Source organism: Pholcus phalangioides, unplaced genomic scaffold, assembly GCF_987345545.1.
Source record: "Pholcus phalangioides strain wild (caught in Gottingen) unplaced genomic scaffold, Ppha-v1.0 ptg000008l_1, whole genome shotgun sequence".
NCBI classification, from domain to species: Eukaryota; Metazoa; Arthropoda; class Arachnida; order Araneae; family Pholcidae; genus Pholcus; species Pholcus phalangioides.
In genome coordinates this window covers 27,297,600-27,441,778 of record NW_028301601.1, presented here as the reverse complement: position 1 = coordinate 27,441,778, position 144,179 = coordinate 27,297,600, and the positions used below count along the sequence as shown (strand labels likewise).

The 144,179-nt window shown below is 36.1% G+C and overlaps 4 protein-coding genes and 1 long non-coding RNA gene across 7 annotated transcripts; 2 read left to right on the top strand and 3 right to left on the bottom strand.

Annotated features, from left to right (window-relative positions):
• The first annotated feature begins 28,147 nt into the window (after positions 1–28,147).
• On the top strand, positions 28,148–52,448 carry LOC149084137 (very long chain fatty acid elongase AAEL008004-like). Its single transcript, XM_089234475.1, has 8 exons — positions 28,148–28,277; positions 43,702–43,803; positions 43,885–44,075; positions 48,693–48,770; positions 48,867–48,923; positions 49,027–49,132; positions 49,833–49,969; positions 51,755–52,448. The coding sequence occupies exons 2-8, from the start codon at positions 43,746–43,748 to the stop codon at positions 52,010–52,012; spliced, it is 885 nt and encodes a 294-aa protein (XP_089090601.1). The 5' UTR covers positions 28,148–28,277; positions 43,702–43,745; the 3' UTR covers positions 52,013–52,448.
• Positions 52,449–60,641: 8,193 nt separating this feature from the next.
• LOC149084136 (very long chain fatty acid elongase F-like) lies at positions 60,642–88,390 on the top strand. Of its 2 annotated transcripts, none has more exons than XM_089234480.1 (8): positions 60,642–60,724; positions 80,946–81,081; positions 83,208–83,392; positions 83,531–83,611; positions 84,091–84,150; positions 85,039–85,147; positions 85,994–86,121; positions 88,144–88,390. In XM_089234480.1, exons 2-8 carry the CDS (start codon positions 81,030–81,032, stop codon positions 88,312–88,314), a joined length of 786 nt encoding a protein of 261 aa, XP_089090606.1. In that variant the 5' UTR covers positions 60,642–60,724; positions 80,946–81,029; the 3' UTR covers positions 88,315–88,390. The 2 variants fall into 2 exon arrangements, with proteins under 2 accessions (XP_089090606.1, XP_089090607.1); XM_089234481.1 differs by lacking the exon at positions 60,642–60,724 and adding an exon at positions 65,707–65,728 and having other exon boundaries at positions 88,144–88,352.
• Positions 88,391–90,532: 2,142 nt separating this feature from the next.
• On the bottom strand, positions 90,533–113,957 carry LOC149084135 (very long chain fatty acid elongase AAEL008004-like). Its single transcript, XM_089234482.1, has 8 exons — positions 113,904–113,957; positions 100,378–100,446; positions 98,161–98,351; positions 96,158–96,241; positions 95,828–95,887; positions 93,740–93,845; positions 92,567–92,703; positions 90,533–91,106 (listed from the first exon to the last, which is right to left on the bottom strand). Exons 2-8 carry the CDS (start codon positions 100,436–100,438, stop codon positions 90,867–90,869), a joined length of 879 nt encoding a protein of 292 aa, XP_089090608.1. The 5' UTR covers positions 100,439–100,446; positions 113,904–113,957; the 3' UTR covers positions 90,533–90,866.
• A 2,951-nt stretch (positions 113,958–116,908) lies between these two features.
• Positions 116,909–119,129, bottom strand: LOC149084134 (uncharacterized). The gene is made up of 3 exons (XR_016193008.1): positions 119,054–119,129; positions 117,850–117,918; positions 116,909–116,982 (listed from the first exon to the last, which is right to left on the bottom strand). It is a non-coding gene; the product is annotated as an uncharacterized LOC149084134 (long non-coding RNA).
• Positions 119,130–123,766: 4,637 nt separating this feature from the next.
• Positions 123,767–141,189, bottom strand: LOC149084133 (very long chain fatty acid elongase AAEL008004-like). 2 transcript variants are annotated; one of them, XM_089234473.1, is made up of 8 exons: positions 140,781–141,189; positions 135,007–135,075; positions 131,621–131,811; positions 129,728–129,811; positions 129,397–129,456; positions 127,536–127,641; positions 125,906–126,042; positions 123,767–124,327 (listed from the first exon to the last, which is right to left on the bottom strand). In XM_089234473.1, exons 1-8 carry the CDS (start codon positions 140,800–140,802, stop codon positions 124,088–124,090), a joined length of 909 nt encoding a protein of 302 aa, XP_089090599.1. In that variant the 5' UTR covers positions 140,803–141,189; the 3' UTR covers positions 123,767–124,087. The 2 variants fall into 2 exon arrangements, with proteins under 2 accessions (XP_089090599.1, XP_089090600.1); XM_089234474.1 differs by lacking the exon at positions 140,781–141,189 and adding an exon at positions 139,466–139,761.
• Between the last annotated feature and the right edge of the window lie 2,990 nt (positions 141,190–144,179).

Sequence of the window (144,179 nt, the reverse complement as noted above, 5' to 3'; positions counted from 1 at the left end):
CCTAGCAGGCAAACAAATGTAACCCTTCGGTACTCCAGGGTCTTTCATTCTCAACGAACCGGTATTTTGAATAAGAATTGATTATTTTTTAACGCGTTGTGCAACAATGAAATGTCCCGCGTATCTAAAGTAGTACTTATTCCAAATATTTCTAGGAATAAGCAGCAGTGTGTAGGTAAAGAACCTAAAACATATTATCTTAACGGACATGGGATAAAATTAAACCTCTGTAAATAGATTTTTACCCTATTGTGGATAAATATTTATCAGAAATTCATCCTTTAATGCTTAGATTCAGATATGAATGCTAGTTGTGATGCAATCAGATTAATAAGTTGTAATGATAACATGCTTGAAAGAAGCTACACGATATAATTAATGTAGGTGCGCATCACAGTAAGCGCCGCAAATCTCCGGAGTGTTCTTTAACCGTCGGTCTGTGAGAATATCGTCCGGTTTACTAAACATTTCGGCAAAACCATATAGCCACTACGTTTCAGATTCTGCAGGCTCACAAATTAGTTCTCATTTATGTATTTTTTACTGTTTCGATACTTTGTCCAATTTATTTTTTTTACATTTGTGCGAAATGCAATTCAATATTATCGGTACATTCAATATAGCTGTTCCCTGCATTTTTTAATGGCTTAAACGTCAGTGGAACAGAAAAAAAAAAAAAAAACTGGCTTTGTCCTACTTAAGCCACGTTTTCTTAGGAGCAGAATTTTTGCAGCGTGTAAACGCCGATTGGTTAAAAACCTGAAATTCTAGTTTTCTGACCAATCTGTTTCCACGCTGCACGCGCTGTAGGAACCTGCTCCTGGGAAAACCTGGCTTCAGGCCGAGTTCACACCTGCCACGCTACATGATTCTGACCTGTTCAAAAACAAACATTGAAATAGTCCACGCTGAGCTAGCCATACCTGAAAACAAGTTTTTCGCAGATGATGATGCATAGCATATTTCGAGTGTGCAGTCCGCTCGGTATATTCTAGTCACTTTACGATAAATCGATCAGTGGTGGCAATACAGCCAATAAACATTGGTGGTCTACAGTACGGGACAATTATTTTTTTAATTTTCGGCCATCTCGTTTGTTTAATTGAGCACACAAAAAAACACACACACACACAAACCGATATTTAAATCAAAAACCATTTAACCCCTAACATCACTATATTTTCCAGTCTACAAATTAAAAAATAATTATTAATAGAGAGGGGAAATATATAAATATAACATTATTTTCCCCCACATTCTCATTCGTTTTTTTGCCGGGCCACAAACTATCTCTCCAACTTTTTTTTTTAATTTCTCTTTTGCCGGTCAGCAAATTACATGTCAAGTTTTTGCTATAGCCCACGAGATTGTTCAACCAGCTGTAAAAAAGTTGACTGCTCTGAAAAGCAGGTTTCCAACTAGTAGTCCGCAGAACGCCGTTGTTCCACGAGTTGTTTTTGCAGTTCCACGGAATGGATCATCGCGGAATTTTAAAGAGCTTTTAAGGAAAAAACAATGTCTTTGATACCCATATAAAAAGCAGTTTTTTTATAAAAGTTATTTTAATTCGAATTTCGACGATATAGTGTCATTCACAAAAATATAATTTAGACTATATACATATATATGGACTACTAAACAAGTGAGGAACATTAGTTCTAGTAGTTTGCTATTCTCCAACTTTTCCGATACCACACTGCATAAAATTTTTCCCCTTAAAAAATTATTTTCGTGTAATGTTGATGGCAAGAAATCTGGGAAATTTCTCTGGAGTGACCATCACTGCACGTGAGTAATCGCTCTGAACATTTTGGGACTCCACAACCCAGTTAACATATGTATCTCATATACCAGCTTCCACTGTTCAATTGACACTTGTCATGAAACATCACGTGGGAAGCATATTTGCCAAGAAATACGATTCAAATTTAATTCGTTGAGTATAATGCATTTCAATATGATACTGTGAGTAGTTACAGGGTGCCCCGTAAGTCCTGATTCGGCCTTTATTTCCTCAACCGTTCGTCGTATAGAGGTAAGGTTCTAATTTAAAAAAAAATTCTCAAAATGTGTTCAGAAATTACTTTGTACCAGTTTCGAGAGTTAAATATAGTGTATAGTATATGGCCATAAAACGAAAAATCTAAATTTTTATACGTTGCCCCTGTTTTCTAACTTCCCATTAAGGATTGTTGGCTCTGTCTCTCATGGGAGGGGGGGGGGGCACTGCCCCCAGCATTAACCGTGAAGTCGACTGATCTAATGCATATATGTATAGATGAGTTGACATCATCATCGTACCCCCCAGACTTCCAAAAAAGTCTATCTCCGACATTTGAATTCAAATATTTCTATTTTACTTTGATTAGACATTTTTTTAAAATTTCTTTTCCACTTTTATGTTTCACTTCAATTTTAAAACCAGCCGTAAATTATTGTTCACTTTTGACGAAACACCATGCATATAGATCCATCGGAATCGGGTCTAAATTGAATGTCCATATCATCATTTTCACCGTAAAAAATTTAAATATAAGAACTGAAAGCAATTAAGTTTTTGGAAATTTTTTTAATTGGTTTTTTTTTTTGATAGAATCATTTTAGAGAGAATTTTCAAGTATAGACATTTTTCTTTTGTTTCTATATATTAGCCAGATATGCGGAAGAAATTTCAACAAATACATTTTTTTGAAAGGTTGGAGACGGCTCGTAATCGAAAGATGGAGAAACCTGCCAGATGAGAATCGACACCAATCTGACCCGATATAAAAAAATGGAAGTCTCATGCCTATGTGGCAAGATGACCTTCAGTACACTTGAAAAATTGCTGACTTTAGGTTCCATTTTTTTCTTCTAAAAAAATCAGAAATGAGCGGTTATTTCAGACAAAGAGAAAGAAGAAGAAGAAAAAAAAAAGGTATCGCCCTTAGGGCACCTAGAAATCAAGAGCATTGGTTCGAGTCACAAGGTCAACGCGGAACCTGAACTTCACTAAATGGATTTACTTCCAACTGTAAAATAGCGGTTCATCGGGTACGTAGTGGCTGAGGGTTCATCCGGGGAGTGAACCACAATCACCGTGGCACATTGAAGAGAAAATAAAACCACGTATAGTGAGGGTTGACACATTTCAAAGTGTCGAAACAATGCATGCATTCAGGGTCGGATTAGTCAGAAAGAACTTGAAAGACCTAGAGAGAGAGAGAGAGAGAAAGTCATCTTCCTTATTCAGGAAGCATCTCTATATTATTTATACAGTGTCTTGAATGATTCCAGATGGCCTAGAGCGACGCATGGCCTGATTGAGGTTCGTGTATACACAATAAAAGAAAATTGTGCAGAGTAGTTCATCCGGGAATCTGAGATGATGATGATATTACTAAATGATCGTAATGGATGGGAACATGTGAAAAGTTTGGTTAATCCTCATTCAGATTTCGAAACACTTTTTTTCTTTGAGAAATTGCAGCGAATTGTTGAAACAGTGGGCCGCAGTTTTGGCTTTGGTTCTCGTTTTGAGACCTCGTAGAAAATAAGAATCTTTGCCGTCGATATATGAGATGTGTGACCCTGTGCGAGGGGCCACAGGCATTTCTACAATTTCGGGGGTCCACTTGTCGCAGAGTTTTTCAACCTATGCTCCGCAACGATGGCATAAACCCATAAATGGTCCACAGGCAGATATGATAATTGTATTCTAATCGAATGAAATGTTGCTGTAATTGATATTTTTTTACTAATATATCCATATGGATTAAAATAAATATTGTACCTTCATACTTAGGTTCACCATACCTCATTAAGGAAAATGAGATCTTACATACGGATATCACTGCTGCCAAAAGATTGACTCATCACAAATTTGCTAATTACTGCAAAAATGGGCGAAGAGTGAGGAAATAAACGGCTGTGTGTGTGGCTACAATGCACAGTAAAGAAAAATATATCTGACGAAAAAAACATCCAAATCAATTGATGACCATATACTATGGAGAAAAATCAGGGGAACTGGGATCTTCATTACTGTGAAATGCGGGGCATCGACAATTTTCACCTAAAACGTTGCCAAAGTCAGCAAAATCCCAAACTGCGTTTAAAATCGCTGAAAAATCGAGGGGGGAAAAAAACGTTGAACCTGACAAATATATGCACAATTTGCATTTATGACCATAATTCTCACAATGATTATGAAAACGCTGTATATTCCCGACTTTAGTAAGCATTATAAATTTACATAAGCATTGTTGAAAAAACTGGGCAGATGTATAAAACCATTCAGAGCAACAGAAAATGCTGGACTGTCCCGTAATACGGGACAAAAGTGGTTTGTTGATTATTTTCTAACATTTTACTGATCTTTGGGTTTAGAAAGGTTGAGAAACACTCTGCCTTATAGCATAGATTTCACATATTCTGTGGGGAAGGGAAAATCGGCATTCAGAAATTTATATATTATTGCAGGAATTACAGAAAAATGCTTAAAAAATGCAGACATAACTGAATATAAATTAACATAAAAATTAATGATAATTTCAAACTGATGGAAACTTGAAGGCAAAAAGAAAATGTGACTGATAAAAAAAGCAATTTCGGTAAAATTAAGACCTAATGAAAGAAATTATCTAAAAACAAATTAATTGATGAATTTTATACAAGAAAAATTACTGCAGGAAATCACATTCCAAAACCAATGAAAATTCATGAAAGAAATAATTCAAAAATTGACGAAAATTCAGAATTTAGGAAAAAAATAATTCAATAATTAATGAAAGAAAAGGTTTCCAGAATTAATGAAAGAAAAGGTTTCCAGAATTAATGAGAGAAATAATCCCAGAATTGATAAAAACTCAGAATTTATGAAACTAATAATTCCAGAATTAGTGAAAGAAATAATTAAAGATTTTATGAAAATTCGGAATTAATGTAAGAAATGGATCCAGAATTAATGTAAGAAATGGATCCAGAATCAATGTAAGAAATGGATCCAGGATTAATGTAAGAAATGGATCCAGGATTAATGTAAGAAATGGATCCAGGATTAATGACTGAAATAGTTCCAGAATTAATGCAAGTTCAGAATTTATGAATTATAATAATGCAGTATATTCTATAGATGAAGCTCAAAAATTTCTTGTGTAAAAATTGTTTTACCAAAACAGAGAGAGAGAGAGCAATTCCGCAGTAACTGCTCTAAAGACATATCGGACTTGGAAGAGGATTCGAAAAGGTCCAAACCTTTGCAGTATGACAACGAAATTTGAAACCACAGGATCGTTGGTTGTTCGTTCTGGAAGAAAACCCGTTTCTATAGACGCAGTGCAGGAGGTTTCGTTTTTCTAGTGTAAGGCGTGTAGCACTGGATAAGCTACGTCCAAAAGATCATGCGGAATATCCTCCGATATCTTATCCGTACAAACTTTCACTTGCGCAGCGATTGCTTCCACATGATTATGACGCTCGACTCCGGTTCTCACTGCAGTTTGTAGCTCGCGTTTAGTTCGATTCAGAATTCCCTTGGAATATCCTCTGGACAGACGAAGTGCATTTTCACTTCAATGGTGCAGTCAATACTCACAACTGCCGAATTTGGGAACGAGAAAATCTGCACGCTATTTTAAAAGTTCCGTTGCACCGGAAGTGACGGTATGTTGTGGATTCACTGCATTATTTATTCTCGGTCCCTACTACTACGAGGAGTTACGTTCTCCAGTTCTAGTGACATGTTCGATCACCGGGAAGCGATGTGCATTGTTGTTACAGAACGAAATTGTTCCGGCTCTGCGAGCGCGTCACTGCCTTGCAGACACAATCTTTATGCAAGACGGAGCTCCTCCACACATTGCAGTGCGTGTATTAAAAATGTTCTTTAAACACATTTTACAAAAGAACGAGTCATCAGCCGACACTTCCCTAATCCATGGCCTTCCCGATCCCCCGGACCTTAACCCATGCGATTTTTGGTTTTGGGGGCATTTGAAGCATCTGGTAAGTCGTCGTTATTCCAAGAACTTATAGACTAATATAAGTTATAGACGTTTATAGACTAATAAAATTTTCATTCTTAAACAATAATTGGTTAGAAATGAAACAAAATAGAACGTCATCTAGATTAAATAACATATATAAATTGCCAAAAACAAATAAAACGTTATTTCAAAAGAAAAAAAAAAACTTTACCTGACCTTAAAGGCAGCATTTCACGCCACGTGCTGAGCATTTCCCCGCACAAACTTCGGTCAGTTGTGGAACATGCCATCTTGCGATTTCACATGGTATCTCAAAATGATGGCCATCGTGTGGAACATGTTTTGTTGCAGTAACAATTGTAAAAGTGCTTAACAATTGTTAAAATTGTAAACGTTTGCCTAAATGTGTCATTTCTTTATAAAACGCTCTCTGGTGGCGACACGTGCAACTAATGCCCCCCCCCTCACCCTTAAACAAATTCCCATCACTGCAAGAAGTCCTCCACAAAATTCCATAGTTTTCTGATGACTGGTTTCGCCTGTAAACTACTTTAAAATAGGGTCTTTTAATTATGGACGCCCTGTATTTCATACATATTTTTTTCAGTGCTATTACCGTAAATGCGTTTCCTCCACTAACCCGGACACCCGTGCAACCGAACCTGTTGCATACACATTAGCGCAGCTCTGGTAAGAATATTCTTTGGTTCCATTGACATTATACATTGAAAACACAAAAATTTAATCCATCTAGACATTTATTTTGCCACAATATTCACAATTAGAAGAACGGTGTCACGAAGCTGACAGGTGTCCTATACAGGTAGGATAGAGGCAGAAATAATTCTGGATCAATATTCATTGCATTAATTTCAATTTTTCTTAATTTCTGGGAATTATTTCTCACATTTATTCTAAAATTATTTCTTTCATTATTTTTAAATATTTGTCTATTCTGGAATCACTCATTTCATAAATCTTGAATTTTCGTCAATATTTGAAATTTTTTGCTTTCATAAATTATGGACTTCCGTCTTCTCTAGAATTATTTCGTTCAAATACTCTATCTATGTACTCTCTAAAATGAATTCTTTCATTTATTTTGAAATTATTTCTTTCATTAATTCTTCGCTTGACGGTCATGACTTTGAAAAAAAGCAAGAGCCATCTAGCGATATAGTTAATCACTATTTATTAAAAAAACTTTAATTATACTATTAGAATTTATATTGTACTTATTTTGATTTTTTCATAATTTTTTCATTTAATTTAAATTTAAAAATAAAATACTTAAAACAATCAGAGTTTTAAACTGGTGATTTAAATTGAAATTAAGTTTTAATATGAGTTATCTTTATAAATAATTTGTAATCCCCAACAAAAAAAAATTTTCGACTCACTTAATGGCCTGCTTTATAACATTTTACTCTTTTCAGTGAACAAAAGTTGTTTTTCAAACAGTTTCGTCGATCTGAATCTCTACTTGACTTTTGTTTCATCACCATACGTATTCAAATTCGGGTCGAATTTAATGACTGATTTCATTTGTTTTTCGGCCTCGGAATGTAGCGAAATTTCGATTCGATGCTTCCATTATAGGTCATGCTCTTCAGCTCCAAATTAAAAATGAAAAAGTTTTCATTGACATCATAATAAACTTAGCAATTACATTGAAGTGAAAGTTCCAAACGCATAAAAATTCACATCATAATGTACAGTGGTGAAAAATAAGTATGATGCGAGATAGTGAAATTTTACTGCTTCTGTCGCCCTTGGAATAGTCCAAGGGACGCAAGAAATCATGTGCTATCTCTCAGGTTAGGAAACCCCGGGCTAGACCAGGGTTTTCTAACTTATTAGTCTCCCAATTGTGGTATTTATTCTTTTTGGAAGCGTTGGGCAAAACCATGGATACACGAACTTTCCTACGTGTAGGTAAACATCAATTTCGCAACTTGCCCTTTTTATATTGATTTTCTTCGTAGATGGCTCCTACATTTATTGAGAGACCTTCGAGGTTGGATGTGTCTGTAAGATGTTCTTCATCATGAAGGAAAACTCCCCCTTGTATATTGTAGATAGTGCCCTTAAGGGGCAAAGACGCACAACGATATATCAACGAAATTTCATGCCAGAAGTTATCCACACACAGATAGAAAGGATCTTGACACAATTCAGCTGGCAGTAAATTGATCCATAGGAATTTGACCGGAGTTGGTTGGTTGTACAATGATTGATTAATTGTACCGTTGTAAGTCTGAGACTGAGACTTTTTAACGGGGGAGATCGGTTCGCATCACTTAAAAATCACCAATCTGTTGGAAGTGAAGCGGTAGGAAAACTGCAGTGCATTAAAATGCTATTCATGGGAAAAAAAGAAAAAAAACATCATTTAATTTGACAAATATGTGAGATAATGAGATGAATATTTGTATGATTGTAATTGATTGTGATAAATACAGTGAAATCTATCAGAATGCAATTTTCCAGTTATGGAAATATTCTTAATCCCTGATTTCCAGAAAAGTTAAAATATATTCGAGTTTTGTTGGAAATAAGCGAAGAAACGGGACATTTTTCAAAATATAGTCGGGGCAGCCAAATTACGGGTATGTCTAAAATACGGTCATCTAGTCTTCCTGTGTGCAGGGTATCCCATCAAGACCGCCCAAACTCTGCACAGTCAGATTCCTCTCTTGGAATACATAAAAAAAATGCCCAAAGAACTGTACCTGTACGACCCATAGTTTTCGAGAAAAATGCGGAAGAAAAGTACGACGTCATATGCGGTGCAAAAAAAAGAAAAACTTTCCACGTCATTCCACGGTGCGCGCATGCATGCCTCGATATGCGCGGGTGGATATTTTGAACATCTTCCTATGTAAACATATGAAAATACGGATGTTCATGTATCCAATAAAGGTTTTTTCCCCTTGCACCGTGTATGACGTCATACTTTTCTTTTGAATTTTTCTCGAAATCTATGGGTCGTACAGGTACAGTTTTTTGGGCATTTTTTATGTATTCCAAGCGAGGAATATGGCTGTGCAGAGTTTGGGCGGTCTTGATGGGACACCCTGTATGCAAGTTTCTTGCGCGTGAGTGCGAACGATATCGCACAATTGGCCCAGAGGCTTACAATCAAAGTTTACATTCCCAGATGTATACCAGGTGTAATGAACGAAGTTAGTGTCTCATGATTTTGATTGGTTTCAATACACCTGTCCTTCACCGACCAGAAGTACTTGGCAAAAATTGGCGAAGTTTAATGGCGTGTTATTTTTTTTTGTTTTTATCTGTTTAATTACTGACGGAGTTCGATATCTGTCATGGTATAGTTGGTAAAGTGTAGGACTCTGACCTCACAGGTTCGAATCCCGTTTATATTTCGCTTTTATTATTATTTTTTCTCTCTTCCATCTTCGTTTTTACACGATCTTTGATTTATTTTTTCCTCATCGTAATTGTTTTTAAACAGAAAAGTGCTTTCAGAACTGACAGAAGATGAACGATTCTTTCTTTTGTGAGAGTTTATCAGCCAATCTTTCAGAGTATTTTGATGTATAAAGAATTATTCTCTTTGAGGGAAACGAAAAAAAGTTCCCCTTATTTTAATTTTTCTCTCAAACTTTCTCTTTTATTTCCAGTTGTGGTCAGTGCTGACAGTTGTGTATAGCTTTGAATTTCGATAGAAACCGTAATTCACTGCGAATAACCCGCGGCTGCATAAAGTTCGGAGACACGAATTTTGTCCTACTTTAAAAAGAAACTTGTTCGTCGTATAATCCGTATTCATACAGGGTGGGCACAAAAGTACGTAGAAACTTTAAAAATTCGTAAAAACCGGAAATATAACCGAAATGAGAAACGGTTTGCAGGGTTAGCATCGCTAAGGTGTGCGGGAATTTTTCTAAGACAGGAAAAAAAAACCTCAGAAACAGGTGTAGGTGGCGCTGACGTACACATGTGAAAGAAAAGATACGCAAATAATGAGCAGAATGCGTCCAAATCGTTTATTACAGCAGTATGTGTTCCACATGACCACCACCACAGGAGACGGATAACACATGGCAGGCGAGTCATAAATCAGCAACGGCAATGTGCAGCAGGTGCACATACACGGTTTACAACGGTGAAGTGGTTGTGGATTAGGAGCGCAAGTTCTTATACCCGTCTCATTTGCATATTTCCACCGAAGTCGCTCGTACCAGCGACTCGGTGCCATTCTTGGGCGTACCCAAAGAGTGGTAACGAGTCCAAAAAAGTGTACAGAAAGCTCAATGCTCATGCCATATTTCGTGCTCGCGAGCACTTGATGAACTCCTCAATTAAATTCACTATAAATATTGCATTCAAAAATTAAGATATGCAGATGTCACTCATATATACGTATGTAAACGTTGCCGAAAGACATAGGCCTACGTGCTCAACTCTTTGTCCGCGGGCCTAATGTTGCCCTCGAAGTAATATAATGTCGTCCGTGACCTTAACCCCTAATGTTTTGAAAATGAACTAAGCGCACATTTACAGATCACTTAAGTCATCCATGGTTCAGTTCTACATCAATGAAGTGGCCCGCGGTACATTTCCAGATCACTTAAGTGACCTGCGGCAAAATAGCGAATGATTTAAGTGGACCATGACACAGTTCCAGATCACACAAGCGACCCGCGGCATATTTACAGGTACAAATACAAATACGACGCCACAACAGGCAAATTGCCCAACGAGGTGGCTGACTTAAGAACATCATGGATCCCCGAGCCATTTTTTGGAGGCCCTACCTACTACTGCTACACCCCAAATGCACCCCCCCGCGGAACCCCCCAACGAATCGGTATATGCGGGAATGTGCGTGTACGTGTAGTGCAACCTGACGTAAAGTTTTTTGTTTCTGTGTAATGCTTGTTATGTGTAGTGCTGTCCCCAGTTTTTCTAACTATGAGTGAAGTGTTATGATTGAATGATTTATCGTTGTAGGACTGTTGCTCTCTGTGGCGAGACTTTTTAACGGGGAGATCGGCTCGCATTTGCGCCTTGAAGTTGGGAACCACAGAAAACCAACTTCAGCCGACCACCACTGTGGGGTTCGAACCCGGATCCTCGCATCACGAGTCCGCACTATAACCACTCGACCACCACAGCGGTAACTGAAGTGGTCCGGCAAATTACCTGAGCCCTTCGCAGCAGATTTGTAGATCACTTGTGACTTGCAGCACATCTCCTGTGGTAACAGCGTCCACCACTGAATGGCGCTGCCGCGTAATAGGGGGAAAAGTGCGCGCCTGCGCGATGGAGGAACTGGACAGACAGTCACGCGGTTCGCTCATATCGATGTAATTCGTTCTTGTACATTCTGTTGCGTTAGTTCTATAATAAATGTTTAATTGTGTTTGAATTGTGAAGGAAGTGTTGCCTATAACCACTGCATACTTTCTACAGCAATTTAACTTTTCCCTATTACGCGGACAGCGCCATCCAGGGGCTGGAGGCTGTCGCCACACTACAGACCACTCACGATAACTCAACTTGGCGGCCCGCGAGACGTTAGAAGAGTGCGGCCCACTCTTCTAAACGTTGGGCACCGTTGCCGTAGGGTTTGTTTGATGCCACCCCACCATTGGGGGGCATCAAACCCCCCACCGTTGGGGTTTTCCTCTGTTTGATGATAAGCACAGAGCAGTGCACGGCCGTCATTTCAACTTTTTCCGGGGGTGGGGGGCAAAGCACATGTACTCAATGTATGTACAGTCAAACCTCGTTAGTGCGTCATCAGGTTAACACGTCACTTCGCTTAACGGGTCACTTTTTTGGAAGTCCCAGTTGTCCTCAGGCAGGAATTGGCACAGCTATGGCTTACTCCGTTTAACGAGTCACCCCGCTTACTAAGTCATATTTTTGCTCTCCAAAGAGTGACTCATTAACGAGGTTTATATATATATACATATATATACACCATTTTTAATGTATTTTCAAAAGCCGGGACCCCCCTAAATGACGGGCCTGGAGCAGTGCTCGCGAATCGAGAAATGTTGAAGACCCATGCACACTACGTGCTAATACCTCGAGTAGAATTAAGAATGTGGGCTTTGTAATTACTCGGCCCAGGGACTAAGGGTTGTGCAACGTGCACCCCTGGTTTACGGTGAAGAAAATAAGTGGGAATACACAGTATGAACATTCGCATACTTTTCGCTTGAAAATTGTGTTTTCGTCACCAGGAAAATCCACAACGAGAGTTTATATGTGACATGTAGTTACCGGGTTTCTGTCGCAGTTTGGGACCAACGTTCCTATACGCATGTGTTGTCTGACCGAACAACAATTGATACCAGCGGCGTATGAAGAAGAATTACATTTTTCTAACCTTATTAACGGTTGAATGACATCTAAACACTGAAAAAGAAACGTATTAAAAATTTTTATGGCCCTATTGCTGAATCGGTTGTTATTATTTGCACCGAAAGTCGATAATGGCAATGTCTTTAAAATAATAGAGCCATCTTCATTGAAACGTCAAATCTTTTCCGAACAATACATAGGAAAACACTTTTTATTTATTTTTGGATGACCAGTTTCTTTTTGGTCAATGGCGTAGTTGCACAGTGACATCTGTGCCAACGATCATCACATCGTGTGACGGGACATTGATTCTTATAACAACGCGTGTTGAAATATGAGGTTTTTAATATCTGTAAAAATTGTTTAAGACCTCGACATTTAAGCACCTATAAGACCCGACAGAAGTAAGCGCATATAAAAATCACATCAGTGACGCGTTATAAGATTCTTGCATATAATGGTTACGTACATCAGGGATCTTCAAGGTATGACCCGCGGGTCACATGTGGCGAAGTTAATTTGTTTTTTTTCAGTGACCCGCTGAAGGAAAAACTAATATAATCATAGAATTTATAGTAATAAAATAATTTCAGAAACAATGAAAAAGTAATTTTTCAGAAATAATGAAAAAGTAATTTTTCAGAAATAATGAAAAAGTTATATCAGAATAAATATAATTCTCAGATAATGTGAGCCCTTCTCTGCTTCACCCAGAGCTATGGACCCACCATAGGACGCGCTAAATGTGCGCATTTTTGATTTTTGGCTCTAACCCAATTGCAAAGTTCTTGCCGTGTATCTTCTGATATCAACAAGCACAATATTCACTCAGATATTTGAATTCGACAAATGGAAGAAATTTGGGGAAAAAAACAGCTGTGAAAATATGGAAAACCATTTTACCCGCATTTAACGCTTATTCCGAAATTTCCTCCATTTTTCTAATTCTATATATAATATCTCACTGAATATTGCACTTAGAAGCGTGGATTTTTTTCTTGTTGTTGGCATCAGTAGGAACAGGGCAACAATTTTCTAACTAGGTTTTTTGTACACGAAGAAGGTACAAAAAATTATTTTTGTAACTATATAACAACCACTTGCAACATGAATGGTATATTTGAGTCTTACACGTTATCTGGAAACGTTTTCTGACTGGAAATATGTCTTTAGGATCAACGGTTCGCCACTGAAAAAGACTTTTCCTAGAGAATTACAGACTAAAAAGTAAATAATATTCAGCGAATAATTAGCATAAAAAGTACATAATATTCAGCGAACGGACAAAGCAGTAACATGAAATTCTCGAAACACCCCCGAGTTACACGCGTAAAGAGATAAAGAAATTCAATTATTATTTTAGGCACAAATCAAATGTTCGCCACTCGTGCGAACGAAACGTCGAAAGACAAAAACTTTACTTCACGTCAGCCAAAAAACCACACACACACACAAGAAAACTTTTGAATTTAATTCTAATTTACGTCAGATTTCTTTACAGGATGTCCCGTAATTTCGTAAATGGTTTAAAAATTCATAAAAATTGAGGAAAACGATAGTTTGAATGCGGTTCGCGAAAAAGTTATTTTCACGAAAGGGAAGTTTTTTAAAATAATTCAAATTTTTGTCAATAAAGGGAACTGCACGAATGCGAATCAATGGAAATGTGTAAATCAAAATCCTATAAAACGCAGGGTAACAGATGATTAATAGCATATTTCTGAATTTTCCTGTTACCGGCGCTTTCCATATGGTTTCCATTGTGATGTTGGTAGATAAAGCACTGTTTATTTAGTTCTTTTACCGCAGCCAATAATCACCGACTGAATCCTTACGAACGCTTCGGACACTGAAGAGATTGAAAAAGTGTTCAGGTCTAGTCACCACTACCGAACTTCTGAATACTGTCCTCTATCGGGAAAAATTTGAACTATTTATTTATACATAAAAATAAAAACCCTTTTTTGAAAAAATTCTTTTTCCGCATTGAAATTGACCAATTACTTTAGTTTTTCAGAATTTTTTTGACTTTTGACGAATCCATGAAAGACCCTGTACCCTCTTCGCTCCAGTACCTCATTTTTAATGATTTTAAGTGGTTTCCATTGATTCTGATTTTTCAAGTTAAGACCTGAAGTAAACATACATGTGATCCAAGTGGAGATATCAACCCAAATAAGTGAACTAATTATTATTATTTTTCATTTTTAAAGGCATTTTGACGTACAAGAAACACAAATCAATCAAAATAAATTGTTTTAGAAGTCAGTTTCGGCTCAGATGTGAAGAGGGTATGAAACTGCAGCCATTAAAATAGCATTCAATTTCCCAACCGATCAAAATATATGTTTCGTAATATTTATTCCCTCCAGAAAATTTCGAAATATATTTATAGTTTCTGATCGAAATTCATTTTGATCGCTCTTTTGAAGTAGGAAAATATTAAAAATTTATTCTGTATTTACTACAAACAGGTTTGGAGAGGTTATTGCTTGTGTGGCTTCGTAGACGCATAATTATTCTGTTAACGGAATTTTTTCCCCCTTCCTGGGAATATCCGTAGAATAAAAAACAATGTCAGATTCGTCCTGATAACCACGAAGATCAATTGGCGTAAGAAAAGATGAAGGGGAGAGAGAAAGGGATTGAGACGAAGATGAGTGCAGCTACTCCCCTTTTTTCTCGTGGAAAAACCCAGAGAATTCGTAATATGTTGTTTGCTTCAGGCTATATCTACGTAGGGTCACCTTCCGAATTTGAACCCGTAAATTTGAAGTGATAGAGTTTAATCTCTTGTTTACTTTTCCTCTCACTATAGCGAAAGTTACTTTCACTTTCCGTTCAGATTCGAACAATTTTTTAAGAATCTCTGATTCTGACATTCTCTCGAAGAGCGTGTTATCCCCCGACCACCAAGGACCTGTTTTTTCAAGTAAAAATACCAGTGCACAATAGTTCAAACCCTTTCTGAAATTTGATTAGTCAAAGAAAAAACTTCGAGCATCGGGATGACCAAAATATGTGTTTATACATGTTCGTATTCAAGGATATGTTAGGAGGTTAGTGAACAAATTCGTGAGCTGTTATTGTTAAATTTATGTAATGCAATTAAAATAGGAGAATATTCCAATAACGTTGATGTTTTTAATCGATTCAGCCAATTGTTTCATTCAATTTGTAGCTGATGAACGATTCTTAATCGATTATTCTACTTCATTTGCGTTTGAAAGGAATTTAAATTAGTTTTTTTTGTGTTCTCTCTCTTGTTCGTAGAAAGTAATTGTAAATTGTAAATTTAGTGTAAAAAAAAAAAAAGAGTTGGTGCAGAAATATGAATTATAAAAGTAACAATTTGGTAAAACAGTGAATAGCCATTTCGCAAACTTAGTAAATTACCATAATGAAACAAGGTGAAAAATATGGGAAATAAGATTGTAGCTATGATGAAAACATGGTGAAAAAGGTAAATATGACAAAACTGTAGCAAATTGCTCTGGTAAAAATGTATGTAAATACGGAAACATTTTAAATCATAAAACAAAAACTCATATACTAAAGACCAACCCCCTTTTATCTCATTTGAAATTCTACAAAAATGATCAATTAGGTTCTCAATTTTTTAATCCGAACCCCTTTCTTTTGGATAAGCCCTACTTTAATGTACAAGAAAGTGCTTTTATCATGAAAATTAATATAATTTTGGTGAATTCTATGTCGAGGTTATTGACAATATGAATTAAATTTTGAACTATCGTAAATATCGACCGGAAATCCACTAAATTCTTAACGTGAAAATTCATGGTTGGAAACAAAAGGTTGGCCACCACTTTTGAGGTGTTGGATCAAAACCCGATGAATGACGGATGTAATAAATTTAATTGAAGGTTTCTACGTCAATAACAGTCAGAAAATGCCGCGAACGATTCCAAGTTCATAATTTTAACAGATATTGAAGTTTAATACATGAAAAAATTCGGTAAATACAGTCGAACTCGATAAAATGAACACGGATATTACGAATTTCTACACACAACAAAGTTTTCCCTTTCTCTTGAATTTCGTATTGCTTATCTAAGCTATTTTGTTTGCTTAGAACGAACATCGATATCAGAAAAGTACGCCTCTAACGAATTTTACCGATTTTAACTCACGGTTCTATTTGTAATCTAATCTAAACCTTCTAAATATTTACCTTCCTGTGCCAAACATAATATTATCTTTCTTGGAAAACATTCTAGCTGTTTTGTGTACTTTAAAATACTATTTTGCTTCTTTTTTCCTACTTTTCTCTGTTAAATCTCATTTTGTTTTGCAGAAAATCCCAATGGCATAAAAAAAGGATTCGGGTTATTTATTTCCAAGAATCTAACCTCCAAACCGCCTTTAATGCACTTTTGAATTTCTCAAGAGAGATTCGAACGTTAGTTGTTGCGGTTCCATCGTGTGCAAATTGGTTTTGAGAATGTACAAGTGAAAAACGCTACTCATTGCTTTAAAAATTACAGCTATGCGGTAGGTTGGTAGAAACCTAAATATGAACAAAAAAAAATCACAACTACTCTAAGTTCATTTTATCATTAACGCGACTGCCTACCTTCAAATGACGAATTTCGCAAAAATTTCTGAAATAATTCCTATGTGTTTATTTGAAAGCGCAGTTATTCTAGTATCCAAAACTGTTTTGTTTTCATTCCTTACATTATATAAAACGAAGTTATTGCGAATTTAGTGCTCTTGGTCTTTGCCGTTTCTGAAGTTTTGTGTTTTTTGCTTTTTCACTTCACGAAAAACTTAATCTCTCGAACATTTTTCTGTTATGTCTCTATGAAACTTCCCATTGTATTTTAAACAGCTCTGACTGTGCAATAAACTGAAAACAGAGCCTATATGTTTGCAACTTTTTAATTCACATGATTCTGGATTTGGAAAACCAAATATGTTTCACGAAAAACGTGTATTTTTTCATATAAACAATCATATCTCAAAATGTTTCCATAGTATTCTAAACTTTTAGCTCATTGCACAGAACAATGCCATCGGAATAATCCTCGTGAAGTACATATTGATGCAAGCAGCAGCTTTTAGTGTACAGTGGCTAGCAGAAGGGCCTAAAATATGCTAATTCTATACATATAAAATCAGCAATCGTATTTTTTTTTGCTAAAAGATTCATAAAATGACATTTATTTTCTTAATTTTATATCATATCCAAAACATATGCATTTTAACCAAAATTACTTTTTTTAAAAAATAAAATGTACATCGACTGCCTGCCACAGTTCGAAAAGTGAGACGGAAGTTTTTGGAGTGTGTGCCCATGCCCTTATTTGAAGAAAAGGCATTACAGAGATTTTGCGTACTTATTTAGCAAAAATGATTAAATGGAAAACGTTTTAATTCTTCAAAAATATCAAAAAAAAGAAAAGCAATTATTGACCCATATTTTGGATGATACATTCAATTACGTGAGATTTTAATTAATTTTTTCAATCTATATTAAAACGTGCCATTTTAATCTATTCATTTAAGAATGCTCAGATTACTGAAAAATGCACACCGTGCATGTAAAATGCTTTATTTTGCTTAAACACATCACTTTTTTAAGCCGGTACGGATATAACGAAGCTCGCGTACAACGAATGGTTTCACTGTTTTCTCTGACCTCGTTATAAGCTGGTTCGATGTGTATAAAATATTGAAATACGAACAATATTTCTATAATATCTCCACAAACTTTTATCCATTGCCAATATGCAAATGTGAAACATCATTAGCACAAACGATTGTTTCAAATAAAATAAACATTAAAAAAAAAAAACCTGATGAATCGTCGCGTTGGTATTCCGTTAATTGCCATATACGGGATTCTCAGAACATATTAATGAGAAAATAATAGATTGAACTGAGATATACATACGTTTCCGGCCGAGAGAAGTTCAATTTACTTATGAACAATCGTCTCAGTCAGACATACAGACTCAACAAAAGCTGGACTAAGAGTGACGAGAAATGCGAAAAAAGCTGGGAAATAACCCTTCATTAATGATTTTTGAATAATAATATTCAGAAGGACTCCTTCAAAGACATGAATGTAAGTTAGTAAGCCGTAAACACAATTCAATATCATAACATCTGATCTAAATCACAATCACCTAATTCTACATTCATCTCAGGGACCAATTCGGGGCGGTGCCCCAGGGCGACTCGGCGATAACTCTTCGGATCCGAGCCACCATTGGGAAAAAGGTCACGTGACTTTGTCACGTGGATTTTTAAACAGCTTTCGTTTTCTCATCCGTATTTAGATCGAAAATATATTCGATGTGCTCGGGACACATCGGAAATCATCAATCATATCATGCTCAAAATAATATCTAATTACCTTGTTTGAGTTTTTGCATGGGAAAAAAATATCGATTGGGGGCTTCTTTTCCCGTATTTGAATACCAATGAAATATTTCCAGAAATTTAATCATTATAACGTGGAAAAATGAGGATGATAAACAGGAAAATTAACTTTATAATGTGGCTTTAATATCGAGGCATTAACCTTTACATACCAACCTTGACACGAAAATACATTCTCTTTTATTCCAGAACTACGCGGGTCTCGTGTTTGTGTGTGTGATAGAAACCCGTTTGGAACCCGGGTTTTTGTCTAGTGCGAGAAAGAAAAGCCTCGAGTCTAAAAAACTGAATGATTAATAGATCTTCTCTCTTCACGTTTAGTCTAAAGACATCTCGTGTTAGAATTGATCGCAAATGGGAGAAAGAAAACAATCCTTATCTGGTGTTTGAACCAGTTCTTGTCAATTTGAAATGAAAAAAGATGAAGAATTATTATTTGAAACAAATGTTTCTGCGGTTAATTGCTGTCATTAGATAGAAAATATTTGTAAATTACATTTAAGAAATGAAATTTCAAAAAATTGGTTTGGAGAAGTTTTTATGTAATGTGACTCGGTCGTTGAAAATGCAATAAATGCGAAGAAGGACTTTTCATGAGAAGAATTTTAAACATATTGAAAAAGCAGGGAAAGAAATCTGAGATAAAAGAAAATTGAGAAATGAACTCAGATTGTTGAGAAATTGAAAATGAAATTAAATAATCAGAGATTAGGAAAGGAATTAAAAAAAAATATTGATTTTAATGGCTTAATGATATTTTAAAGTTAAAAATCTTTTTTGATTTTGTCAGAAGATCATTTAACCAATTACAAAGGAAGGTGAAGTACAAATATGATCTGAAATCATTTTTCTGCTGTCAAATGGTGTGATTTGTTAGAAAATATTGGTGGTTATACAAAAAAATGAAAGTTTTCAAAGAAGTTTTATATGTGCAGTCGAATCCTGTTATAACGAATTTTAGGAGACCACAGAAATCACTTCGCTATAGCGAAATTTCGTTTTAGAAGAATTCCAGGTTTTTGCATCGTTGCTATGAAAATTTATCTGGGGTATTAGAAAAATGTTCGTTAAAACCAGATTTTCGCTATAATAGTATCCGTTAAAACGGGATTCGACTGTAATATAACTCAGTCATTGAGGATTTATGAAATGTAAAAAAGGATTTCATTAAAAGGTTCTTTACACTGACTAAAAAGTCTGAAAACGCACGTGAAAACTGAGATAAGTTGCTGAAAAATCGAAAATTAAATTAAAATATCAAAGAGGTTAGAAAAAAAAATCTTGTTAAAGGATTTAATGATTTTTAAAATTAAAAATATTTTTTTATTTAGTTAGATTGTCATTTGTCAGAAAATATTAGTAGTTATATTCAAAAAATGAAATTCCGAAGAAGTTTTGTGTAATATAACTTACTCATTGAGGATTTAAGAAATGTAAAGAAAGACATCATGAAAGAGGAATTTTGCATAGATTAGCATGTCTGAGAAAAACAACTGAGATAAGTGGTTGAGAAATTGAAAATAAAATCAAATAATGAAAAGGATTAGGAAAATAAATAAAAATAATCATCTCGTTGTTAAAGGTTTAATGATTTTTGAATTTAAAAATATTTTTGATCGATCTTCTAACTAAATCAAAGAAGATAAAATAAATGTGATTTATGACTATTTTTCCGCAATTAATAGGTGTCATTAGCCAGAAAATATTAGTAATTACATTAAAAAAATGAAATTTCAAAGTTTTATGTAATATAATTTTGACAGTAACAAGGATTAAAGTAGAGAAAGATATTTCCTAAAAAAATTTAAAAAAATTTTAAAAAAATTTTAAAAAATTTAAAAAATCATTAAATAATTGTTGAGAAAATGAGAAACTAGATTATATGATCGAAGAGCACTGGGAAACAAACAAAAAGTAATGGTTAAGGGTGATGAAAAAATAAATTAATTAACATATTCTACAAAATATAAGAAAACGAAATAATCTGAGTGAAGTAGTTTAAGTCAATTCAAAATGAAAAAAAAAAGTCTGAAAAGATTGACAACCATTTTACTGTTGTTAAGGTATCCGACTACGTTGAAAACGTCATTTTGGAAGAAAAAATATGGATTTTCATTTTTTTTATTTTTTATAAAAGCCCTATTTGTTGTAATTCCAAAACGGGCCTTGTTTTGTTTATATGATGATTAGAATCAAAGTTACGTTCACGTTAGTGTTGCGTTTTTACATACAAGTAATACATGAATAAAGAATTAAAACGTGTTTTACGAAGAATGCTATTTTTGACATTTTACTTGGCTTTGTGACATGATTTGTAAAAATCTATTCATTGCATCATTACAAAATTTTAATGTGATATTTTGCTATATATTGTTGAGGTTATAAACCAAAATGTAAAGTCTATCACATATATTTTTTGAATTACAGTGTTTTATAGACAAAATGTAGGATGAAATTTCTAAAAAATTCACACGTACTTAAACATATTTTGATGTAACTTATGAACATATAATGCAATCCTTTGAATTTTGGTTCATAAACTGCAACCTTACTAGATAAACGAACTGTGAAAATCACAAAGCATTTCATTAATGAAACTTTTTGCACATCAAATATCACATGAATTTTGCCTGAAATTTGACATAAAAACGACTTTTTCATAGAAAATATAATAGATAGACAAAAATTTGTCATTGTTTCCACCATTTCGAGACACTTTCTATCAACAATGTGTTTAAAGTTCACTCCAGAACCATTTTAAAGAATAGTGACAAGAAAGGTAGTCGGATACCTTAAATGCTGCCATTGTTAGAATATATCTGTGACTGCATTCAAAGAGATGAAATTTCAAAAGAAAATTTAAACAACTCAGGCTTATCAAGGATTTAACTAATGTAAAAAAAGACATCATGAAAAGTATTTTGACCAGAATAAAAAAAATCTGAAAAAGAATTTTAACCAGAATAAAAAAAATCTGAAAAAGAAAAATTTGAATAAATTGTTGGGAAATTGAAAAATTAAATTAAATAATCAAAGATATCAGGAATGTAATAAAAAATAGTAATAATCTTTTTATGATAAATTAATATAATGATAAGATTTTTAAGGTAAATGACCTAACTAAATCAAAAAAAGATGAAAGAAATATGATTTATAACCATTTTGGTAATTTGTTTAAAAATATTAATAATTACGTTGAAAAATAGAATAGGCATTAAAATTAAATTAGATAAATATAAATGATGAAGAGATATAGTTAGATAAAGAGTTCAAAGATTAAAAAAAAAACAACTATAAAATATTTTACAGAATTAGTATTATTATTGTATTTGTATTTGCCATTGTAAATTGTAAATGCTTTATATATTTTATTCGAAGATCGAACGATGCCACCACACGGGTCGAAGACGCGCATGGCAGTCACGATTGATACTTTGTAAGTTCTTGACACAAGAACGATCATATCTCTGTCATTTTGACCGTTTTTCATATACTTGATCCAGTTCTCATAATGAAATTGATTGTTTGGTATTTCGGAATTTCACTTTCCTTAGAAACACTGAAATAGTATGTTGTCCATATTATTGAAATCATCAGACTGAAAAAAAAAATTGGCCGAGATATTTTTAGTAAAACCAAAAGGAACCATAACCGGTTAATTTGACCAGGGTGCATAACGTTTTCAGTCCGCGGGCTATGAGGTCCGCACGTTCTAAAAAGGTGAGCACACGCGTTCCAGTGTTACGTTACAAGGGTTGTGAACGAGTTCCGAACAGCGAAAACAAGGCGCGGTAGTAGAACTCGATAAAATATTCTCCTGAAGTACCAAAGGTTGTTTAGGGATGTCGCTGGTTTGATACCAGATTCGTCCGCGTCAGAAACGTAGGTACAACTGAAACTGCGAAGAAATGACCATACCGTCACCAGGAAAGAACACAGTCCCCACTCTGTCCCTTATACAAAATGACCACAAAAAAAACATTGTTACCGCAGGGAGTCCTACACCGAGTGGTTAGCATACCAACCTTTCGGTGAGTATAGAAAAGGTAAAAGCGTCGAATGCTGCCGTTCGCAATAGACAATAATATCTCAGCCTAATCAGCCTTCGTGTGCAGAAAATGTGGAAGTGGTGCGACAGAAATGATCAGTGATAAATGCGCAAACAATATGAAAGATACAAAATTCTTTATTAACCCTTTAATCGACAAGCATAGAAATATTCAGGAGAGGGAAGGTTTTCCGCAGGGTGATTGATATTTAACAAATGAGCTACCTCTGAATGCTATTCCATCGCAAAAAAAATACTGTCAGTATTATAAAAAAGATATGGGATGGTTGCACTTGAGGATCATATGATTAACATATATTTGAGCAGTATAGAAATGCCATTTATTTCTTGCCAACTCAGTTTTTATCATTGTTGAAGAATGCGTAGCAATATGTGTTTCCCTCCACAATGGTTTTTTCCTCCAAAATGCACAAACCAAAAATCGCTCTTGCTTGGCTTGTCAAGAAATAGGAGGCATGTGTACCTTTGAGCCATTCCGCTGGCATAATAGAAACTTCATTAACATCTCCAGAAGTAAAAATAGAATGTTAAGAAGTTGAAAGATGTTGCCCTGCCTCTCCTGATGTCAAGTGAAAAAAAATAATGTTTGTAAGTGCAATCAATATTCACTGAGATATTCAAATTCGCAAAACGGAGGAAAGTTGGTGGAAAAAAACAGCGTTAAATGCGGAGAAAACGGGTTTTCCGCATTCAGAGCTGTTTTATTTTCCAAATTTTCCTCTCTATTTGGAGAAAAAATTGGCCACCCCTGACATGGACAATTATTCTGTCGAAACCTTCAGTTGTGCCACGCGATATAGAAATAGCAAATCTCGTGATGGAACCATTAATTCTAATGACAATTAAGTGATTTAATTTGGCGAAAGTAGCAAATGTGATTGTCCTTAATGATTGGTTCTCCAGCGCACCTCCTATACGTTAGAGGTTCATTTAAATATTAACGTGGATGTTTGTCTGGTATTTCTGTCCTTAATGATTGGAGTCTTCGCGATTCTGATGGGAATTAAATGCACACTATACATTGGGAAAGGGATTGCGCTTCGGTAATAGATTATGGGATTAATCATGCGGTGATTTCAGAGCATCAATGAAATACTTTGTTAGTTTGTAAACAAAAGAATGATTCATCTTACAACTTACGAAGTATTTCATTGCTGCTCTTAGATTTTCACACGAATTTTCTCGGTGTTGCCAAGAGACTATGTACTGCAATAAATTAGAGATTCCGGTCTATACGAAAACAAAATGTATATATATAAAATGTTTTAAAGTAATAAATTAGTATGTACATAGTATTTTTAAAAGAAGAAATTGAATAAGGCGCAAAAAGAGAAAAAAAAATTAAAAAGAGTAGGAAGCGCAGAGTGGAAATGAGACAAGTTCGAAGATTAAGAAGTAGATAAGATGGATGCTCTCGAACATAAAAAGTTTTCATAGGATAAAGGCATCAGAACTGTCGAAAATAAAATGAGCGCAGTATTTAGAGCAGGCATCTTCAACCCGGTGCTCGATACTCGTGTCCGATTTCGTGCTCGCGAGCACTTAATCAACGTCCCAATCAAACATGTTGTAAAAATTGCTTTCTAGGATTGAAATCATAATGATTTCATGCATTCGCATGTCAAATTTACCGACGAGGGTGCTCTTCTTTCGATGATGGATACAGGCAGCGCTCGCGACTAGCAAAAGGTTGAAGACCACTGATTTCGAGTTTGATGAGGTATTAATGGGGAAAGATTGTTAAGATATCTAAATACGAAGAGAAAGATGAGAAAGTAAAGATAATCGAAATAAATCAATTGTAATGTATTCGGCAAAAAGTAAAACTACGTAGCAAGAAGAAGGACATTAAAAAATATGCAGTCAAACCTCGATAAGTCGAATGAACAGCAGCGGACAAAAAACGTCGAGTTAGGGGCCATTCAAATATTACGTCAGCTGATTTTCAGCTATTTTTGACCCCCCCCCCTCCTTCTCAGCAAAAGTCAGCAAAACACTGACCCCCCCACCCCCTCCCCGTCAGCAAAATTTCGTCAGCAGCTTAGAATATTTCATATCTTCAAAAGGGGGTGGTTGATGAAATGCAAACTTCAAACCCCCCCTCCCCCCCCTGTCATCAAAAGTCAGCGAATCCGAACCCCCCCCCCACCCATCGATGCTGACGTAATACTTGAATGACCCCTTATCGTTAGTTCGACTTATCGTAAATTCCGGTCTCGGAGTGGGAAAAAGAAACATTTATTATAATAGAGCGTTAAGGCTTTCTAATTTAATCATATTTTATTACTGAATGAAAATATTTAGAGAGAGAGAGAGAGAGAGAAATAAACTAGACGTACGTGTTGTATTATGGAGACTGACGCACACATGATACTCGTATAAATGTAAGGAACTATATAAGTAAAGTATGTCAAAACAGTCAGTGATTTTTGACTGCTTATCTCGTCTTTCGTGAGAAAGTCATTAACGTTCTGGAAGCAGACAAATGAATCTGCTGATTTTTATTGCTTAGTGCTAAACTCCATAGCAGGCATCTTCAACTATGTAGTTTCTCGCGAGCACCTCGGTGCTACCCCGAAGCACTCAGAGTGTCCGATGACAATGCCCAATTTCGTGCTCGCGAGCACTTAATCAGAATCCCGATTGCTAAATGAGAAATTCTATTGCTAAATGAGAAATTCTATTGCTAAATGAGAAATTCTATTGCTAAATGAGAAATTCTATTGCTAAATGAGAAATTCTATTGCTAAATGAGAAATTCTATTGCTAAATGAGAAATTCTATTGCTAAATGAGAAATTCTATTGCTAAATGAGAAATTCTATTGCTAAATGAGAAATTCTATTGCTAAATGAGAAATTCTATTGCTAAATGCTAAATTCTGCCTACTAAATGCTGTTTTATAAATTTCAATCATTCCCAAAAAACTTCGACTTAAAGGAAGAAAACTTCGTGTTAAGAGAAAATTTCAACACTAAAATATGGGGAGAGTTTTTTGGCCGAGTGAAAACTTCGACTTGAACAGGTATTCGAGCTATCGGAGTTCGAGTTATCACGAATTCACCGTAATTGGGAAAAATTGAACGAAATTAAAAAGAAATAATAATGATTTTTTAAAATAATTTTTTTTTGTAAGAAATAAATGTTATTTTTTGTCCCCTGTAAGTTAGAATGAGCTTCAAATAATTGTATGTAAGCTTAATGGGTCTCACTAACCTTCCAGAAGACACGGGATCAAACTGAACGATTAACATTACTATATCACGAATGATTTTATAAAAAAAACCCACCGATTTAAAACTTAAGTAAAATTTCTTTGAAAACAAAATTATTTTTCTTTTTATAGATAAAAAAATTACAGATATGGAATATTTGAAATTTAATTTTTATCTTTAATATTGAAGTTATCAGCACATTCTGGAAATTCAGCATGAGGAGGAAATTACTTTTGACAACATGAATTCAATTTCACTGTAGATGGAGTTTTCCTGAAATATTTTCTCATATATTAATTATGAGGGAAAATCCTGGGAGTAATTAATAAATTAACTATCAAGTATTGAACTTTTATTGTCATTGTATTTCAATTCATTAAAAAATAAATTGTTAAAAAATTAGATAATTTTTATTTGAATGATAAAATAATTTAGTTTGATATTGTTTTTGTAGAGTATTTTTTTTAAATTTTTGTGTATTTTAATTCACAAAAATAAAAAAAAAATACACTAAAAAAACAATTTCAAATTTAATTTCTTTATCCTTCAAATAAAAAGGAAATTTTTTTAACAATTTACTTTTTTTGTTTATCATAAAAATAATTTAGTTTTTTTTAGCAATTAAATTTTTTTTCTCGGAATGTATTCGTGATTCGTATTTTCTGAAAATCTCTTCGTAATTCGGATTTTCTAAAAATGAATTTGTAATTTAATTTAGTTTTTAATCATAATATCTTCTTTATTAATGACAAAAATTAATTTTTGTATTAATCATAAGAACAACATTTTTAGCAGTTTAATTTATCATAAGTCTATTAATCAGAACGCGATTTCATTTTTTTTCACAGTTTTGTTCATTAATTAATCACAAAAATTTAATTTAATTTTCTCAGTTAATCATAAGAACTATCGAATTTTTTTTATCAATCATTAAACAGTTTAATTTTTTAGCAATTTTAATTTCTTATTAATCATAATACAACTTGATTGTTTTTATCAATCTTAAATATAATTTAATTTTTTTCTGGAAATGTATTAGTGATTCGTATTTTCGGAAGATGTATTTTCAATTCGCACTCTCTAAAATTCTATTCTAAAAATCATGCATGCTCAACCCATGTCCCGCGGGCCAAATGGGGCCCTCGGAGGAATATAATGGGGCTCGCGACGTCAAACCTATTTTAGTAAAAATGAACTAAGTGGCACTCACACACATTCACTGATAACTTAAGTGACTCGCGACCTGTATACAGATCATTAAGTGACCCCCGACATAGTTTTAGAGCTCTTAAAAATATTTTATAAAACTTTAAAAATGTAACTAATAAGTGCATCGGTTACATTCGAGCAAATACAATCAGTGATCATATTGGTTGAATTAAGGCCAGGATTACACTGTAAAAGTTTGATAAATCTTCTTTTATAAAACTTGCAAAATGTCACCAATAAACGTATTGGTTACATTGGAGCGAATGTAACTGATACGATTAATGGTTGTTTTTCCTAAGTTTTATAAAAGGACTTTTATCGAACTTTTATAGTGTAATCTCCGCCTTAGGCTGTTATTACACTATAAAAGTTTAATAAAATCCCTTTTATAAAACTTGAAAAATCCAGCCTATACACCTCATAAGTTACATTCGAGCAAATGCAACCGATCAGGTTATTGCTTGTATTTTCAAGTTTTATAAAGACACTTTTACAAAACTTTTATATTGTAATCCCTTCTTTATTTTATAAAATTCTGATTGCCAGAAATTTCATTTTTTTTTTTAAATTTAGGTAAATAAAGGAAGAAACCCTCAAAATTTTCGATCCAGTTTGGCAGAAGAAACTTATAATTTCAGACTACTCAAGTATCCGAGAAGTTTCTACAATGTTTTGTGAAAGAAAGAAAACATCAAGTATGGAAATTTTCTTTCCCCTTGAAAATGTTGAAAAACAAACACACACACACACACAAAGACATGCTAAAATGAAAATTTAGAAGGGGAGAAAAAGAGATATCCGCACAGATGAATTATGTTCGTCAAAACACATCCGTGACGCAGATAGAAATCTGACCAATCGACGCAGGTTTCGAACCTGCTTAGACCTTCCGGCCTTTATATACAGGGAATTTTGAATGTATCCTTTCGGAACTGATTTTTCATTTTAGTTACAGTCGTAGGCTCTCGAGGGTTATCTCTGCTGGTTCCTGGTCCTTCTCTCTCTTGGTAAAGGTGGTGGTTGTATTCGTCAGACTCTGGCGTTTTCCCGCTATATACGTTGAATTAAAGTAAGTAAAGCAATTTTTTTTTTTTTACCCAATTTAAACCTATTAAGAAAATTTAATTTTATTCGTTTCTCCTCTTTTAAAAGGTGTCGTGACCCCTAAAAACGAATTTTTCAATGAATTTGACTTTTAAATATATTTAGTGCAATTGGGAATCGAATACGAAGGAGTTCGTGTCAATCGGTTAATTTGTCCTATTAAAATAGAGTGATGAATTATAGTACAAATGTATATACAAGAGAAAACCCTGTTTTAAATGAGATTTTTCTCAAATTGTAGTTTTTGAGTTCAAAAATTTTTTTGGCGAAGTATTCAAAATTTCCATGAATTGAGCAGAATTATTTTTAGCGAAATGTACCCCCCCCCCTCCCGATTTAGTGACTATGAATGCACGCCAGAAATTTGCCATTGAACTTATCCCGTTGTCGAGATCTCTTCTAGCCCAGCTTCGTGGTGGAGTCCGGATTACATTCAATTTGTCAAAAGAACGCCATAACATAGATTTTTTACAAATCTTCGGATGAAGTGAACCACAAAAGTGGATATCTGACTGTGTTCGTAGTCTTTGAATAATATAAGCTTAAAAATAATACAAAATTTTTAATGTTTTTGAAATTATCAAATTTTTTTTTTTAAAGAAAAATTCTAATGGGTAGATCGGACACTCCATTTTACTAACAAATATCTAATAAACATTTCCGAAAAGTAAAACTAATTTGAACGTCTCGTTCGAAGTGTTTTGTCTCCATTGCTTTTTTTCTACCTTGAAAGAACAAACTAACCAATTGAAGAAAAAATGTTTAGAATTCTTAAATCAAATGGGAAAAAAAAAATTTTTAAACTATTAGAAATTGACTTTGACGTGACTCCTTAAATCTCTTAAGACTCGTTTTGACTGCATTTTTTTAGGGGCGATCAAGTTTGTGCAATAGTTTTAATTTAAATTGGTTGAAGTTTTTATCTGTGAAAGTTTAAGAATTCTTTGCTTTAAATATCCTGAATCTATGTACAGTCTGTTTCGATGCCTATCAGTAGCGTATGATCGGTGATTGTGTTAAGTCTTTATACCGGAGCTATTCGTATCTTTGTGCAGTATCTAAATTGCGTAAACGACGTGAGTAAATATCTTGTCCTTTTTTCTAACCTTTCTGATTTGATACAAACAAAGGCTGGGATTACACTATGGAAGTTTATATTAAATTTGGTGAATGCAACCAATAAGCTGATGGATTTGTACCTGCTCGAGTGTAAACCGATAAGATCATTGGTTGCATTTTTCAAGTTCTATGAAAGTTCTTAAAAATGTTGTCGTCCCAGGCTTAATAGCTAAATTTTAAATGATCCATCTCTGCAATCTTTTCAATTGTTTGCATTCAAGGCCAGTAGTACACAATATAAAATTTTTATTAAATTAGGGGAAAAAATGCAGATAATAAGCGTATCTGTTACATTCACACGAATGTGGCACTTCGAGAACGCATATTTTTTTCATAGATCTGTAATTTTAAAATGTCATTTCATTGTTTGAAAACTTTTCTATCGGTGTTGAAGAGAATGCAACAAGTCTCCTCTGCACATATTTCCCTCTAAAATGCAAGGGTTGAAAAGCGTCCTTGCGTGGCTTGTCAGGAATTAGGGAGACTACGTAACTTTAAAGCAATTCTGCTGTTAACTAAAAACTTCAAGAATAGCTTGGTTTAAAAATCTAATATTGGTTAGTATGAATGCCGAAACAAGTTCGAAATAAGTCTTTTAGTTCAGAAATTTAAAAACGTTGCTTGAGAGCAAAATTGCCAAATAAAGTCTTAGTGCGGCTGTGGCAAAGCATAAAATGTGGTTACAGATCTTGAAAGAATTACTCCATTAATGAATATTCAATCTCCCTTAATTTCCATAAATCATCTTCCAACCCTATCATCACACACGTCTGAATGCCAATCGGTCACGTGTAGCTCATTTGACGGCCGGAAAAATAGCCGTAATTATACACGAAGACTCGATGACCATGTAAAACTTCACCCAGCCCCAAACAAATTTCTTCCGGGTTTCCACGAAGTAAACAATGCAAATCGGGTGTATGCAAATTTTTTTTATCAACCGCACGATATCAGACACAATAAAGTATATTGAGAACCGTGTTTTTTTTCAAATGCGATACCATGGGCGGAATGTTACCGGGTCCTTCTCGAAGCTTTTATTCGATCTCAAGGTAACGCGAAAATGATATACCAAACGCATAACTAGGAGAAACCGGGTTTATTCGATGAAGGACGTCACATCAATCGCAGTGGGTAAAAAAGGGTACCGAAATGTCCGTATTTAAGGTTGGGAGATGAATGAGAAGATGGAACTTGTTTTCTTGTTCTAGTAGACTAGAGTATTCTAGAAACCCCCGAGGCGTCAAAAACTTAGATGGGCTATTTAGAGGAAGTCTCGTCCAAGGATACATTTCGAGTATACTTTAAGCATTTTTTTCACCTATCGACAAAACTACTGGGAAAAATGAAATTCACGTGAATCGTGCGGATAAGTCAGACTTGACATTAAAGGAAGTCCATACTAATATCCACAAATATATTTTATTTGGGCTGGCGATTATGAAATTCCTATGGTTTTATAATAGAATGGCGTGTGTGTTGTGGGAGCAAAACTTGGTTTCGTACTCATGATTGCATAAAAGCTGGAAATTTATTTAGAATTGCTATTTATATATATACACACACAGTAAACATGATCATAACTCAATTCGTTACGGCTGCGTGTTGGGGAAACGGCGATATATGAAAAACTGAGCCATTGGCGTTCATATGATGTACACCTTGGCCTTTTCGACCATTACACTGGACTAAATTTTTTCTTAGAGTGGGCTCTTATACGGGCTTCCACAAAGAGATCGTTTTCTAGTAATTTTCATTTGATTATAAACTTTATATTTGGTATATTTCGAGGGATCCGATTTCGAGTCGGCCTTCCTGGATTCGAATTTTGCGTATTGCAAATAAGGAAGTATTTTGCAGATAACTCGGCAGCCAATAATTTTTTTTGACGTAACTTGGAGCAGGGTTCCTTATTGGAGGTCCATGGACCCCTTGCGGGGGTGATACTTGGAGGTTTCAGGACCGCCGTGAGGTTTGATAACTTTCGTTTTTGCACTATATATACAGAATATCCATTACGTAATGTCAATGGCCATCCGATTGACGAGTGCACCTGTCCGTCTTATTGGCGCAACGGGTCCATGAAACAAGATTAAGAATGCCTTTTTTATAACATCTTAAGGCTGTTAATCAGATCTAAACTATAGAATATCTTTTTTAAAACTTGTTTCTCATCGCCTGTGTAAAGGTTAAGGCGCCCCGGAGGATTAAATGATTTAACCATTTCACTTACGAGCTTTTGACAACATTTGGATCACCTATTTGACGAATCTGAGGAATCTGGTAAACTTTTCTGACCTAACCGTAATTTGGGGAACTGAACAAAATGTGAAACTGTAATTGAGGTTTTGGCTTTTTCACCCTCATTGTTCTTTCGCTCTTGTATGTATATAGTAGAAAGACTATTTTTCTCACATAATACATAACAGGAGTATATAAAAAAAGCTTGGTTCATAGTGTTACAACAAAGCTTCGCGATGGTGAAAGAACTGGATTGAATTTCACTGGCGTTTTGGACGAAATGCTTCGTCCGTGATTGTAAAGGTTTTGAATGAAACTTGTCCTGATCCGTTCCATCATGTATCTTCGGAAAATGGGGGGGGGGGGGTATTAGCTATTTACTAGTGATCTTTCAAGTATGGAAGGTCAATCATTGAAGATCGTGGGCAAATATCTCGTCTGTATTCAAGTGCGTACAAGGTGGTAGGCTAGAGAGCAATGTTCTTACGTTAGTGTAAAGGCGCACTAGAAATGTGACTGGAAATAGGCATAGAACTCGTGGTTGCCAAGTTGTATTTGATCTGCACCTCGTACGCATTTGTTTTTATCACCAGCATGATCAACCCTTGAACCAGCTCGGCGTAAATTGCTGTAAAATGTCATGCCATAGAATAACCATCGCCTCCTGTAAAATTTCCTTTTTCGAAAAGAAAGCTTTTAATTTCCAGCAGTTGAAGCGATTGGGGGAATATTCAGAAACGCACTTTTTTTTTTTTTAAATATCTGTATAGTCATAACCTTGAGTCGAGATATCTCGTAGATGCCCGGAGGGTTATAAAACTACATACAGCAGACTAGTAACCCTGAAGAGTACTGATCTAGTTTTATATTGGTTCGATGTCTTTATATGAAGCTTCGCTATTGAACATATTTTATTTAGGCCTCGGCTACCTGCAGAATAGTTGGAGAGTTTTTGTTTCGCAGTAGCATATCGGGCAAATGATTTTGTAACTATGCTGTAGTAACCCATGGATATGCATACGTGTAAAGTCTCGTTTCATTACGATAAAGAAAAATAAAATTGCTAAAGGGAAAATGTGAAGCACGTGGATTTGTCGCTGCAGGAAGTTTTGATCTCGTTTCATAATCAAGTTTCGAAATTTGTTTCGCCAAATAATTCTCTCCTGCATTTTTCAATCCGGATCTTGGTTCTACCGGCCTTTAACTTCCAGTTTTTTGATTTTACATTGCCATATATACTGAAGGGTTCCATCCGGCCCGTTAAAGGTATTCCAGTAATAAAAGTATCAATTCAATTGATGCAATACTTGGGCTGATTTTTTAATTTTTTTTCATTAAAAACACTGGGGGGGGGGGGGAAATCAATACTGAAGATCTCCATTCATTGCCGAAAAAATTGCCAAAAGCAGATTGGTAATTTTTTTGGCAAATATTCTCATTTGCCAAACAAGTTTGACGAATGAGATGAATATATATTTAAGATTTGCCTATATATAATTATGATTAGAGCCCGGCTTATAAGCATGTTCATTTGAATGTTTTGGTCTGTATGTATTACCAAGTCTTTTTCAGAATAAGTGCATATTTTTGTTTATTTAGGCGCAATCTCTACGATTTTGCAAATATTGCCAATATTTTCGTAACATAGATCTTCCTCAGATTTAGCGAAATGTTTTGAAAATACAAGTATTGCGAAAATCACCGTTAATAAAACCGTTAAGGCTATTTCTCTAGAGATGTCAAATGTTTGAAATTATTTTAGATACCAGTAACAAGAATATTCGCAGCATTTCGTTACTGAGCAGCTGCCACTACGTTTTATTTAGGCATTTTTAATTTCTAGAAATTTGTAGTATAACATGGGGATATATTTTTGTAAATGAATGCTCTAAGAAAAAAATATGCATTTTAATTTTGACTTGAATTGAGAATCAAGACTTAAATTATTAAGGGGAAAGTTGAAAGGGGGTAAACCCCGGGGGCATTAAAAAAATTCTGCCAATATAACGGGAATGTAAAATACTAGTCGTATAATTTTCTGGCTGGCGAAGGATTGAAAGGTCGCGTACTTATGATATAATGCATGCACAATTAATATGGGTTTTAAACCGGGGATCTGGTTTAGGCCTATCCGATAAATTTCAACCACCATAGGCCACATTTGCATCGTGAGGTCCTTGTACTTTATTGATCGTACCTGCTATTACAAAACTGTAAATGAAATCTATTCCTATTTTTAATTTGAATCTCTCGGCATGGACAATGTTCAGAAATACAAAAAATACAGCGCATAAAAAAGGCCTTTGCCTCGCTATTTATTCATTAGCTTCCAGTAGGAGTTTTAATTTTTTTAATAGCAAGAAACAGGTTTGTGGTTTACTTGCACTGAATTTTGATGGCTGAATTAGTTTCTTGGGGGCCTTGAGACTTAAGATGTTATTTTTCTCGAAACCCAACCAGTTTCCACGAGATGACTATTTTATTTTGTATGTCGTACTATTTTATCTCGTTGCTGATAAAACTTGAGCTTGGATAATACTTGTCCGCAATATTTTATTGGAATATCACTGTGCTCGTGTCATAATGTCAAGGGATTATCGTTGTTTCGGCACTAAAATTTAAGCTGTGGACATTTCTGAATCTAGTTGTTGCACTTTTTCGTATTCGACGCGGTTATTGATTGGCGGAAATGATTTTGTCAATGTGAAAGTGTCACACTTCTGGGTGCACCACGAAATTACAATAGCGACAAATTTTATTAGGTAATCAGGTGGTGCAAAATGGGGATTAGTTTAGTACGTAGAAAAAGTATTGTGAGGACACTAGTAAATCTCGCGTAATCAATAAGTTATTAAGGCATTTATTTTGTTTCCGATATCTTTACTATTTTGGCCATACGCAAACAAGATTTGAAGAATAACGTACTCTCACTAATTCGTTACATATTCCCGCCTAGCCTTTCACTGTGCATGTCGGGGTTCGAGCAGGGATGTTTACTAGCAATAAATTTCCTGGCCAGATTATACGAATCTCTTGAATACGTGAGGATTACATTGTCGATCCAGGATTATGCCGGATAAGTTGAGGGTGGTTGTAAGAAAAAAAATTATGCACAGGAAAAGAGATCAAATTTCCGCTTAGGCAAGTGTTGCTCCATGATTTTGGTGCCCATCAAAATCTGAGCATGAATTTTCAGACTAACTATAAAGCTTTGACCAGTCGCTGGGCTTCCATATTTTCTTTGCCGGGCCCCCTTCATTTCAAAGTCGGGGCCCTGGACACGTAAGTTTCTCTATTCCTCACACGAAGGGAGACTGAAAATACCGGAGATATATTGACATCTTTGCAGTTTCCGCACGAGAATCGACCTTTCGATCACTGACTTAATACTGCGTCCAAACTAAGTGGAATGAATTTAAACAAATTAATCGAGTTAATTCAAATCTATTTTTCATTACTTAACCCTCTACATAATATTAATGTTTTTCATGATTCTAACTGCTCCCCTAATGATTGTCATTGTAATCCTCTTCAAGTACATTCTATCAAATATCTTGGTGTTTATGTTGACTCTAACCTTAAATGGAATTCTCGTATCACAAAACTTCACAGCAAACTTCGTTATTTGTTGTAAAAAAATTTTTTACCTCAAATTTTATGTCAATTCCTCTTTTCTGCCTGGGGTAGTGACTACATTACTAACCTATATCCTTTGGTCACTTTGCACAAAAGAATAATTAGACTGATTACCAATGATTATTGTACTCCCTCACTACAACTTTTCAATTCTCTAAACATATTACCTCTTCGACATCTCTATCTTCAAATCAATAGTTATTTTATATAAAAAAAACATTCTTTACCTTTTGAACACCTTTCGTTCTTCTGCAAGAATCAACTCCACCTATTTACTCCCTAGAATCTATAAAACGATTGGTAAACATTTTTCATATCTTATCCCTAAATTCTATAACTCTTTGCCTGATCAACTCCTTAACAATAATACTTCATTATTAGTTTTAAAAAAAAATTAAATTGCTACCTGTTTTTAGTAAATGACTTTTTTAGGATGAATTTCCCACCTATAACATCTTTCCCTTAAATGGAAGGAAAAAATTGTAAACTTTTTTCCCTTATTACATTTGGACTTGCTTTACATTCTTTTTTCAAATTAACTTCTTCCCCCTTATTTATTTTTCTTTACAATCAAAATTTTATAACATGCCTGCGGCCACCATGACATTATGCTTAGTGGTTTTTTTTTTTGGTTTTCTTTTTTACTTTCTGTTCACTCATGTTCTGTCAATTTTTTTTATTTATTTTTATGTTTAAGTTTCATATCAAATTGTAAATTGTGATTGCCAGTAAGGGCCATTTTGGCTCCTTGGTAATTTTTTTCTTTTTCTGTGTTCCTCATTTCTGACTGAAGTATTGTATAATGTAAACAAGTACTTTCTCCACCATCACGAAGCTTTATTGTAACTATATAATTTTTCCCATACTTCTGATAGCGATTTTTTTTTTTACTCTCATATAATGAATCCTATTTTTATATATATACGTAAAAACAGAAGAGAGCGAAGTAGGGCGAAGAGAAAAGACTAAACTTATGAGGCCTGTATTGCACTATAAAACTTTGGTAAAATTTTTATAAAACTTGAAATATAACCAATAAACACATTTTACATTCGAGCGAACTTATTGATCCGCCTATTGGTAGCATTTTTCAAGTTTTATAAAGACTTTTTTTATAATCCCGGCCTTACTCCTCATGCTTTCTCTTTATACTTTTCCTTTTTTTAACGTGCTTGGTTAGGTTGGGACGATTTGACCAGGTTTATTGCTTCATCGTCAAATATAGATAATTGGGATTTCTTGCCAAACGCTAGTACGTGAAGTGATTAATGGCTGTGAAGCTGTTCCACGGAACCCTTGATGTTCATAAGGCTGTCCAACTAACCGCGAAACTAATTCCAGATATTTATCTAAATCACCACGGGTAAAATATGCTGGGCTCTACACCATAATTTACATTTCTTACTGAGAATTTTGAGAATAGGAAAAATGACTAGTTATTGATTCAAAGCTAGTTTTCCGGGAATTAAGGGTTCTGAGGAATACAAAGCTTTACGCACCTTAGGGTTCCAGATCATAATTTGAAATACATGGTCTACTGTACTATCAGGGCCATCACAACAGCATCCCGGACAAAAGTGTTTTTGCGGCCCTACCTGGAAAATTCAACTGCTTTTCTTTTTTCTGACGCCCGTCTTGAGGTCGTGGACCATGCCTTAACACGGCACTGACTATAGATGATCAGGCAGTTCAAATTAGATGTTGGACGTCCGAAGAATATTGTTAGTTCAAAAAATGCACCCTTTATTTACATACCCATAAAACATGCCCTTTATATGCATTATAAACCCTTTTATTTGGCGGCGTCTCAAACTTTTTATTTTTCAAAGGCATTTCATTCATTCCGGTATTGATGCCTCTAAGCAGCTTCTAAACGTTCGATGTTTACTTGTGAGCTGTTCATGATTTATATTATGAAGTTTCTATAATTACCAAAAGGTGAACTCTAAAGGTGTCCTAGGTCTTGACAAGCCGAGCAAGAACGATTTTTGGATCCTTGGCATTTTCTCCCAAACTGCATGTGTGAGAAAGAATGCAGTCTTCACCAATGACAGAATATAAGTTACCACTGATTTGCATAGTATAAAAATCAGTTTGCTGTTTCCTGAAGTGCAACATCCCATATTTTGAAATACTGAATTTTTTTTTATCGTGTAGTAAATGGCTTTCTGAATGAGGGGTTTTATTAAGTGAATACTAATTCCTGGATATTTCGATGCTTGCTATTAAAGTGTTAATGATTTTTAGAGACAGTATCGCTTTCATTACCCTTTACTACGATAAAGGATATCGTTGTATCGAGATGACTAAGACTTTTAAATAAGATCTGAGAAATATCGTTGACGAGGAAATTTTCTTTGTAGAGTTTTCACTTTACATACCTTGAATTGTTACTTTGATCTGATAAATACACGACTTGTTTTTATTTTTCTGAGGTCTCTAGTTGAATAGTCACTTTAGGCCTGACTGATGGATATAGGTGTAGTCGGATCTAGGCTATTTTTGTGAATTTTTGCTCTACCCTATTGTTAATTGTGCGAGGTTGTCTTTGTATTCGCAGCCATTGTAATTAAATGATTACTATCTCGGATCTCTTGCACGTTATATTTTTCGGATGAGGCAACAAACCGGTCTCGAATGTCGTGGAAGGCCTTGATCAGTGTTTACCAACATTCGGAAACAATTCTAGAAGCGAGACTGGATTTCTCGTATTCACGGTTTGTTTGATTGGCGATATTGACGTTTCTAATTTTTTTTTCGTCGTGAGCGTAACCCTGAAATAAACTATGGTTTTATTTTTATACCTTGGGCAATTTTTTTTTTTTCATCAAGAGGGAAAAATTTCACGTTTCAAATTTTTAATGCTAATTTCCTTTTCACAAATTTAGACAGCGTTTCATCAATATTTTATTTATAGCGACAAGAAAGGTGAAAATCTGCAACGTCGTAGTTTTCAAGTAAGCTCTTGACACTTATAAGAGAATCCTGTTATACACAGGAAAACCTTATTACGGCCATCGGTGGCATAAAATTCGTCCGTAAAAGACGGGTGACCGACAATCGGGGGTTTAAAACACATTTCATTATACACGAGTAAATTATTTGACCGTAAAAGAGGGGTGACCGCGCATCTCAGTGCCTGTTAAGCAGTTGAACTGTATTTTTTGGGTTTTATATATAACAAGGCTTTGACGTCAAACTTTAGATGTCCTTCTGCATGGTCAAAAATGATCAATGTTGGGTTTTCTGCGGCCCGCATTTGCGTCTAGAAGTTGGGAACCGATCTCCCCGTTAGTCTCGCCAGAGCAACAGGCCTGCAACGAGTCATTGAGTGAAGGGTAGAAAAATTGATGGTAGCACTACATGGTGGCATGCACCACTGTAGCACCACACGGTGGAGACTCGCCGTCTCCAACGGGAATCTAACCCAGGACACTTTGCAATACAGGCAAGCGTACTGATTATTATGCCACATTCTAGACATTAAGGGTAACGGGATGAAGGTGGAGAGACCCCCCCACCCCAGAAATCTGCCTAAAGTTCCACAAAAAGCTATAGCCTTCAAATTTTAATTCCAAGGTTGAAAGCTGTTCTTTTCGTCTCCGTGAATGAACTCATTTATACCTCGCAATGCTTTATTCGTTAGTAAATACAGCTTGTCAAAATGATTTAGTGTTGAAGTCGTTGTCCGTGCACCGAAGTAACATGCGTTACATGATTAGACAAACCGTTAAACCCGATTCCAACGGTTTTTGAACTCTCAATGATTTATGCAAATACTCATTAAATCGCTTTAATTAGCGGGGAAACTAATTGTTGGACCTATCCAATTGATTTATATAAATTACTCGCAGTTTAAAATGACACGGGGAGTGGGAATAATGTATTCGATACATTGTTTTCAACCTTGACACAACGCAGAGAAAAACGCGCCCGCACAGAATGCCAATTACTCTATTCCTTATCTATTCAGTCAACTTAAATGGGTGAAGGTCTCGAAGTTTGTGATAGAATATCCGAATCGATCAATCGAACTCCCCCGTCGATGTAGCGTTTTTCCACCCTCTATACAAAGATGTTATTTGATAAGGTGTATACACTCGTTCATTGCACGAGATAGACTCGTGTTACAAGGTGATGCGTGCGAATACAAAATGCATACAAGGTTGTTTTGGATTCGGGTGCTGCAGGATTTGGATTTTTAAGGCTTGTCTTTAGTGTTTTGCTGGTGGATTCGGTCACTAATTGGGTGAGTTAGCACGCATTTTTGACTTTACTACGAAATATTATGGTAGATTTTAATTTTTTTATTAATGCTGAATAGTTTTAAATATTCTAGGTTTTCTTGGGAGTTTGCGGGTGGAAGTAGTCGGTGAAACCGCTGTGTATGGATGGAAATTTTATAACGCTGTTCAACACTGATTTTTAGAATGACTTTGGGGTGCCGATTATGAATTTGACGTTGTCAAATTGGCTTTCGTTTTTGGGATAAAGTGAAAATTAAATTTTAATGGTAAAAGCCATAAAAAAAAAACCACAGCGTACAGATCCCAAAGTGTGTTTATAAATAATTGGCAAAGGTATTTCAGTGATTAAGATATTTTTGGGACGCCGATTTAGAATTTATCAATTGCTTTGTCGAATTGGCTATATTGAGAATGCATACTCCCAACAATGCTATTTGTATATACTGCGTATGCATTACTAAAATTTTTCACTATCCACAACTAGATCCAATTTGATACCAGATTCGCGCAATCGGCAGCTCCAATATATAAACCCCAAAACCATTCCAATGTCCTTAAACACATGGATTACTTTTTCCTTCGAGCAGTGTAATCCCTTTGCAAATTTTTATAATGTTGTGGATTTGCAATTAAATACTTTCGGATTTTTATACTAGTTCAAAAAAGAAATCCAAACGAGAGGATCTAGATGTTAGTTCCCGGTATTCTTGCTTGTCTTATCAAGATATCTAAACGTGGTTACATAGCTATAAGCTGAACAGCTGTGCACACAAGGCACGGCAGATAGCTGCAGAAGACAAAGGTTCTTGAAAGATGTTCAGGAAAGATTCCTGGTGTATCAAAGTTATATGTTCAAACATATGTGATCCAAACATGCTCCCGAAAGAGCCACCTGGGGTTTCCAGAAGCTCTACTTCATATCAGTGCAAGGTTCTTAAATTTAATATGCGTATGCTAGAAGAGACTAAACTATAGTGCAGTTTTTCTGCAGGGTACCCTCCGCGGTCCATGTTTATTCGGCTCTTCATTGGTACAGTTCAGATTTATGCTTTCCGTAACGAGGAAGGTCTTTGGATGTTTGTGCTTTTGCGGCTTGTGAATTTCGCTTCTTGGCGAAAGTCATAGGGAGGGCGTTCATAACATTGTAAGTGGCCGTTGTTTCCTCAATCCTATGTCTAGTCCACTACGACGTAGGAGCAAAAAGGTTTAGAGCAAAGTGGGTTTTTCTTTTTTGAAGGCCTTGCATTGATTAGAAATACCTGCATATAAATTTGCACACATACTCTTGAAAATTCAAGTTTGATATTGAGGCCCATGCTGAGCCTGGCCGGCACCACCTAGAGACGGGCCTCCGATCGCTGCTCGTGACGTCGCGCAAGTAGTCCATCCTCGCAACGGAATTTTTCGTGAATATTCGCAGTACGTGCTAGTGTCATCTTTGTGCGGAAAAGAAACGATCGGGCACAGAATTGACGATTTCTGTGCCCCACATCCAATCGCCATGCGGTATTTGAGCCAGCTCGGAAGATTCTACACCAAAATAAATAAAATAGGATGTGTGGCAAGCTTGCTATATAGGTAGTCTTATCAGAATACTCTCGTGACGTTCACAAGAACTTAAGCCTCTGCACGGGTTGCCACCTCCTAGGAAGTGCTGGTCTGGCTCATGCGCTAAAGCGGCGCTGTTTATCATTAGCATATGCAAATTCAATTTTTAAAAATCTTCATCTTAGATTTAACTTATTTGTTTTGTAAGATTACCATTTTAATAAAATTTCAATCTTGAAACAGCAATGATTGGCATCAACGCCCTAAATCTTGTTTCAATCTGCCAATAAGCATGTTATTTTCCCGTCAGCTGTCTCCATTTTTCAAACTATGCTAATTGAGAACCCACGAAACTCGAGTGTTTCGGTTAACCACGAAGAGTGATCACTCGAGGGCTTTCTTGCTTCGGTAATGCAATAACGTGCCTGTATTTGCTTTGGGTATCTGTACATATTTGTCTCGTTCGGAAACTTGCCCAAGCTCGACTGCTCGGTTCGCTTTTTCTTTTTTCGGGGTCAAGTTCTTAGCTAGAAGCAGCCACGCGCTTTAACAGAATAAGCACGTTAATCACATGCAAGGAGCTTTAGCGTTGGTTCTGTTGCGCGAGTCTCGACCTTCACCTTATGTCAACGGTGTTTTCGAAAACACTTTAGAAGCTGATGTTGAATTCATAGGTTTATGGGCATCAATGCACTAAATAGGATTTTGATATGTCAAAAATCGAAGGTTTCATTCGGATACAATATACGCCGCTTATTAGAATCACTGATAACGTTATTAGAGTATTATTAGTTTTCCAAACTTTGTAATGGACCAATATGAGGAAGTGTTTTCAGTTATCAGAACTCTGGTTAAGGTTTTTTATCGAAACTTCTTTTTTTGCGTATTTTATAGGTAAGGTATAAACCTAAATACTTTTCCTTACAAATTATCGTTACTAATCTGTAAAAATCAATCTCTTATAATTATCGGAAATCCAGACTCCCGATGTGATCAAATTAAGTAGAGTGTAAGCTAGGAATGTCAAACAAAATAATGCCCAAGCAAACAACTTGATTAGTTCCTTCATTTGTTTTTCACTAATGAGGCATTACAACGGTAAATGATCTTGCTTTACTGAATGAAGTTCTATTCATTAAATTCGACAATCCCTGTTATTAAAATGTAACCGCAATTTGTTTTGCAATAAGTATCCTTGCACTTGACTGTCACCTTTTTCTTGACATGTAGATGGCATTTAGAGCTATTAGCTCTACTTAGTGTCTAACCGACACGCATGAAAAAACTTAATGTACCCCCGCTATTCTATTTGTCTTTTGAGGCTGACCTTGGCATCACCTTTCAGAACGTGTTTTGTATGCTGTATACTCCCCCACCCTGCTTTTTGTGGTCAATTTCGTTAAAGTCTATAGGTCTACGAACAGAACGCGTCTCGGACGCCTTTCCCTGAAGCAGAAAAACATCCTTTTCTATACGTAGAAGTTTCTAGACAAATAACTTAAATTCTCGGGCGATTAATAGTGGGCAACTTGGTTCAGCATATTTTATTTTCCTTCTGGTGCAGTGGCTAGGTTTTCATTTTCTGATCACGTGACTATTTTCAGAACTATTGTGTAGAACAATTATGTATTTAGAGCGTCGTACTGTTTCAGTGCACTTGTGCTCCTCGAACAATTTTTCATGCGACTGGTCCTTCGAAATTCCCTTTAGCTAAAGCCTTGTACGCTAATATCCCACGTATCCTTGAAATCAAAGTATCTAACTTGAATTGCTTCACTGTTTTATCGTCGAATTTATCAAATACAGGGTGATTCAGAATTCTTGGGCGAAACTTTAAAGGAGCGATGAAACCCTTGAACGATTTCCTCCATGCAATGCACGGCCGTTGCGTAAGTTATGTTCCACTAGACTCCGCTGCCACCGAACGCATAAACCGAGGTTTTCGGCACTTGTTATTTCTATAGTGGACAGCCAGAGGGATGGGGAAAGCGAACATGCATCTCGTGTAGGCCTATGGTTTTGCGGAAGTGTTCTTTCGGAAGTTGCGCGACCGTACGTTCGTTTTGACCATACGTGAATGTCCCCTTTAATTTGTTAAAACAATCCCCCTGTAGAAATGACTACCGAAACCATAGCTTTATGCTTTAGTCTAGCGGCTCACCGCTTGCGTTGCGACAATGCATTTTGACTAAAATTTAGATAGGACTTAAATATGTTGGAACAGATTGTGTCGCCCGGTAAAATTATAACTACTCGTACAGTGAAAAGGGCTTGAATTGAAAGACTGATGCAAACGTTGATATTCCTTTCGGAACAGAGCCAGAACTAGACGGGGCTACTACGAGGGGAGACAAATTTTGGGAGCAAACGCCATTCTAAAACACTTGAACGTTAGTGATAGGACAAATGTTTGCTTCCTCACCTATAAAATCACTACCCTGCCGTGAAAGGTTTAAATACATTTCAAAAGGTTTGCGGTGAGAGCATTCCTGAAGCAATTTAAAAGCATTCCTTTTTCAATAGTCATTTAAGATTTCCGCAAATGCAAATGAATCTCAAAATAATTGTAATTTAGTCTCTACCCATTTTTATTCGCAGGTATTTCAGCGTCAGAGCGAAAGTAATCCAAATCACTAACCAAGATGACTACCATTATAAGGACAGTGGCTGACGTGTATGACGAGTACATGGCTAGCGGAGGTATGTGTAAGCTCTTTTTGTAAGATGATCGGTAGTCTTTGCTTTATGAATTCAATTCACGGCTGTATTTTCTTATCTTAGATCCACGGGTAACGCATTGGTTGTTCATGTCTGGTCCGGCACCAACGTTCATCTTGGTCGCCCTGTACGTTCTGTTTGTGAAAGTTATTGGACCTGCTTGGATGATGGACAAGAAACCTTACGATCTCCGTTACACCATGTTCCTGTATAACATGGTACTCGTGCTCACTAACCTCCATCTCATTATCGAGGTATTCAATATTTCAAGGTCAATTTTTACCGATAAGATTTAAGTGTTAATTTTATTGGCTGTAGATATCGTAAGACACGAGGCGTAAGTGTACGAACATAGTGCCCTCTTGTTTCCGATTCTGCGAGTCGGTAATTGTTGGGATAACCTGAATTTAAAGTTAACCAATCAGTAACAGCGCAGAATCTGAAACCCCAGAGTGCACTGTCGTACCCCAGGACTTAGGCTAACAAACCAATTTGTCAGTTTTCCTGAATTGGTGAATATACTAAAAGTACAATGATCTAAGTATTTACTAGGTACATTCACGGTTCGGCAGTATACAGCCTTTAACTGATCTATTAAGTGGCAAATCGGATCTATAACCATCTTTTGTGGCAACCTGGAGTTCAACTATTAGTCTTGGGGGGGGGGGGGCTTTCACACGGTGCGGATGCGGGTCCGGAAGAAGTTTTCACAATTGGAATATACTGTGCCTTTCAGACGAGCCGAAAAATCTCCGCACCTAGGAAATGTTCATGCGGGTCCGGACGTCGTCCGAATGTGTCAAAACCTAAGTGCGGGCTCCGCATCCACACATAGAAGTTTTGACAATAGGTTTATTCGGAGCTATTCAGACGATGCGGAGCGAATTCGTCCGCATCTTTGACTACTTTTTGAAAGTGATTTTTCACGGAATTTTTTTAATTATTTGCCATATATACCCTTAAAAACACCATATGATGGTCCCTGCTCATTAATATAATGTACCTACATACGTCTATCCCTCCGTTTCCTTCTGAGATGGAGATATAGCAACTTTAACTGCCTTTTTGTCCATATTTCACAATTTTATACAATAAAAACTGCCAACAACGGCCACTAACGGGACCAAAATTATAAGCCGTTCTGTTCATTACGAATATTTAATTGACTACATACTTTAATAACTTTTTAATTTAAAAATTTTAATTTTTTTCTTTAAATTTTTAAAATTATTTAAAAATAAATATCAAATATTTTAAATATTTATTTTAAATTTTTTAACTTAATTTTTTTAAACTTTAAAAAAATACTTTTATTAAACAACGTTATCCACGTACGGTGTTCACTCAGGGCCGGATTAAGACGTTTGAAGACCCTAGCACTTGAATGTTTTTGGTGGTTCCCCGATAACTACAAGTTTGTTTTTACTCGATATTCAGTCTATAAACTTAAAAAAATAATTTTATATTTCAGAAGTGAGACTAATCTAAGGATGGGATTTCACTCTAAAAGGTTTATGAAAGTTATTTTATAAAACTTGAAAAATGTAACCAATAAACACATCTGTTACATTCGAGAGAACTTAACTGATCCGTCTATTGGTTGCATTCTTCAAATTTTATAAACGAACTTTTATAGTGTAATCCCGGCCTAAGACAGAATTGTGATGTGAATATTTCTAAGCACAGGCATTTTGAGTCTCTACCCACCCCCCTCTTTTTTACTACTTGCAAATTCTTTATCTCCTGAATTTTTTCTTTTTTTTGGAACATCGAATGCTTTGGATTTTTTTGGATTTGATTTTTTCGAACATTGGATGTGTTTTTGGAATTTTTCTTCCATATTTTTCCGAAAAGACAATGTCTTCAAATATTTTCAAAAAAAAATTTTTTTCTCCCATCGGCTACTTGTGAGGATCGGAATGAAGACATCTTTATTCTCATATTCTATGTGGCTCTAGATTAAACCACCAAAGAATGCCTCTAGGCTGCCTATGGGCACTGAATCAGGGGTGAAGGAGAAAAATTACAAAAATTGCGAAAAAACAGTTCTTATGCACGAATTTCGAACTAAAGATGCGGGCGATTCGTCCGCATCTTCAGTGCTCGTTTGAAAGGGTATGCGGACCCGCATCCGCTCCGTGTGAAAGGGGCCTTAATCTGTAGTGCGTTCTTACCCATATACATGGCGCACACCCTCGTACTCCTGGTGATTTTGTAGAAGAACGTCAGTTGAAATAGTACCACCGATTTGTATAAACATGTCTTCCTTCTCATTACATTTCATACATGTATATTAAATCTAGTTTTTATCTTGTCACTACAAGCATCGGATTAAATCTTTTGCGGTCTGAGGATTTATTCTTTTCTTCGTTGGTACAGTTCGTACTTTATTGCGCCTCACCCGCAATGAAGGCCCCTGGATGTTTACCCCCTTTGGGTTTTCTGTATATCGTGTTCTGGGAAGCCGAATTCACTGGGCATTTCTATTGCAAGAGTCCGGTGTAACAGTTAAGAAAGTTGTGCAGCACCAAAATACTCTCCGGATTTTCCAGCTGAAACGGGCTCTCGTCCCGCACAGCGAAGAAGATTCCAACAATTCCAGAACGTGCCCTTCTGACATTACTCGGAAAAAGTACAGAACATCAATTATCCGACGTAATTTAGACATGCCTACGTCAGGAAGTCGTTTCCGGACGATCGAATATGGAATTTAAAGGCCCATTGTAATATCTACTCGTTACGATCGGTTAAATGTACAATATTCTTTCCCATATTCGAAGTATATCCGATCTGTTAATCTTGTACCATGAACTCTCATCGCTTGGAACCAGGTTTTTACTCCGTTGACGACACGGTGTTGATCGGCTGAAGACTTTCCTACGGCTTTCTAACATTGAGGTTTAAATGTGAGCTTATGTCGTGAAATTTTCCGAGATGCTTTTAACATCTGAATTTTTATAAGTGTCACATTTTCACTTGAACATACGGAAGACTAATGACAGTATCAGTCGTACATGAAACACTCGTAACTCTGACAAAATAAATGTGCTATTGAAATTAGTCGATGCACAGTTTAGTACTGTCGTTGTTTTAGCAAAACTTTTTCCTGAAGCACTATGCATTGCTGCTCCTACATTGATTTGAATGACTTTTTAAAATTCTCTGAAAACATAGCTCGTATGCCGCTACGAAGTTTGGATCTTCATCAGTTTCCGCGGTAATTTAGACTCAAGAAAATACGAAGGTTTTGTAAAAGCTGGCTGATGCGAAGATTAATTTAGGAAAGAGCATTCAGCTGCCCTTGCGGGGAAAGGCAGAAAAGTTATTAGCAGTTATCTTAAGCTTCCCTCAGATGATATTTTCTTATGTCTGTCAAATTTCGGAAAATTTCCGTACATGGTCAGACATTATTACACAGAACTAGCTAACATTGATATGTCCACTTTCGTGAAGCAATTCCATCCACAATATTGACAAGAGCACCCACGGTATTTTGTGGCACCAGATTAAGCACCCTCAGGCATTAATCTCGTATATAAAAATAAGTTCATCGCACACTGGTCTAGCACTAATTCGTCCCAGGGATAGATTAAATTTGTTTCTACATAAGTTTAAGTGAGGGTTTTATGACCATGCTTCAGTAATTTTTTTGCGTTTGGCCTGCATATATTCTTGGGCCGGCATTACCCTATAAAAGTTTGATAAATCCCTCTTTTATAAAACTTAAAATCCAACCAATAAAGCTCGGTTACATTCAAGCAAATGCAACCAATAAACTCAGTTGAACTTTTCATTTTATAAAATGGCTTTTATAGAACCTTTTTTTTTAAGTTTTTTTTGGCTGGGATTACAGTGTAAACACTTTTTTTAATTTTGGTAAAGAAATAATCCATTCTAGTTCTATCTCAAGGAAATGTGAAGTTTTTATTCAGTATACGTTTTGCCCATATTCTCAGCGGATGAATGTAAGGGTAATGTTTTGAACGTGCATATTTACGCAACGGGCATTTTGACGAAAGTTATTTGCAATTGAAAGTTTGGTTAAATTACTAAACATTTCGTCGAATTTGCAAGCTTTAGATTTTTAAGAATTTTTTTAAATCATTTCGGACAATTTCTCGGTGAATTGAAGTAGGGGCTTAGAGACCCAGTCAAAATATTGATTGTTGATGGCAACACTATAACAGGCATTGCAGAAACCACTAAACGCAGTTTTTAGCATGGCCCAGGACTTCAGCACCTTGTCGAACTCTCCAGACAGCGACGAGCCGTGATCTGGTTAGGTCAAATGAAATGCGACAAATTGACTCGCACACGAGCAGTAAATATAGCATACCTCGCCGTAAAACCTAGAATTTTAAAGAAGCCTACACGAGGGCGTGGTAGCCCTCCACATTAAGGGGTTAGCGCACCAACCTCTCGGTGAGTACATACAAAGTTTGCCGTTCGGAATCTGCAATAAATTGTAGGTACCGGCCAAATTAGCCCTCGTGTGCAGAATGACCATGGTGTCACAAAAATTAGGTGATCAAAACCTACACGGCAGACTAATTTCAATCTAAAATTCTATGAATGCAGTTAAAAAATCATTAAAAGTGAACACACTACGATAACGAACTCTAAGTTGTGTAATATTGGAAACCGAGAAATAAATTTATCGTAGAATAACGGTTTTTAATATTTTTTCGCGCAATATCGCGTAGTTTCACGAGTATCTACGTCACCCCCAAGCAAAAAAAAATTTGGCCGTGTGCAAACAGATGGCTGCACAGCATAGGAACATCGAAATGAGGGAATGTATACAGAATATTGGCCATATTACTATAGCATCTTATTCGACATAATGAATACTTGTCTCGTTTTCTTTCTAGACTTTCCGGGTACTATTCAAAGGAAATCAAAGCTTGACTTGCAGGATTGATAACAAGAACGACCCTGATGCTTTACGGGTGAGCAAATTTATTTGATGCGGTTAATAATCTTAAACCGCAATTGTTTATTTCGGGGAAAAACTGAATTTTTATTTTTCTTCTAAATTCATGTAGATAGCTGAACTGGGATGGTGGTTTTACTTCATGAAATTCGTCGAGTTCGCAGATACGGTAAGAATGTTTGTGTTTTTTTACACGTAATGAATTTCTAGAATCTAATTTCGACTGTCATTTTGGCGAGGATTTTGATTTTCGGTTAACGTTTGTTTTTCAGATATTCTTCGTATTAAGAAAGAAGTTCAATCATATCTCTACCCTACACGTTGTACATCACGCTACTGTACCAATCGCCGTGTGGGGTGGTCTTAGGATAGAGCCAGGTAAGTTTTCGTATGAATTTAAGTTTAAGAGAAATAGTTTATTTTTTAAAGTTATTGTATGTGTATTTGTAAAATATTAGCTTTTTAAAAATGTGTAATCTGAAAATTGACGTTTTTACGTTTTCTCGAGATTTAATATTTTTCTTGGGTCCTTATTCAGACATGGTTTAAACTAGTAACATTTTTTTTTGATAAGATTAAGATTGGTTAACCTGAATTTAACCAATCCGTGTCGATCTCTTATCAAAAAGTTGTGACAATTTTAAAACATGTCAGTGAATACAGTCCTTAATGACTCTATCCCTGTATCAACACTGGTTTTATGTATTGAAGTACATATTTGAAAGTTCCTGATAGATTGGAAGGCTGGGCTTTCTTCCAAAAACATTTTGATTAGCCCTTTGAAAAATTAAGATTGAAATTGTTTTATATGCAAGAAGTTTAAATGTTTACAAAATTTTGTCTTTTGGGAAGGGCCGTGGCACCCTTATACCCCTTCATGCAAACAGTTGCGATCGTTACCAGGGCAATAATTGGGTTGAAACTTTCGCCCTAAGCGGAAAGGAAAACTGGGGTGGAAAAATTAACTCGCTAGAAGTCCTCGTTATGGCCCTGGTTGAAAATTTATCCAACGCTAGTCTTTCGCTAACTTCTCCGCATTTTTAGCGTGTCAGTACTTAAATATTTTAATTTTTTACAGGAAGCTACAACTATTTCTTCCCTCTGATTAACACACTGGTGCATACCATCATGTACACTTACTACGGCCTTGCAGCACTCGGTCCAAGCGTTCAGAAGTACCTGTGGTGGAAGAAATACTTGACAACCATCCAGATGGTAATTTTTTTTTTCAATTTAAATTCTCAAATCGTTTCGTACACGTTATGGGTACTATAACTGTTTATTGAACAGGAATTTGATTGTAATGTCCTTGATTTTGCTCTACACATCAGGACGGGAGGAACCATGGGACACCAAAGCTAATTAGCTAAAGCAGCGTAAACACTGACAAATTCCAGGTTTGCCGGAAATTTCTATTCGCATCAAATTACGAAGAATTTGTACATCAGATTCTTTTATATCAACTAATTCCTTTCAGTTGATGCTGACGGCATTTTCTGAACATATCGCACTCTTGGAATAGTTGTAACTGCAATTCGAGAAAATTAGTTAATTCCATATTCAAAACAATTTTTCTTTACATGTCTAATGACGCTCCTGCAGCTACAAAACTGGCCTGTAAGCAGAAAGTTTCATTCTTATAGGAAACCTTATTTGTATCGAGCAGGGCCGCAACTTGAGGGGGAGCAGGTGGGTCTCTGGACACGAGGGGCGCAAATTTCATTCCGAAACCTCTCCAAGGGGCGTCAAAATGCGCGCTTGCCCCGGGTGACCAAGCATCTAGTTGCGGCCCTGGTATCGAGAAAAGTTTTATTTTCTTTGTCTAAAACCTGAAACTGCAGGATATTCTAGGTGAGATATGCGTGACGCTAGACGTACCCATTATAATTCGGTTGGTTTAGTTCAATTCTATTAGTTGATGCTTTGCCTTGCACCATGGCTGTTTGAAAACCTGCCACGAATAGGAAACATTTTACTCTATTGAAGTAGTTTCGTGGTGCTCTGCGTGGCCAAAGAGTTGTTTTTTTTTTGTATCAGTGACAAATTTTTCACTTCGCTCGATCTTTCATTTTCGGGCACCCTCTTGTGGGCTCGTCATAGATCTGATAACTGGTTTGCCGCTACAAGTGTCTCGGAAACAGTTGCGTTGAAAACGGGATACAAGAAGCGATCGGCTATAGCGATGACATCACGCTTTAGGTCATAGCGGATTGGCCAGTCTGGCATTCAAACCATTTCATGTTTATAGGAGTGGTCGTCCCCATCTATGTACAAAAAACTAGTTGACCACTCCAAATGACGCCTGATTTATAGGAAAAGTATAGAGCAGCAGTTGTGTGGCTATAGTAATGATTCGGACGTCAATTTCAATCACTGCTCCCTATCCTATTTTCACCTATGACGACGTCTCCAAGAGTGGCAAAACCAATATCAGGACGTCCGGTTTCAATATTAAAACAGTTCCTGATAACTGCATTACATAATTTACATGTGCAAGTCTGCATCAATAAACGGCGTGTTGCCGGACTTGGATCTCGAGGTGTAAGATTTGAAATTCTGTGAGCCTAATGGTGACTATTGACCCCTTTACTATAGAGGACGTAATGCGTCCAAACTTATGGAATAAACTCAAACAAGCTTTTCTTTATCATCGCGAGGCTTTGTTATAGCCCTACGAAGTTTTTACTTCATTTCTCTAAACATTCTTCCCACATATGTATATAGTAAGATAAAGAACAGGAGGGTGAGGGTAAAGATCTCTATACTTAGTATACCTACTGTTCTCCATCCTATCATCTGCGCTTATCTATTATACTGTATTTACTTTGGTTTCCTTAATTTTCGCTTTTTCTAACATGCGGTTAGAATAAGGCATCGTATGTCACCCACACATTACTCTAATAGAGACCTCAATTTCTTGCTAATACCCTGGTAAGCGAAGGATGAAAATCTGATAAATGCTGACCTTTCTGCATAATTTTAATTTCTTTTTATTTGCAGGTTCAGTTCGTTATGGTATTCTTTTACGTGATGATGCTGATGATCTCTAACTGCAAAGTATCGAAGTTCATCATTTACTTGAACATCTTCCTCGCTGGGCTGTTTTTGATAATGTTCTACGACTACTTCAAGAACACTTACTTAAAGAAGAGGCCGCTGTCCCAGAAATCAAATCTCGCGAAGTCCTGCAATGGCATCGCCCATCCAAGTACGTCGGGCACAGAAAGGAACGGGACCATTGAGAAGAAAATCGACTGAGGGAAGACTTGGTCTTTTTAGTTTTTCGAACTAATAACTTGTACATACATTGTCAATATTCCGAAGACATGATACTGGTCAGCCGGTCTCTCCAAAGCTTTGTTTTCTTGAACCAGTTCATTCAAGTGAGCGATCGTTGTTACACGGACGTTTGTATCCGCTGGAGCTTTCGGCTGATTTAAAACAAATGGACCGTTACATTTTTTGTAACATTATTTTTATGTACCGTTCGTCATGTGTAACGTACATGTCGAATGTAAAATGATCTACTTGCTGGTGGTTTACGTTGTAATTCAAGTGCAACTTCGCGCACGTTGAAGGTGTTTAGAGCTATGGAATCGAATCTCTCCATATTCGTCAATTGTATATTTTACCCCATTTTCCTATTTGTAATGAACCTCAGGATGCTTAATAATAAATGTTAGCTGTGTACCAATGTCCGTTATGTATTACTGTGTGCAATGTTCAAACAGTATCTCACCACAGTGGTTACCTTTTCGTGCATCAATTAACCGTTAGTTTTTGGGGAGGTGGTTCTTGTGCCCTTGGAATCCAAAACTTTTTTCTGCGCAAAAGTAATGCGAATTGTCCAGCAAATAAGCTTCCTGCACATTTGAAGCATTTCGTATCGTAATTCCAGGCTTATGCGAAGCCACGCATTTCTTGTTGCCCATCTAACAATCGGCGTGCTCCATCCCTGGATGATGGGCGTGCAGTATGCTCCATTTTTAATTTTTTCAGGCCATTTTTTAGGTCGTTAAAACTAGTCAGTTTGTGGGTACGAGATGAACATAGATCGGTTATGTTCATCGTATGTGAGCAGTTTGATCGAATGAAGAATACAAAAACTAGAACGTCTGACTGATCTGCATTTGTGGAGGATGCTTTACGAATAGCAACAAACTTTACCTGACGTTTTTGCTTGACTAAAGCTTCAAGTTTCACGCTAATTTAGGAATTGCATCCACTCGCATTCGTAATGTAACCAGCCTTCTTATTTGGTACGCAATTCACTATATACATGTATAAACAAAGATCATCCATTGTCATATAATATAAAAATGCCTAAAATAATTGGTCTTGCCCAAATTCAGTTTATGTAGCATTTTCGTTTTGAAAACTAATGGAACCATAAAATGTGTAGTACGCGACGCATTTTAATTTGTCGTATGTGAGCGTAAAAACGTAGGATTGACCTTCAGCGCTGGGGTGGGACGCAGATTGATATTTCAACTTTCAGAAGCATTTTCAAATAACAAATGTGTTAATATAGCAAGACATTTTTTGACACTACAATTTGAATTTTTTTTTATTCAAAATTAAAATCTAGTTCAAAATATATAAAAAAATTTATTTAGTTTATGATCGTCTTTTGGAGCATCACGCCCGCGGAACGCGACAAATTTTCTATATTGCCCTCGATCATAAAACGTTGAAGACCCCTACTATGAATAGCATGAAAATAATGTATGCATGTAATTCAAATGTGAATGCCCGGCACTCAATGGAGGCTCTGCTTGATTGTTCCCGTCGCAATGCGGGCTGTATATATTGCATGTTCTCTAAGGGGAAGGGCGAGCAGAACTGCTCGGCACTGTGGACGGAGGCTTTTTTCTTCGCTTCCCGTCAGTCGTGGCGCTGTATAAATGTAATTTGTATGCATTTACACCACTCTCAAATCTCTCCCACTTCAACGTGCCAGCTTCTTTCTTGCCCACAAGTCTTTTCCACACTTCTTTCGAAATCCCAGGCTGTGGTCTCCGGTCGTTATGTGCCACTGGGCGCACGTGCAATTTTTCTCCCTTAGACATTGGATTCAGTCACCCATTTTTGTCAAATGGCTTATATGTTGCATTGAGTTGATCTGTCTTCATGGGGAGAACGACGCGAGTAATTCGAAACTTGCGAGCACGGATAGCCACCACTATAAATCTTTACTAACTTCCCGGCACAACTGCCTCTTTTGAGGTAACGGGAGTAAGGTGCTTTGCATCAGTCCGGGGCTGTGAGCGGTTCTATCTACTATGAATAGCGCTTGGACGCCGAGAACGGTCAGAGCGAAGTGACTCTGCTTTTACTCCCTCCTACCTGCTAAGCTTTCTTTCCCCCCAGATTAATGAGCCAATATGGGTAATAAACTCTAACGGCCGTATTCAACGCAGTTTAAACTGCAGTCGCAGGTGAAAGGATTGAAGATCGAAACGGATTGGTTACAATCCTCAATTTATGTCGATCGCTAATTCTTTAGCCTGTGATTGTAGTTTAAACTGTGTCGGTGAATACGGCTGTAAGTAGTTTAAAAAATGAAATATGCAACCATATGGCGAAAATCGCACTAGTCCAGGATGGCTAAGAAATTTCAGTCGGAACCCGCAGACCACTCATATTTAGGAATGATCAGTCGCGCCGTTGAAACGTGACCGTTATTAGCGTATAGTGAAGGAAATTCCGGAAGTGAGTATTCTCTCTCCATGCCGAGGAACGTGTTTATTGTGTTGGAGTACCACCGATTTTAAATAGCAGCCCTACTGCCACAAGAAGTTTTCAAACTCGATTTAAAGTCGCAAAAGGCCCAGATGGGAAAACAATTTGTGAGCTATTTTTTTCAAAAAATTTCAACAGACTGGCAACGTGGCGTAGTCGGAAATGTGGGTCCTACCCACTCCTTCGTTACACTTAAAAATGCAACGAAACTTGCTGCAGTTATTGAGCGTCATCCGAATAAATCTGTTCGCAGACTTGCAGCTAAATCCGGAATCGCACCATCCAGACCGTACAGAATCCTGCGGAAGACATTAAACACATGTTTCCGTACAAGATTCAATGTCGGCACGCCATGCTAGTTCGAGCTGAACGATAACGATGCTCAACATCATTGATGGTTCTGGTTTCGATGTCGCCCAAATATGGTTTGCAGATCGAGGCGCATTTTCATCTGGATGGTGTCGTTAACAGACACAATTGGCGATCGATTTTTGGGTACCGAAAACCCACAATTCTCACTCCCAAAACGTACCGTTTAGGCTGCAAAGGCATCATTGGGCCCTTTTTCTTGCGAGAAACGCTGACCGGTATATTGGGCATTTTGAAACAATTTCTCGGCACTCAACAAGCGTTGGACGATTGACCAGGCACGACGTGGTTCAAGCGAGATGGGGCTCGCCCACAACGTACAAAAGCGGTTTTTGACTTTCTGGACGAATACTTCGATGATATTGCGTTTAACTATTCGACAGTTAAGGGAAAAGGCATGGATTGGCCTCCGTATTCACCCGACCTCTTTGACTTTCTGTGGGGCACACTGAAGGACATCGTTTACCGCAAATATCCTTTAACGTTCGACGAGCTGGAGGAGGTTATTTGTCAAGCTTGTCTCGATTTCCGGTGACACTACAGAGTCACCGACAATTCATTCTTCGTTTGCGACATGTTTGTTGTTTGAAAGGTGCACATTTTGAATCGCTTTTGATGTGAATGCAACGAGGGCTGCTTGCATTACTCATTATATACAGCCTACTTCTAATAATGCCGCCAGCAGATCGGCGCAATTCGTAAATAAAATTTTGAGGTTCACATGGCGATATTCCTCTCCCCCCCCCCGTATCGGATTCTTACGGTTGTTTTTAATAAACATACCACGGTTATCTATCACCGTTTCCGAGTTATTTTCAAAGTTAGGGGTACTTCGTGAAACACCCGGTAAAACCATTAATCAAACTATTTTTTTTATTCCATATTGAAAGCAAATTTGTCTCGTAATATGTCCGTCTTAACCGAGCAGTGAAACTTCTGCTATTGCGATTCGGCGGCACAGTCTATGACCAAAAATTCTTGTGAGGTGACATAAGACTCCCATAAAGTTGCCCTATGAATTCAGAATCACTCTGTACCTATCAATCAGTTGTCGTTAGCAGAAATCCCGACGTGAACACCTTAAGCAGCGTTCACTTTATAACAAGCAGATTTTCCAGTTGCTCGCACAAGCAACAAATCATAAGTGAACCGGTATACTCAAAATAAAAAAAACATTTCACCACAGTCTGGGCCCCCTCTGGAAAGAACTAAGCACTTTAGCCCGAACAATTTGATTATGTCCCCCATGGGACGCAGCCTGGGCCATGTTTTTATCAACGTTCTTACGCACGAAAATTTTTCCGGTTAAAATTTTTGTGTCGCTCCCCAGCTTAGGATTGTTATAAATACTTTGTTTTGGTGGTGCTGCCATCTTTTGAGTTGAAAGTGAGATTTAATATGGAAAGGTTTCACTGGTTTTCCCATTTCGAGCAAATGTGTGCCATTATTCCCCGATTCCACCTTTTCGGAAAACGCATTGAATATAAAAAAATACATCGCAGCACATACGGGGGGCAGGGAACGGGCCAACTCTTGGAGGAGTAAAAATGGCATTGCTAAAAACTCGGCAGTGCCTATTTATCGATGCATTCGTGCATAGAAAATTCAGTTTCCGAATTGCCGAAAGAGTTTAACGCAGGGTACGAGTGTAAGTACTCTGTCAACGGCTTAACCCTTTGAGCATTTTTAAAGTTTCATAAATCGCATGATTCTGCTTCAGTGAAAATCACTAAACCCTATGTAAAATGAGATAGATGGCTTTTTCTCATAATACCCGGAAAATAACTGTTTCCTTGATATCTCGAGCTGAGAAAAAGCCATCAATCTCTCTAAACCATCCCACCCGGGGGCCAGTTCCTGAAGTTGAGGCTACTAATGCCTCTACTTCAGTGCCTCACGGCAGGGTCATGTCTCCAGTGGTGTAGATGGTGGTATGCAAGAGGGCCTGGGTTCGAGTCCCGGCGGAGACGTGATGACGTCTTTCCGAATTCACCTCAGCATAATATCCGGAAAATAAATGTTTCCCTTTTTTTTTTTAAAAGAATATTACTTTCCGATTTTGTGCAGGTGATAGTGTTCCCCTCTATAATTCCGAGAATAATAAAAAACTAAGATAAATATATACTTATATAGTTTTTATATTATTTATGCTGTTCGTACGCAGATACGTAAGGAAAAAACACTTTCTCCCTCCTGTTACTAAACTTTGACCAAATGTGCTAACGTCATCCCTATTAGCAGTTTACGTGACAGAATCGAGGGGGAGTTGGAAAACATGCTCGGGAAAAAAAATGCCTACTTTCCAGAGATCTCTGGGCTTGTCATTGCCGAAATGAGATTTTTTTTTTAAAATCTCCTTTCGATCAGGGACGTAATATTGTGTCCGAACGCCTGTGGAATAAATTTAATCAAGCTGTTCGTTTCTTCAACCTCTTTTTTTCTCATCCCCAAGGTTTATTGTAACCCCATAAAACGAAGTTGTGTGTTCCTCCACCATCATCGTGATGTCTCAACCAGATAACGATGATGACGGTTCACCTCAGCTTCCCCCCCCCCCCCGTTCCCCACGGCATTCCCAACCGTACACACAATGTATCGCTCGTTCTCAGAACTAATCATTCTATTATACAGGGTGTTCTGTTAATGAACCGACAAACTCAGAGAGCTATTAGTAGACATCAAGAGGAACAGAAATTGCAGTGGAACATGGTGCCATAAACCACGTTGAGAGGGTGAAAAACGCATGCGGTTCCGACGTAACTATAGAACGACAAAAAGTAAAATTATAACTGCAAAAAGATTTATTTGATTAACTTATTACGAGAGTTGTTGGAAGTGGCGGCCACACAGACGTCGTGCACAGTTTACAACAAAGTAAAGACGATTCCCGGACGCACTCGAAAATACCAGACTACTGCTACACGTGCTTACTACCACAACAGCGCTAATTTGCGTTGTCCGCAGCGCGTAATCCTAAGTTGAAATTTCTTAAAACCACTCGACCTGAGGGTGTTGGTGCACGATCTTGGCTTCCCATGCTTTACTATGGGGAAAAATCTTCCTGTAAGGAACATTCAAAGATTTTCTATTCCCTTCGGGTACCCAATTTTTTTCCTCAAATATGGATATTTTTATACAATTCAACAAAAGCAGTTAAGGTTTTATTGTTGTGTGTGTATACAGTATTTTTCTCGAATTTTAACTCCAACAACATGTAACTTTTCAAAAAATCACCAAAATGTATCCATATTTTGTGCCATAAAATTTTTTAAAAATAATTTTGTAAAAACAAATCCTCATGTTGAAGTATGCAACACCGTACTCTTGAGAAACACACACATTTTCAACATTGAATGAGTGGAGTTCGAAAACATGTCCCTTACCCAACAGAAAAGTTTCTTTTGAGAAAAAGATCACATTTTAGTGGAGAACATTAGCACACACCTGCTCTCTAGCAGTTCATATTAAAATATCTGTAAAATATTTCTCTAGTACAGGTAGAACAAAAACGTGGACGCAGAAAATTTCATACCATTTGAAAATTGAAAAATTCAAAAATGTGTTTATTTTGGAAAATTTGCGTGCACCAACCCCCTTAAACCTAGATGATAGTACAATGAATATATTTAGTTTATTTTTCAAAGACTCCATCTATATCAGAGATGTTCTACCTTTTACAGAATGTGGGCCTCTTCATACTGATTGAGTGAAGTGTTCCGTTTCAGACTAATCAGTCAACAACTTGCCGTAGGGGCCCACACAGTAGAACAGTAAATTTTTTTCATAATTTCTGATATTTAAAAAAAATTTAGATACCATAGGCTATTTATATAATAAATCTTAAAAGCATTTTATTATGCTAATTAAATGACAAAACATAAACTATATAAATATATTTTCAATTCGGCCTCTATAAAGAAATATCTACTTACAGAATTCACAGAAATTCTGAACAATACCTTCATGAAAAAAGGAAGAATTCAAGGAATTAATGAAAAAGAAATAATTTCGAAGATTAATGAAAGAAATTTGAGAATGAGAGCAATTCGGAAAAATAATTTCAGAATTGTTGAAAGAAATGGTTTCGGAATTATTAAAATATTATTTCGTAATCGATTTTCTTAAAATTATTTCGCAACTGATAAAACTTTCTAATTAGTGGAGGATTAGTTCCAGACACACTGAAAGAAATAATTTTTGAAGCAAGTATTTTTCGGGAATTAGTGAAAGAAACAATTTCGGAATAATCGGTAGAACTTATTTCATAATTGACAGAAAGTAATAATTCCAGAATTATTACTTTTTTGTCAATTCCAGAATTATTGGAAGTAATCATTTCAAAAGTGATGAAAGTAATATTTTCGGACTTTAAAGAATTACCAGAGTAGATAATTACAGTAGATAATCAATAAGTGATAATTAATGAGTAGTTAATCACATGACACACCCGTACTTTGAATAGCACCTTCCCTGTTAGAAACCGACACGAGAAAGTCTTCGAAAGCAACACACATGTCTACATTGCCCCCTTCCTAGATCCTTCTATTGAAAAGTGGGAGGGAGAACTACTGTGTCCTTATATCCATTGTTGACATATTTGATAAACGATTTTGGTTCAGCACCCAAATGTTACCTGCCAACCTTGATTCGACTTCTTTTTTAATTCCCCTAATCACCTTCTTCAATGCCATTATTTTTTTTCAGTAAATGATGACAGTCACTTAATCCGTTTTTATACTCTCTAAATGCCCTTTAATTTTCAAGATAAAGATTACGCACTTGTTCTGTGAATCAGAGCGGGTGCAACGCACAGACACGATTTCACAGACGAAGCGTATGACGTCATGCAAAACAGAGGAAAGTCATGCCTTAAATTCTTCCGATTGACGTACCACACAAACTAGTGGTTCCAACCGGTCTTTGAAATCTCCCGCTAACCTTTCTTCCAAAAGGTCAAAGTTGGTTCTTCGAAAACAAGGAACCATTCTTCAGTTATCAACTTTACCCGAACAAAAGTTGCATAGAAAACTAGTAATCATTTTAAGAAACTCGTCCTCCCCCCCGAAATGTTCAATAAGATCCTCGGAACTAGTGGGAACTTAATCTAAAATAGAAGCACCCCTAGTTGCTTCAGATACTTGCTGAAACAAAAAATAATCGAGCAACAACTTAAGAAATCCTTTCGCATATTGATCTCCAGCCGATAGGTTCTTCCAATCGAAACCCAGATAATTGAAATCCCCTAATATGAAAACCCTCTCGGGTTCACACATATAGGCAATTTCCTGATAAAGTTTGGAGATGCATATTTCGGATCCTTATTCGTGGGATTATAACAAACTCCTACTATAAGCTCGTGATGATTTTTGTTTTCAATCAATTAGTTTCGTTACGAATACTGGCCACGGGTCTGGTGCCGAAAGACTGGAAGAGATATTAAAACCAGAGTGGTATCGTTGGATTTCGGTCAACGAGATCTACCTGCAGACGTACAAAGCACTTATATACTATGAATACTTCTTGACATATGAGCGTTTAAATTACTTTGTTACGCATTTTTCTGCGAATGCACCCAATATCACCAGATCATTTAAAAGACGTATCCACGTATAAAAAGAAACAAAAAAGTCTATTTTCTCACTTTTCTAACAAGATATTTTCGATTTTTTTTCCGGGATGGAGAAACGCACGGAAATAAGTTAATGACGATATCCATCAGAGCAAATTAGCCAACACCCAACGTAAATTAAGTAATCAGGAAAAACAACAAGGGGGCACAGGCATTTGCCATAAGAAAAATTGCATTTGCAGCCACCAACACTACTACTACCTCTTGGGAGAGGATTATTCAAGACTCAGGTAAGTTGTTTGTACCCGATTTGATTTATGTAAGATGTTACCTAACTTCATATTGGCTTACATGAAATAATTTACTTAAGTCATTCCCTTGCCTATAAATTGGAGTCGCTTCCTTATTTGGAATAAGCTCAAACACGAACAGCGATTCGTTTTAAAATATGAATGAACTTACTGATTGTGTGTGTGATGGGAGAGAGATGTATAAGTTCGTTCAATTGTTCGGGGAGACAAGATTTTACATTAATGCTTAGATCTTTGGAGGAGCGGCTGTCCGTATCGCTTCCCCCCTCTGGATCCACGTCTGAACGAAGTTGGATTTCTTCAGCTACGGAGCTGAAGGCACGGGCTAAGCCGTGGCCTGCCATTTCTTTCTGATGTTTCGTCCGCAGCTGTGAGGGCCATCGGATGAAACGTCAGAAAGAATTAACAGACCGCGGCTTAACAGCCCGGTGAGTCTTTATTTTCAATCTGACGTGAAGTTTGTTTTGTATTGCCAGTGACGTGCTGCAATCTAGCTTCCAAATACGGAAGCATACAAATGACTGTTTGCTTGGTTATGCGTGGATTTTTTTTTTTAATTGTTAGGCCTGATCAAAACCTCTTCAGCAGCAATTATTTTTTGTACGTACTTTTCTTTAGTTTTCTTTTAATGTTTAAAAGGGATTTCTTGTAAATCATCACATTCTCAAATCTCTCTCACTTCAACATGCAGCTTCTTCTTCTTCTTTTTTGCCCACAAGTCTTTTCCATACTTCTTTCGAAATCCCAGGCTGCGGTCTCCGGCCCTTATGTGCCACTGGGCGCACGTGCAATTTTTCTCCCTAGTCATTGGATTCAGTCACACATTTTTGTCAAATGGCTTGTATGTTGCATTGAGTTTATAGCTGTCTTCATGGGGGAGAACGATGCGAGTGATTCGAAACTTGCGAGCATGGGGCAAGGGGAGCCACCAGTATAAATCTTTGCTAACTTTTCCGACACAACTCTGCCTCTTTTGAGGTAACGGAAGTAAGGTGCTTTTGCATCAGTCCGGGGTTGTGAGCGGTTCTATCTATCTATCTAACAATCTATAAATCATCGGGGGTAAGGGGGGTGACGAGATAAAAAGCTCCCGCGACCATATGTAGCCAGCTGGCCATATGGTGAAGATCCCTGGATAAAGCAATACAGGGAACCGTATCTTTTTCTTCCATGGACTTGCCATCAATCATTCGAAAATACATGTCGATCCTAGTTAACAAGCCTATATAGAGCCTGGGGTGATCACCCGATAGATGGAATTTTCATTTCTCACCCAACTCCATGAATAGTAAATTGTTGTATAGCGATATGACTGGGGTTGAGATGTGCGATAAAGTAGGGTGATGGCTCTAGCCCATTTTTTGCATGAAACGTGAAATCAATGAGAGAGACGTGTAGTACGTTTCTGCTTTGAGGGAATTGGGTGCGCAGACGGTCTCTCGATGCCCCCACCCCCATTATCGATCTCTTCATCTTTCTTGTCTTGACGTCTTTCTGAGGGTTTATCTTGAGGGTATTGTGAACGCAACACTCACTAAAATCACTCAGGACCTCGCCGAAAAAATTAGTGTCGTCAGGTTCCAGGTTCGATCTGGTGAAAGAATACAACCAAGATATTTTCCCTAATTGGCTCGCACCGATAGGTGGCACCTAATATTGTAACATGTTGAAATTGCAACATGGCCGGAGTTGGTTGGTGAAGTTGTAGTGTTTTTGAATCTGTGTTCCGCGGATCCCCAAGGGGGTCCGTGGATCATTTTCATTCACTTCCTTCGCATTAATGTTGCAAAACTGAAATTCACTTCAGCTTTTATAACAAGCAAATAATATAAAAAAAAATACATTTCAAATTTTATTGGTGTGGAGGAAGGGTACATATCGATCTTTTTTACAGGGTGATCGCGATATCTAAAAGGTTTAAGGCCAGCATTACACTATAAAAGTTTTGTAAAAGCCCTCTGATAAAACTTGGAAAAAAAAATCAACCAATAAACCTCCAATGTAACCACTACGCTTATTACTTGCACTTTGAAGTTTTATGAATGAACTTTTCCAAAAATTTTATAGTTTTTGATCCCGGTTTTAGAAACACTGCATTAATGCATCTAATTACTGTGTCTGCGTCTCAACACTTCACTTTTGATCACGCTTTCTCGTACAACAAATGCATGAGAGGTGTGTTCTATCACTGCTAATTTCATCAATTGCCATACACCCTGTATACAGGGTGAGCATAAAATGCGTAGGCCTATCAGGTCATTATGTAGTTTTAACAAATGGAACAAATGACCGAATGCATTTTTAAATTTGCGTACATTCTATTCGGAGCCGTACACGGGGGGGGGGGGGGGTACAGGAAAATGCATTTATATTTGCTATCTTGAATAATTTCGATCAATTGAAAATGCTTTTCAAGGTTGGTAACCGAGAAATCTCTGGGCGATATACATTGCGTTCCACCTTCTAAGGGGCTGTTCAAGTATTACGTCGAAGGGGAAGGGGGTGGTGGGGTTTCTTATCTGCTGACTTTTGATGACGAGGGAGAAGGGAGGTTTTGGATGATGCTTACGTCATCAACCACCCTTCATGTCATTCAAGAGATCTTTAAATGTGCCACGGATCGCTTGAGTGTTCTGCAAATGGGTCGCGGGTCATTTAAGTGATCTGTGAATGTGCCATGGGCCTACTTGAGTGATCTGAAAATGTGCCGCTTAATTCATTTTCACAAAATTAGATTTGAGGGGGCAGAGCACACATCAGATAACCCCTAGGGCCACATTTCGTCCGCGGGACAAGGGTTTCCCATATGGTTTAGTGGGTGAATCGCAATGAATTTCTTAAAAAGGGAAATTTTGAATTCTTAGCATTCAAATAACATTGAAATCCATAGAAATTTAGTAACATACAAAGGTACTTTCTTTCGAATTTTTTTTCATTAATAAAAATGGTTTTGATCGCCGGAGGTGCGTACGTGTTTGATCCCATCAATATGCGTTACAGAGTCGAGGGCAGAGCTGATAAGGTGGGGAGGGTCAAACATTTGCCGACGGTTCAAAATAATACTTGAATGGCCCCGTAAGGTCCATACACCGTACGCCGCTGTTGGTGGGCCCTAGTCACACAAGGGCCGAAAGCACAAACGAACTATACAAAATAAAAACTGAAATGTTAACTATAAGTAAATTTTATACCAGACCAGACCAGAATTGAACTTTAAGCCGATTCCCAGGCCGCGAGGGCCAACTGTCGGCATAAAAACTGGCCAAGAAGGCCTGTGAAGAAGAAAGTGTGCACATGTTTGTAGATAGATATGTGTTTGCATGAATGTGTAGTGTATGTAAAAAGAACTGGTCAAATTGGTTAAAAGTCATGATCTGGCTATAAGCAGGCAAATGACACCACAGTTCACAGAAGCAGGTCACACAATCTGCAGCTAGCAACATCTATTCGAAGTGGAATGGGGGGAAAAAACATCACATGGGAGTCGTGACGCAAAAAACCCCAGCAATAACATCAAAAATGCAATACAGGTAATAAAGTTCTGTTTCAACTCAGTGCATCAGAAATTAATGGGGATTTACTATTGACAAATTTTATGTAAGCAAAACAATCCAAAGTTCGAAAAGAGTCTTCTCGCTCTTTTTTTTTACACCTTTTTCAAATGTACATCATATGCAGGCCAAGTTCAATATGCAAGTTCAATTGGGAAATATATGTGTATATACAAAATTCAATAATGAGAAGATACAAATCGAATAGATGCGAATAAATGTCAAAAGTGGATACATAGTATGCAAGTAATGTGAGTATATACAATTGAATGAGAGAATTTATGTATTAAAATAGTATGTATACAATGAGATTTGTAGAAGAAAGCATCTTTACAAATTCTCCCATGTAAGGCGCCCAATTTGTTTGGGCCTCCTATATTTCCTTAAGCAGTCAGCATCATAGTCAACAATTTCCCTCAGATGTTCGAATTGGGAACTAAACATTCGCCCGAATTGATCATTGTTTAATTTCTTAATGTATGTGAATATGTGAGGTATGTCCAAGTCTTGTCTGATGTTTATTCCGCGAACAAACCAAGGGGCTCCAACAAATCTTCTGATATTTTGTTCTGCATAGTCTGTAGTTTTTTGATATTCGTTTTACAAGCATGCGCCCAAGCTGGCGAAGCATAGAGTAGAGTAGGTCTTATTATGGATTTAAAAAGAATAATTTTGTTCTTTAATGAAAGTTTTGTATTGTGGAAATGTGATGCGATTGAGCATACCCATAATTCTATTAGATTTGTTTGTTACATGATCAATGTGTGAAGAGAAAGATAGATTTTTGTTGAGGATACAGCCCAAGTATTTTATTTGTCTAACAGGGCTTAAAGATTGTGTACCAATTTGAAGTCGTCTGTCCGGTATTTTACGACGTCTAGTGAACCATAAAAATTTGTATTTGTCACTATTCAGTTGGATGGCAGATTGATCACACCAATATTCTATTTCATCCATGGTTTCTTGTAAATTGTTGAAGGCCTGATTTGCATCCCTGCTACTGCACAAAACTGCACAGTCGTCTGCAAGTAAAGATATTATGCCATTTTGGGGACAAGGTATGTCATTAATGTGTAGCAGGAACAGTTGTGGCCCCAACACACTGCCCTGAGGCGCAGAGGCATGAATTTGTTTTATTGAAGAAAGTGTATTTTGAATTTTTACTTGAAAAGTTCGACCTAAAAGATAGTGATAGAAGAATGTGACCATATGCGGAGGCATATTTAAGTCAATGAGTTTGGAAAGCAATGTAGCATAATCACAACGGTCAAATGCTTTTGCTATGTCTAAGAATGATGCAGCCACAAAATCAAAATTGTTAAAAGCTTCATTTATGAACTCTGAGACTCTAACCAGCTATGTCACACAAGAGTGATCAGGCCGAAACCCGTGTTGTTCGGGTCTAATTAAATGATTTTCATTGATGAATTGTGTAAGTCTATTTGCGACAATCTTTTCAAAGACTTTACTCCAGTTGCTCAGTAAACTTATTGGCCTGAAGTTATGTGCCATAAATTTTATATAAATAATGACTTCACTTTTTGTGTCAGACGATTTTTTTTAAATCAAATGAGATTAATTATTTAATTTATTTATTTTAATCACCCAAATGTTGTTATGATAACGTAAGTATCTGAAAATTATATTTATATATATATATCTTATCTATATCTATATATATATATATATAAAATTGATTTTCTGTGTGTGTGTCTGTGTGTGTGTGTGTGTGTGTATGTTCTCTATACAAATCTACAATTTTAGATCGATCGTCGCCAAATTTTGCATATATACCAAATGGGACCCGACTTGAACGATAGGCTACTTTAAATTTTTGTCAGAGCAGGATAAGTGCCCCAAATGGGCAAAACACTGTAGGGCAACAATGGTTTTCGGGCCTCAACAATCACTTTCCGAACGTTTACTTTGGTTACCGTGGTTCCCTAGCAATGCGTTTCAGACGTGTTTATGCCTTTACAACGGTTTGTCACTTCTTTAATCCTGTTAGTATATGTATATGTATAATAGTTTATGCCGTTATAATGGTTTGCCAATACTTTCAATGCTACACAATACTACTATTCAATACAATTACATTTCAATACTCTCAGTAGTGAGGCTTTTTGAATAGACGTCATAATCATCATCAGCATCGCTTTGAGGGTCAGGAAAAGGGTGAGACTCATAGAAATCACTGTTAAAATTGCCGATTTTACTGTAGAAATGCTGAAATTTTGTGGGGTTTTCCGCCACATCAATAATTTTAAAAATTGTATAGAATTCCCGATTTCTGAAATATTGTGTTTGCTTAGAGATATACGAAGCCCAGGAGATTGAATATGAAGTAATTAGCCGGACCTACTTTTGAGTTGGGTATTCATGTAATAACATTGATTTCAACTTTTTATTTATATCTTCTGATATTCAACTGCATCAATTCATATAGTTTAGGTTGTTTTGAAATTAATTATGGACCCGTAAAAAGGGCATCGAAAAAATTCCACAGCTTTAATTAAACATTTTTGAAAGCTGAAACAGGCAGATAATTAACTTGAAGTTTGGGATGGGGGGGGGGGGATAGAAATACATAGCAAAAAGGAATACATTAAAAAAGGAAAAAAGGAAAGAAAAGTATATATTCATTTCTATGTTTCTTTAAATCTAGATTTGTTTATTTCATGAGTCGCACAGGAAGTCGCCATATTGGTTAACTTAGACACGGCACGGCGAATTGTGGCGAGACGTGATGGATTGAAGCGGAAAAAGGCCAGAAGAGGATCTCAACGCTACTAAACCATGCATGGAAGTCGTCCACATTCCAGACTTCTAACAAATTGATGCCTGATGGAATGTTACGTGTATATGTTGTGAACCTATGTGAAGTTTGTATCTTTGTAATGCTTGTTATGTGTAGTGTGCTGCCATCCGCCATACGATCTCGGGTTGGTCGGCGAGATCGTATTCGAGTTCATCGACGAGATAACTCGGGTTCATCGGCGAGATAACTCGGGTTTGTCAGCGAGAGCGTATTCGAGTTCATCGGTGATATAACAACTCGGGTTAGTCGGCGAGAGCGTATTCCAGTTCCTCGGCGAGATAACTCGGGTTGGTGGGCGAGAGAGTATTCCAGTTCATCGGCGAGATAACTCGGGTTAGTCGGTGAGAGCGTATTCCAGTTCATCGGCGAGATAACTCGGGTTGGTGGGCGAGAGAGTATTCCAGTTCATCGGCGAGATAACTCGGGTTAGTCGGTGAGAGCGTATTCGAATTCATCGACGAGATAACTCGGGTTTGTCGGTGAGAGCGTATTCCAGTTCATCGGCGAGATAACTCGGGTTGGTGGGCGAGAGCGTATTCCAGTTCATCGGCGAGATAACTCGGGTTTGTCGGCGAGAGCGTATTCAATTCCATCGGCGAGATAACTCGGGTTAGTCGGCGAGAGCGTATTCGAGTTCATGGGCGAGATAACTCGGGTTTGTCGGCGAGAGCGTATTAGATTCGATCGATGAGATAACTCGGGTTGGTCGGCGAGAGCGTATTCGAGTTCATCTGCGAGATAACTCGGGTTTGTCGGCGAGAGCGTATTCAATTCCCTCGGCGAGATAACTCGGGTTAGTCGGCGAGAGCGTATTGCATTCCATCGGCGAGATAACTCGGGTTAGTCGGCGAGAGCGTAATCGAGTTCATGGGCGAGATAACTCGGGTTAGTCGGCTAGAGCGTATTCGAGTTCATTGGCGAGATAACTCGGGTTAGTCGGCGAGAGCGTATTCGAGTTCATTGGCGAGATAACTCGGGTTAGTCGGCGAGAGCGTATTCCAGTTCATTGGCGAGATAACTCGGGTTAGTCGGCGAGAGCGTATTCGAGTTCATGGGCGAGATAACTCGGGTTTGTCGTCGAGAGCGTATTCGAGTTCATGGGCGAGATAACTCGGGTTGGTCGGCGACAGCGTATTGCATTCCATCGGCGAGATAACTCGGGTTAGTCGGCGAGAGCGTATTCGAGTTCATTGTCGAGATAACTCGGGTTAGTCGGCGACAGCGTATTCGAGTTCATTGGCGAGATAACTCGGGTTAGTCGGCGAGAGCGTATTCGAGTTCATTGTCGAGATAACTCGGGTTAGTCGGCGAGAGCGTATTCGAGTTCATTGGCGAGATAACTCGGGTTAGTCGGCGAGAGCGTATTCGAGTTCATTGGCGAGATAACTCGGGGTAGTCGGCGAGAGCGTATTCGAGTTCATTGGCGAGATAACTCGGGTTAGTCGGCGAGAGCGTATTCGAGTTCATTGGCGAGATAACTCGGGTTAGTCAGCGAGAGCGTATTCGAGTTCATTGGCGAGATAACTCGGGTTAGTCAGCGAGAGCGTATTCGAGTTCATTGGCGAGATAACTCGGCTTAGTCTGCGAGAGCGTATTCGAGTTCATGGGCGAGATAACTCGGGTTTGTCGTCGAGAGCGTATTGGATTCGATCGACGAGATAATTCGGGTTAGTCGGCGAGAGCATATTCGAGTTCATTGGCGAGATAACTCGGGTTAGTCGGCGAGAGCGTATTCGAGTTCATTGGCGAGATAACTCGGGTTAGTCGGCGAGAGCGTATTCAAGTTCATGGGCGAGATAACTCGGGTTAGTCGGCGAGAGCGTATTCCAGTTCATTGGCGAGATAACTCGGGTTAGTCGGCGAGAGCGTATTCCAGTTCATTGGCGAGATAACTCGGGTTTGTCGGTGAGAGCGTATTCCAGTTCATCGGCGAGATAACTCGGGTTGGTGGGCGAGAGCGTATTCCAGTTCATCGGCGAGATAACTCGGGTTAGTCGGCGAGAGCGTATTCGAGTTCATTGGCGAGATAACTCGGGTTAGTCGGCGAGAGCGTATTCGAGTTCATTGTCGAGATAACTCGGGTTAGTCGGCGAGAGCATATTCGAGTTCATTGGCGAGATAACTCGGGTTAGTCGGCGAGAGCGTATTCGAGTTCATTGGCGAGATAACTCGGGGTAGTCGGCGAGAGCGTATTCAAGTTCATTGGCGAGATAACTCGGGTTAGTCTGCGAGAGCGTATTCGAGTTCATGGGCGAGATAACTCGGGTTAGTCGGCGAGAGCGTATTCGAGTTCATTGGCGAGATAACTCGGGTTAGTCGGCGAGAGCGTATTCGAGTTCATTGGCGAGATAACTCGGGTTAGTCGGCGAGAGCGTATTCGAGTTCATTGGCGAGATTACTCGGGTTAGTCGGCGAGAGCGTATTCGAGTTTATTGGCGAGATAACTCGGGTTAGTCAGCGAGAGCGTATTCGAGTTCATTGGCGAGATAACTCGGGTTAGTCTGAGAGAGCGTATTCGAGTTCATGGGCGAGATAACTCGGGTTTGTCGTCGAGAGCGTATTGGATTCGATCGACGAGATAATTCGGGTTAGTCGGCGAGAGCGTATTCGAGTTCATTGGCGAGATAACTCGGGTTAGTCGGCGAGAGCGTATTCGAATTCATTGGCGAGATAACTCGGGTTAGTCGGCGAGAGCGTATTCCAGTTCATTGGCGAGATAACTCGGGTTAGTCGGCGAGAGCGTATTCCAGTTCATTGGCGAGATAACTCGGGTTTGTCGTCGAGAGCGTATTAGATTCGATCAACGAGATAACTCGGGTTAGTCGGCGAGAGCGTATTCCAGTTCATTGGCGAGATAACTCGGGTTTGTCGTCGAGAGCGTATTAGATTCGATCAACGAGATAACTCGGGTTAGTCGGCGAAATCGTATTCGGGTTCATTGGCGAGATAACTCGGGTTAGTCGGCGAGAGCGTATTCGAGTTCATGGGCGAGATAACTCGGGTTAGTCGGCGAGAGCGTATTCAAGTTCATTGGCGAGATAACTCGGGTTTGTCGGCGACAGCGTATTCCATAAAATCGATCTGGGGGGCGACGAGCTTATATAACTGGAAGGAGCATCTATTGCGAGGAAACCACGTGACCCGGTGCGAACGAACACGATCTCCCATAGATCAATGTTAGATAATCAATCATCTCTAGATCAATGTTAAAATTGCCGATTTTAGCATAGAAATGCGGAAATTTAGTAAGGTTCTCCGCCGCATGAATAATTTTAAAAATTAAATTGAGTTTTTGATTTTCGAAATATTGAGTTTGCTTAGAGATACGAAACCTAGAAAATTAAATATAAAATAATGAGCCAGACCCACTTTTGAGGTGGATACCCTTGCAATAACATTAATATTTGAGCTATCTATCTTCTATATATATAAAATTGACTTTCTGTCTGTCTGTGTGTGTGTGTGTGTGTGTGTGTGTATGTTCTCTATACAAATCTACAATTTCAGATGGATCGTCGCCAAATTTTGCATATATACCAAATGGGACCCGACTTAAACGATAGGCTACTTTAAATTTTTGTCAGAGCAGGGTAAGTGCCCCAAATGGGCAAAAAACGGTAGGGCAACAATGGTTTTCGGGCCTCAACAATCACTTTCCGAACGTTTACTTTGGTTACCGTGGTTCCCTAGCAATGCGTTTCAGACGTGTATATGCCTTTACAATGGTTTGTCACTTCTTTAATCCTGTTAGTATATGTATATGTATAATAGTTTATGCCGTTATAATGGTTTGCCAATACTTTCAATACTACAGAATACTACTTTTCAATACAATTACATTTCAATACTCTCAGTAGTGAGGCTTTTTGAATAGACGTCATAATCATCATCAGCATCGCTTTGAGGGTCAGGAAAAGGGTGAGACTCATAGAAATCACTGTTAAAATTGTCGATTTTACTGTAGAAATGCTGAAATTTGGTGGGGTTTTCCGCCACATCAATAATTTTAAAAATTGTATAGAATTCCCGATTTCTGAAATATTGTGTTTGCTTAGAGATATACGAAGCCCAGGAGATTGAATATGAAGTAATTAGCCGGACCTACTTTTGAGTTGGGTATTCATGTAATAACATTGATTTCAACTTTTTATTTATATCTTCTCAAGCATGAAAAATTAATGTCTCCGTATTATCTTCTGATATTCAACTGCATCAATTCATACAGTTTAGGTTGTTTTAAAATTAATTATGGACCCGTAAAAAGTGCATCGAAAAAATTCCACAGCTTTAATTAAGCATTTTTGAAAGCTGAAACAGGCAGATAATTAAAATGCCTAACACCCATAAAAAAAGGGGGGGAGGACTATTAATTTCTACGTTTCTTTAAATTTAGATTTGTTTATTTCATGAGTCGCGCAGGACGTCGCCATATTGGTTAACTTAGACACGGTTTGCATGTCCCTCAAAGAAAGAGGGAGATATAGCATGATCCAAAAAGCCTCATTTAAGAATACCTGGGCAGCGCCGGGTATTGTAGCTAGTACATAACAAGAACGAGAAAAAAATCAAATTTTTTTTATGTATTAGCCCGACAGGTGACGCTCTTATAGCTAAGTAATGATAAATATAGTAGGTTTACCGGATTCGAAAACTGGGAATGGAGGATATATCCATTCTCGAGCACGCTTGGTGACGTTATTTTTCTCAATTTGCAAAACTGATGTGGTGCCACTGTACTAACACACCACAATAATAATCTCTCCTAACAGCGCGCTTGCTCAGATTGTAAGAGGACTAACTAACTAAGTAACTAACCGTGTAATAGTTCGGTCCATATCCTACGGGACTTCTAACCGAGGAGCCATCACCGGGAAACATATTTTCAATATGTTTAAAATGAAAAATGAAATAATACATATATGCTCATCCCATACGTATTCCACATGTTTCCAAACATTTCAGAAATAGTTATACACACAAGCACAGTATAATAACAAGCAAAATGAAATAGTACATATGTGTATGCCATACACATTCCACAATTTCTAAACATTCCAGAGATTATAATTATACATACGTGCAAAATAAAACAGTACACATATGTGCATCCCATTCACAGGCCACAATTTCCAAACATTTCAGAGACGAAAATACAAACAAAAATGTGCACATCAGATAACCCAATCACATATGGCTAGTCGTCAGAAATGCAATACGCTACCAGAGCGTATACTATATAATACAGAGATTATTGAATTCTGATCACATATATTGTTAGTCTATTCCGTAGCAGGGATTTGCTTCGAGTTATAGGCGGCGAGTAATCTGATAAGATTGAAGTCGTAGGGGCGTGTGCGAGTCGGGAGGTAGGCTAGCAGAAGGTCTAGTCTTGGTGTGCATATGGGTCTCCATAGAATATATAAGGTTTTCCATCTGTTTAGTGAGGACTTGCGACCTAATGATTTGTTTCTTCCATATGTTTATGTAAGATGGATTTACTTGTAAATCCTTATTAATTAATTAATCCTTATATTTAAATTTTATGTAAGATGGAAAATAAGCACGCTGGTGTACGGGCACTGTGTGAAATAGTGCAATAGGTCACCTTTACAGACACAGTTACAGAAGTTGTTGTTGGAGAGTCCGAAACGTTGTAAATAAGTTGGCAATAGGCTGTGTTCTGAAAGAAAAATTGTCTTCTGACGTGACCAGACTTTATTCTTAGTACATAAATTGTAAGAGGACTGGGTTCGATTTCCAACGGAGACTATTATACTATCTTTTCAAGTTATATTATCCGAGTCTTTCCTTCACAAAAAAGAACCCCTAAAAAAAAGATAAAATAACAATCCGTCTCCCATCGCTTATAATGGATTTCCCACATAGTCTGGTTAGTTATATTACTTTGCCTCAAGCAGGGCGAGAGATCTTCTTTTTCTATCCTCATGGTTTTTTTATTTTCTTTTGGGAGCGTTGCATTTTTTTGCCAGTGGTGATTTGGCCACAGGAATCAGCATTGAGTTGTTTGCATCCTATTTCAGTTCTGAATGTAAGAAGCAACACTCCCTCCACACACATACAGTTTAGTACATGGAAGTAGCTCTTAGTGAGCAAACAGACAGACATGACCGCCCAGAGAGACCATCTTAGAATGGTTTGGGCTCTTTCCCAAAGGGATGGACGGTCTCGTAGAGCCTGATATCATACTCGATTGTGGAGGGAAAAGAAATAAAATACACTGCTGGCCACCGTAAATGCAACACCCTGAAGGAAGCATGCAAATAATATGAAATTTACAACATGCATTAGCGGAGGTGAGATATGCAAATGATTAGAGTTTCAGCGCAGACACACATCACGCGCGCCTGTGGCGCCACTTCAAAGCGCTATTTAAAGCTTGGAGATTTCGACGATTTGAAGTACGGCAATTGTGTTTTTCTTGTGGTTTTTTCAAAAAAACGATCAATTATGCCTCGTAGAAAACAGCGATCATCTTTTGATCAAGTATCCGAGTTCGACAGAGGAAGGATAGTGGCCTACCGAGAATGTGGATTATCTTTCAGGGAAATCGGTAGTCGTGTTGGACGAAACCAAACAGCTGTAATGCGGATATGTGATCGTTGGATGCAGGAGGGTACGACGGACCGACGTGTTCGATCGCATCCACCTCAGTGCACCACTTCACGTGATGACAGGCGTATTGTGCGTATGGCAGTAACGGATCGCTCAGCCACATCACGAACCATAGCACAGCACATTCAGTCTGTACCGCATCATCCAGTGTCTGCGCGTACCATTCGACGCCGTTTACAGCAGAGTGGTCTGTCCGCAAGACGTCCATTGCTTCGTCTACCCTTGACGCAGAACCACAGACGTCTCCGCCGCCAATGGTGCGATGAAATAAGGATGTGGACGGCACAATGGAATGAAATTGCCTTTACTGACGAGTCACGCTTCTGTCTGCAACACCACGATGGTCGGATTCGAGTCTGGAGACACCGTGGAGAGAGGATGCTGAACAGCTGCGTTATGCACCGCCACACTGGTCCTGCACCGGGTATTATGGTATGGGGTGGTATTGGATATCACTCTCGCACTCCTCTAGTACGCATTGCCGGTACTTTAAAAAGCCAGCGCTACATCTCCGAGGTGTTGGAGCCAGTTGTCCTTCCTTACCTTCAGGGCTTGCCCACAGCCATATTTCAACAGGATAATGCGCGACCACACGTGGCACGCATTGTCCAAAGGTTCTTCGTCAATCGCCAGATTGAATTGCTTCCCTGGCCAGCTCGCTCTCCGGATCTTTCGCCGATAGAAAACATGTGGTCCATGGTTGCTCAACGATTGACCCAGATTACATCCCCAGCTGCCACACCAGATCAACTTTGGCAACGCGTGGAAGCTGCTTGGTCTGCTGTACCCCAAGAACACATCCAAAGTCTCTTTGAATCAATACCGAGGCGTATGGCAGCGGTGATCTCCAACAATGGCGGCTACTCTGGCTACTGATTTTGGCAGGAACCACACTTCACAGAAGTCTATAAATTTAATCATTTGATGCTTGGTCAACATGTTATCTATAAAATAAATATTGTTGCGATATCTCTTGTCTTTCTTGGTGTTGCAATTTGGGTGGCCAGCAGTGTAAATGAAATAAACCACCTATTTTACCCCAGGAAGCACCATTAACATTTAGTGCCCCTGAGGGGGTATTGTGCCCCTAACATTTAGTGCCCTGAGGGGGTATTTAGTGCCCCTTGCGTATAAAAAAAGAAGAAATAATAATAATAACAACAATACAGTATTCTACAACTTTCAGTATTACATTCACTGACTGAAAAATACTGGCGCAAATCAGTCCAGCCCGTCATAACTCGACACACAAACAAATATTGACACGTTGATATAAATACATATAACTATTTTTATATTCCAATTTATGTACATTGTATGCGTATATTACCTGTACCTTTTGCATACACTTTCGACTGCAAAAAAAAAAAAAATTGTCAGACTCAGTTGAATCAGAACCAGAATCCAGCTACCATTCACCAGAGCAGCGCGTTATATCACAGTATATCAATATACACACGCGCGCGAAAAGTCACAGCACAGATCACTGTTCCTCCCCCCCACGGGTGCCTGCCATATTTTCAACTTCCTTTCTTCGCTGCAGTCGTGTATAATTCCTGGCTTGACGGGGTTCGGCGTCGTAGGGCTGGTGTTCGGAATCAAAGAATGGTACAGTATTTCCAATACGGGTGTTGCAGTTTTGTTTTTTCCAGAGCTGTTTTCTCGGACTGGTCTTTCTCATGTTACCCTGGGGCATAGAATTTCATCTGCCCAGTCCGACGGCAACTTGAGTCCTTGTATTCTGGGAATTTTGACGGTGATTGGTCGAAGAGTGCAGTGATATGTGTTTGAGGCCGGGATTACACCGTAAAAGTTTTATAAAAGGACTTTTATCAAACTTTTATAGTTTAATAGGCCGGTAGTTCCCCGACCTTGGAGTGAAAAAAAAATCCCCAGATAAAAAGGAAAATAATTTCCGTGAACCTGAAAATGGGAGCAAAAAAGGGCAAATTTTCTAAAACGTAGGGGCGACGCTTGAAATGACATAAAAAAGAAGGACGTTAATAGTGGTTAACTTAGTACCATTGAATTCAAAAATATAGAAGAATTCAATTAGCTTGGTACTACAGCAGAACGTCGGGGGGATCGAGCATCTATTTAGGCTTTGGAGGCCAAGGAATGTTCTCAGAAATGTTCTGTGTTAAGCCAATGTCAGGGTGTTCCTCGCGATGAGGGCCTTAGACATTATTCATTTTTGAAGTCTTCAATTTTTTTCATTCTAAAGTTTTGAAATTTTCAATTTCCAATTCACATAATTAATTTTTTTTCAGTTTTCATACACAAAAAATGAAACTTTAAGTTTTTTTTTCTCACTAAACTGCATATTACAGCTGCCTATGGAACTGGTATTGGTGAGTTTCACAAAAATCAATTTTTCATAATGTACATTTTTCTATATATGCATATATATATAGTCATGTTCTTTGTCTCCCCATCCTGGATAAAGTTGAAATGACGGGTTTGGATCGGGGTAAATTATTTAATCATTTTACTTGCAACAGAATGAACTTTAAATCAAATAATTATTTATCTTTCTGATAATTATAAATTAGCGTCAGGAACTAATATGGTGGTTTTAAATAGTTCAATTAGTTATTTATTAATTGATTGTAATCACTAAATAATTATATTTATTGATTGATTAATTAATAAGTGTTAGCATATATCTTCATGATGGTTAATGGATTCATTTAAAATGGGCTTTGACTTGGTAAAAGTACGAAATGAAATGTTTATAAGCGTATTTTGGAATTTTACCAAGTCGACTTGGTGAAACCTAGGTCTTATTGGTACCCGGGCTTTTCCCGGTGGGTTCGATTCTCTGCTCAGGGGCAGTTAAATTTTCTCTCTTTCCAAAATATATCTTCGCATCAGTCAGCTGTCAAAAACCTTTGTATGGATAGCGGAGAGTGACATCATCCTCGGATCTTCTAGTCTCATCTGCATCGCGTTTGGGGAGCAAGATGAATGCAAGCCCTTCACCACAACCTTGAGGGTTTTCTATCTGGGATATGTGTGGTATTGAAACTTATTGTTCTAAAGAAATCTCGTGACCTGAACCCAGTCCTTCTGTGAATTCCCGTATAGTTTAAACCGTTCTCGCACTTGAACACCTTTGAACGGTCCAGTGCAGAATTCCTCCTTCAGCTTCCCTCCCAAATATTCCCAGTTCGTCATATCTGTGTGATCTCAAGCGGGGGATTTTTCGGTATTTTTTCATATGTTGGTAGGTACTTTTATGCATTACGGGAACAAAAGCGTCATGAGTCTTGCTCATCATCATCACTTAATTCACAGTTCAGATTAAAAGGAACTGATGTCTCCGACAATTGATTTGCAACTGCTGAGGCAGGATAAGACGACGAATTAGCCCTGACTCTGTCGGCATTATTGTCATCTTCTTCATCGCTAACCTCTAATTGACTTCTGGTGTGTTTTGGGTTATCTTCCTGATCATTAATTTGCTTCGATCTGACGACAACTACTTTACTTTTGGTGGTTTTCAATTTCGTTTTATTTTTAGATTTTATTTTCCGCGGTGCATGCTCGAACGTTTTACCGAAATAATTCCTAGCAGAAAAAAATTATGATCCCCTTATCATCTGCAGGTTCAGGGTCATTTGCCGTAGGAATGAATTCGTTAGCCTCGGTGAGGATATATATGTCTGAATTCATTCAATAAGATACATTTCTGATTTCCCGAAATTTACGCGGGAAGCTCACGATTTACGCCGATAACGAAATCTTCAAAATTTTCCCAAAAAAATCAACATCGTTTTGCGGAGAATGAGATTGCAATTTCACCCGTAGAATCAGTTGATTCCAAACGCCCTTAAGGGGTCTCACTACTCTTCAGACTTAAAAAAGTCGAATTTTCAAAAATTACTTCAAAAAATATTTCATGCGATTGCAAATAAAATACTAAAAATATCGTGTCAATCGGTTAGTTTGTTCTTTCATAATTAAAGAAACAAATACTGGATTATAGTGCAAACGAATATTAGAAAAAACACTTTTAACGCGATTTACTCTGATTGCAGTTTTTGAGCTCATCCGTAAGATAACTACTGCCCCCAAAAATTCTGAATTTTTGCAAGGAAGTTTAGTCGATATGTGTTAGTAGAATAGACCTCGGACTTTGATATCATCTGACCATTCGTTAGAATTTTATGAATTTTTAAAGTTTGAAAAAAAAAATAAAAATTTCAAAAATCTAAATTCAACATTTTTAAAAAAAAAATACTTCCCCTTAGTCAATTGCTAAATCCGAGGTCCATTCTACTAACACATATCGACTAAACACTTTTATGCAAAAATTCCGAATTTTTTGAGGCAGTAAATATATAGTTTCCTTTAAATCCTACGGATGAACTCAAAAACTGCAATCTGTGAAAATCGCGTTCAAAGCGTTTTTTTCTAGTATACGCGTTTACACTATAATTCAGTATTTCTTTCTTTAATTATGAAAAAACAAACTAACCGATTTGACACGATAATTTAAGCATTTAATTTGCAACCCTATGAAATATTTTTCGAAGTCAGTTTTGCAAAATCGACTTCTTTAAGTCGAAAGAGTCGTGAGACACTTTAAGTTCCAAAATAAAGAATCAAAATTTTCATATATATAAATATTATATAACTAATAAACTTTATATAATTTTAGTGTTAGGAAAATTTACAACTACGGATAAAATAAAAAACACATTCATCAAAGAAACAAAAACGTTAAAAAATAGCAACCTCACAGAAAATTAAATGAACAATTTAAAAAGATACATATCAAACAGCATCTTGTTTGATACTAAACAGAGTTCGGTAGATGTCGTTTCTACAGCAACATCACAGAAATCATAAATAGAATGTTAAATACAAGATATACAGAAGACTGGATGTTGTGAAGATATTTATTATTTGAGATGTTGATTTTTTAAGGAAGGAAAAAACTCTCTGCCTCTACCGGGAGTCGAACCCGGGTCCCTCGATTGCCGGACGAGTGCTCTGACCACTAAGCTACAGAGGAGAAAGAGATTTTCCTTCGCTAGAGCGTATATATGCCGAACGGAACCGTGCAATGGACGGTGAAACCGATCAGCTAATAGCTCATGGACGACGAGCCACCAGAGGGCTATATATATGATATGAATGTCGCTCTCCACTTGTTAATACAAGATATACGGAATACTGGATGTTGTGAAGATATTTATTATTTGAGATGTTGATTTTTTTTTTTTTTCAAATAATAAATATCTTCACAACATCCAGTCTTCTGTATATCTTGTATTAACAAGTGGAGAGCGACATTCATGTCATAGAATGTTAAATATTTTTATTTCAAGTCCAGAATAGTATGACCATACATTAGCCAATTCACACCGGTTCTATTTGAATATAACAGTGACGGCTTTTACGCCGAGCGACAGGAGTAGACTAGGCAAAGAAATAATTCCAAAATTAATTAAAATTCAGAATTCATGGAAGAAATGGTTTCGGAATTATTGAAAAAGCTTTCAAAATAGTACAATAATTTGAGCCTCTTGTTTGAATCTGAGCCCTGGGTTCAGGCCCCGTTGGCCCACCTAGATCGAAACACCATGAAAATGTTTCAGCTGTTTTGGAAACGAAACATTTTAGAAATATTTAGTATATATAATAGTTTTTTAAATTTAAAATAGACCGATTGTTGGGTTTTGGTTGCGGCAAAGAAAGGTTAAGGATTGCTATTGTGTAGCACATTTTTTTTGCCATGAAATGTGAAATCACCAAGATAGCAGTTTCTACTCCGAAGGATTTGATACAGGGGCCCATCGAATACCCCCCCCCCCCACTCTCCATCATCGATTCCCCCTATGTGTCCTGTCCTCGATATTTCTGATGGGTCACCACAAGGACACGGCGAACGCACATCTGAATCACTCTGAGAACCCTTACCAAAACATTTACTAATCTATTACATCTACTTCACTAATCCATTAGCGCAGTGTTTTTCAAGACGTGGCCCGCGGATGCCTAGGCGTCCATAAGTACTTTATGGTTTTGTTTCCATCTTCTTCCATTCCATAACTTTCATTTTTGTAAAGCTGTAATTCGCTTTCATTTGTATGGTACGTAAGTTATAAAAAAAAATCGTATTTTTTATTTTGGGGGGATGGGTGCATTGATCTTTTCTACGGGGTTTCCACAAAACATCAAAACGTTTTGGAAAACAAGGCATATAGTTAGTGTGTTACACCTCGATGCTTCATTTTATCGATCACACATTCTCGTGTGACAAATTTTTGATTACATGTGTTCTATCACTCCTCTCACTGCATTAGTTTTGATATAGACCGCGTACAGGATGAGCATAAAATCCGTTGGGCTATTGAGATCATTATGCAGCTTTAACCAATGACAGGATGGGTACTAAAATATTCATACTTTCTATACACCTGGTAAACATCCCATTCTCTTTTGGAAGAGATTAAGCATAAGCACAATGGTAGTGTGCGTTCAAAATCATATTTGTATTCACATATTATATAGCTGATGTCTTAGATGATATCTATTTGTCTACTTTTAAATGCTAGCTTATTTTCAACACCGGATAAAATTAAAAGCACCATTCAAAAAGCACGTTATAATAAGGGTTAACTGAAAAAGAAAATAATGGTAAATTAAAAAAATACAAAATACCCCGATAAGTGACACTTTTATTGCAGCATGCACAGAAATCGTAAATATAATGTTTGAACACAATCATTTCGCAATCCCAGAAGCCTCTTACTAATTTTTAGTTATAAATACACGGCTCTTACACATTTCTAGTTATAAATACATGATTCATACTCATTTTTCTTGAAATAAATGCGTTTCTTTGTCATTTGCAAGTAATACAAGTCTCCTACGCATTTCTAGAGAGATACGTAAATACCCTATGCTTTTCAGGAATACGTATGGCTTTACGTATACTTACAAAAATAAACAAGTTTCCTACGCATTTTTTTTAATGTTTGGCATTATTTATCATTTCCTATAAAGAACTTTTAGCTATTAAAATCCTGGAACAATCACTCAAAACTCATTACCAAGTATTATTTTCAAAGCTCTATCTTCCTTACGACAATTAACGTCTAAAAATAATCAGAATGATTATTTTATGTATTATATCGATGGGGAAAATAAACCAATTATTTGTCAATACTATTTCCTTGTTTTTCAGATGAGCCTGAGTTGATTCATTTCAGCGAATCAAAAAGCGGTGCTAATTTTCTGAAGCTCCCAAATTTACGACTTCATTCCCAACATGATTTTAGAAAGTTTGTTAGATTGGTGTTACGATTTTCTTTATGCTCCAAGTAAGTGTTTTTTCCTTTGTTTTTTCCCTTTGTGAATAAATTACGATGCAAGAGATGGTCTTGAAAATGCATCATCTGTCAATTAAAACTTTTTCACCTTATGCATTTCAAGACGTACGTATGTGCATACAAATTTTCCACTTCATGTATAAGTAAGTTATAAAAATATGAAGAAGTTACTATCAAAATTTATTAATTGTTTTCTTCGTTCCTATTGGCATAGTTCCAGCCCTTAGCTCAGTGAGCAGAGGTGTTCCATGTCCAGCTGTGAGACGAGTACACCTTTATCCAAGTAGTGTACGCGCGAGATATACAAACCTAACTACTGATACATACACTTCGCATGCGCTTTTGGAAATAATAAAACGAAAAAAAAATGTTTTAATTATATTTATATTCTGAACACCAGTGTATATAAGCAGCAGGAGTGCTCAACCTCCAAATGAGGCCCGCCACGGTGTTCCTCCCGGCCCGCGAAAGGTGTTGCGGTAGAAAAGTAATATTATATTATCTATATCTATAGACTAACCATATATCTCATCTATGGAATACATACGTGAAATCGGAATCCATAATAACCATGGCAAGTTATAGCTCAAAAAAACAATGACAAAGGCAATTAGAATAGCAAATTATAGACAAAGAAAACCGCCAAAGTCAAGTAAAATTGCTAATTATGGCAAATTAAATTTTCAAAAACTTTGTAAAGTTATCAGCTTACTGTTGAGATTGGTGAAAACAAATTCCAATGACGGTAAATAGGCGACTACTGCAAGTCGCAGTGGATTGAAATGTAATTCACTTAAAACAGAATAAAAAACCTATTTGTTTGACAAATATGTTGTGACAGGAGGAATATATTTATAACTAATTTAATTTTTTTTTAAATTAACGTGATCCTCAGGTATTACCAAGAGATCAGCATGATCCGTCCAGGGAATTTGTTAGTGTTAGTAAACATCCACGCCCGAACCGGGATTATGTATATTTATGACTTCTACAGTCGATTCCCGTTTTAACGAATACCATTACAGCGAAAATCTCGTTTTAACGAAAACTTTTCTGATCCTCCAGATAAGTTTACTCAGAAACAATTTCTAAAAATCTTGATTTCCTTTATAACGAAATTTCGTTATTACGAATAGGTTTCTCCGGTCTCTTGGAGTTCGTTATGAAAGGATTCGACTGTATAAGCAAAGCCATTGAGATAATCAGAAAAATTCAAGCTCTAGCCTTAGAGCAGATATATACAGGATAGCCTGTAAGTGGTAATGCGGCTTTCATCTCATCAACCGACGTATGATTCCAATTTAAAAAACTGCTCAAAAGGAGTTGAAAAATTACCCTGTTCCAGCTTTGAGGGTGAAAATACAGTGTGTCACAAAATATGGTCCCGATGTTCTTTAACCTCTAATTAGAAAGTTTCTTTGCCTCTCCTGAAGCCAACAAAAAAAAACTTTCAAGCTTCCAAGTACAATGTTCCCTGAGGTATTTTGATTCGAAATTGGAGAAAAGTTGTGAAAGTACAGAAAAAACTAACGGACAACAACAACCCTTTCCCTCATTCATGCCTTTCTTTAACAACGTTTCTCCGATTTTTGAATTTGAATTTTTCAACGAATATTGTGCATAGAAACTTGAATTTTTTTTGGTCTGAGAAGAGACAGAGCAACAACTTTTTAACTGGCGGTTAGGGGACAGGGTGACCGTACAAAAAATGATATATATATATATATATATATATATATATATATATATATATATATATATATATATATATATATATATATATATATATATATATATATTATTGCAGCACACGGTATCTCCACTCTCAAAACTGCTACAAGGTGGTTTTTGAACACGTTTTGAGAGCATTTTCTAAATTAAAACCAAACCTCTACAACGAACGGCTGATGAGATACAGGTCACATTAGCAATTACAGGACACCCTGTATAACCTGGTGTGAAAAATTAAACTATTTTTATTATTGTATCTCCCCCCCCCCCCCCCATGGTCCATACATCCTAAATACCAAGTTTCATCAGAATGAGCGTTGCGTGCGTCTGTGTAGTGTCAGTTTACTTGTAACCACCATGTACTACTTTTTTTTACGCTCCTGTAGATCCAAGACAGAGATTTGTCGTATCGCACCCATCGCTAGCGATTGCGACCATCATTGCTTACATCGCGATATGTCTTCATTATGGTCCGGCTTTCATGAGAAATCGCAAGCCTTTCAATATCAAACCCATCATTATATTGTATGACATCTTCCAAGTCATTATGAATGGTTACCTATTCACAAAGGTGAGTTCTTCGTACAAGACGCTATGCGATACAATCTCGACTTTGCCGATAAGTACTCTTATCTAGAATAAGAAAAAAATTTATGTTATAGAATTATTACTACATTTATTTTTGAAAATTTATTTTTTTCTTTTATAGATGGCCCCAGTGCATTTCACTCTGGATTGGAGTTTCCATTGTCCCGATGACTGGAATGAACTCGTTAAAATACTCGAAAAGGTAAATAGCCTGAGCAGGGCTGCCCTTAAAAGACGTGGGGCCCGGTGTGTAAATAATAGCGGGGGCAGGGGAGCTTTCAAATGAAATAATGTTTCGGGATCCCTTAGCTTTTTGATTTTTTTCTTCTATAATAGAAGGGAAATCGAAAATTCAGTAAATGAAAAGCATGTAAATTCAGAATAAATGCAGGAAATAATTGCAGTTCCCATGAACATTTAGAATATCACGACAGAAATAATTTCAGAATTGGTGCAAATTCACAGAATTCCAGAATTGATAGAAATTCAGAATTTTGTTTATGAAAGAAATTTTTGTTACCGTAAGTGCAACCCCCATCCCTCAAAATGCGGGGTCTGGTGCTACCTCACCTGTCGCACACCCCAAAGAGCGGCTCTGGTAAATAATAACATTGTAAGTAATCATTAGCATGAATCAGTTCATACCATGCGCTAAATGCATTGTATATGGGATTTTTACAGAAAGAAGACATGGTTTTATGGCATTTATACCTGCTGAAGTTTTTAGATTTATTGGATACGGTGAGTTTTCTCTCTCTCTACGATCATTATAAACCATATTCTCCGATTATTATTTTTACTAAAAAGCATGGAATTATAAAAATTTGGTATTTTTGATTCCAACTTTGTACACGAAAGAAACAGCTAACACATTTGTCAAATGTTGGAAATAATTAAAAATGCCGAGATATATTTAACAACTTGATAATCAGGTAATGATTGTCGATACTATACTTAAGTAACGTCATTTTGAGCATAACTTTATACCGAATTTGAGGGAAAAGAAAATTTCCCTCACTACAGATCATAATACGCAATCATAAAAGTACACTTTTACAAGAAATAGTCGATTCGGGTGAGGGATATTTTTTGTAGAAGAAGAAAAGGAAAAAAAAGATAAACAATTTAATGTAAATTTCCTACATGTACTGTATATATATATATATGTAATCCGCTGGTGCAAATTTCACTACCGTAATTTGCTGTGTATAGTCCGCAGGAGCCAAAGATTTTCCTGAGAAAATCCGCATCAAGGGAGGGGGAAAGAGATTTTCATTACGATCGTATAATATGCAAGTTACAATTTCAAAACCGTAATTTCTTGTGTGTGATGTGCCGTGGCATATAATCCGCAGATGCCAATTTTGCAAAGAAAAAATAGCATTATTTATTTCTCATTACAGATAAAAAGTTTCAGGAAAATACTCGGGGGGGGGGGGTCTAAAATCATCTATTAAGGAATTCGTGTTTTTTTTACGTGTCCACGGATTATACGCACTTAACGGTTACGGAACAAGACTAAAGCTTAAAGCTACTGTTGAAAAATCAGCAACAAAAATTGTCTTTGTAAATAACTTTGTGAAAATTATGACAACAAAAAAGATATATTTTCTTCTTTCTGAAATTTAGATGTTTTTCATACTACGTAAGAAGCAAGGTCACGTGAGCCTACTCCACGTTTTACATCACGTAGCTGTTGCGAGCTTTACCTGCTATTTGAGTTCATTCAACAATCGACGTGAGTATTTTAAAAAGCAGTTCCACTGACCATTAAAAGACAACATTTAGTTGAATGAAGAGCTAAAAAAACTCTCAGTTTTTTTTCCAAGATATTCAAAATAGTTTGAATGCATAAGAACTGCCGTCTTAAGATACGTTAACTTCTCATGTTTCGCAAACATTCGTAACGCGTTTCAATCGGGAACCTCACCCCCACCCCCTCCTACTAACTTTGAAGTGACATAAATGGGTAACTTTGCTGGGCAGGCCTGAAATTTTGAACACACACCGGTTTACAAGATTAATTACAAGAGCAATTCACAGATGGCGCAGCAGTCATTTTATTCGACGACTACTTTATGTTGCGCCATTTGAAAGTCATTGTTTACAGCAAGAATCCTCAAAAGCTATATCGACTCAAACACTTCATCGGTGAGGCACACTTCCCCATACCGATCAAAAAGTAGGAAAGGAGAAATTAGGAGAAAGAAAATACCTTTTATATGCTATATTAACCGATTTATATTAATTTAAATACCATTTGAATGGTTTGTGACTCGAAATTTCTCAGGAAGAAAATATTCGTACTCCACTCCAAAGGTCGATCCTGCGTACGTCCCTGGTCAGGGAGACTTTTTTGAAATACCCTGGTATATTGCAGAGGGGAGGGGGAGTTAAATCCCTGACGAAATTATCTTAATTCATTCCTAATTGCTCTGAATTTTATTAACAGTTTTTGAATTTGGAAACGTATTATAAGATCTAATATCATCGTGATAAATTTCACAGAAACTGGAATGAAATTTATCTGAATTAAATTATTTTACCAATAATTTTGTGAAACATTCTTTTTCCCAAATTGCAGCATTATTTATTCTTGTGATCATAACCATCAACACTTTTGTGCATATGATAATGTACGCCTATTATGGACTGGCAACCATAGGTATCAGATTGCAGAGGTTCAAGAAGATTGTCACGACTGTTCAAATAGTAAGTGTGGTCTCTTATTAATACAAGGTGTCCGGGTGAAAAATATCCAAAAAGTAATGGTTTATACAAATTCACAGAATTGTGCATATTGAAAGAACCGCACATACTTAAATGACAAATCCGATGATACCCATCTCATTATGACAGTACCACGCGATTCAAGGCATAAAGAATGTATGTATTCACGTCAAAACTTGCAACCACGTCTATTACACGACCTACCCCAATTTTTTGACCAAGGTTACGCTTGCGTAATGTCAATAGCTGCTTTGAGACGCTTTTCGCAGAATTTTCGTTGTGTGAATTCACAGAATTTCGTGAGTTTCGTGTATGTCAACAGGGTGACGCTGTGGGTGACTGAATCGGTCTTTTGTGGTTTTCCAATTTCACGGTCAAATAAACTGCCAGTTTGTTTTTTTTTCTCGTAAGAGAGAGATGGCAGCATATAGATATATTTCGTTTGAATTCTCTTGCAGGGATGTTTACGAGTTGCATGTGCAGTCCAGTACTGTCTCACGCATGATTTGAAACAACTTCTGTAGTGGTTGATTTGCGCATCGCAAGGATCCAGATTCTAACTCCAGTGGCAGCGCATTGGTAGTGGGCTGGAGTTGCTTTACTGTGGTTTTCCAACTTCCAGGAATAAATGCGAATCTCAGTCTCCCATTTGAAAAGAAGAAAAAAAGTATTTCCAGAGAGCATGCAGACCTTGAACGCGATGTTTACATAGCATGAAAATTCAGGAATTGCCATTTTTACTTCAAATTATGTCGCAGCAACAGTAAAACAACAAACAAGTCAAACTCTGACAACATGAACATTTTAGTGGGTATAAATTGCATATGTACATGCACAACACGTTCTTTGCGTGTAACAAATTTGGGTAGATATTCCCCGTTGAATGTTTATATATACAACATGCACGCATGGTTAATTAGTAGTAGTAGTAGCTGTTGGTTTCTTCCCGACACAAAAAATGTGTTTCTCGACAGACAGCAATCAGGTCAAACAAAAATTCAAAATTCACGTACAAATCTTGATAAGGGAGAAATTACTTGCAGAGTTGTTTGATTTTGAATTCGAAAGACACGTGTCAGCCCTTCCGATATTTTCTGGTGGCAACCTGTCTTTTAAAAATTCCTCGGAATATGGACTGAGAAGTTGTGCGGTTGGCCAGCACTTCTAGAACACGTGACGGTCATTTCTCAGAGAAAAAAAACAATTTTGACGATATAACACATTCACGACGCATTCTGACATGCACCAGTTTGTTAGACGTTCCTTAGAGGAATTTTTAGAGGAGCAATGTGCGGTTTGGTAGTGGCAGTAGCACGTGAACGACACAGAATAAGGTTCAGTGCGTACATATAGATTGACTGAAGTTAAATCGGTGACGAGTGTCAAACTGCGTGCAACAACTGAGTGAAATGTAAAGTCTCGCACATTATTTTGAATAGCCCCTGCAGTAGTTGATTTAATAACACATCAAATGTTCATTGATTTTTTCTCGCGCGGGCAAATGGGACATGTACCGAAAAGCCAAAGAATTTTTAAGGACCACAAAATAGGGCTGTTTTATGTATTTTAGTATTTTTTCCCTTTTTCGTGGGATATTGCCAAACGTGAACTTTATTTTGACAGTAATTATGCATAATTGTTACATAATAATAATTCGCGTTGCCTCGAAGAACGCAACAGAAAATGGGCTCAAAATATTCATGTTTGCCCGTGTCCGAACTTATGAGTAACACGCTCTGCAAATGCCACTAAACACTTGGCAATGAATCGAGCACCGTCGAGACATCTGCAGAGACACAAAGGGTGCTCATATCAAACTTCATTAACCTGCAAATAATCTTGAGGAGCTGTCCTCGATGATGCATCTTATTATCACGTTTTGTATACTTTTAGCCCCGACACCCTGTACATAAAGCATAACTAATCAGTTTTCAAAGACGATACATTGAATTATAGTAGCCGTATTTGATTTGCATGATTTAAATTTTTATTTTATCATGACAGGGACAATTTGTTTTGGCAATGATGTACATGAGTACGTTGTTTCTCAGCGGTTGCTTCGAGCTCGATGTCCCGAACATGATCATGATGGTGCTGACGGTTTTCTTATTCTCCATGTTCGTACATTTCTACAGATCCAACTTCTTGAGAAAAACGCGAAATGAAAATAAATGAACAATTTGAGACAAAATTCATTTTTATACGTTGTATTGTCAGATTTCATGCAGAAAAATTGTGTTTTTTTTTTCATGTGACATGCGTGTGTTTCCTGTTTTAGTTCCATCATATTACATCTTGATTAGTTCGTGATGAATATGGCATTCTTGTGTAGGGATTCAGTTTACACAATATTCAAAGATTTTAATTGTTAGTGTATAAGGGGAATCCGAATTATCCCATCCTCCGAATAGAACAATTATTAAATTATAATGCTCAATTAAGTTTTAGACAACACATTTCATAGCGACATCAATAATTCCCCGAGGTTTACCTAAAGTACTCAGAGGCAAAAATAATTATCATTTTCCAGAATGATACTTACGGTAACAATGGATAAAAAATATATATAAGAATTTTCTTTGCTACAATATTTGTTCGCATTTATTGGTAATGCGAGTTGATAAATTATTTTATGCATGGTATGTGAAAATTTGTTACACGAACGTTAAATGGGCGATAATATCAGACAAAAACAAATTGCACTGTAATGAATTCTCGGTAAGTGTTAAATGGTTATTGTTTCTTGGTGGCGCTTCCCCGCAAATGCTACAAAAGCGCTGTCCGCAGCATCCGCCATGGATTACCGACGATAAAGGTTTTTATTTGAATCAGGATAAAAAGAGGATATGCATAACACGTACAGGGTTACCGACAGAAATCTAAGAGAAGCCCAAATATTTCATCGAAAGGGTTTTCCGATAAAACGTTTGCCAGATCCGAGAACCTTCCAGCGGTCGTATTAGCAATCCTGTCTGTAACAATTTAAAACGGTTACTATATTAACTTTGCGATACCTGCTTCACCATTGGCAGCCGCAATTTCGAGCTGTTGCTATAATAATCATCAAATGATACAACAGGTATTTGTATCTGTAGCACTTTACCACTCGATTCCGGGCATCCATTGTAGAGTGATTTATGCTTATCCAGGTTTTTCTAATTGAATTACAATTACGCTTATCCTTTATAGGAAAATATATGAATAAATGCAAAACGTACAACACCTGACGAGTTCAATTTAGGTTGCCGAAAGTCTTGTAAAAGCTCAATCAATTTTTCACAGTTCGCAACGTTCGCAACAATCCATTGGGCAACCGAGAAGCGTCAGGTGTCCTTTTTCCATTTATTTCTCTATACAATGGCATGATAAATATATATTTCTTTCTAGCTGCGTTCTATCACCCTCTAACATTTCTACCATGAATTTCGAAACACCCTGTATAGGTTTTTCTGAAGCCTTCACATCACACAGGAGGCGGCAAAGCTACAACTATTTCTTCTCTCTCTCTCTGCAGTACTTTGAATTATATGTTATCGTACATTCGCGTCTGTAATCTCGGATAATATCAAATTTTAAAAAATACGAGTGATAACTGAAACTTGCGTGTATTGTTATTAATATTGTTAAGTACTATTTACAAAGCATTTTTGAACGTTTTACGAAGAATTGTTGAAACATAATATCCATGAATCACTGTTAGAAGATAAGAAAAAATAATAACCACGAGAAGCAGTGTTAAAAACACTAATCACGAAGCAGTGTTAAAAACACTAATCACGAAGCATTGTTAAAAAATACTATCCATGAATCATTATGTTTTAAAACACTATTGGCGAATCCTCATTGGAAAATCGGTATTCATGTAGCATAGTTGGTGGAATACTATTCAACAAGCATTGTTGATAAAGTGCTATTAATGGAGTATCATTGGAAAAATACTATTCATGAAAAAAAGAACTAATACAAATACAACGCCACAACAGGCAGAATGCCCAACGAGGTAGCTGAGAAAAATATGCCCATAAAATGCCAAAAATGCCATGCCCTACTTACATAGCATTGTTAGAGAAGTACTATGTTCATGAAGAATTGTTGGAAATGTACTATTAAACAATCATTGTTCGCAAACTATTAGTAAACAATCATTGTTCGCAAACTATTAGTAAACAATCATTGTTGGCAAATTATTAGTAAACAATCATTATTGGTAAATTACTGTTAAACAATCATTGTTGATTGTACTATTAATAAGTACTACTAATGAAGCACCGTAAGAAAAGTACTATTCATGTAGCATTTTTTGGAAAACTACTCTTATAAAGCATTGTTTAAAATGTACTATTGACGAAGGACTCAAAAGTATTACTGACGATGCATTGCTTTTTTTGGAAATTTATTCAACCCCATGCTTTTATAAAATACACACAAACACAAAGTAATTACTAACAATACAAATACATAATATGATTATAAACTCGATAGGAAAATACTAATACTCTGTACCAAATAGATACATCAAATTTGCCATTAAAAAATGCCAACAATTGTCCGACACAAAAGGCTCGACAGGATTAAGTACTTTGAAAAAGAAATTGCTTCAGGATTGTGAGCACAGGTAAAATTTTATTATTAACTTGTTGGGGAATGACGTCCAAATTAACGTTTCTTTATAAATTACGTTCCTAATTATTTCATAGCTTCAAGCTATACGTTGTACATGAATCGCATTATTCGACTTTCGTATCTGTGACATTTGATGAATCTTGAACGTGGTCATAACTGACGGACTTCTTGAACCCGAGCTTGCGCCTCTTCGGTAGCGTGGCGTAGCTCTTCCTGTAGTAATCGCTGAATAGGTAGATGAGAAATATGGTATGCAGCGTGAAAATCACAACGGCAGCGTTGGATTTCGCACATCCGATGCTCATGATGTACAGGAAGTAAGGAACCATCGCAAAAAACTGGACCTGAAATATATTGGGATAAAAATTATTTTTTAAATGCGGGACGTTTATGAGAGAAAATGCCGATTTCTAAAACGCAGCGATACGGCACTCCGAGCCACTAAAAACGGTGTTTGTGATGTGATTTTGTCATCAAAAAACGTTTTCGTGAGGTGATTTTCCGGTTAAAATCTGATTTTGTGCGACTTGGCATTGCGTAGCGCGTCTGAATATGCTTTATGAATTTTGAAAACTATTAAAAGAGCTTCTTTGATAATAAACAGGATGTTTCACAAAAATTGTCTCGTATATGGTCTATTCAATACTGTATCAGGAAATAAAAAGGAAATATCTGGCTGTGACGATTGTGCCTTCCAAAAATGGTTATTAAGAAAAATATTAAAATTAAATGTTTGATTTGTGATTCGAATGAAAAAAAAAAAAGTCAATAAGTACAACTTGCAATTAATCCGCTTCTATTACAGTTGACTTTTGTTCTAGAGTTAAATTAATGTTGCGATCATTTCATTACAGCGATCGCTACGTCCAAATTTTTTCCCAAATAAGTCCCAAATCTTTTTCTTATTCATTCAATGTTACCTTTAATCCAATATGACGACCTTCAAAAGACCATTCAATCCAATAAAACGACAAAACTTAGCTCTGACCTACTTGTTTTAAGCAAAGAAATGTTAAAAATCCGTGTTTTTCATTTGCAAAACAGCTTTTATCACCTTAATAATTAATACTGAAAAAATTCGGTTTGTATGCGCATGCATGCAATTGGCTAAAATATTAGTGATTGAAATCCTTAGGTTTTAGAAATTTTTAAAGAAGAAAAATGATTTTCTTAAAAAAAATTAAGGTATAGAAAAACTGCAAAAATCACGAATTCCCATCTCTGATATCTCGGTGAATTTTCCTTAAAATTTCGCAAGAGAAAATTTTTTTTCGGAAAAAAGTAGGCTCAAATTTTAATTATCGACGATTTTTTTTCTGGGCTAATAAAAAATAATAATTTTAGAAAAAGAAATAAAATTTGCATTGAAATCGATAAAAGGATTAAATTATTACATTCTCCCTAAAACATATTTTTTGAGTTCAATCATTTCGGCAAAATATTTTCGGATTTTTACTCTGATAGTTTTTCATATATTTTTTGTAATTGAAAATACACCTTTGCAATTGTCATTTTTTTTGAAAACTTTAGGAAAACCACCTGCCATATTCACCAGTGTCATCATTGAAATTTTTGCCAATTTGGATGTGAACTTTAGCTTCTTCAAACAAATTTATCATATAATACCTTGTTATCATTGTATAATTGAACTATACGGCACATCTACAATTTCATCTTCTGTTCAGTAAGGTAAAACGTGTGCTGCATGAGTGCACATTTGATAGTTTGTGGATGAATGAAGAATATTCTTAAGCCTCCGATAACTACATTTGATCTCTGAAATATAATCACTACCCATACTTACCATTTGAATGAGAGTGATGTACTTCTTGAATCTTCGAATGAATTGAAATCTCGGACCGAGCAAGGAAAGTCCATAATAAGTATACATGATTACGTGGATTCCACTGTTTACCAAACCGTACATGACTAAATGCATACCTGAAAAAAAAGAAGATCATATGTTCTTTCGGCGAGAATTATGTAGAAAACTATTACTTTAAAATAATCTAATAAAATTCTAAACTTTAGAATAATCGAAACAAATTCTAAAACTTTTAAATAATCGTTCCTAAAAGATTCATATGTGAATCGTTTGTAAATAAGATTCTGACAGCTGATATTTGGTGGCATTCATGGAAGATCCTTATGGAACCGTTAAGAAATATTTCGATAGCAGCATTGTTAGAAAAATTCGCATATAACTTTAGTAAAAAATAATGTCATTTGTAGTGCTAGAAGATTTTGATAGAACATTGTTGGAAAAAATCATATCTAAATAGCCGTTGTTATAAAGAAATTCTTAGAGCATTGCTAGAAAATGTTTTTATAGCATCATGAGAAAAAACTCGCATGCTATTGTTTAAAAGACTCATATGGCTATTGTTGGAAAAGAATCAGATATTTTTAAAAAAGGTTATCATAGTACTCACAGAAAAGATCCCATAGCGTTTTTAGAAAATATTTTGATTTGAAATGTTTTCGATAGAGCATACTTATAAAAATTTCCTTAAAGCAATGGAGGAGGGGCGGACGTAATACTGTTTTAAAGTATTTATTTCAAGAATGTAGTAGAAAAATATTTTTGAAGAACAATGTTGAAGAAACATTTTCACATAGGATTATTAGAGAAAAGTTTTTTTTTCTCAGATAAATAAAAAAAAAAAATTGTTGTAGAAAAAGCTTCTTCTACTGAATACTACTACTACTAATTTTTAACGAATTGCTGCACATTGGAATGTGTGCGCGTGTAGTGAACCTAGCTTGAAGTTTGTTTGCGTGTAACGCTGGTTATGCATCTGCTGCCATCTGCCATCAGTGTTCCTAACTATGAGTGAAGTGTAATGATTGAATAATTGTATCGTTTTAGGTCTGTTGCTCTCTGTGGCGAACTGGATATTACTGAAAAAATTAAGTAAAGTCAATTTTTGCATAATAAATAACAAGTAATTAAACTGAATGAAATGATTAAACTTACGACTCTGAGTCCTCAACGAAAACCAAACGAGGAACGGAACTGTCGAATGGTGAAATGAATGAAGGTTGCTGATGTGGTCGTATTTCTTCTGCATCACGAAAAATATCTGCAAAAATGTTTTAAGGGAAATTTCACATCTTTTTCATTCAAATAAAAAAATGGATATAAATTGATGCTTCACTTCACAAAACACCATGTATAGTCCATATTAGTAACCAAAATTTTCAACAACTTTTGAGAAGAAGCTACCTGTAAATTTGTATTCTCGCGGGTGCCTGCCTCGTCAAGAAATTTCTAAACTCCTGTTATATACAGGGCGTCTCATAATTTGTAAAGAGTTTAAGAACTCATAATTAATGAGGGATTGCATATTTTAACTTTGTTTGCGCAAAACGTATTCTCACGAAGGGATTTCTTTACACAGGGGCCGTTCAAGTATTACGTCATCATCGATGGGGGGGGGGGGAGCGGTTTCTGATTTGCTGACTTTTGATGGGGAGGGGGGGGCTTTGGATAGTGCTTACGTCATCAACCACCCTTTATGGAAATATGAAATATTTTTAATGACACCTTACTCGGTGCGCCAAAAACGAGAAAAACCTTAAAAACCCAAAAAAGAAAAAAAAACCAAAGATAATTTGTGGGCACTTGTGTGAAGTATCATATCCATCCCCTATTGAGGTACTTCAGTGATCTCTAAATGTTTCGCATATCCAAGTGATCAGGAAATGTGTCCGGCCACTTAAGTTCTCTGGAACTGTGCTACGCATCATTCAAATGATCCGTCATTATATGTTGCGGATCACACACACACTTAAATAATCTGAGAATGTGTCGCGGGTAACTTGAATGATATAGAACCGCACTGGGGCTACTCAAGTCCTCTAAAACTGCGTGACATATCACTCAGGGGATTTCTAAATGTGTCACGGATCGCTTAATTATTCTGAAATTGTATCAAGGGACATTTAAGCGATCTGTAGATGTGCCACAGTTCATTTTCTTACAAAATTAGGTTTTGAGGAGGGCAGGCCGCATCAGATAACCCCAGGGCCATATTTAGTCCGCGGGTCAAGGGCCTTTATGCGATTTATCATTGTATGGTTTAGAGGGTGGGTCGCGATGAATTTATTAGATAATTTTTGCGTTCATAGCCTTCAAATAACATTAAAATTAACAGAAATAGATTACAATAACATATAAAGGTATTTTCTTCCGAAATTTCAATTAGAAAAATATTTTTTGTTCATTAAAAAAATAAATTTTTGGTCGGGGGGGGGGGAAGCACGAGCCCTCTATGCCACCTCCCCCGTGTACGTCACTGATCCCACCAATATGCGTTAGGATTCAGAGGGGCAGAGCTGATGACGAAATCTTGCTGACAAGGGGGGGGGGGTCAAAAATGGCTAAAAATTTGCTTACGTAATAGTTGAACAGCCCACAGAAAAAATTAGTTCAAATTTTTGTCGATAGAGGGTCAGGGAAACGAGTTGCCCAATATGGACTGAACCTGAACTTTCCTTCAATTTCTTCTCTGTCCGAAACACGTTCGTACAGCTTTAGCCGGTGATTCGTGTCTGGGTTAAACCATCTTCACCAACAGTGTTTTAGCCACCAATACCAACATAACAATAGATACCATAATGTAAGCGAAAGTAACTGGAAAATTCAGAAATGCGCTGTTGATTGTACTAGTACATGCTGAATTTTATAGGACTGCGTATTTCCAGCGATTTGCTTTTGTGTTGCGGTTTCTATAGACAAAAATTCGAAAGATTTTTGTTTTCAGTAACAAAAAATAAACTTCATGAGAATAATTTTTTTGTGTAAACTGATTCCAAATATGCCAATTCCTTCATTTTTTTATGAATTTTTAAATTGTTTACGAATTTATGGGGCACCTTTTACTATTCGTGTAAACAAGATAAAAAACATTTTCTCTTATTTTATGTTTCCCTTCCTTCTCTCTGCTGATATTATGCAGTATATCCATTCGAATATAATAAACCTCAATAATTATGGTCTTTTTCAAATAGTCCATGATTATTAGCCCCCAGAGATGAAAAAAAAATCGATTCTTTCACTTACCGTATCCAGCATTTCTAGAAACTTCATTGCATAAATTTCCATAGCAAGTTGTACGACTTCCTGGCATTTAAAAAAAAATGAATGAGAATCGTTGTTGACTTTTATTTATCAGAACAATAATAATACAACAAACATTATGTTCATTGTAAATAATTATTTACCTATTACGTCCTGGACATTATTTTGAACGGATTTCAAGAATAAGGGTGGGTTTTATCATTATTATTGTGATAAATCGGTGGAATTAACATGCTTACATAAGAATGAGACATCAATCGATAATTTTCTGTAATAACAATTACATAAAACTTATATGAGTACAATTCTTACACGGCGCACTGCCTGGTGATGCTCGCAGTTCTCGGGATCCATGCACAGAACTCTCACACCATGTAGTATGAATAATTGTACGACCTATAATCGAGGAAAAATGTTTAGACTCTTATTTTTTCATAGTGCACAGGGCAAAATAAAAGTTAAAAAACAAAAAACAGTAACCACATTTTATTTGATTAGACTTTATGTCTAAATAAAAATTAAGAATCTCCGCTTCAACGGAGTGTGCGAGATAAAGACATTCATGATTACAACCCGAAAGTTCAGGGAAAATGCTATAAATGCCTTTTTTTTGCGTATTTTTAGACTTTTTTATCAAAAATGCTTTTTATGAAATTTTCGAGCCTTAAATGCCTATATTAACATAGTTTTAAGTTTATTAGTGAATTTCAGAGGCCATAGTTGTAAAACTTGGATATTTTGAGCATTGAAAATTTCAAAAGAATTGGTCTTTTTTTTTTAATTTTCCGACTCTCAGTATTAAATATTATCAAAAAGCCCCTCCACACTCCCTTTCGGTCCCCTTTAGACGCAAATAAGTGATATGAGATATTCGTAATGTCATGCATTAACTTTACTTCGACCGGATGGCGTTAAAAGTGGATGATTTTGTTTCAGATGAACGCAATTCATGTAAGAAAAGCAGGGCAAAATTAGAAATTTTTATTTCTTCACAGGCTTTTTTACATAAGATGTCTCGTTCAGGCACTACAGGTGACTAAATTTTCTCTAGAAATACTCAGTACTAATATAGGGTATATATAGAGTGACCATACGTCCCATGTTTCCCGGGACAGTCCTGGCTTTTTTCTTTTTCTACCGTCTCGCCATTTTAGCAAAAGTGTCCCGGTTTTTCCCGTTTTTTTACATGACGTCTATTTGGATTTTTATTCTTTATTGAAGTCAAAGGTTGAAATTATTTTTTAACTCAAAAATTTTATTGTGATAATTAATATTTACATTTACCGCGATATATGCAATCAACCACTCGAAGTTGCCAGAAGATTGAAATGCTGTAGGACTCTTCATGTTCCAAGTTGAGTAACGCAAAATTTACCACAAAACATTATACCGCTTGTCATTGTTTGGAGTAGCATAACCTTGATGGTCCTCGCACGAATAAAAACTAAACTTTAAGCTAATCCAAACTTCCATAGGTACCAATAAAAACAATTTTTTTTTAAACCAAAATTTGGTTTTTATTCGTGCGAGGACCATCAAGGTCATGCTGCTGCAAACAATGACAATCTACGCGCGGATCCAGAGAAATGTGCTGGGAGGAGGTTGTTAGGTGCTTCGGTGTTCGTTTGATTGCTCTGTGAAATACGGGACTCAGCATTTTTCCTATATTATTCAGTTCTTGAGAGGAATGGTCTCCCCATCGGTTCTCTTGGTGAAGTACTGTTGTGCAACTCATTAAAAACACTTCACCGGCTTTGCTATTGCTATTCGACCACATATTCTATGGCCGTAAATGATTGGCTATGTGTTTTTCATCACCCTTAAAGTTTGTTACATTAATGCATAGATCCCCTGTATTCATTCATTTTACCACAAAAAGCCATAATTTGCTTTATACAATGGTAAAGGAATATTTTGTTAAAACAATGTCACTAAAAGTGTAATGTATGCACTCATACACGTGTTAGACATCGAACTGAATTTTATTAATTAACATAATTTTGAAAAAATGATTGTCCCTGATGATCGTAAAATAGTTATACAACCTCATATTTCAATATACCGACACCTAGCAACGTATTTAAAAAATGTTTAGAGGGGGGTTTAAAAGTTAGTTCTTCTTTACAGTACTGCGAGTAAATAAAGGTTTAAAAGAAACCCTGTCTATAGTATGTGAAATGAATTATTCTACGTTTTAATGCACTTTTTATATTATTGCCGTCTTCATTTATACATAGAGTCAGTATTGTCAGCTTAGGTTCAAAGTTACACATACAGTTATAACTCAATCACGATATACATAAAGACCGCCTCACCTTGTAACAGCACCATCCGTTTCCAACCACCGCGAACAGATTGTAAAATAATATCAGTTTCTTGAATTTGATCGGCTGCCGATCTCTCATCCACCATGGCCCGAGATAATATATCGTCATGAGATAAAGTAGTATAGTACCGATCGGCAGGATGCTGTATTTGACGAAGAAATTTTCTAGCACTAAGGGATCTGCAATGAGAAACGGAAATAATCCAAACGTTAATAACAAATTCTCATTTGTTAATTATATTATTAATTTGTTAATTAACTCATTTTTGGTTTAAAACATGTTGATTCATATTCAAGTATTCCTAGTCGAAGGTAAGTAGGGACGAAATTAGCTGATAGAAATAGTATCAATATTTTTACACAGAAGGTTTTGCAAACAAAGTATTGGACGACGTGCAGTTGAACTAGCACGTCGCCCCCACCCCTCCCACCGTCATCAAAGTGGTGGTCGGCTTAAATTGGTTTTCTGTTTTCGCAACCTCGAGGCCAAATGCATGCTATAAGAAGAGCAACGCTCGATTCCATAACGGGGGAGAGTGAAACCCGATTCCACAATGACGGAGAGCAATGCCTGATCACCATAATGAAGGAGAGGAACGTCTCCCTTCTCAGTTATCTCTCAGTTAAAGTTTCAACACAGGGCAATAGTAGTCCTGTTGCCTACAACGGTACAATTACCCATAGTTAGAAAAAATGATGGAAGATGTCAACATGAACACACGTCAACATGTTCACAACTCGTATACCCACATTCTGGCATGTACCGATTCGTTAGTAATTGCGTAAAGGAATGCGTACGAGTTACATGTACGGTTAAGTAGTAGTAGTAGTAGCTGAACTAGCAGAGATAAATATGAGAAAGTACCATCATTATGTACACATTAAATGAAGGAAAAATGATAAGAAAAACAGGTTTTTTTGTGATTTCATTCTCTCTCAGCCACTATCTCCCTATGTATGTTATACAGTAAAGTTTTGTTTATCCGACCTTCGCTTATTCGACGTCCTACCAAAAAAAAAAAAAGTAAAGTTAAAATGTACTGTATTCAACCTCAGAATATTCTGTAACGAGTATTTTTTAACGAGTGCTAACGTTGTTGGAATGTGGAGCGAATGAGAAATACATATCTATTATTTTTCTGAAAATTCGTTATTATATCAAACATTGAGTAAAAACTGTGAGTTTTAAAAAATAACTAAACCGTCTCACCGGCACTGCCGAGATATCTCGCCTTTTGAAGAGCCTCTATTTCAGCAATGATTATTTCACCTTTTTTTGTAAAGCTGCTTTTTTCTGGAACATATCTCCGTAAATTTGCACCTGCTGTAAATCTTAAGAAATCCTACTTCTTTGAAAAGAGATATAGCATTTTACAGGTGTTTAGAGATTTTTGCTATGCCGATTAAAAAGTTAAGGAACGAATTAATCTCGTTAGTCGAGTCACAGTACTTCAATCTAGAGATTATCCACCACTAAAACAAATCTAATTGAATTATTTCACTATGTCTGTGTTTATTGTTTATATGCGATTCAGTACGATAAGGATTCTCAAAATTCATTTCATATTGAACGCAATTTTCATATGGAAATTATTGAACATAAAACATACCCTGATTACTCGCTGTGTGTGTGTGTGTATGATTTGATTATTTCTTAAAAATCTATATCAATTTTTCTCTCTTAGATCTAACAAACTCCGATAATTTAAACAATAATTGTAACTAACTTCTTTTTAAACAAAATTGGAAAAAAAATAATAAACCGAGACAAATAATGAAGAAAAAAATATTCTGAACCGACAACAGTTGAATGCAATACGGCTGTCATATATTACGATGTAAATAATTGTTATGTGATTCTTTCAAATTATTCAAGAGTCACATTATACAAGTAAAGCAATAATAGTGTGCATTAATTACTGATTATTAAGCCACATGACCATGTGCCTACGATACGACAAATATAAGTAGAATTTTTTGTAGAAGTTTGATTGCGTCAATGTTATGTACGCATATAATATTGCGTCACCCGCACAAATCTTTGATGTTGGAGAGAGGGATCTCGTGTCTCCTCCCATAAGTCATGGGTAATATTACAACAAAAGTGAGTCCTAACTTAACATAGTGCGAGGGGAAAAAAAATTGGTGAAATAGCGTAATCGCGTCACACATACACACACACACACAGAGAACAAGTCACTCTTACCTCCACTTTGCAGGAAAGGAGTTTCTTCTTCAAACAGCATGCTGATATTTGATTTCATCATGGAAGAAGCTGCGGGCAAAATCATGATATTAAACACACCGCCGTATATGAAATTTCAGTGACAACGAAAAAAACACATCTGATAATTTTATGAAAATTATTCAAAAAATAATAATAAGATGAGGAATAAAAAAAGTATAATATATATTAGAAAAAATTTCCCCGAATGACAATTATAAGTTCCTGTTTATTATAACCCGATAATTATAAGTTCTGATTAAAGACAAAAATTATTCATACGCAGTTTTTAAAATAATTAGTACATAACAAATTATGTAAGGTGGTATTTCAGAATAACAGGCATTGTAGATAATTGTTAATACATAATTGAAATTCAACGAAGATGTATTCAAAATAACGTAGAAAAATATCCTTTGAAGGAGGGAATAAAATGGTATACAGATTGAATGACGTACAAAATCTTCTGCTATTGAAATTTCAATACGACGTGAGCACGTCATATTTTAGAGTTAATTAACGAAATTGAAATCAGTAAGTCGAACTAAATAATTTAAAGCTGCCATAGACGACGATCAAGATTTCAATATATGTTGTTTTTTTTACATTTAAATTACCCATAACGATCGTTATTCACTAGAAAATGACCAAAATGACATTTTTGGTATAATGTTTTGAACGTATGGAATATAATGTTTTTCCAAAATAAAGCTTAATTCCAACTTACTTTAGAGATCCACAATAAGATTTATGTTCTATCTATTTTTTACACGATGCCAGATCCGAATGATTTTTTTTTTCTAAATCAATTCCAGGAGTGGGAGGGAGCTAACTTACCTCACCAATAAAAAGACATGACCTTCACGCCACAGTTTTTAATCAAAATAGTGATGAGGAAAATTTCAGGGTGAACTATCTTCAAGAAGTCAACTGTGCAAACACCTTTCTCCGAAACCCACAATATCGAGAAATCATCCAACCAGAAATCAATATTGGTAATCTCTGAGACTGCAATAACGCAATAGTGAAGCAATAATAAACTTCTAAAATCTTACGACTCGTTTTACCGCAGGCAATAACATTGACTCGCGACGTACAGAAAAAAGCAGATCCATATTCGGGGGAGGGGGAGGGGGAGGAATGTTTATGACCACAAAAATTAATGTGGTCGTGATGGAGCAAAAATTGGATTTGCAACTGAACGCGTGCAAACGAAAGTTAGTTGACTGCAAAGCACAACCGTCATACTAAATCGCATTGTCAAAATAATTTCCACGTTGTTCCGTTTGATTTTGCACTGTTTTTATCTATTTCAAGTGACGAATGCAATATTGGCAATCTCTCAGATAGCAAATAAAGAACAATAATGTGCAGCAGCGATATCAAGAACAGAAACCTGGCATTTGGGAAAGTCCAAGACAAATATACAGTAAACCTCGATAAGTCATATTATCGAAAAACTGACGACTTGAGTGAAGTGCCATCAGTTTCAGTAGCCAATTTCAATTGTAAAAATTATATAAATTTGAAATACTATGCCATTTATTAGAATATGAGTCAAAATTATAATATTAATAACATTTATAGATTGCAAAAGGAAAAATAATTATTACTTACCTTACTTTTTTATCTCTTATTACTTGACTTATTGTGGTGAAATGTACTGGCACACATGGATTTTGCACTAGTAATTTCATAATTTAGACTAATCAGAGCAACTGTTAGAATAGTGTGTGAGCTTCCCTCTTCACAACAAAAACTCTCAAACTTTTCCATAGCGACGAGTTAACTGAAATTAGCGACGAATAAATGAAGGCTTAATAACATTGTTGTCTACGAAAGCCGGAAGGGCCTGAAGAAAAACGACAACTTAGCCGGAGTGACGACTTATTAGGGTGACGACTGTACAACAGTGTTTTTCTAAGTGGAATCACTAACGATGACACAAAGTATGCAGCCCTGGTCTCTTCCTTGGATGGAGAATGCCTGTCTTACGTCTCGGATCTGATATTAAATCCTCCGGCAATCAACCACTATCAAGTCTTGTCGGATCGCCTCATAAAGGAGTTCGCCGCGACGGAACATCAAAAAGTCAAGGAACTTTTGAACGAGCTACAGCTGGGTGATCAAAAGCCAAGTCAACTGCTGCGGAAGATAAAAGAACTTTCCGGCAACAAAGTCACTGACGAGTTCTTGCGCGCCTTGTAGATGCAACGCTTACCGTAAATTGTTATATTGAGCTTATTGAAAAATTCTTTGAGTCAGAATAATATATATATAAATAATTTATATAATTTTTTTGTATTCTGTGAATATTTTTGTTAAAAACCAATTTGGTTTCATAAAAGGACGAATTGCTGAAAATGCCCTTTTGGCATTTTTGAAATTTATTTATAATGACATTGACAAGAACAAATTTACTGCTGCAATATTTTTAGGTATTTCAAAGGCTTTTGACAATGTGAACCATTATATTTTCATTCAAAAACCCAATTCAGCTGGTATTCGGGGTCATATTTTAAATTGGTTCATTTCATATTTATAAAGCAGAGAACAAAGAGTCAAAATACAGGATAATTTGAGTAATTATGTCCATATAAATAGAGGAGTCCCACAAGGATCTAATTGGGTCCTTTGCTTTTTCTGATTTTCATTAATGATCTTTGTAATTTAGAATTTGACGGTTCCGTGATCACTTATGCCGATGATTATGTATTAATGCATTCATGTGATAATCTTGACAGCCTTAAGAATCATATTAGCCACGATTTAATATTAATTCAAAAATGGTTCTATGCTAATGATTTAAAATTAAATTTACAGAAGACAAAATACGTTAACTTCAGTCTTATGCAATCTGATTTACATCTTAATCTTAAATTTCACACCCTCGCTTGTGATTTTCAACCTCATTGTCATTGCGATGCAATTCAAGAAGTAAATATTATTAAATACTTGAGTTTAAATGTAGACAGCAATTTAAAATGGAAATCTCATGTTCATGAGCTACTTAAAAAACTTCGTTTTGTTTTATATAATTTTTATTACATAAGTAATAAAGTTTCCGCTAATTTCTTAAAAGACCTATACTATGCTTGATTTTATTCACTTATAAATTATGGTACGATTATATGGGGTGGTGATTATATACTATATATATAAAACTAATTTACTGCCTTTATTTTCAGTACAAAAAAGAGTTTTCAAAATTTTGAATCGGGGTCAGTCTCATTCTTCTATAATTTTTAGAAATCTTAATCTACTTCCTTTACGCCATAATTCTGTTTTTCGTATTATTCTTTTCTTAAACCGTAATAAAGGCTAATGCAGTTTAAAAGATAATGTTTCCGAGCGAAGACCTCATATGATTTACCGTAATCCTACTTTTGGGAAAGAACTTTTTCGTAAACATTTTTATTATTTAGCTCCGAAATTATATAATTCACTACCACTAGAAATACAAAATATACCCACACACGCGGCATTTGAAAAATCGTTATTCAAATTATTAATTTCAATAGACGATGTAGACTCTTATTTTGACCTTTAGCAGGAGCAATAAAATTATATATTTTTTTAATCTAATGTTTTGTTTTATTTTACATTTCTTGCCATGCATCAAGATCTTTGTCTTTTTTGTGTTGTGTGTATGTATTTTCGTTCTTGATTTTTTATCTTTACGTATTTTTTTCATTTGACAGTGATAATTTTGTCTCTTTTATGTTATATATGACTTTTTTTTAATGTTTCTGTTCATGTCGTATGTTTTCTATATTTTATTCATTAATTATCAAGTAAATTTTCGATCATCTGTACAGGCATCACAGCCTCTGGATGATAAATATGTTTTTTTTAAAACTAATTTAAGTTTCTGTATGTTGGAAATGAATAAATTTGATTTGATTTGATTTGAAAAAAATATACGAATCCACAGGGGGCCGGAGAAAAAGCAACTCTGTTGAAACAGCTGCTGTTTCGAAAGATGAAAGACTGATGGCATGTCTCATCATCTGAATATTTTGACATTCTTATAGCTGAAGATCTACTGTCGATTTTGTTGTAGTATAATATCTATGCAAGTTTCGAAAACTTCCGATGCGTTATGGAGTCCCGTGACGAGCTACATACGCCGGAAGCTTTGAGAATAAAACTGCGTGAAGGGTGAGACGCGAGAACAGGAAATCATGTCGATTTTTTGCCAGCAAGCTTGCTATTCTACCGACTAGAATACAAATACAAATACAACGCCACAACAGGCAAATTGCCCAACGAGGTGGCTGACTTAAGAACATCATGGATCCCCGAGCCATTTTTTGGAGGCCCTACCTACTACTGCTACACCACACATGCACCCCGCCCACACACCCCCCCCCCCGCGGAACCCCCAACGAATCGGTACATGCGGGAATGTGCGTGTACGTGTAGTGCAACCTGACGTAAAGTTTGTTTCTGTGTAATGCTTGTTATGTGTAGTGCTGTCATCTGCCCCCAGTTTTTCTAACTATGAGTGAAGTGTTATGGTTGAATGATTTACCGTTGTAGGACTGTTGCTCTCTGTGGCGAGACTTTTTAACGGGGAGATCAGCTCGCATTTGCGCCTTGAAGTTGGGAACCACAGAAAACCAACTTCAGCCGACCACCACTGTGGGGTTCGAACCCGGATCCTCGCATCACGAGTCCGGCACTATAACCACTCGACCACCACAGCGGCAAAGAAGGGACAACAACGTCAAAAAGAAAGCGACGGAAGATGGTGGTCAGGCCATAAAGAAAGCGATCGAAGATTGGGGTCAAGCATAGACTTAAGATATAAATAGACCGCGCACGCTATTCATAAAACTTGTCGAACGTGAAGAAAAGATGAGCAGTATTGTCGGGGAAAGAACAGGTTCTGCGCTATTACATTTGGCGCGTTTTCGCAGAAGCTAGGATGTTGCTGTAACGAAATTTGACTCAATTCGATCAAGTTGATGAAAACTTTCCTTCATTTTTTCAATGAATTTCACTCATTTTTATGTGAAATATTTGGGGAGTATCAGATTTGAAAAAATAAATTCTATAAAATAAACAAATATTGGAAAACGGAACAACGTATATGTTGTAAAGCCTAATTCATTTATATTTTTAAATATTCTCTTCATTCACTTTGTCGCTTTTAATTTCGAAAATTTATTTATACGAGGGGTTATTAAAACAAAAATACATCTTTCCAGAACATTACAATTACTCTATATACTCATAATTAATGTATAATTAATTATAATGCATCATATTATGTTATGTAATGTAACACATTCACACTCATACCATATTCAGTCATGAAATAATATTCAAACAATAAGAAAAAGTTTCATTTCTAACATTCCTGAAAAACCTTTTATAACCTCATCACACAAAACTGTAAACACTTACATAATATTTTAGGATTAAAATAGATTTTACTCAAGAAAATTACAGAATCTCATCATCAATTTCTCTAAATTATAAGAATTAAAATTCCATGTAGAGTATATATGTAATAATTTAAAGTGTGTATATATATATATATATATATATATATATATATATATATATATATATATATATATATATATATATATATATATATATATAATATTTTAGGATATAATATTTCATATATATAATATAATATTTACACATATCACATATATATATATATGGCATATGTAATCTCTTCGCTCCAAAAGTATGCATATGTTAATCTTAATTTAAGGTATTAAATCGTTTTTAGAATGATTCTTTTTCAAGATAACATCTGAGGTACACAATATATGACTTCAGGTCTTAGTACAGATATTAACTCAAAAAATCAATTGAATAATTAATTTTCTTGTTTGAAGCGGCAATTTCACATACAACAAACATAAATTAATGAATAAAAAAATTTCTTTTCTGTAATAGTTTTATCTCAGGTGTGAAGAGGTGTAAAAATACTAATATTTTTAGAGGTTGTTATGCATTTTTATGCAAAACTGCAATTGTCTAGAGGGGGGGGGGGTTTCCTCACATTCTATTTAAATAGAATATTTTTCATAAATTTCTCCTTCTCTTGCGGAGACGTATATTTCAGTTAAAACTTCATAAAACTCACAATTTCAATCATTTATTGCCAAAAATTCTATTAAAACATTTAATAATGATTCATGACATTTGAATTTTACCAAAACTTGGAACTTTAATTGAATTAAATCCAAAATGGAATCGTTAAAAACTGAGACTACGTTAGAAATCCATTGAATCGTCAATTTAATATTCCAATTTTTAATTTATAAGAAGGGGAATAAGCAAAAAAGTATTCCCTTGTGAAAGGATACTGGTCCCCCCTTTCCTAAACCGCTCAGAACATCCGAAAGCTGCGCAAGTGTTGGCCATTCTAATCAAAAATAAGACAGCGCGTGTAGATCGTCATACCAGTAGCCATAAGGAAAGCATTGCCAGCGAGATTCCCTGACCAGCCTTTCGACTGGAGTCACGTGACTCCGGATCTTTGCTTCACATTGTAACCCCTCGCGCGCACTCTATAGTATTATTACTCTGTGGGGTCAAGCCACAAGAAGAATGGGCTGAAGAACAAGCCGTTGATCATCTGCAACTTTTGCACCAAAAAAAGGCCACACAGCTTCAGCATGGTAGCAGAACAGAGCTGACAGACATGATGAATCTCAGAAACAGGAAGCTTCGATGGCTGCACAGAATCCACAGACTGCGCTGAACCAGGTTTACCAAACACAATGGTGCCTGGATAGTGCAGCAAGGTGGCGAAGCACCCTGCTTGGTGCCATTGGCTCAAAAAAGTGCCGAGTCTAATGTAACCCCGCGAAAGGAAAATAAGGGAAAACTTTTTTTTCACCGATCACCTTTTTTCCCATCCTCCACCGCACAGCAATAATCGGAATAATCCTTAAGGCACATACACTCGGAATAATCCTTAAGGCGTACACGTGAAATAATCCTTAGGGCATAATCCGAAACGCACGTAATAAATTGAAATAATCCACGCGGAATTGAATGGGCGGTAAATTCGTACTATAGAATTTTAAAAAGAATCACGCCAATAAAAATTTAAAATGACTAGACAAATTCCGAAGAGTTTGAAGTTATTAGGCCTCGGCCGAACAGAAGCTAATTAACACCGTCAAGAGTTAAAAAAATCGGTGTTGAAACGCGACTGTGAGCAGAATATCCTGCAACAATGCGCGATGGAAGTGAAATGACACGTAGTTCAACAATGCATTAGCGCAGAAAACGTTTCGCCCAATCGCTAACGTAGGTGCATGCGAATATGCAAATCAGTGGCTACACCTGTAGGCCAGCAAACGGCTTCGCTCCTCCGGCAGTTAAAATGGGGGGGGGAACCTGCCCCGGACTAAAATTATCAACGCTATTTTCACCAGAACCGGAAACATAGCAATATTATTTCATTAAGCAGGATTAAAGCCCTAGAAGACCGAGAAGGCAGTATAATCCAGTTGACGCAGGCAAGCACAGCGAAATTAAACAAACGTTTCCGAGGTGCCACAGTTGGCGACTTTCTGAAGGAGTCTAAACTGCATCCCACCCACAATGGGTCTAGAAAATGTTTTGTGCATTCCCGAGCTGAAAAGCAACTGCGAAAAACCGGTTCGTCATCTTCACTGAGCGAGAGGCAAGAGTTATCGAGCCGGATGGATCCGTACTCCTACGAGAAAAACGCCATGGGGACTTATACTACGTAACATCATTCATTGAAATCGCTGCAGTTGTCACCGATCTTCAGAAGTGGCATCAAAAATATGACCACCTGAACGAGAGGGACCTGAAGAAGCTGAAAGCCGAACAAATAGTACGAGGTATGTCATTTGGAAATTCCTATTCTTTGAGGGATTGTAAAATATGCATCCAGTGCGTGCAAACTGTTACACCGTTCCCAAAAGAGTCGCGATATCGAATTCAAGCAAGAATTTGCTGTACCTTGTGCATTCCGATGTGTGGGGTCCCATGAAAGTCCCCTCATTTTAAGTGGTTCTAGATATTTCATTTTATTATTGATAACAAACCTCGTTATGTATAAGTATATTTTCTTAAAACTAAAGACGAAGTGAAAGGTGCATTCGTGAAATTCAAAGCCGAAATGGAAAATCGAATCGAGCAGAAAATTAAAACGCTTCGCACTAACAATGGGCTGGAATACTGTGGGTCTCAATTCACCCAATGTTTGGAACAGCAAGGGATTCGAAGAGAAAAATCCGCCGCATACACTCCTCAACAAAACGGTGTCGCCGAGCGTATGAATCGCACAATTGTGGAAATGGCAAGTTGTCTATTGATCCAGTCAAGGCTACCCACAAGTTTTTGGGCGGAAGCTGTAAATTGTCGAATGTGTATTTCCAATCGAAACTCGTGAAAGCGATTGTGATGATGAAAAAGGAAACCACGTTTCTCCTGTACGCAGCTGCGAAAGCGCAAACACCGGAAGAGGCGACAACGGTGTTAATCCGTCATCATTTCATTCTGATTCTAACGAAATTTCTTCTGAGGGTGGCGAAACCGAATCGGACGGCGACGCATCTCCTACCACTCCCTCCGTTCGAGCGCGAGCACCTGGTCGCCCGAAGCTTATCAATACCGGTAAAAGAGGAAGACCGTGAAAACAGTACCAAATGGAAACAATTCGGGATAATGAGGCCGTGCAGCTGGTTGATGGTGCCGATAATAATCCTACTGTTTCTGAAGCTTTGCGTGGGCCGCATCGAGTGCAATGGAAGCAAGCCATGAGCGATGAATATGATGCCTTAACCCAAGAGAAAGCATGGAAAATCCTCACTAGACCAAGAAACAAAACAAGGTGATTGGCTGCAAGTGGGTATTGAAATTGAAGTACAAACACGACGGAAGTGTGGAAAAATACAAAGCAAGACTCGTCGCTAAAGGTTGCTTTCAAGTACCCGGAGTGGACTTTGCAGAAAATTATTCGCCTCTGGCAGGGCTGAGTTCAATCAGAACCAGGGTTGTAAAAACCCGGGTTTTTTGGGCAAAATTGGGAAAATCGAATTTCCTTTTTCCACGACCGCAACATATCTAATTTAAACATGTATGTACATCCTTTATGTGTGCATCTTACATTATGTCTAAATATACATTTTTGTGCGCGTTAAACTATTGTATTTGATTAATAAAATTGATCGTACAATAAGGGAATAATTGTTTACTTAGAGCCTGGGCGGGTTTTTTGTGCAAAATGGGAGGAAAATTGAATTTCGTTTTTCCCCAACTTCAAAATATGTACCTTAAACATGTACGTACATCATTTATGTGTACATCTTATATCTAAATATACATTTTTGGTCACGTTAAACTATGTACTTGATTGACAAAATTGACCATACAACAAAGGAATAATTTTTCACACACAAACACATCCGCTTCTGCATAATCGTTTCGGAACCTTGCGTTGTATGCAGATCTGCAGCATGAGAATTATTTGTGGTAAAACAAATGAATTTGGATGAAAAAAATGAATTTTGGAAGAACGAATGAAAATTCAGAGAAATCAGGATTGTGCCTGAATTTTTTTTTCTTCAAACCCTGCACAAAATGTATTCAAAAGTGTCCTGATCCGTCAAAAATAAAACCTTCATCTCTGTAACCAGAACCATTAAGTTTTTCTTTCTTTAATTGAACCCAAACTTTCAGGAGCTGAAGCCACATGCATCTCTTTTTCTTGAATTCCTCGCTGTTTAAAAATAGCCTTGCTTCATTAAATTCTAAAGTAGTTTTAAAAGAGCAGTAATAATTAAAAAATGATCTGGTTAAGAGGAGTCATTCTAAGAATTCATTACTCTGCAGGTGCTTTTCACTTGTCCAAATTAGCCAATTTTTTGGAACTTAAAACTCAGAATAACTTGAGTTATCATTAAATATAAATACGAATAACATTATTTTATATTAATATCACTTTATAGAAGACACCCTGTCATGTATAGCAACAGAATGCCTTAATCTAGCTGACGATTTTAAGATTAAGATTTAAGATTTATTGTTTTTTTGAGTGTTAAGTTTTAATTTATGTGTAATTAACGAGATATTAATATTTGTTAGACATCATCTACTTTTATAATTAAATTTGCTGTATCAGTATCTTCTACATAAAGCACTGTATCATCGGCAAATGTTATAATTTTTGAACGAATTGAGTGCTGATAAAGTTTGTCTGTTAAAGCGATCAGTGTACGGACTGAAACAATGCGGAAGACAGTGGTACAAGAAATTGGATGAAAAAATTGAAATCTCTGAATTTCCATCCTCTAAATTCTGATAAGTGTGGGTATTTCAAGAAAACGTCTACCACAGAAACAATCATCATTGTATATGTTGATGATCTAATTGTGTTTTCAAATTCCAAGGAGAACTACAAGAGAGATCACTAGGGATAATCTCGCAAATTCTTTCAAGATGAAGGATCTGAGACAGCTGCATTATTGTCTGGGCATCGAGTTTGAACAAACCATGGACTGTATCAAAATGTTTTAAAAGAAGTACACCGAGGATATCCTAGGGAAGTTCAAGATGCAAGACAGTAGGCCTGTATCTACACCGATGGAGAGCGGTATCAAGCTGACCAAAGAGGCGTCTAGGAAAAATCCGAGATGAAAGGCGTCCCGTACCGAAGTCTGATTGGTTCTCTGATGTATCAACTAGACCTGATGTATCAACTAGACCACGCATGCTGTGAATTTTCTCAGCCAATTTAACAACAACCCCGGAAAATGACATTGAGTTGCAGCTAAAAGGATCCTGAGGTACCTCAAGGACGCTATGGATTAAGGTCTCACTTTCAAGCATTCGGAAAAGCTATTGACTGCAAATGTGGATACCGACTGGGCTTCAGACATCAATGACAGAAGATCATGCTCTGGATACGTGTTCACATTCGCTTGAAGGAGCCGTGACCTGAGAATCAACGAAGTGTCACGTTATCATCGACTGAAGCGGAGTACATGACGTTATCCGAAGCTGCGAAAGAGACTGTATATTTGAGGAATTTCATCCTTGAACTGTCTCCAAGTTCATTGAATGTACCTGTGACTGCGTTTTGTGACAATCAATCAGCAGTGAAGCTTGTGCAAAATCCTGTGGTTTCATGCTAGAAGCAAGCATATTGATATACGTTATCATTTTGTTCGCGAAAATTATGAAAATGGTGATATCGATGTAAAATATTTAGCTTCTTTGGATATGCCAGCTGACATGCTCACCAAAGGTCTTGGAAAGAGTAAGCATCAAAATTGCTGTAAGCTGCTAGGATTTCTTTCTTTTCAAGTTGCGTTCAAATTGCATAGTCCTTTCAGTAAAGGTCACGAATCTATTGACATCAATTATTCATGTATTTTCCATCTTACACTGCTCAAAACAATTAGGGGAGCACATGGTTTTAGCAAAATTACGCAAAGATGTATACCGATAAGTAACATAAAATGAATCATCCATAATTTAAAGCCTAGCAGGAAACGGAAGAAGAAAACTTCATATGCAAATCAAAGTTCATGACGTCAAAAACCAGAAAAAGGAGATAAGGGCAAAAATTTTTGTCGATAGAGGGTCAAGGAAATGAGTCGCACAATAGTGATAGAACCTGAACCTTTCTTCAACTTCTTCTGTGTCCAAAACACGTTCGTATTATTTTATTATCCGCTAACGGGGAGTGAAATACATTGAAGACGTACTCCACGGGGACAGGATCCGAAAAGTGTCCGTTAACGTTAGGGAAGGTTCCACTGTTTAGAGAAAATTGCTTTTTACGCTTTTTCGCAGTTATTCCCTGCTTTTTTATACAGAAAAAATTAGTTCAAATTTTTGTCGATGGAGCGTCAGGGAAACGAGTCCTACAATAGTGACCAAATCTGAACTTTCCTTCAATTTCTTCTCTTGGATGGGTTGATCAACTTTGCCCAAGAATATTAAGTAGACACAACGAAAAAGGCTAATACACGAAAATACAAAAATCCTAACGCATTTCGACAACAATGGGTGTTGTCTTTGGAGGAAAAATATTTAAGACCACTAGTCTCGCTGACCGAGTTTCCCACTTAGGTTGAATACCAAATCTTAACGCTCGGTTGCGCAGCGGAAAAAGTACGTCTGTTCACTTCAAACGTCGTGGTCAGAATGAAGCTTTGAGCCTGTGTGAGATACTACTAATACAGCATCCCGATCGGACGCTTGCGGAATTATGCTGCCCGATTGGTCTATTCGAATTTTCTTAAAATTCCCACTCGAAATGAATTTAAGCCATGGTGTTGCGATGAAGGGTGTAGATTTATTATCGTTTACTAGTATATGACATGATATACGGAAGACTAATAATATCGAGGGACCCGGGTTCAACTCCCGGTAGAGGCAGAGATGAGTTTTTTCCTTCCTTAAAAAAATTAACATCTCAAATAATAAATATCTTCACAACATCCAGTCTTCCGTATATCTTGTGTTTACTAGTATATTTTTGAAGGCCCGAATATATGTGCCTCCGTAGAAATCTAAATCACAACTGTGGACTTGTCTTTGTGAAAAACTCTCGCTTCTTGAAATTCGAATCTATGGCCCTCTTGTCAACAGTGAGCGGCGATGATCGATTTTTCACATTCCTGATTTTTAACACAGCGAGCGAGTTCGTTTAATCTTGCTTTTATGGGTCTCCTTGTCTGTCCTCTATAACTAAGAGGGCAATCACCACACGGAATGTGATAAATTCCCTATTGTTTATTCTGTGGTATAATATCTTTAGGTGACATGAAACCAAAGTTTTTAATCGGCACGCATCTATGGTTGTTAGATTAACATTTTAATAATCGGGTTGCTTCAGTGAGAGTATTGGATCGTAGGGTATGAGTACACTTTCTTTGAGTGGCCTCGCTGTAATGTTTTCTAAAGTGGTTCCTCGTGCCGGTTTAAAGAATTTTCTACTTATTTCATCAACAATCTTAGTGTTGAACCGGTTGTTCGCAATTGCTCTGATGGTTTCAAGTTCATGGTCCAATGTGTACCGATCTGAACATATATTAAATGCTCTCGTTACATAAGTACGAAACGCCGAAAGTATCTGTTGCATGGGATAACGAGATCTGAAATGAGGTGGTAATGAGACCGCGAAAAAGGCTCGCGATAGACCGAGTTTGGAACTGCGATTTCTGTTTAGTTACTAATACGTCCGAGAAAGAGAGTCCATTGTTAGTTTCAAATTCGGCTGTGACACTCATTGGTGTCGAAATGCATTAGAATTTTTGTATTTTCGTGTATTTGCCCTATTCGTTGATGTATTCTTAATAATTTCTTTTCTTTCGTTTTCGTCCGAAACACATTCGTAAATCTTCAGCCGGTGATTCGTGGCTAAGGTAAACCATCTTCAACAACAGTGTTTTAGTCACCAATATCAACACAACAATAGATACCATATGCAAGCGCCAGTAACCGGAAAATTCAGAAATGTAAGAATTAAATTTTTTTTCACTCACCGTATCCAGCATTTCTAGAAACTTCATTGCATAAATTTCCATAGCAACTTGTATCACGTCCTGACATTAAAACAAAGAAGAATGAATAAGAATCGTTGTTGACTTTATTTATCAAAACAATAATAATACACCGAACATTATGTTCATTGTAAATAATTATTTACCTGTTACGTCCTTGACATTATTTTGAACGGATTTCAAGAATTAGGGTGTGTTTTATCATTATTATTGTGATAAATCGGTGGAATTAACATGCTTACATAAGAATGAGACATCAAACGATAATTTTCTGTAATAATAATTACATAAAAGATATTAAAGCACAATTCTTACACGGCGCACTGCCTGGTGATGCTCGCAGTTCTCGGGATCCATGCACAGAACTTTCACACCATGCATTCTCACTATTTCTGCGACCTATAAACGAGGAAAAGTATTTGACTTTTATTTTTTAACTAGTGCCCAAGGCAAAATAAATGTTAAAAAAAAACAGCAATCACATGGATCCATTTTATTTGTTCAGACGTTATATTTCTAAATAAAAAAAAAATCACCGCTTCAAGTTTGCGAGTGTGAGTGATAAAGACTTTCATGTTTACTTAATGATTATAAAAGTGATTATAAAAGAGCACATGTCATAATAAAATGATTATAAAAGATCAAATATCATAATAAAATGATTATAAAAGATCACGTCATAATAAAATTATTATAAAAGATCACATGTCATAATAAAATTATTATAAAAGATCACATATCATAATAAAATTATTATAAAAGATCACATGTCATAATAAAATTATTATAAAAGATCACGTCATAATAAAATTATTATAAAAGATCACGTCATAATAAAATTATTATAAAAGATCACATGTCATAATAAAATTATTATAAAAGATCACATATCATAATAAAATTATTATAAAAGATCACGTCATAATAAAATTATTATAAAAGATCACGTCATAATAAAATTATTATAAAAGATCACATGTCATAATAAAATTATTATAAAAGATCACGTCATAATAAAATTATTATAAAAGATCACATGTCATAATAAAATGATTATAAGAACACTCATTATCATGAGAAATCAGAACTCCTCATTGGAAATCCTGATTTTTTTTTAAATTGACGTGTTGGGTAATGTAATCATACTAATAATTTAAGAAATGGAATTTATATATAAATTTGAACGGAATTCGAAAAAAAAAAAAAAAAAAAAAAAAACAAGGATTTAGCGCGTACTAAGTTTTTGTGAATTTGCGAATCTGCAAAGTTGTGAGAGAGAATTTTTAGTTTGAATAAGAAAAAAAAATAGTTGATGATATATATCGTGTGTGTTGTGCTGAAAGGTGACTATTCGACGTCAGCAAAATACATGTAAATATTTATATTATACAGGGTTGCCTCTAATTACTAGCACGGCCGCCTTATCGCATCAACCGTAAGTCGTGGAGCTACGCTTCTGTGTAGTTTCAAAAATGATCAACAGGCCTTCAAAAATTAACCTGTACCAGTTTTGAGAGTGAAAATACCGTGTGTCAAAAGAAAAATCTAATTTTTATACCGGTCTGTATAAAAACATTTCCCGTTCCCCTCTCTCTGTGCTCTAACTATCAGTTAGAAAGTTGTTCCCTTCCTCTCCTGCTGCCAACAAATAAAAATACATATTTCTAAGTGCAATATTCAGAGAGGTATTCGAATTCGAAAAATGGAGGGATTTTGGGAAAGAACAGCGTTAAAAGCGGGTAAAATGATTTTTGGTATACGATTATTTGCTATTATTTAATTTTTTACTTCTGTTTGTTTTGATATAATAAGTAGAATATATATGATCATAAAGGGGCCAAGCCATAGATGGTCTTATACAATTGTAAGGTAACATTTTGTTAAAATAATGTCATAAAATAGTTATTGCCGTCTTCATTCATCCATACAGTCAGCTAGGGTTCAAAGTTACACATACCGTTATATTCAATCACTATATACACATGACTCCGCCTCACCTTATAACAGCACCAGGCGTTTCCAACCACAGTCAACAGATTGTAAAATAACATCAGTTTCTTGAATTTGATCGGCTGCCGATCTCTCATCCACCATGGCCCGAGATAGTATATCGTCATGAGATAAAGTAGTATCATAGACTTAAGATATAAAGACTAAGACTTCAGGTCTTAGTACAGATATCGACTCAAAAAATCAATTGAATAATTAATTTTCTTGTTTGAAGCGGCAATTTCACATACAACAAACATAAATTAATGAATAAAAAAATTTCTTTTCTGTAATAGTTTTATCTCAGGTGTGAAGAGGTGTAAAAATACTATTATTTTTAGAGGTTGTTATGCATTTTTATGCCAAACTGCAATTGTCTAGGGGGGGGGGGGGAGTTTTCCTCACATTCTATTTAAATAGAATATTTTTCATAAATTTCTCCTTCTGAAAAGCATATTTTCTTCCAAGTTGAGCAAAACTCGAATGAACTCACTAGCTCGCCAAATCTCGCCAAATCTTGCGGAGACGTATATTTCAGTTAAAACTTCATAAAACTCACAATTTCAATCATTTATTGCCAAAAATTCTATTAAAACATTTAATAATGATTCATGACATTTGAATTTTACCAAAACTTGGAACTTTAATTGAATTAAATCCAAAATGGAGTCGTTAAAAACTGAGATTACGTCAGAAATCCATTGCATCGTCAATTTAATATTCCAATTTTTAATTTATAAGAAGGGGAATAAGCAAAAAAAAGTATTCCCTTGTGAAAGGACACTGGTCCCCCTTTCCTAAACCGTTCAGAACATCCGAAAGCTGCACACGTGGTGACCATTCTAATGAAAAATAAGACAGCACGTGTAGATCGTCATACGAGTAGCCATAAGGAAAGCATTGCCAGCGAGATTCCCTGACCAGCCTTTGGACCGGAGTCACGTGACTCCGGATCTTTGCTTCACATTGTAACCCCTCGCGCGCACTCTATAGTATTATTACTCTGTGAGTAGTATAGTACCGATCAGCAGGATGCTGTATTTGACGAAGAAATTTTCTAGCACTAAGGGATCTGCAATGAGAAACGGAAATAATCCAAAGGTGAATAACAAATTCTCATTTGTTAATTCATTTTTGGTTTAAACATGTTGATTCATATTCAGGTATCCCTAGTCGAAGGTAATTGGAGACGGAATTAGCTGGTGAAAACATCATTAACAATTTTACGCAGAAGATTTTTGCAAACAAAGCTGGACGACGTGCAATTGAACTGACACGTTGCCCCCTCTCGTCCCACTGTCATCAAAGTGGTGGTTGGCTGAGGTTAGTTTTCTGTTGTTCCCAACTTGGAGGCACAAATGCGTGCTATGAAGGTGAGCAATGCCTGATTTCATAACGGAGGATGAATGCCGGATTCCATAATGAAGGAGAAGAACGTTTTCTTTTATATCTCTCACTTAAAGTCACAGCACAGGGCAACAGGCCTACAACGGTACAATTAATCTCAGAATTTCACATAACGACGGAGTAAAGGCACAAATTTGAATTAAATTGCAGTTCCAGAAACTGCAATTCAATACATTGAACAACAAGAAGAAACTACAGGAATCAAAGTAATGATGAAAAGATGACGGGACTTGGCAGCGAAGAAACGACACTCTTCAAGAAATCCGACTACGATCAGATAGACACGTAGGACTTCGGGGGGGGGGGGGGGGGAGTTTGATTGTGTCAATCTTATGTACGCATATAATATTGCGTCAACCGCACAAATCTTTGATGTTGGAGAGGGGAAATCTCGTATCTCTTCCCATGAGTCATGGGTAGTATTAAATCAAAAGTGAGTCCTAACTTAACATGGTGCGAGGAAAGAAAAATAATCGGTCAAATAATGTAAATCGTCACAGTGTGACGTGAATACAGACCAAGTCACTCTTACCTCCACTTTGCAGGAAAGGAGTTTCTTCTTCAAACTGCATGCTGATATTTGATTTCATCATGGAAGAAGCTGTGGGCAAAATAATGATATTAAACACCCTACCATACATGAAATTTCAGTGACAACGAAAAAACCACATCTGATAATTTTAAGAAAATTATTCAAAAAATAATAAGATGAAGAGAATACAAAAAAGTATATGTGTTTCTACTAATGATAAATAGGGAGGAAAAATGTCCCCGAATGATGGAATCCCACACACAATTAGATGCATCATTGAGTGGAGGGTGTCTCAGGGTTTTTATTACATCTAGGCTCTTGTAAACGATTTCTAGTGTGTGTTTTTATTCTTGACAGTTGAAATTGAAAAAGGGACCTATCTTCCTCCTGCAAGTTTCAACCATTATTCGTAAGTAAAGTGAGGCATGTTGGTAGATTTCCTTACTTTTGTCTGATCTGGGTAAATTCACCAGCCGCAGCGGTATAGGGACAATTCTTTTTTTCCCCATCTTTGTTTCTGGGGGAATGTTCTTTTGGATAACACTAATTATTGCATAGCCCAACTCTTCAAGTGATTTTTTTATTTCTTCACATGGAGTTTAAGTGTCTCGGTCTCCAATTACACCTCCGATATTTTTTTTCAGACTTCAAAGTGTAACGTGCTGAACTTAAAACCCTCTTTTTCCAGCATTTTGGTGACGGCCCTATGGTCGTTCTCTGTTGTGACATATAATCGAAAATTTGTACCAGTTCTTTCGGCATCAAAACTAGATTGCCATGAACAAAACTAGAAACCTTAACTTATACAGAGAGTTCCTTCCAGTTGTTATACTTAGTCAAGTTTAAATTGGTGGAATTCTAGTTCTTTTCTTTTTCTTTACGATCTTCTGCCAGCCATTGGCATTATCAGGGTCACTATTACCTGCCTTATCCTCTGGATCATCAATAGTATTCACCTTGGTAGGCAAAGGGTTATATTGCCGATGCTAGGGACGGGCAACTTCCTGTGTCGTAATATCAGATAAATTTGGAGGGGGAAGAGTTACTATTGAGAATATTTTGTTTGTCCCCTTATTGTGGAATATCTTTCTCAATAGTAATATTCTCACTAATTATCTCAGTACCCCCCACCCATTCTTTCTCTTACATTTACTTCTTGTATTAATTGCATAATTATCATCTTTTTCCTTATTTAAGAACATACCAGACTTAAACAGTGATGTGAGATTACAAAGCATTTCAGCGCTTGTCAACTTGGCAGCATTCTCCTCCATCTCTCCTTCGTGCTTTTAAACCAACTTTACTAAAGCTCTATACCATCTCTGTACCATCTGCGGCACAGTCATTAGTCGGTTCAGATAACCAAGTACTGAACTTATTCTGAGATACAAATAAATCCACAATAGAAGTTAGTTCATTAAGAACATAGTTCATCCTTTGCGTCATCAAAAGGAACATTACTGTCATCAATAGTTTCTCTAATTTGTCAATATTACAAGGTACATCTAGTTTATCTCTAGCGGCAATAACATCACGCGTAAAGCGTACGCTAATTTACTTTTACTAATCATGTCGATAAATCACAACACACACTACTGATACGGAAAAGGCGGGGAGTGACTACTTACCGCTTTCACATTCATCCAACATCTTAGTAGTGCAATTATCTAATTAAAAACAATTATCCACTTCAGCGGGTCAATAATGGCCTGGTTAACACTTCTGCGCACTTACACCAATTACCGTCGTGATCAATCTCGCTGCAAACAGAAACACGCGCGAGACTTTATACTGCTGCCCTTATCTAAGTTTAACAACTGCGTACCGCTGAACCCGTTGGTAAAACCTCCTTTTAATAATGGCCAAGTCTCCTTTGTTTGCTCAAATCAAAGCTGCATCCATGTAAGAAGCTCTTTAGTACAGCTTTATCTCAAACCATTAGGAGAGAGAAAAATACTTTTCCAACTCTCGATGCGATGATACCGAAGCGCAATCACAGATGGTTCGAAGAAGACACCACTGCATGCGCACATCCATTTTCTACGACGCACAGTGGTCCAAAATCGGGAGAAATTAGCGGGGAAAAAAATAAAGAATGAAGTGTGTTCTTGCTTCGGAGAAAAACCATATGGGTGTATAAAGAAATTTCCGGAGCATCTCAGGGTGATATTTATTTACATAGGAGGGGTCCCGAGGGTTCAAATTAGGGGGGGGGGAACTCACTCAGATGGGGCTCTCGCCGAAATGTCATGAAAATCTTAACTTTCTTAGGTTGCTACTGGGCTGCGTTTGAATGGAACCATGAATTTTTTTTTTTTTTTTTGGCTATTCATTTTTAGTTCTCTATCATTTTTGGTTCCTTATTTCCCAACCTCCGAGTAGAGTAAATAATTTTCGTAATTCGTCCTTAACGTTTGGCGTTCGTCCTTAACGTTATTAAGCGAATCATTCCCGGGTAACTGAAGTGGCGCGCGTCACATTAACGGATTACAAACGTTGCCTGCGTTGTTACTGCGCGCCTACACTTTTCTAAATTTTCACAATACCACAGATCACCGCGGCACATTTTATATATCATTCAAGTGTCCCACGGTATATTTTTGGAATCACTTTCAAGTTACACGTGGTGCAGTTTCCCTACGGCATATTTACAGGTCACTAAGTAATCTGAGGCTGCATTCCATGCCGCATAATTAAGTGGCCCGCAACACGTTTACAAATGAATGAAGTGACCCGCAGTGACCGTGGCTGACTCGATTGTGGCCTGCAATCTCTCAGAGGTTGAACACCCTTGATTTAAATCGATTTTATCAGCAGAGTAAATTCATATTATACCGTCAATTTAATGCTTCTCGTATATGCTTCGTAGAACTTCCTCCAGATGGCAATTTGGCGAAAAAGTAAAAAACTTTTTCCCTTTATCGCTATGGGCCACTAGAACACCGAGAAAGCGGGATGTCTGCTGGTGCATCATTAGTGCGCACCTACACTTTTCTAAATTTTCACAATATGTGGCGCCACTGTTCTGACCCATAGAACCGGCCACAACACAACAATAACTTTTCCCAACAAAAACTAAATGCTTAAAAAAACCCCAAAAATTTGGGAATTTAGACGGCTACTAGTCCATGCGTGCGGAAAAAACTACAAAACATTCATGTTAATGAAGATACATGTTTCAAAAACGAAAAGAAATTCCCTCCAGAGGAAAAAAAAAATTCCGGAAACCTGAAAAGGTGTCATTCACAAGTATTACGTCAGCATCGATGGTGAAGTGGGGGGGGGGGGGGGGGAGGGTTTCAGATTGACTTTTGATGACAAGGGGGCGGGGTGGGTTTGGAAAATACTTACGTCATCAAACACCCTTTATGAAAATAGGAAATATTCTTAATGGCATCTTACTCGTTGCGCCAAAAACGAGAAAAAACATTTCGATAGTTCGTGGGCACCTGAAGTAACATTCCCGCGTTCATAAGTCCCCTAGAGAACCGCTATAGTGATCTCTAAATTTTTCGTGGATCCAAGTGATCTGGAAATGTGTCCGGGCCACTCAGGTGCTCTGAAACCTGAAACTGTGCCACGCATCACTCAAGTGATCCGTAATTGTGCCGCGGATCACTTAAGTAATCTGGAAATGGGCCACTTGTAACTTGAGTGGTGTAGAACCGCACTGGGTGCCACTTAAGTGCTCTAAAACTGTGCCACATGTCACTCAAGGGATCTCTAAATGTGCCACGGGTCACTTATGTGATATGTGAATGTACCACAGGCCAACTTGAGTGATCTGAAAATGTGCCACTGTACGCTTAAATGTTCTGGATTTGTGCCACCATTATATTTATATACATACATTGAGTACATGTATTCTGCCCCCCCCCCCGGAAAAAGTTGAAATGACGACCCTGTGTTCAAAACCCTTCTGTCTCTATCAGTCATCTTTGACTGCTATGCTTGCGGGCCACTGCTATGCTTGGCAGAAGACAGGCTGTCATTATTATCGACACGGTACTTCTCCCGACACCAACAAGGGTGGCCGCTTTCGTTACTGTGTCCCCGGCAAGACGGGCTCCAACAATCATGCCTTTTTGCGAAATCTGTGGGGTCAGCCATAACGAAGTTTCAACGCCCTAATATACATCGCATTCAAACGCTATCACTGCTACGACTAGACTGATGTGTGCACATTCTTGCCCGCTAAGTGGCACTCCTCCACATTAGAGGGCGGGAGTATAAAACACAGGTTCCCTCGAGTATTGTTTTTTTCAAAAGTGTTCATGTCTTGATCCTTTTCTTCTTTAATTTATATTTTACTTTGATTCAAAATTGGAATCCATTCACCCAGGTTCGAATAAATATTACAGGATCAAGACAAGGGGTGTCCGCAGCATTCGACATGGATTACAGACGAAAAAAATTTGTATTTGAATCAGGATAAAAGGACGATATGCATCAAACGTACAGGGCTATCGACAGAAATCTAAGAGAAGCCCAAATATTGCATCGGAAGGTTTTCCGGCAAAACGTTTGTCAGACCCGAGAACCCTCCAGCGATCGTATTAGCAAGCCTGTCTCTAACAATTTAGAGCGGTTACTACATTGACGGTGTGATACCTGCTTCACTGTTGGCAGCCGCAATTTCAAGCAATATGTATTTGTACCGCACTCTAGCACTTTACCGCTCGATTCCGGGCATCCATTGTAAAGTGATTTATGCTTATCTGGGTTGTTCTAATTGAATTACAATAACGCTTATCCTTTATAGGAAAATATATGAATAAATGCGAAAATTATAACACCTGACGGGTTTCGGCTGCATAATAGGCACCGTTGTAAAAGGTCAATCAGTTGTTCACCATTGGCAACGTTATCCATTAGGCTACCGAAAAGCGTCAATTGTCTTTTTTCCATTTATTTGTCTACAATGGCATGATAAATATATTTTTGTCTAGCTGCCTTCTATCGCCCTCTAACATTTCTACCACGAGTTCAAAACACCCTGCATAGGTTTTTCTGAAGTCTTCCACATCACAGACAGACAAAACTACAATTATTTCTTCTCTTCTCTCTCCCTTTACAGTATTTTGAACATTATGTTATCGTACATCCGCACCTGTAATCTCCGATAAAATCAAATTTTAAAAACACGAGTGATATTAGAGAGTCGCGGGTTTTGTTATTAATATTGTTAAGTACTACTTACAAAGCATTTTGGAACATTTTACGAAGCATTGTTAAAACATGATATCCACGAAGAATTGTTAAAACATAATATCCACGAAGCATTGTTAAAACATAATATCCACGAAACGCTATTGGTAGGTAAAAAATAATAATATCGACGAAACGCTATTGGTAGGTAAAAAATAATAATATCCACGAAACGCTATTGGTAGATAAAAAGTAATAATATCCACGAAACGCTATTGGTAGGTAAAAAATAATAATATCCACGAAAAGCTGTGTTAAAAACACTATTCACGAAGCATTGTTAAAAATACTATCCGTGAAGCACACACACATTATGTTTTAAAACACTATTGGCGAATCCTCGTTGGAAAAGTGCTATTCATGTAGCGTAGTTGGTGAGATACTGTTCAACAAGCATTGTTGATAAAGTGCTATTCATTGAATATTATTAGAAAAATACTGTTCACGAAGAAAAGTACTATTTACATAGCGTTGTTAGAAGAGTACTGTTCATGAAGCACTGTTGGAGAAGTACTATTAAAAAATCATTGTTGGAAAAGTACTATTAAAAATCATTGTTGGAAAAATACTATTAAACAATCATTGTTGACAAACTACTGTTAAACAATCATTATTGACAAACTACTATTAAACAATCATTGTTGATTGTACTATTGACGAAGGACTCCAACAAAAGTATTACTGACGATGCATTGTTTTTTTTTTTTGGAATTTTATTCAACTCCATGCTTTTATAAAATACACACAAACACAAAATAATCACTAACAGTACAAATACATAATATGATTATAAACTCGATAGGAAAATACTAATACTCAGTACCAAATAGATACATCAAATTGGCCATTAATCGACACAAAGGGCTCGACAGGACTAAGAACTTTGAAAAAAAAAATGCTTCAGGATTGTGAGCACAGGTAAAATTTTATTATTAACTTTCTGGGGAATGAGGTCGAAATTAATGTTTCTTTATAAATTACGCTCCTAATTATTTCATATTTTCAAGCTATACGTTGCCCATGAATCACGTTAATCGATTTTCTTCTCCGTGACATTTGATGAATCTTGGACGTGGTCATAACTCATGGACTTCTTGAAGCCGAGCTTGCGCCTCTTCGGTAGCGTGCCGTAGCTCTTCATGTAGTAATCGCTGAATAGGTAGATGAGAAGTATAGTATGCAGCGTGAAAATCACAACGGCAGCTTTGGATTTCGCACATCCGATGCTCATGATGTACAGGAAGTAAGGAACCATCGCAAAAAACTGGACCTGAAATATTGGGATAAAAATTACTTTTTAAATGCGGACGTTTATGAGAGAAAATGCTGATTTCTAAAACGCAGCGCTTCGGTACTCTGAGCTATTAAAAACAATGGTTTTTGTCATGTGATTTTGTCATCAAAAAACCAGTTTTGTATAATGATGATTCGACCGTAAAAAAACGGTTTTCGTGAGGTGATTTGATCGTAAAAAACCGGTTTTCGTGAGGTGATTTCATCGTAAAAACCGGTTTCCGTGAAATGATTTTCAGAATTTTCAAATGATGTCAGAATCCGATTTTCTGCGACTCGGCATTGCGTAGTGAGTCTGAATCAGCTTCATGGTTTTGGAAAACTGTTAAAAAGCTTCTTTGATAATAAACGGGATGTTTCTCCCCAAAATTGTCTAAAATAAACATAAATTATATATGCTTCGTTAACGCTGTATCAGAAGAAAAAGGAAATATCTGGCTGTGACGATTGTGGCTTCCAAAAATGCATATTAAGGAAAATATTGAAATTAAATACTATATTTGTGATTCCAATGAAAAACAAAATGTCAATAAGTAAATACAACTTCCAATTAATCCCCTTCTATTACAGTTGACTTTTGTTCTAACGTCAAATTAATGTTGCGATCATTTCATTACAACGATTGCTACGTCCAAATTAATTTCCCAATAAATTACAAATGTTTTTCCTATTCATTCCATGTTACTTTTTATTCAATATGACGACCTTCAAAAGACCATTCAGTCCAATAAAACGAACAAACTTAGCTCTGACCTACTTGTGTTTCGCAAAGAAATGTTCAAAATCCGTGTTTTTTGCTTGCAAAAAAAGCTTTTCTGACCTTAATAATTGATATTGAAAAATTCGGTATGCATGCTATACAGGTGATTGAGATTGGCTATACAACCTTAGGATTTTGAAACATTTAAAGAAGAAAAATGATTGTCTGAAAAAAATTGAAGATTTAAATAAATTGCAAAAATCAAGAATTCCTATCTCTGATATCTCGGTGAATTTTCCTTAAAATTTCGCAAGTGAAAATTTACTTCGGAAAGAAAAGAGGTGCAAATTTTAATTTTTTATGATTTTTTTTTCTGTGCTAATAAAATAATAATGATTGTAGAAAAAGAAATATAATTTGCATTGAAATCATAGAAATGATTTTATTATATTTTCACTAAAAAAATATTTTTGGAGTTCAATCACTACGGCAAAATATTTTCTATTCTGCTGATAGCTTTTCATATATTTTTTGTGATTGAAAATATAACTTTGGAATTTTTAATTCCTTTTGAACTAGAGGAACAACCCAATAGTCACCAACATCATCATTGAAATTCTGGCAAATTCAGATGCGAACTTTAGCTTCTTCAATTAAATTTATCATATATACAGTATATTGCCATCATTTGATAATTCAAGTATATGACATCTAGAATTTTATCTTCGGTTCAGTAAGATAAAAAATGTGTGCTGAATGATTGCACATTTGATAGTTTGTGGATGAATGAAGAATATTCTTAAGCCTCCGATAACTACATTTGATCTCTGAAATATAATCACTACCCATACTTACAATTTGAATGAGTGTGATGTACTTCTTGAATCTTCGAATGAATTGAAATCTCGGACCGAGCAGGGAAAGTCCATAATAAGTATACATGATTACGTGGATTCCACTGTTTACCAAACCGTACATGACTAAATGCATACCTGAAAAAATATCATATATAAATTCAGCGAGCATTATGTAGAAAACTATCACTTTAAAATAATCTAATAAAATTCTAAACTTATTAATTGAACAATTAAAATAATTGTTCCTAAAAAAATTCTTATGAATCGTTAGTGAATAAGATTCTGACAGCAGATATTCTCCTGGCATCAATGGAAAAGTTTCTTATAGTTAAACAGCACCGTTAGGAACATATTTTTATTGTTAGAAAAAATTCTCAATACAGTATTATTAAAAAACAGTGTCATCTGTAGTGTTAGAAGATTTTGATAGAACATTGTTGGAAAAAATCATATCTGAATAGCCATTGTTATAGGAAATTCTTAGAGCATTACTAGGAAATATTTTTATGATACAGTTTGAAAATGTTTCAATGGATAATTGTGGGGGAAAATAACATCACTACACATTATAAGAAACGATTGTTTTAGAGCACATTTGGAACCCTTCCTTTCCATTGGTAGACAATTTTTCTATTTATATTATAGGATTTTTATAAAGCATTGCAATGTTAGAAAATATTCTTACAGCATCCTCAGAAAAAACGCGCATGCTCTTGTTAGAGAAGACTGACATGATATTTTGAGAAAAGACTGTCATGATATTGTGAGAAATGACTGTCATGATATTGTGAGAAATGACTGTCATGATATTGTGAGAAATGACTGTCATGATATTGTGAGAAAAGACTGACATGATATTGTTTAAAAGGCTCACGTGGTATTGTTTAAAAGACTCACATGGTATCGTTAGAGCACATTTGGAACCCTTCCTTTCCATTGGTAGACAATTCTTCTATTTATATTATAGAATTTCTATAAAGCATTGTAATGTTAGAAAATATTTTTATAGCATCATTAGAAAAAACTCACATGATATTGTGAGAAAAGACTCCCAAGGTATTGTTGGAAAAGCATCAGATGATATTTTTAGAAAAGGTTCTGATAGTACTCACAGAAAAGATCACGTGACATTTTTAGAAAATATTTAGATCGGAAAAGTTTTCTCTCGATAGAGCATACTTATAAAAATTTCCTTAAAACAATGGAGAAGGGGTGGGGGTAATACTGTTTTAAAGGATTTATTTCACGAATGTAGTAGAAAAATATTTTTACTGAACAATTTTGAAGAAATGTTTACTCACAGAGGGTTTATTTGAGAAAAGTTTTTTTTCCTCAGATAAATAAAAAAAATAAGGTAATATTCTTGTAGAATTCGTTCATATTGGAATGTGTGTACGTGTAGTGAGCCTAGCTTGAAGTTTGTTTGTGTGTAACGGTTGTTATATGCATCTGCTGCCATCTGTCATCAGCTTTTGCAATTATGAGTGAAGTGTAATGACTGAATAATTGTATCGTTGTAGGCCTGTTGCTCTCTGTGGCGAACTGGATATTACTGAAAAAATTAAGTAAAATCAATTTTTGCGTAATAAATGATAACTAACTAAGCTGAATAAAATGAGTAAACTTACGAGTCTGGGTCCTCAACGAAAACCAAACGAGGAACGGAACTGTCGAATGGTGAAATGAATGAAGGTTGCTGATGTGGTCGTATTTCTTCTGCATCACGAAAAATATCTGCAAAAATGTTTTAAGAGAAATTTGATATCTTTTTCATTCAAATAAAAAATTAAATATAAATTGGTACTTCACTTCACAAAGCACCAAGATCGATGGTTGTCTGCCCCTCGGTATTTCCGAGACAGGTTAGATCATCTTTTCATCAAGGCCTCTTTCTGTCATTTTCGGAAATACAAAAAAAAAATCACAACTTTATAATTTGGTATTTTTCTCAGTCCTTGGATTACAATCCCAATTTCTCTTTATTTGCTCTTTGATAAGTTTTTTGACCTCATCCGAAGAGCAGTATGTCTGCCCCTCAATTGGACTAACAAATAAATCGCACATTTGTGACGATCGTTGGTCTTGTTTTACTAAAGGCGCGATAGATGGCGGCACAGTACACCCCTCTGAGCGTAGGTAAGATTTTCAACGGCCTTGCGAAAATTAGCAGACTTAAATCGCATTCCTTCCATCTTCCCTTTTTTGTGTGATTATTCATATTACACTTCGATAACAATTCGGTTTCAATCGTCTGAAACAACTGCTTACAACAGGCATGAAAACTGGCGTATTTTAGGCCAGTTTCGGTAGCCGCCATGTTGCCATCCCCTCTATAATTCATAATTAGCAACCAAAATTTTCAACAGCTTTTGAGGAGATAACCACCTGTAAATTTGTATTCTCACGGGTGCCTGCCTCCATGTCAAGAAATTTCAAAAATTTCAAAACTCATGCTATATACAGGGCGTCTCATAATTAGACTAGATGAGGCGCAAATTTCACTCTTTAACCTTTCCTTCGACATTATGAGGGGGCGCCAAAATGCTTGCTTGTGCCGACTGACCGAACATCTAATTGAGCCCTGTTAATGAGCGATTGTATATTTTAACTTCATGCGCAAGAGTTATTCTCACGAAGGGCTTTTTTATACAGAAAAAATTAGTTCAAATTTTCGTCGATAGAGGGTCAGGGAAACAAGTCCTACAATACCTGAACTATCTGAACTCTCTGAATTACTCTGAACTATCAGCGACTGGACCTGAACTCTCCTTCAATTTCTTCTCTGTCCCGAACACGTTCATTAATCTTCAGCCGGTGAGACGTGGCTGAGGTAAACCATCTCTACCAACAGTGTTTTAGCCACCGATATTAACATAATAGATACCATATGTATGCTTCAGTAACCGGAAAATTCAGAAATTCATTGTTGATTGTACATAAAGCATTTTATAGAACTGCGTATTTCCAGCGATTTGCTTTTGTGTTGCGGTCAGGGCCGTCTTAAGAGCATCACGGGCCCGCGGGCCAAGTGATTTTTCTGAAGCCCTACCTGGCAAATTCTCGAAAAATTCAACTACTCCTTCTCATTTTTCTGAGGTCCACGGGCCGTGCCCGGGTGGGCCCACGCGGTAAGACGGCACTGATTGCAGTTTCTATCGACAAAAATTCGAACCACGTTTTTTTTTGAAATAACAAAAAAATAAACCTCTTCATGTGAATAAATGTTTCTGTAAACTGCATCCAAATATGTCAATTCCTTCATTTTTTTATGAACTTTTAAACTGTTTAAGAATTTATGGGACACCTTTTACTTACTGGTAAACAAGATAAAAAAGCATTTTTCTTATTTTATGTTTCCCTTCCTTCTCTCTGCTGATATTATACAGTATATCCATTAGAATAATCAACCTCAATAATTATTCTTTTTTAAATAGTCCATGATTATTAACCCCAGCGATGAAAGAAAAAGAAATCGATTTTTTCACTCACCGTATCCAGCATTTCTAGAAATTTCATTGCATAAATTGCCATAGCAAGTTGTATCACGTCCTGACATTAAAACAAAGAAAAATTAATAAGAATCGTTGTTGACTTTATTTATCAAAACAATGATAATACAACAAACATTAAGTTCATTGTAAATAATTATTTACCTGCTACGTCCTTGACATTATTTTGAACGGATGTTAAGAATTAGGGTGTGTTTTATCATTATTATTGTGATAAATCGGTGGAATTAACATGCTTATATAAGAAAGAGACGTCAAACGATAATTTTCTGTAATAATAATTACGTAAAAGATATGAGTACAATTCTTACACGGCGCACTATCTGGTGCCGCTCGCAGTTCTCGGCATCCATGCACAGAACTTTCACACCATGAATTCCCACTAATTCTGCGACCTATAATCGAGGAAAAGACTATTTTTTCACTATTGCACAGGGCAAAATAAAGGTAAAAACAAACAGTATATAAACCACGTTGTCCATTTTACTTGATTAAACTTTATTTCTAAATAAGAAATAGGAATCTCCGCTTCAATTTTACGAGTGTGTGTGATAAAAATAGTAATGATTACTTAATGGTTATAAAAATGATTATGAAAGATCACATGTCATAATAAATATCACATGTCATAATAAATATCACATGTCATAATAAATATCACATGTCATAATAAAATGATTATAAAGACACTCATGATTATAAGAGATCAGAACTCCTAAAATTAGGAATCCGGATATTTTTAAAAATTGACGTGTTGGGTAATGTAATCACACTAACAATCTGAAATGGAACTTATACTAGACAATCTAAAGATTATCAGAACCTATCCCCTAAATTCGAACGGAATTTGAAAAATTTAAAAAAATTAAGGTTTTATAGCTTAATGAGTTTGAATTTGCGAATCTATAAAGTTGTGAAAGAGACAATTTTTAGTTTGAATAAGAAAAAAAAAATAGTTGATATGATATATTGCTGAAAGATGACTCTATTCGACGTCAACAAAATACATGTAAATATTTATATTACACAGGGTGTCCTGGAAGTACTAGCACGGCCGCCATAATCTCATCGACCGTAAGCCGTAGAGGTAAGATTCTACATTCATAAATCATCAATAGACGTTCACAAATTACAATATTCCGGTGTTCAGAGTGAAAATACAGTGTGTCAAAAAATAAAAATAAAATCTAAATTTTTATACGGTTCGGTGTAAAAAAAATTTCCGTTACCCCCATGCTCTAACTACCAGTTAGAAAGTTGGTGCTTCCTCTGCTGATGCCAACAAAAAAAATTCGTATTTCTGAGTGCAATATTTAGAGAGATTCGAATTCGAAAAATTCACGGATTCTTGGAAAGGACAGCGTTAAATGAGGGTAAAATGGTTTTTGATATAAGATCGTTTGCTGTTATTTAATTTTTTAATTTTCTCTGGAAATAGTCAGTAATAATATAGGGTATATATGACCGAAATTTCAAAATGATTTGTCTAGTATTTTTCTAGAAATTCGAGAAAATGTCTAAACCCTGAAAATGGCACAAACTTTTTTAATGTTGTGTATATAATTATATATATTCTCTTGGTGAAGTACTGTTGTGCACCCATTAAAAATTTTTCACCGGCTTTGCTATAGCGATTCGACCACACATTCTATGGCCGTACATGTTTCGCTAGGTGTTTTTCATCACCCCCTTAAAGTTTGTTACATTGAATGCATAGAATCCCCTGTATTCTCTCTCTCTCTCTCTCACACACACACACACATTTATTTTACCACAAAAATCCATAATTTGTCTTATACAATTGTAAGGGAATATTTTGCTAAAATAATGTCACTAAAAGTGTAATGTGGTGTTAGACATAGAACTGAATTTTCATTAATTATCATATTTTAAAAACTGATTGCTCCATACTTGCGCTGTCATCTGATAATCGTAAAATCGTTATAATATTTCAATATACACCTAACAACGTATTTGAGGAATGTTTAAAGGGGGTTTAAAAGTTATTATAAAGTACTGCCAGTAAATAAAGGTTTAAAAGACACCCTGTATAGTATCTGAAATGAATTATTTTACGTTTTAACGCACTCTTTTTTAGGACTTTTTATATTTTTGTCGTCTTCATTTATCCATACAGTCATGTAGGGTTCAAAGCTACACATATACCGTTATATTCAATCACGATATCCATAAGGCAACCTCACCTTGTAACAGCACCATCCGTTTCCAACCACGGTCAACAGATTGTAAAATAATATCAGTTTCTTGAATTTGATCGGCTGCCGATCTCTCATCCACCATGGCCCGAGATAGTATATCGTCATGAGATAAAGTAGTATAGTACCGATCGGCAGGATGCTGTATTTGACGAAGAAATTTTCTAGCACTAAGGGATCTGCAATGAGAAACGGAAATAATCCAAAGGTGAATAACAAATTCTTATTTGTTAATTACCTTTTAATTCATTTTTGGTTTAAACATGTTGATTCATATTCAAGTATCCCCAGTCGGTGGGAAAACATCATTAACATTTTTACGCAGAAGCTTTTTGCAAACAAATTTGGACGTCGGACGTGAAGTTGAACTAGCATGTCGCCTCCCACCGTCATGAAAGTGGCGGTCGGCTGAAGTTTGTTTTCTGTTGTTCCGAACTTCGAGGCGCGAATACTAACGTGAAGTATTTTCTTTGGAATGTTTGCTATATTTGGAAGTGGTGTGTTGCCATCTGATTTTCAAATTTAGAAGTGGACACCTCAATAGGATAAGTTTTTGCTTGTTGTTTCATGTGTGGAATTTTTTTTTTAATGCTGTAGGCCTGAGATTCGTCTTTGTTTAGAGACATTTTATTCGCACGATCGTTCAAGCTGGTACATGAATGAACAAGCTGGTACAACATTTGAGGACTCTCATTGTGGACAATGTCTTTCAAATGCTGCCACAGGAAAAAGTCGTGAAATAAAACTGTCGTGGTTAATTGTAATTAATTTTGTGAACCGCGCTTAATTCCCAGAATTGTCCATCAAACGTAACACTTGTTTCGTCTTTCTATCCATCAGTGATTCCAATTTATTTTGTCTATTTTGTCACTTTAACGTTAAGGAGTCCCTTCTGAAGCACTTCCTATACAAAGAGTACTTTTATTTCTTAAAGAAAAAACAATTCGGATGACTTCATTTCAGCTTGAACTGGTGTCGTCTTTCTTATAATGTGATTATCTATTTAAATAAAAAAGAAGACCTTTGTGCTGTAATTGGACGTCACGCAAAACACGTAACACTTGTTTATGGATTTGATTATTATCTAATAGTCGCATTCCTTCCTGAAACGTGCTAGACGTATTCTTCCAACACGTTTGACCTTGAAATTTCACAAAATGTCTCCCTTTTTCGCATTTCTCCCGCTGATCATTGCAGACCTATGAGCAACAAATTAGAAGGAAATGAAAAAAGTCTTTCTGCAGAAAAATAATGCCATAAAAATTATTAGAAAAGGAAGAATGATATTAAAGTGTTACAAAATCGAAAGGATTTATTGTAAATAAGAAAGAAAAAAGAACGCATGTATCTAAAAAAACCACGGAAACTGATCAATCACGTAATTTTACTGATAAATAAAACTTTACAGTGTCGCTTCCTCATCGCATTAATAATCAAGGGTGCCTGAGGGAAAAAAAAAACCACATTTTTGATTTCTTCTTGAATGACATCAATGATCATTTATGCCACTTCATAAATATTTGATTGAAGGAAATGAAATGTTTTTACAGTTTTGATAATTCTTTTTGACGGGTGTGTCGTCAGTTGTTCGAAAACTATTAAAAACAAAAATTTCTATAGATATTATAATTTTTCTTTTCCACTTCAAGGACAAAATAGCATTTTTGTTTTATGATGAAATTTTTTTTAAATTAATATGCAAATTATTTTCAATAATCTTTATTTTTCAAAGTTTCTAAATGGAAAAATATGGGTAATTACCATTTACATGTATGATATAATTATTAAGGTAGTTTATAAAAGAAATTTCTAGTTTTTAAAATAATATTTCTGTTCGTAATCATGAGAAAAACAATTCTAGAGAGATCTTCGATTCTTTCTTCACAAAAGCATCGAGTAATTTTCACGTAAAAAACTAATACAGTATTTCGACTTACGAATGTCTCGAATTATGTGCAATCCATGCTGCAAACAAAAAATGTTGAATAAAATGCTCCCACTGATCAACATGAAAAGTAAGAAAAAGTCGATTTATCAAAACAATCTCAGACGGTTTGAACTATTAAATGTGTTAATTTCGCAGCGTTGACGAACTGCAACTGGTAATGTATTTTGTCTTGCAGACAAAACTACTTTTGGTCTATATGGAATACCCTGTAATTTACAGTGGTAGTTATTTTTTAACGTGCTGACGTTGTTGGAATGTGAAGCGAATTAGAGATATACCAATTATTTTATATCGAAAAATTCGATATTATATCAAACATTTAGCGAAAACTGTGAGTTTTAAGAATACTACCTGAACCGTCTCACCGGCACTGACGAGATATCTCGCCTTCTGCAAAGCCTCAATTTTAGAATTACTATTTCAGCTTTTTTTTTGTAAAGCTGCTTTTTTTTACTGGAACGGATTTTCCTATCTCCATTACTTTGCATCTGCTTTAAATCTTAAGGAATCTTACTTCTTTGAAAAGAGATATAGCATTTTACAGGGGTTTAGAGATTTTTACTATGCCGATTAAAAATTTAAGGAAAGGATTTATCTCGTTATTCGAGTCACAGTACTTCAATCTAGAGATTATCCACCACTAAAACAAATCTAATTGAATTATTTCACTATGTCACTACTATGTCACTACTTATTATTTCACTTTTGTTTCACTATGTGTTTATATGCGATTCAGTACGATGAGGAGATTCTCAATATTCATTTCATATTGAACGCAATTTTGCGGGATGGAAAGTATTGAACATAAAACTTACCCTGATTATTCTCTCTCTCTCTGATTTGATTATTTCTTAAAATCTATATGAATTTTTTTTCTTAGATCTAACAAACTCCGATAATTTAGATGAAAAATTGTAACTAAATTCTTTTTAAAGGAAATTGAAAAAAATAATAAACTGAGCTGGGACAAATATTCAAGAAAAAAATATTCTGAATCGACAACAGCTGAATGCAATACGGCTGTCATATATTACGATGTAAATAATTGTTATGTCATTCTTTCAAATTATTCAAGAGGTTATATAAGTAAAACAATAATAGTGTGCATTAATTACTAATTATTAAGCCACCTGACCACGTGCCTACGATGCTGCAAATATAAATAGAATTTTCTAGCTAGCGGAGATTGACTTGAACGTCTTGGGGGGAAGTTTGATTGTGTCAATCTTATGTACGCATATAATATTGCGTCACCCGCACAAATCTTTGATGTTGGAGAGGGGAATCCCGTATCTCTTCCCATGAGTCATGGGTAATATTACATCAAAAGTGAGTCCTAACTTAACATGGTGCGAGGAAAGAAAAATAATCGGTCAAATAATGTAAATCGTCACAATGACGTGAATACAGAACAAGTCACTCTTACCTCCACTTTGCAGGAAAGGCGTTTCTCCTGCAAACTGCATGCTGATATTTGAATTCATCATGGAAGAAGCTGTGGGCAAAATAATGATATTAAACACCCTACCATACATGAAATTTCAGTGACAACGAAAAAAACACATCTGATAATTTTATGAAATTTATTCAAAAAATAATAATAAGATGAGGAATAAAAATGCACACGTGCTTATAATAATGATAAATAGGGATAGAAAAAATTTCCCCGAATGATGGAAACCCCTAATTAGATGCATCTGTGTGTAACATAACCTGTTCAAATCGTCTATAGACTTAAAAAAACCATTGCATACTTCGAAGGACATGCAAAATGAAACTTGCGTATCCTGTTTACCAGGTTGATAATTGAGCAGTGTTGCACGTGAAAATAATTTATTAGTAATAACTCGGTCGAAATACAGAGAACGATGGAAATTTGAATGGAAAATCGCACATGAAGTAGGAATAGAAATTGTAATTAATTGAAAAATTACGAAACATTTCAATGTCGAAAGAATCTTAGAAAAGAAAAGTAAATATACATCCATATTTTAACACTCTCAAGACTTGGTGTCAACCGGAGTTTTTACAAACCTTTCAAATGCCTACCACAAGATTTTTTCCACCATGTTATAGGTTTATTTTTATTTCATTCGGACTCTTGAAGTCGAATTTTCCAAAATGACTTAAAAAAATATTTCATTCAATTGCAAATAAAATACTAAAAATTCTGTGTCAATCGGTTAATTGAGCCTTTCATAATAATTAAAAATAAATAATGAATTATAGCATAAACGTACACAAGAGAAAGAACACTTCCAATATGATTTTCTCAGAGAGCAGAGCAAGTTTTCAGTTCATCCGTTTAGATTAAAAAAAAAACTACTGTCATAAAAATTCTGAGTTTATGTCATTATGAAAATGTTTATTGAAATAATTATAATTTAGTTCTTTTTTTTTTTTTTTTTTTTTTAATAACATACAAACATATATACAAGCATATACAAAAACACATTAAACATACACTTTTGACCTCAAGGGACATGCTTGTCCTTCCAGTAGGTCTACAAGGATTTCTCCGTGGATTATTTTTCTTAGCAACAGCCTATTATGGTTTAGGTCGGTTTATAATTGTTCAATATACAGTTTTTTTTTTGTTTTTTTTTTTTGTATTTATGTTACAAAGAAATTTTACATACAGATGGATTGTATCATGTGGTTGTATTATTGTTGTAATATAGATTCTAGACTGGTATTCATAGAAAACGTGAATATATTGTTATTAGATCTTATGTAATTATTTGTATGATTGATTGTATGGTATAGATTCATTATTTTTGGAGCGGTGTATCTATAACTCTTTTGAAATAACGTTTTATTTGTTTTTGGCACTTTATATATGTTATTTAATCTAGACGACGTTCTATTTTGTTTCATTTCTAACCAATTATTATTTAAGAATGAAAATTTTATTAGTCTATAAACATAGTTTTGTCTTATAGTTAGCTTATGGCATTCTGTTTTGTTGGTGTTTATTGTGGTGCTTGTTATTTGGGATCTTATCTTGTTATATATATTATCTAGTTTTTGTATATCTGTTTGATATGCACCTCCCCAAGCAGTGATTCCATATATTACTGTTGAATATATCCAAGCATAAAATAAATCTTTTAGAAAGTTATTGTCTATTGTGTCTCTTAGTCTATAAAGAATTGCTGCATATATTCTTAATTTTTTTATTATTTTTTCACACTGTGATTTCCATTTTAAATCATCTTGTATTATTATCCCTAGGTAGTTGTATTCATGTACTCTTTCAATTTCTTGACAGTTACATTGTAATATATGTTGACACGGACAATGATCATGAATTTTTATACATAAATTTGCCAAACTATTTATGTTTCTTGTTTTTAAGCATATGTATTTAGTTTTCTGTATGTTTAGTTTTAGTTTATTTTTCTTGAGCCAGTTACTGATTTTAAATAGGTCCTCTTCAACTTTTTTTATTAAATTTGTAATTTCAGTGTCTTCAACATACAGTACTGTATCGTCCGCGAATGAGATTAATTTACCATTTATGTTGAGTTTGAATATATCATTTATGTAAATGAGAAACAATATCGGGCCAAGCACAGATCCCTGGGGGACACCTTTTTTTACTTCTATGAATGTACTCATTTCTTCACCTATTTTAACTGATTGTTTCCTATTAGAATAGTATGATTTAAACCAGCTCAATATGTTTCCACGTATACCAGCTGTTGACAATTTTCCTGTGAGTATCTCTAAATCTACGTAGTCAAAGGCTCTTTTTAAATCCAGAAATATCGTTATAGAAAATTTATTGCAGTTGAACCCGGTATTTAAATAATTGCACAGCTCTAAGATGGCCATTTCTGTATTCTTACTTTTCTGAAACCCGTATTGGTTAGGAGCTAAATAATGCTGATAATTAAGAAAATCCACGAGCTGTTTTTTTATGCACTTTTCTATTACTTTTGAAAATATTGGAAGAATTGATATGGGTCTATAGTTCAGTAAGTTATTTGTCTCTCCTGATTTATAAATGGGGTGTACTATGCCATACTTTAAATCACTATAAAAGACTCCTTCCGTTATAGATGAGTTAATTAGGTTTTTTATTACATCCACGTGATAATGGGCAATTATTTTCATCATCTTAGGGGTAATTTGGTCAATTCCACTTGCTTTATTAGTCTTCAATTCTGACATAACCTTATCAATATCATAATCGTTAATTTCAAAGAAGTACATAGAATTGTTAGAATTAGTCATTGTTTGGTCATCTTCACAATTACAGACTGTGTTTATTTCTATTTCTTCCAAGTTTCTTGTAACAAAGTCTTCGTTAAATTTCTTCGCTAAAATGTTATGGTTATCACAGATTGGGAGTATATTTTGCTTTGCACTTTTATTAAGTATATTCTGATTTATACATTTCCATTGCATTTTTTTGTTATTCTCGCATTTCGTAAAAGTATCTCTGATATATTCCTGTTTTATTTTTCTAATATACTTTTTCAGTTCCTTATTGTATTCTTTGTAGTCTTGCTCGTATGACATAATATTTGGGTACTTTTTGTATTTTTTGTATAATTTTTCCTTATAATTTATTTTATTTACTATTTCTTTTGTGATCCAGTTTTTTTTACTTTTTTTGGGTTTCATCTTGACTTGTTTCGTCCATAAATTAGAGTTTGATTGTATGATATCCACGAATCGTTTGTATTTATTTTGTATGCATCTTTCTTCTATGACACTAACGAAATTTATATTTTCAATGAATTTTTCAAATTTATCATGATGTAACTATTCTTAAATTTTACCTAGCATTATTTTGCATGTTAGCTAGTTTCATACTTAATATTCAACTAAATCTACCTTATTTTGAGTGTCCTTTCGATATGATAATATCAATTTAACTTGGCTAATAATATAGTTATTAAAAACTACTATATTATTGATGCATTAAAATATTTGTCTTTTTTTGTGTTGTGTATGTTTTTTCGTCCTTGATTTTTTCTTATTTGACAATGATAATTTTGTATCTTTTATGTTGTATATGTGTCTTTTTTTTTAATGTTTCTGTTCATGTCGTATGCTTTATATATTTTATTCATTAATTATCATGTAAATTTTCAATCATCCGTACAGACATCACTGCCTCTGGATGATATATATGTTTTTCTTTTTTTAAACTTATCTAAACCTCTGTATGTTGGAAATGAATAAATTTGATTTGATATTGAAACAGTAGACGCAATAAGTGCAGCCAATTTTTCAACAGTTTCCGGACCCTCAATATATAAATTTTTAGTTATTTTTCCTTAACTGCATTAATTATTAATGCCATTTTAGTGTCTGTTTCAGACATTTTTTGTACCTTCTGCCTGCCTATATTTTTCGTGCCTGAACTTCCGGATTTTAATAAAAGTTATTTTTTTTTAAGTATCCGGAAATTATGGTCTGATTAAAGACAAAAATTATTTATACGCAGTTTTTAAAATAATTAGTACATAACAAATCATGTAAGCTGGTATTTCAGAATAACAGGCAGTAGATAATTGTTAATACCTAATGGAATTTCAACGAAGATGTATTCAAAATAACTACAAATAAACGTAAAAAAAAAAAAATCTTTCAGAAGGGGAATAATATGGTATAATATAGATGGTAGAGCAAATAAAAATGATGGAAAAAATTTCCTGCTATTGAAATTTTTAGAGTTAATTAATGAAATTAAAAGGAGTAAGTCGAGCCAAAAATATCTTAAAGCTGTCATGGACGACGATCAAGATTTTAATTTTTTTTTTCTATATTAAAATTAACGGTAACGATCGTTATTCATTATGAAATGAACAAAATGAAATTTCTGGAATAATTTTTTCCAAAATAAAGCATTTTCAGAAATTCCAACTTACTCGTAGAGATCCACAAGACTGCCTGTGTTCTATCTATATTTCATACAATGCCAGGTCCGAATGATTTTTTTTTTCTAAATGAATTCCGGGGGGGGGGGGGGGGAGGCCAACTTACCTCACCAATAAAAAGACATGACCTTCATGTCACCGTTTTTAATCAAAATAGTGATGAGGAAAAATTCAGCGTGAAATATCTTCAAGAAGTCAACTTTGCAAACACCTTTCCCCGAAACTTCATTAAAATAGACAAACAACCACAACAGAAATCGCAACTTGACTTCTTTGGTGATGATGGTAATACATCAAACGGCCTCAGGGGAAAGTTCACTGGTTTTACCAGGATGAGGAGGAGGATAAGCAATAAATAAGGATTGTTGATTAAAAAAAGAAACCAGAATATATCATCAAACACACGTGACGTAAATTATCTGCCGTGTGGACTATAATTTGTGGCCTTGAATTATTTTCATCTCGGGTGAAGGAATATAAAAGGGAGACTCCCTGAAGGTATGAATGCGTCCCATATATTTGTATGACATAATGATGATAGAGAGTCATTAAGTATTATGATATTTTGTTTATATTCTGAGATATTTATGCAGATAAATCCAGTTTTTGAAATGAGTAGCTTAAGAAAAACTGAATTTATGCGGAAAAAAATTATGTGCAATAAAACGCAAAGTTAATTTCCATTTTCACTGAAGGGATAACGTGCATGAATTCCCATGCTTTCCTATTACAAAAATTACCTATCAAAATACATTAAAAAATTCTAAATAAATTTCAGGCATTCAAAAATATTTTTAATACTTTTATGTATTTTATCGAGAGTTTTTGAGGGTTTTTTTTTCAATCTTTTCTTTTTTTAATTACTCAATTATATATAATTGACCTTCATTTTCCCTTGTTCAGCTTGTTATGTGTAACAAGCTGAACATTCAGTGCTGAACTTAAAATCCTCTTACCTTCATGCTTTTGAACAAACTTTATTAAAGCTCTATACCATCTCTGTACCATCTGCGGCACAGCCATTAGTGGGTTCAGATAACCAAGTACTGAACTTATTCTGAGATACAAATAAATCCACAATGGCAGACAGTTCATTAAGAACATAATTAATTGCGTCTTCAAAAGGGGCATCAATAGTTTCTCTAATTTGTCAATAATGCAAGGTACATCTAGTTTATCTCTAGCGGCAATACATCATGCGTAAAAAGCATACGCTAATTTACTTTTACCAACCATATCGATAAATCCCAACACACCCTACTGATACGGAAAAAGCGAGAGAGTGACTACGGAAGTATGCACTTACCACTTTCACATTCATCCAACATCTTAGTAGTGCAATTATCTAATTAAAAACAATTATCCACTTCAGCGGGTCAATAATGGCCTGGTTAACACTTCTGCGCACTTACACCAACCACCGTTGTGATCAATCTCACTGCATCTTCGCTGCAAACAGAAGCACACGCGTGACTTCATACTGTGCTGCCCTTATCTAAGTTGAACAACTGCGTACCGCTGAACCCGTTGATAAAACTTCCTTTTATTAACGGCCGGCCGAGTCTCATTTGTTTGCTCAAATCAAAGCTGTATCAAGTAAGAAGATTTTTAATACAACTTTATCTGAAATCGTTATTATAGACGAAAAATATCTTCCGACTCTGAATGCGATGATACCGTATATAGTTCGTTCGAAGAAAACAACACACTGCTTACGCACATCCATTTCTTACGACGCGATGGTCAGGCAGTCAATCATTCCCACGTAACTCAAGTGACGTAGCATATTCAAAAATAGAAATATAGATGCAAGGCCATAGCAAAAAATGCGAAATGCCAAATGAATTGGCTGAGAAAAATATGTCCATAACAAATATGGATGTCATATATGTAAGGATAGCACCTGTCATATATAATTAAAAATGCAATTATAAAAACTAAAGAATCTTTTATCTTCTATATATATAAAATTGATTTTCTGTGTGTCTGTGTGTGTGTATGTTCTCTATACAAATCTACAATTTTAGATCGATCGTCGCCAAATTTTGCATATATACCAAATGTGACCCGACTTGAACGATAGGCTACTTTAAAATTTCGTCAGACCAGGGCAAATGCCCCAAATGGGCAAAAAACTGTCCGGCAACAATGGTTTTTGGGCCTCAACAATCACTTTCCGAACGTTTACTTTGGTTACCGTGGTTCCCTAGCGATGAGTTTCAGACGTGTTTATGTCTTTACAATGGTTTGTCACTTCTTTAATGCTGCCAGTTATGTATAATAGTTTATGCCTTTATAATGGTTTGCCACATTTTCAATATTCTCAGTAATGAGGCTTTTTGAATAGACGTCATAATCATCACCATCATCGCTTTGAGGGTCAGGAAAAGGGTGATCCTCATAGAAATCACTATTAAAATTGCCGATTTAACTGCATAAATACGGAAATTTAGTGGGGGAAGTGTTCCCTGCCACATCAATAATTTTAAAAATTAAATTGTATTCTCGATTTTTGAAATATGGAATTCACTTGGAGATACGAAGCCCAGAAAATTAAAAATATGAATAATTTGCCGGATCTACTTTTGAGTTGGATATCAAATGTAATAACATTGATTTCAACTTTTTATTTACATCTTCTCAAGCATGAAAATTAATGTCTCCGTATTGTCTTTTGATATTTATTTGCATAAATTCATATAGTTTAGGATGTTTTTAAAATTAGTTATGGGCCCCGTAAAGTGCATCGAAAAAATTCCACAGCTTTAATTAAGCATTTTTGGAAGCTGAAACAGGCAGAGATGGATAAGAAGTTGAGGGGGAGGGAATCGAAATACCTAGCACCCATCAAAAAAAAGGGGGGAGGGGACTATTCATTTCTACGTTTCTTTAAATTTAGATTTATTTCTTTCATGAGTCGCGCAGGACGTCGCCATATTGGTTAACTTAGACACGGTTTGCATGTCCCTCAAAGAAAGAGAGAGATATCGCATGATCCAAAAAGCCTCATTGAAGAAAACCCGGGCAGCGCCGGGTATTGTAGCTAGTCTATATATATAAAATTGATTTTCTGTGTGTGTGTGTGTATGTTCTCTATACAAATCTACAATTTCAGATCGATCGTCGCCAAATTTTGCATATATACCAAATGCGACCCGACTTGAATCATAGGCTACTTTAAAATTTCGTCAGCCCAGGGCAAATGCACCAAATGGGCAAAAAACTGTCCGGCAACAATGGTTTTTGGGCCTCAACAATCACATTCCGAACGTTTACTTTGGTTACCGTGGTTCCCTAGCAATGTGTTTCAGACGTGTATATGCCTTTACAACGGTTTGTCGTTTCTTTAATCCTGTTAGTATATGTATAATAGTTTATGCCTTTATAATGGTTTGCCTCATTTTCAATATACTCTCAATAATGAGGCTTTTTGAATAGACGTCATAATCATCATCAGCATCGCTTTGAAAGTCAGGAAAAGGGGATCCTCATAGAGATCAGTGCTAAAATTGTCGATTTTACTGTAGAAATGCGGAAATTAGTGGGATTTTCCGCCCCATCAATAATTTTAAAAATTGTATTGAATTCTCAATTTTTGAAATATTAAGGTCGCTTAGAGATATACGAAGCCCAGGAGATTAAAAATGAAGCAATTAGCCGGACCTACTTTTGAGTTAGACATTCGTGCGATAACATTGATTTCAGCTTTTTATTTACATCTTCTCAAGCATGAAAAATAATGTCTCCGTATTGTCTTTTGATATTCAACTGCATAAATTTATAGCTTAGGATGTTTTAAAATGAATTATGGGCCCGTAAAGTACATCGAAGAAATTCCACAGCTTCAATTAAGCATTTTTGAAACCTGAAACAGGCAGATGGATAAATTAAAGTTCAGGGGGGGGGGGATCGAAATACCTAGCGCCCCTTAAAAAAGGATAAAAAGTATATATTCATTTCTGTTTCTTTAAATCTAGATTTGTTTAGTTCATGAGTCGCACAGGAAGTCACCATATTGGTTAACTTAGACACGGTTTGCATGTCCCTCAAAGAAAGAGGTAGATATCACGTGTTTCAAACAGCCTCATTGAAGAAAACCCGGGCAGCGCCGGGTATTATAGCTGGTATACAGTATATGTACAGGGTGACTATAAAAAACTATCCCGACATATGGGCCCCTAACTATCATACCATTCACAGAAACTGAATGAAATTTTGGCATAAGGTACTTATAACCTTATGCCTTAATGAGGTATGCGCTCAAGAATGATATGGAAAACAGCAGTGTCACTCTAACAGTTACGGTTACAGTGAGAAAATTTCGAAAATATCAAATGGCAACACCAAGTTTTTTGTATTGGAATGCGATCTCCATTGTGAAAAACACTAATAGCGTTGGAATGACACCTGTAGCACGAAAATCCCCGGAGCTAGGCAAGGAAAAAGTAAAAAAAAGGACTTTGCCGTGCACCAGAGCATTAATGTTCATTTCATTCGTCACACCGTTTCTTCGGCTGAGATCCCAGCCTGATTAGTCCTCCACAAAACGAGAAGAAGAAACCAAGAAATGCAAATTTCGGGTTCTACGTAAGACACAGTCATGACTGACGTCGTCACGCTAAGTGAAAGAGAAGGCACTGCGAAATGCGAGCCACGTATGTTGCTTTCTGCCATTCCGCACAAGATTCCGCTTTCAGGGAAAGAA

Excerpts from the sequence above, each read along its gene's own strand:
- LOC149084137 (XM_089234475.1), top strand. The coding sequence starts at position 43,746 with ATGACTACCATTATAAGGACAGTGGCTGACGTGTATGACGAGTACATG. Across the intron at positions 43,804-43,884 it reads CGAGTACATGGCTAGCGGAG|ATCCACGGGTAACGCATTGG; the intron begins GTATGTGTAAGC and ends TTCTTATCTTAG. Across the intron at positions 49,133-49,832 it reads TGGTCTTAGGATAGAGCCAG|GAAGCTACAACTATTTCTTC; the intron begins GTAAGTTTTCGT and ends AATTTTTTACAG.
- LOC149084136 (XM_089234480.1), top strand. The coding sequence starts at position 81,030 with ATGATTTTAGAAAGTTTGTTAGATTGGTGTTACGATTTTCTTTATGCT. Across the intron at positions 83,393-83,530 it reads ATGGTTACCTATTCACAAAG|ATGGCCCCAGTGCATTTCAC; the intron begins GTGAGTTCTTCG and ends TTTCTTTTATAG. Across the intron at positions 86,122-88,143 it reads TTGTCACGACTGTTCAAATA|GGACAATTTGTTTTGGCAAT; the intron begins GTAAGTGTGGTC and ends TTATCATGACAG.
- LOC149084135 (XM_089234482.1), bottom strand. The coding sequence starts at position 100,438 with ATGATGAAATCAAATATCAGCATGCTGTTTGAAGAAGAAACTCCTTTC. Across the intron at positions 96,242-98,160 it reads ACGGATGGTGCTGTTACAAG|GTCGTACAATTATTCATACT; the intron begins GTGAGGCGGTCT and ends CCTCGATTATAG. Across the intron at positions 92,704-93,739 it reads TTCGTTGAGGACTCAGAGTC|GTATGCATTTAGTCATGTAC; the intron begins GTAAGTTTAATC and ends CTTTTTTTTCAG.
- LOC149084133 (XM_089234473.1), bottom strand. The coding sequence starts at position 140,802 with ATGTTGGATGAATGTGAAAGTG. Across the intron at positions 135,076-140,780 it reads GTTGGATGAATGTGAAAGTG|CTTCTTCCATGATGAATTCA; the intron begins GTAAGTGCATAC and ends TTTTGCCCACAG. Across the intron at positions 124,328-125,905 it reads ACATCACACTCATTCAAATT|GTCCAGTTTTTTGCGATGGT; the intron begins GTAAGTATGGGT and ends CCAATATTTCAG.